Here is a 142,325-nt window from a genome sequence, read left to right as displayed (position 1 = left end):
TAGTATTGTCTCAAGCACATGCTGTAGAATACACTCACCACCAAAGACCAGTCTGCAGGGGCCCTTAAAACAGTTTAGAAACACACACACAAAAAACTGTGCTTCTAGGGTGTCTGGGTGCATCGCAAGACCCCAGTCACCCAAAATCTTAATTTTTCAGAGACATCTATTCATAAAAAAACAGCCAATGCCCATTTTATGAAAATATGTGCCAGGAAAGTATCCTTTAATAAATTAGCCATGCCATTATTTTATATTGGCTGTTTGTGGCCCATCAATACAGCATGGAAGGTGGGGAGAGGGGGGGAAGCCTGCTGAAGTGCACTGCAGTCCATGAAAGCTTAAGCCATCATCTTCAAGGTATCAGAAGACTCTCTTGTTCTTTTCTCTTTACAATGCTTCCTCCACCTGGCAGCCTGGAGGAGATTCTTACTCACTGCAGGTACCCAGGCAAACTGCCCAATGTTCATTTAAATGATGCCTGCACAGGAGAATGTCCAGGTCAGGTGGACCATACTGCTTGGGATTGGAGTGCCAGTTCAATTGCCTGCCCCAGGTGTTAAAATGGCTTGAAGAGCTGGGAGAATGTTTGGTCCCTTGGTTGTATTGAGCTGGCTTCACAGAGAGTTTTAGAAGCAGAGGCTTGGGAGGTGTCAAGTAGACTGCTGTGCTTTGTCTCGCTGGACTCTGGCATTGTGCTGACTCTGCCTTGAGACTAGGACCACTCATGGACATATGCTGGGAGATGTAGTTTGCAAAGATCTCTCCTGACACCTATCTGCACCCTTTAAAAACTACAGTTCCCAGAATTCTTTGGGGGAAGCCCCAACTGCTAAAGTGGTAAACTGCTAAACTGCTAAAGGTAAAGGGGTAAAGGGACCCCTGACCATTAGGTCCAGTCATGACCAACTCTGGGGTTGCGGCGCTCATCTCGCTTTACTAGCTGAGGGAGCCGGCGTACAGCTTCCGGGTCATGTGGCCAGCATGACTAAGCCGCTTCTGGCGAACCGGAGCAGCGCATGGAAACACTGTTTACCTTCCCACTGGAGCAGTACCTATTTATCTACTTGCACTTTGACATGCTTTCGAACTGCTAGGCTGGCAGGAGCAGGGACCGATCAACGGGAGCTCACCCCGTCGCGGGGATTCAAACCGCCAACCTTCTGATCGGCAAGCACTAGGCTCTGTGGTTTAACCCACAGCGCCACCCGTGTCCCTGCTAAAGTGGTATAAGAGTGCTTTAAATGTACAGTCAGTACAAGGCTCTAGCAGTTGGCTCTTGCTTAACTGCACAGGCTGCTCCCAGGTAGGAAAGAAGAAGCAGAGGGGAAAAGCGAAGATGTTCCAATCATTTTATTAGAGCTACAAATAACACAGAGCCAGGCAGGGCCCAGGGAGAAATAACAGCATCAAATGAGAAGCATCGTCCGTAGCAGAAAAGGTTGAAGCATGAAATCCAAGGAATTACCAAAGAATCCAGGCAAGCAAATTAGGTGGTTACAGCAGGCTCCTTTGGAGTCCACCTTGAAGCTGAAACAGGAAAAAGAAGAAAAAGCCAAGTCAGTTCCAACTGTTGCCTACTGTGCCAGTATTTCCCCCCATATCCGAAAGTGGAAATCTGCCCAAAAACTTGCTCCGACCATAACGCCGTGAAGATGGAGATGAAACCCACAATAACTGGTCAATTTAGATGGAGAATGAATGACACCCTCTTTCGAGATAAGGAGATTCTCACGAAGGCCCAAAAGAACCTAAAAGACTATTTTGAAATAAATTTGAGGACCGACGTGGAGAAAAGAGTGATCTGGGACGCAAGTAAAGCGGTTATGAGAGGATTTTTGATTCAACAAAACTCAATAAAGAGGAAAAAACAAAATGAGAAAAAAGAGAAGATCTTGGAAATGATAAAGGAAGGAGAGAGGAAACTAAGAACAAAACCAAAGTCTCAGGACATTTTAAGAGAGATCAAGTTATATCAAACTCAATATATGGAATTGATGAACCAAGAGATTGAATGGAAGATAAAGCAAATGAAGCAAAAGACTTTTGAATCAGCAAATAAATGTGGCAAACTTTTGGCATGGCAATTGAAGAAAAGGCAGAAACTAAATACAGTTACAAGCCTAGAGGTGGATGGAAAGAACATATCTAAACCCAATGAAATTAGAAACTGCTTTTTAAGTTATTTTAAAAAACTCTACACCCAAGGCCCGCAAAATGAAGAAGATATAGACAAATTCCTTGGAAAATATGGACTACAAAATATCTCTCATCAAAGTAAGATAGACTTGAACCAGAGAATCTCAGAACAAGAGATAGAGGCTGCCATTCAGAATATGCAACTGGGCAAATCTCCGGGACCAGACGGATTGACTTCCAGATACTACAAATCGTTGAAGGAATGGTTGATTCAACCATTAAGAGAAGTTTGTAATGAGATTCTTGAAGGAAAAAGGGCACCTGAATCGTGGAAAGAGGCATATATTTCACTCATACCAAAGTCAGAGACTGAAAAGACCCAACTCAAGAACTACCGCCCAATATCATTGCTTAATGTGGATTACAAAATTTTTGCAGACATTTTGGCAAAAAGGCTTAAAAGAGTTTTGATGGAGATGATTCATAAGGACCAAGCAGGCTTTCTCCCTAAAAGACACCTGGAAGACAATGTAAGGAATGTAATAGACATTCTGGAAAAGCTAGAGGTGAATATAAACACTAAAGCAGTATTGATCTTTGTGGACGCGGAGAAAGCCTTCGACAATATTTCTTGGAGCTTTATGAAGAAGAATCTTCATAGGATGGGGGTAGGCCGGGGTTTTGAGAATGGTATGGCTGCAATATACTCTGAACAAAAAGCCAAACTGATTGTAAATAATGTTGTGACTGAGGAGCTTAAGATAGAAAAAGGAACACGACAGGGGTGCCCGATTTCCCCATTACTCTTTATTTCAGTTCTGGAGGTGTTGCTGAATATGATAAGAAATGACCAGCAGGTTAAAGGTGTGCAGGTCGGAGCTAAACATTACAAGTTAAGAGCGTTCGCAGATGACCTAGTATTGACTTTGCAAGAGCCAAACACTAGTACGAAAAAGGTATTAGAAATAATACAACAGTTTGGCCAGGTAGCTGGATTTAAGTTGAACAAGCAAAAAACCAAAGTTTTAGGGAAAAACCTAACAGATATGGAAAAAGAGAAATTTCAAGAGGAAACAGGTTTGACTGTGGTCAAGAAGGTCAAATATCTAGGGGTTTATTTAACATCCAAGAATCAGAATTTGTATAAGGACAATTATGAAAAATGTTGGTCAGAAATTAAAAAAGATTTAGAAATATGGTCAAATTTGAAATTGTCAATGTTAGGCCGAATTGCAGTAATTAAAATGAATGTATTGCCTAGAATGTTATTTCTGTTTCAGACCTTGCAGATTATTGATAAGATGGAATGTTTTAAGAGGTGGCACAAAGATATCTCGAAATTTGTCTGGCAGGGCAAAAAGCCCCGAATTAAATTTAAAATATTGACAGATGCTAAAGAAAGAGGGGGTTTTGCCCTGCCGGACCTAAAATTGTATTATGAGGCAGCAGCTTTTTGCTGGCTCAAAGAATGGATGCTCCTCGAGAATACAGACATCTTGGATCTGGAAGGTTTCAATAACGCTTTTGGTTGGCATGCATATCTTTGGTATGATAAAGTTAACAGTGCCTTCAAAAATCACATTGTCAGAAAAGCATTGTTTAATGTTTGGATAAGATATAAAGATCTATTGGAAAACAAAACCCCTAGATGGGTGTCACCAGTGGAGGCTAAAGCAGTGAAAAAACTCAATATGGAGGTCAGATGGCCGAAGTATTGGGAAATTTTAGAACAGGATGGAGACAAGTTCAAATTACAAAGTCAGGAGAAATTGAAGCATAAAGTAGAAAATTGGTTCCAATATCGCCAAATAATGGAATTTTTTAAACAGGACAGGAAAGTCGGCTTCCAGGTGGAAAAATCAAAATTAGAAACCGAACTGTTAGAACCCAATACTAAGAATTTATCTAGAATGTATAACTTGTTGTTGAAATGGAACACACAGGATGAAACAGTTAAATCGGCTATGATTAAGTGGGCTCAGGATGTTGGACATAACATTATGTCAGCTGACTGGGAATGGTTATGGAACACCGGTATAAAATTTACGGCATGTAATGCCTTAAAGGAAAACATCATGAAAATGGTATACAGGTGGTACATGACCCCAGTCAAGCTGGCAAAAATTTATCATTTGCCCGATAACAAATGTTGGAAGTGCAAAGAGACTGAAGGTACCTTTTATCACCTTTGGTGGACATGCCCGAAGATTAAGGCCTTCTGGGAAATGATCTATAATGAAATGAAAAAGGTACTTAAATGTACTTTTTTTAAAAAGCCAGAGGCCTTTCTCTTGGGCATTGTCGGCCAATTGGTGACAAAGAAAGATAGAGCTTTTTTCATGTATGCTACAACAGCAGCAAGAATACTCATCGCAAAGTACTGGAAGACACAAGATCTACCCACTTTGGAAGAATGGCAGATGAAAGTGATGGACTACATGACATTGGCCGAGATGACAGGCAGAATCCGTGACCAACGAAAAGAGACGGTAGAAGAAGAATGGAGAAAATTTAAAAGCTATCTTAAGGACTACTATAAACTTAACGAATGTTAAAATGTCGTAGTTTCCAGAAGCAAAGGGGTACAGGGACATAAGATCAGAGTGTAAGAGAGGACTAAGATGATAGAGATTGGAAAGTAATAATTGGGAGTTGCTAGTTGAACTATGGACATTGGGATGCAGAGAGGGGGGGTATGGGGAAGTCCTAGAAAGAAGGTTTATGAAAATATGTTTGAAACTATACGTGTATGTTCGTCTTTTTTTAATGTTTGTTTGTTTTTTCTCAAAAATGTTGTAAAACCAATAAAAATTTTATAAAAAAAAAAAAAAGTATTTCCCCCCATATCCGCCCCAGTTTGGCATAAAGTTGGAGCCTTTAAACGACAACGGTTGCTTTGAAAATCATGACACTAAAAAAAAAAGGAACAAAAGTCTGGAACTTCTGTTTGTCTTGCCAGCTGAAATTTTAACTTCACTCAAAGAGAATTTGAAGGTATGAACAGTACTTCCTTCACAAAATAGCTTGAATCTGTATTAAGTGCACTTGAGTGGTGACACGGTCCTATCTTCAGCCCCTCCCTCCTCCATCCCTGGGAGAATCTCCTTTAAAGTGGGCTTCATGGTCTGATCCATGGCTGCCAAGCCCTTCCTCAAGCTCTCTTGTACCTGGCCCAATCCGGATCAGGGAGAGACCTGAATGCAAAGATGGTTCCTCCAGGCAGAGAGAGCAGGCTTGCAAAAGAAACGGCTCACTGTCCCTTTAAGCCCCCATCCTCTGTCTGATGGGGCTCCGATGAATGGGGAATTGAGTGAGCCAGTGGCAGCTGTTCTGCTTGGAACGGCCTGAGACATTTCCTTTGTGCTGCGGACATGTGGTCCGGCAGTGCTGAGCGGGAGGGAGGGGCTCCACTAGGAGAGCACTGGGGTTATGGGGCCTTTCGTGTGTAGATGTGCCTACGTGTTTTAAATGCGCAGGCACTGCTGCCCTTTCTAAATTTTGCACTTTTCAGGAAATAAGTGCCTTTGCAAATGCCCACTGGTGCATTTGTATGTATGCAGCTTTGTATGTAAGCAACATGTGTATCTTGAGGGGTTTCAGGAATGCATTTGCAGCTGCATCAATGCAGACACCAATGCGCACAAATACACCCAGCGGCTGGTTCCTATTAACAGAAGTGCTGTGTTTGGAAAGAGACCAGGAGTCCTTAACAAGCTCCAATCCCGGGATACGATGCTGATTAATAACTATCATCATTACAGGGCTTCTTGTTGGTAGCACAGGAGATGCTGGGGCTCAAAGGTCTTTGCTGTTCCTCATTATTATGGCTGACACCACACATCTCCTCTTCTCTCGCTTGTGGCAGTGGCCAGTGCCCTAATCCTCCTAGATGTGATGATTCCTTTGGATATCCTTAGGCAGCGTTCAAAAGTACTGTGGCAGGCATAAGGACTAGAAACTTGATTCTCCTGAAGCTGGATTCTACACACAAGGCCACCTTTAGTACTTTGTTGTTGTTGCTCTCTGGCAGCAGTGTAGCAGACATCCAGCTCTGCTTGTTTATGCTGATAGGGATCAATGCATATAAACCCCTCCCAGCTTTCTCATGCACTCCTCCACTTTTCAGTGCATCCTTGGCTCTCTTCAAGGCTTGGTCTCCCAGGCACAGCTAGGAATGTCAGTCTCTGGAGTCACACTGCAGCTGCCAGTGCCCCAGAGGCAGGGTAGAATTTCAGGCTGGGGACAAGCTACATGAGCCTCGCCTTCTCCTCAAGTGCCTGATCCAGGATTTTACAGCATTTCTCACAGATGAGGAGGAAGGACATTACGTCAGCGGCTGTGCACTCTCACACACGCTAAACGTAGCAGTTCCTGCTGGAAGGGCAGTTCACAACCCTTGCGATCACAGCATTTAACCCTGCCTTAGTCCAAGCCAGATTCTGGCTGTTATGAATGGCAAAATATATACATGCCCCACTTCTAAGACTGAACTCACAATTCAGTTCTTACTGGCTAAAATGAGAGGTGCTGAAGCCTGAAGCTGCCAAGTTCCCAATTTCTAAAAATGTGAAAAAGGAAGGTGCACTCTGTACATGCTCAGAGGCTTTCAAATGGGGCTTGCACAAAATAATTTCTCAATGAGTTGTGCTTCAGGTTCACAAGCGGTGGCAATGGGGAAGTGTTTGGGTGTTCCACCTTAGGCAGAAAAATTACTTGCACCAGCCCTGCTTGAAAACATAGAAAGAGCAACAAGAAGACTCGAAGTCAAACTGAAATCGGCTTACAATCTCATGATTTCCCAAACTTGTACTCTGGATTTTATAAGGTATCCTAAAGGTGGATTCATTAACACTTTCCACATGTCCTGAATAATGCTGTTCACTCCATACTGCTGTGTACTTTGCCAGGGTGTCAGCAAGCAGGCTTTGGGGGGGGGGGGAATGCTTATCACCTAGGATTTGAGCAAATATTTGCTTCTCTGCAGGAGCCAGGATATGCAGCTCCTGTATGCAGCCTCTGCATGAGCTACCAGTGGCACAGAGAGCATGCTATTATTTGAGAGACCAGAATACAGACTAACTAGAGAGCCTAGGAGTCCCCGTTTCATAGAACCATAAAATCATAGAATCATAGCATTGGAAGGATACCAATGGGTCATCTAGTTCACCCCTGCAATGCAGGAATCACAGGTGTCACTGCTTATGGTTTTTTTTTTAAGGCATTGGCTGCTGAACTTGGAAGCTTCATTTACAGTGTTCCAGCCCTGGGACTTGAGGAAAACAGCACAAATGATACCTCTGAGCATGTGTAGAGTACCTTTGCTTTATTGCTAGCTCCCATAAGGCAGGAAATTGACAAAAAAGAGCCTACCTGTACTAGGTTTGAAGGAATTGCTGTTAAGATCCTGATCCACAGACTGTGAGGTCTCTGGCTTGAATCTCACATCTGCCCCAAACACAGCAGGTGATCTTTCACCCAGTTCTTTCTTAGCTGCACTTCTGCAATACGGGGGTAATACTGACCTACCTTGCAGGGTGGTCATTTATGATGAATGAAACCATGCATGCCAAGCTTTCTGAACTTTCTTATGTTGCTCTAGACAACATTTGTGACACTATTATGAAGTGGCCTCAGGGCCCCTCTGCTTCAGCATTCAGCCTCCCTTTAGGGGGGGTCACAGCCCACTTCAACTTCCTTTCATTCATTTGTGGTCTTGAGGCCACAGCTGCTGTTGGGTGGAGAAGGGGGCACAGGAAAGCTCTCTCCCAGCAGTCAAGGAAGAGGGGCCTGGCGGGTTGGTGGCTTCCGACGGGGGCGGAGGAAGCTGAGGAAGGAAACGGAAGCTGCTTTCCTCGGGGCTGACGCGCTTTGGCATGGCTGAGCCAGAAATGCGCTCACAGCTCAGTTGCGCCAAGCATTGCAGACCCGTGAGTCCCCCTTCCTGACCGGAAGCCAGGAACAGAGCTGGGCTGGCCTCTGCTTCTGAGGGGCATGTCTGCACTGGCTGCATTTTGCCATCCCAAGCTTGCGGGGTGAGTCACCCTCTGAGTCACCAAGCCATCTCACCCAGTCCCTGCTTAGCATAAGGTGGGGGGGGGGGAGAGAAACTGTTGACACAGTAAATAAAACAAGATTGGCACACTCTGAATTGGACGGTTGTCCGTCAGGAAAGACGGGGTCAAAACAAGGAGTGGATTCCCGGGCAGAGAAGCTGGACTCTGTTCACATGCACTATGGGCCACAAGGGTCTCTAACATAGGCAGTGTTGTCTCCTGCTCAGTGTAGTTGTGGAAGCTGCTGCCCAGAGCGAGGGGGGAGGTGAGGCAGTGGCTGCTCCTTCCTGGATCTGTCCTGCTTGGTGCTGTGCCAGGCTGCACTGAGGATGCCTCCCCGCTTCCATCCTCACCCTGATAGAGAAACAGGCTAAGCAGTGCCCCCCTTTACTTCTAACGCTTCCCTCCTGCCCAGCGGGCAACTGGTGATGCCCAGAGGGAGGGAGGATGCACAGTGCTGCTGCTCCTTGCCATTGCAGATCACTTGCTGGCCTGAGCGGGCAAGCGGAAGATGCCAGCTGGGATAACTTCCACCGCAGCCACTGCTCTCTCCTGCTTAAGAGGATTATGTACTTTGAACTTAGGAAAAACACAGGCATGGTGTAAAGTGCCTGATGAAGCCACTCTCTGTACACATCAGAAAAACACTTGGGAAGTCCCCAGCTGAGTCATAATAAGCATCCTGGATGATCTTAGAGAAGCAACCATCTCTATTCCACAAACTGTTCCACTTTGGGGGTGTTCTCTTGGCACCAACTGGTCATCCTTCAGTGCCAGGCAAATACAACTGTGGGGGCGGGCATTTGGGCAGCACATGATATTATTAAATCTGCTTTTAATATGCTTTTGTAATTGGATTATTGTTTACTGGCTTGTAAATCACTCTAGAACTTTTACGTGGCAAGTAATATACAGTGGTACCTTGGGTTACAGACGCTTCAGGTTACAGACGCTTCAGGTTACAGACTCCGCTAACCCAGAAATAGTACCTTGGGTTAAGAACTTTGCTTCAGGATGAGAACAGAAATCGCACAGAAGTGGCGCGGCAACAGCGGGAGGCCCCATTAGCTAAAGTGGTGCCTCAGGTTAAGAACACTGTCAGGTTAAAAACAGACCTCCAGAACGAATTAAGTTATTAACCTGAGGTACCACTGTACAGTGGTGCCTCGCAAGACGAAATTAATTCGTTCCGCAAGTTTTGTCGTCTTGCGATTTTTTTCATCTTGCGAAGCACGGTGTCGGGAAAGTTTTGGAAAAGCTTCAAAATCACCAAAGTCTTTAAAAAACTCAAAAAAGGCTACCACACCGCGTTCTATGAGTTGCTCCTCGAAGTCAAGTCGCAACTGTATTAATGGTGTTAAGAAAAAGGAAACAAACTTGCAAGACGTTTCCGTCTTGCGAAGCAAGCCCATAGGGAAAATTGTCTTGCGAAGCAGCTCAAAAAACAAAAAACCCTTTCGTCTAGCGAGTTTTTTGTCTTGCGAGGCATTCGTCTTGCGAGGTACCACTGTACAGTAGGGACGCGGGTGGCGCCTAGGACTTGCCAATCGCATGGTCGCCGGTTCGAATCCCCGCGGCGGGGTGAGCTCCCGTCGTTCGGTCCCAGCTCCTGCCCACCTAGCAGTTCGAAAGCACCCTTAAGTGCAAGTAGATAAATAGGTACCGCTTTATAGCAGGAAGGTAAACGGCGTTTCCGTGTGCTGCTCTGGTGCCGGTTCGCCAGAGCAGCTTCGTCACGCTGGCCACCTGACCCGGAAGTGTCTGCGGACAGCGCTGGCTCCCGGCCTCTAGAGTGAGATGAGCGCACAACCTTAGAGTCTGTCAAGACTGGCCCGTACGGGCAGGGGTACCTTTACCTTTACCACTGTACAGTATACATGGAATAACCCTAGTCCTAACCCTGGTTTCATTCCTCATGTCTGTAACAGAATAGCAATGATCAAGTTTGTTCAGAGTTGTTGTGACTGAGGCAGCCTTTCTCAATGTGGTGCCTTTCAAGTGTCTTGGGACTAACTCCCATCAGCCTCAGCCAGCATGGCCAATGACGAGCAGGGATGCTTGGAGCTGTAGTTCAGCAGCATCTGCAGGACCACAGGCCTCCCACCCTGGCTGCATACACACTACTGCCTTTTAAAGACCATTTGAAGCATATCCTTTTCCTCTAAGAATTCTGGGCACTGTCATTTCTTAAGGCTCATGAGAGTTGGAACTCTGTGAGGAGTAAACGACAGTACCCAGAATTCTTTGAGGGTAAGAATGTGCTTCAAAAGTGCTTTCAAGGTATTGCGTGTATGTAGCCTTACTATTCTAAGCAGGACAGAATCACAACTGCTGGGGTGGGTGGACGTTGGGAGTCCAACAGCACCTGAGGGTCCCCATGGGCTCCTCATCCCTGCATTAGATTTTTAAAAATAGGCTACTTAAACAAGTAAACATGGAGTTAATATGTAGTTTATTAGCAGCTGCAAAATTATCACCTCCTGACTCCTGCCCTGAGAATTCTCCATTAGAGCTCAGTGCGCTCACCAAGCTACAATCTCCAGGAAGCTTTGGGGAAGTCACGGCATTAAATTAAATTGACAGAAGTGTGCAGTGCTCTGAAAGGTATAGGGCGATGTGGCAAAAGCAACAGAGGGAAGTTAACTGGGTGATGGGATATGAAGAGTGGAGGCCCAGTTTCCTCCTAGAAAGTTCCCTCATTGCTGCTGTTTACACTGCAGAGCCTATCCCCCACACCCAGATGTAACCAGTTTGCTAGAGCCATTCCTTACTCTCTCCCAAAATCTGGAGGACCAAACAAGCGAGAGAGGGCAGGGCAGAGAGAGGATACCCGCCAAAGGCGCTGGCGGTGTGTAATGATTTTAGGATGAGGACAGGGGCAAAGGAAGTGGGGAATAAATCAAAGCGCTGCATTGGCACAGGACCCTCACAAGCAGGAAACTGATGAGAGGGGAAGGAAGAGGGACAGATTGAGGTCAGGAAAGCAGCTTGAAACATTCCAAGGTCAGCAGGAAGGCCTGGGAATCCAAGCGGAGATGGGGAAGAGGAAGTAATGAGGAGGAATGGGCCAGGGGGCCAGCAGGCCCTTATCTCTCTGAGCCAGGCATGTGCTCCAGGTTAGCGGGGGTGGCGGGATGAAGCTGGAGGTCTAGCAGTGGACCAAGGCAAGTTCCACAAGGGCAGACAGGAAGCTGTCACTTAATATAAGATGTGGGTAATGAAGGCCATTTAAGAGCATATATAAGAACATAAGATGGGCCTGCTGGATCAGGCCAAGGGCCCATCTAGTCCAGCATCCTGTTCTCACAGGGGCCAACTAAGTGCTTATGGGATGCCTGCAAGCGAGACATGAGCACAGCAGCCACTCTGGCCACCTGCGATCCTCTGCAACTAGTAGTCAGAGGCACAGAGGCAGACTTGCTTTGGGTCTTTCCCAACTCGCGACCAGGTCATGGGTTCTTGCCCATAAGCCTACAAGGATGTTCTGTTCACAACAGTCAAAAGAGCATAGATGCATGGGCAGGAAAAGAAAAATTCTGAGCGAACCACTTTTTAATATCAATTTTAAATATGTGCTCATGTGCCTCTTTATTTAGGCACTATTTCACCCCCAAAAATCATGGTTTTTTGTTTGTTTTTTAAAAGTAGGCACAAAAGTATTAGCAGATATTTTTAAAAGCGGAGGAGGGACATGCTTCAAAAATGGTGCCAACCTTGGGGCACTGTTTTTAAAAATATTTTAAAATTTTTATGTTTCTCTTAAGTGCTGCTGCATGGATATTTGAATACTTAATGTGTGCGCGTGCAGAACAGATGCTTTAGGGCAAACTAAACAATCCATTCTAAAATTAAACTAAAATAAATTATCATGCTGACAAAATGGTGCTGAATGGAACCTTATGAGTCAAGGAAGTGGAAGTGGTCTGTGGATTTTCCTGGATTTGGAAAATCTAAGTAACTACCAGTCAGTTGCCAGTCTCCCCTTCTTGGGCAAGGTTCTTGAGCAGGTGGTCTGATTGGAGGAAACTGATTTTCTAGATCCATTTCAATCAGGGTATAGGCCTGGTTTGGGCACAGAAACTGATTTGATTGCCCTTACGACGACCTCTGTCAGAAAGAGAGAGACGAAAAGTGTCCCTGTTAATTCTTCTCAACTTCTCAGAGGCTTTCTGTACCATCGACCATGGTATCCTGGAGTGGCTGATTCAATTGGTTGGTGGCACCAGTGAGGGGTGTAGCCTAGGGAAAGGAGGTACGGCCTTTGCAGTCTCCCGAGGGCAAGGAGGAGAGAACATGGGATCATAGCAAGCTTTCTCAAACTGAGTTCCTGGGATAGCTCAGCTGGTAGACCATGAGACTCTTAATCTCAGGGTTGTGGGTTTGAGCCCCACTTTGGGTGAAAGACTCCTGCAATGCAGGGGGTTGGACCAGATGATCCCTGTGGTAGCTTCCAACTCTTCTGGGATTCTGTTCTACCGAGCTCTGTTCTGCCTACACGGACTGGCAGCAGCTCTTCAGGATTTCAGGAAGAGGTCTCTCCCAGTCCTACCTGAGACCTTCTGTATGCAAAGCAGATGCTCTGCTATTGAGCTGCGGCCCATCCCTGGCCGGGGGGGGGGGGTTGATGTTCCCTGCCTGTGTCCCTATCTCCACCAGGCCTGAGGTAACCCACTCCTGCAGTAGGCCGATACTTTCATGCACTGCTTTGGGGGGCTTCTCGAGGGGGGCATGTGATTGACCGCTGCTAGCCCATGGGGTGTCTCGGTGGCTGGTTAGATCTGGCAAGGCTCTGCTTCTGCGTCATGGACCTCTCCCACCAGCCACGGTGAGGGCAAACATGCCTTTCAGCCTGCTGTCTGTTAGCCAGCGTGGAAGCTGAGGCTCAGGCCTCTCTCTCCCCTCCGCCAGGCCTGTGCATCTGTGTGAGAGAGCAGCAAAGCCCGCCGCACCTGCTCTGCCTTTGCTCCCTCCCTCCACCAGCTCCCAGCAGGTGCAGCTGCAAGGGAGGAACGATCAAACATAGCGATGGTGGGTGGCACAAGTGTAAAATAACAGTGTGGCAAAAGTGGTGTTGGTGGGGAGAGGGGAGGGAGGGGAGGGGAGGGGAGGGGAAGGAGGTCCGGCTGAGCATAATGCAGCCATTCATAAGCTCTGATAGTAGGCATGCAGGGCCTAACAGCTGCTGGCGCATGGCGCATGGCATGGCGATGACCTGCGAGGGACTCCCTGGATTGCTCCAGGGCGGCTTGAGAAGGAGGAGACTGGGGGCAGGGGCTGGGGTTGGACGGTGATGTTTATGCTCCTGTTTTAGTTTTACTTTTTTATGTATAAGTGTTTGTTTTTGTATTCTGAAACTATTATGAGCTGCCTTGAAAGGGCTTTTTGGCCCTGAAAGAGGGCATTAAAAAGAAAAGAAAAAAAGAAAGTATACTCTCTCTCTTTGGGAGTGTTTTAGAATATGAACTGCAGGTTTGGTTTGAGAACAAAAGAGATTGAAAGAGAAGAGGAAAGAAGGCTTTTTAGAAATGCTTCTGAATGTTTTAATTAGCTGATTTTAACTGTTTTATTATTTTCGTAAAACACTTTGAGTTGTGTTTGTTTTAAACAACCAAGTGATGTGTAAATTTTGTTTAAAAAGTAAATAAAAACTCTGCCAATTTTTGTTGCCAAATCTTCTGAAATATGAACCAATCTCTGGTTTCTCTTCAGATCGTATAAATCTTTCGCCTTTTACCAATCATGGAGCGGATGTGCATAATTTGGGGTTGGATACCAGGAAGGGTGTGTTTGTGTGACAAATATCTGGCCTGTTACAAAGCATGCCTTCCCTCAAGGGTCCAGGAAGAGACTCACCCTGCAAACTCCAGAATGCCCCCTTGTGTTTCATACAACTTAGCCTGGGAAAACTCTCCTCACCAGATGCTTTGCTCAGCATCACAAAGACAGAATAAATCTGATCTTCTTGTCAGTGCTTGATTATGGCCAAAAAGATAGAGGAACTTTAAAAAGGAAATGTGCAAAATTCATCCTTCATACCGTTTTATAAACCACAGCTGGGGGGTGGGTGGGGCGTGATTTCACAAAAGGTAAGAGGGCTCTTTGCCCTGGCAGATTCACAAAAGTTACAAATGCCAGCTCTCTCTCTCTCTCTCTCTCTCTCTCTCTCTCTCTCTCTCTCTCTCTCTCTCTCTATATATATATATATATATATAATGTTTGTGTGGGTTGTTTTCTTTGAGGTTGTTTTAATGGTTTGAATTGAGATGCTATTGTGGTTTTACATCTTCTCTCTGTTATCTGCCTCATTAATTCCTGTAATTATGGAGCAGAACGTGAATGTTCTAAGTAGTTAGGTAGGTCTGTGCATATTCTTGAATGTTCATATACAAAGGAAGGGCCCCTTTCCACCTTCACAGCAGCCAGCAGGTGGAAGAGGTGGCTCTGTCCCCTTTGACCTCCTAGTTCTCCCAGGCAATTTACACCAGAGATTTCTCTGGCACCATCTGTTCCCTGGTGTGTGTTATAATTGAATTTGGAGGCCTTCGCTACTTACCTCTGAGTGCATGGCCCTGGGGCCAGAGTTCAGAAGTTCAGCTACAGGAAGTGGCGTTCTCTCTTGCCCAGGTAATAATGGTTCAGGTGCTGCCAGCGCTTTGTCCATCTGCAAAAGAGATATCATTCTAGATCAGGCCTAGGTTGCCAAATGATGGGGAGAAACTGTCCTGTCCTGCTCCTAGTGCCTTTGCCAGGGCTTGTCTCCATGCTGTGAAAAACTCTAGCGACTGTAAAAGGTCCAGGAGCAGAGTCCAGTAGAAATGTTTACAACCTTATCCCCATAAGGATGAGGTAATTAAACAGAAATTTGAGTGTAATAGGGACTATGCATGGTGTGCGTGGTGAACGATCCTGATTTGGGACTTTTTTTTTTTTGCCTATATAAGCTTTGGATACGTTCTAGCAACAGAAATCAAGTGAATTAAACCAGTCCCAAGCAGAGCTGATAAGCTGGGCCAGGCTTCCTCAACCTCGGCCCTCCAGATGTTTTTGGCCTACAACTCCCATGATCCCTAGCTAGCAAGACCAGTGGTCAGGGATGATGGGAACTGTAGTCTCAAAACATCTGGAGGGCTGAGGTTGAGGAAGCGTAAGGTGGGCCATGGGTAGGCAAACTGAGGCCCGGGGGCTGAATCTGGCCCAGTCGCCTTCTAAATCCAATCTGCGGACCATCTGGGAATCAGCATGTTTTTACATGAGTAGAATGTGTCCTTTTATTTAAAATGCGTCTCTGGGTTATTTGTAGGGCATAGGAATTAATTCATTCATATATATTTTTCAAAATATAGTCCAGCCTCCCACAAGGTCTGAGGAACAGTGGACTGGCCCCCTGCTGAAAAAGTTTGCTGACCCCTGGCTATGGGCACCTGACAGCCAAGTATGTTTGGCAAAGTGAAACCGCATTGTAGGATGAATAGAATGTGTTATAATATTGCAATCTGATGTGTGAGAGGGGAGATGGTGGAAAGGAAGGTGTCCCTGGTGCAGGAAGGAAGGATGAAATGGGAAAAGAAAAAATAGCCTCAAATTATTCTGTTAAGGAATAAAGCTGAACCAGTTATTCTCCCACACCCCGCTGGTTGAGCACCAGAGCTGCTATATGAGCTCCGCTTATTTTCTGCCTGTCCTTTTGAGGGTGTTTTGATATTCAAAGTCAGTGGTGTGCCTGAGTAATTTAATTATTTGAGTGAAGACTGAGTAATCACGTATTCTGGAGAAAGTGACTAGTAATGTAGGTTACAAGGTTCAGTCCTCAGCCAGGAATAGAATGGATTACGCAAGCGCAAGAGAAGACGGGTGAGGCCCAAGCAATTAACACCGAGACCCGCAAGTGGTGAGAATGAAGCCACCTTTGAATGGCTGTTGCTGGGAATCCAGAACTGGACAGAGCGGCACAAAGGCTGCCTTTTCATGACACGCTGATGGCCTCTTAATTCAGTTTGTGCTTAAACCGACACACAGTTAAGTCTCAACTAACCAAATGAGCATTTCGAGATTTTTCTTCCCAAACTTGCTTGGGATCACTGCCTTGGCTGCAGCTGTCCCTAGGTAAGTGGTCAGTTCGCACAAGAATTTCTTCATGGGGTTGTATTCCTCAAGGACACTGATCACATGGAGATAAAGTGTGTCCTTCTTAAAATTGTTTGTGTGCATGAACTGCCCCTTAGATCCAAAATGGACTTTGGACTGGGGCACCCCTTTGTGCTCATCCCTTGAAATAACTGCAGGGTTAAATGGTTGCTTGCATGAATCAGCCATCACACAGGTCACCCCAGATAGGATTGCCTGGGGCTTGGCTCTTACAATTTTAACTGAGTATGTCCATAAGCCTGTGTTTCCTACAGAAACGGGGAACCTGAGGACCAAATTTCCCGAGGGCCACATGACAGTGGTGAGCAGGGCCAGAGGGAAACACTGGCAGAATAACGGATGTGACTCTTAACTTTTGTACAGTACTGCATTCCAGCCATGCAAAAGCAAGTGGCTGGTACACTGACGCCGCCGCTATATCTAGGCAAGCAAAGGGCATGATCAGAGTTGAAGGACACATTCCAGCCAGGCAAAGCTACTTGAGGAGAGTGCAGAGCAGGGCCTGGGAAGAGTGCCAAGGACCAGATAGAGAAGCCTGGAGGGTCACATTGATCCCCAGTTCTGCATTTCCCCAACCCTGCCTTAAAGATAAAGCTTGTTGTGAAACTATCTCCCACCCATCTTGAAATCTCTTTGCTTCCTTTCCTACTGAAATGGTGCCCGCAAAATTGCAAGCAGGTGCTTTTACACTAATGGGTTTCGGTCTCGGTCCAGGATGAATCACAGAGCTGTTCACCCAAGGAAGAAACAGAAGAGCTGCTTCTTGGTTGCTGGATGGGCTTCCCTCCCTTTCTCTCACGGGAGCTGAAGGCAGTTTAATGAATTCAGTTTCATAACAGGAGAAAGCTTGGAGGTTGTTAAGTATTTATAGGAAGCGTCAGGAGCTGGCTTAGCGAAGTTCCCTCTCTGTTTATGAGTCTCCCCCTCAAGTCCATCTGCTCTCCTTGAGCCACGCCTGGTGCGGTAATTCGGTAAAGAGCCATCTGCTCTCGCAGGCGATCTGTTTGCTCTCGCATCGCTTTGTGGTGGAAATGGCAGCGGCTGCTGTGGCTACGCCTGTTCCCTTCCCAGGCTGAAGAGCCCGGTGTCTCTTCCCTGTGTGCTCCGTGTCCCAAGGCACACGGCACTGCACGGCTTGCCGAGTTTGATGGAGCGGAGCAGGTGCGCATGGGCCTGGCGCTGAAGGACCAGGCTAAAAATATGCAGCCGGCTTTTATTGCGGTCCAGCGCTGGCAGGCAAGCTCCAAATCTTAGCATACAAATGTACATCTCCCCACAACCTGCAAAGCCCATTTTCACCTTTAGATGTCAGGCCTTTTGCACATTTTTCAGGGGCTCCCAGGGCCAATTTTTAAAGTGTACACCTAGAAATGCCGAGTGTGAATTTCATTGGATGTCCGTGAATTCTGGTGTTATGTGGAAGGGAGAAAAACTTTTCTCTCCGTGTGACATCCATAATTTTATAAACTTCTACCATGCCGCCTCTTACTTGCATTTTCTCTAAACTAAAAAGCCCCAAAATGCTGCCACTTTTCCAAGTGGCAAGCAGTACCTTTGGGCAGCGTGAATGGCAGAAGAACGAGAGAGAGATGAATCGGATCCCCTGAGGGAAGTTCCCCCACGATCACTGGCCAGGCAAGAGACTCTCTGCCTGTGGAATGCTGAAAAAAAGGAGCAGCTCTCCCTTCTAACCTGGCTGTGCTATGTGGTCTCCCCTCCCAGTGCCCCCCTCCTCACTGCCTGCTGCTGCTATTTCAAAGGGCAGGTGGCTGTTCACATCTCCCGCTTTGATCTGCTCCCTTCCTTCTAACCTGGAGGGACCACCTGCCTCGCTCCTTCATAAAGCTGCTGTTAGTCTTCCTGCTGGCCCAGACTTGGGGGCCTCCCCATCAAGAAAGAGAAAATTCTCCAATTAATGTCATTTTACCTGCCTCAGGAGCCTGACTCCACATGCTCTGTCTGCATCCTGCTGAATCGGCAGGGAGCTAGCACCTCCGGTTGGCTAGCAGGAGCCCCCTGAGGCCTATTTGGCCCTGAAAAGGGATTTTTGGCATCCTCGTGAGGTTTACCATCAGCCATAGCAATTAAGTGGTACCTCCAAGTGCTGCAGCACTATACCTTTGAGGACTAGATGCTGGAGAAAAGCCATAGACACTTCCATGCCTGCAAGCTTCCAACCCTGGCCAGCCACTGCTCTTGGTAAACCTTCCTAGATAGCTCACTTGGTTAGAGTGTGGTGCTGACAGCGTCAAGGTTACAGGTTCAACCCTCGTATGGGACAGCAGCTGCATAGTCCTGCATTGCAGGGGGTTGGACTAGATGACCCTCAGGGTCCCTTCCAACCCTACAATTCTATGATGATTCCTTTGTGCTGCATCTGCTTAACCACAAGCTTAATATGAGTCAACAGAGTAATGCAGCAGTAAAAAAAGTGAATGCTATTTCTAGGCTGTATCAAGACGTATAGTGTCCAGATCAAGGGAAGTAATAGTTCCACTCTATTCTGCCTTGGTCAGACCACACGTAGAGTGCTGTGTCCAGGTCTGGGCATCACAATTTAAGAAGTATATTGACAAGTTGGAAGGTGACCAAGATGACCAAGGGTCTGGAAAGCTAGCCTTATGAGGAACGGTTGAAGGAGCTGGGTATGTTTGGGATGGAAAAGAGGAGACTGACAGCCATCTTCAAATATCTCAAGGGCTGTCACATGGAAGATGGAGCAAGCTTGTTTTCTCCTGCTCTGGATGGCAGGACACGAACCAGAGGCTTCAAGTTACAAGAAAGGAGATTCTGACTAAACATATGGAAAAACTTCCTGAAAGTAAGAGCTGTTTGACATTGGAATGGACAGTGGAAGGCGGTGGGCTCTCTTTTCTTGGAGGTTTTTAGGCAGAGGTTCGATGGCCATCTGATCAAGTTGAAACTCCTTAATTTGCAGGGGATGAACTCGATGACCCTCTGAGTCCCTTCCAACTCTACAATTCTGTGATTCCATGATTTTACAAGGCAGCAAGTCCACATGGCACCCCTTCCCCAGGTTGCTATACTCCTAGAATCAGTGCCTTTTTTTCTGGCGGGACGCAGAGGTACGCATATCCCTAAGTCTCCAGGTTTGCCTCCCAACCACCTGGTGGCAAAGGGAGGTCTTTAATCTGCAGGTGGGCAAGAACACCTTCCTTACCTAGACTCCCTAAGTAGGTGAGAATGAATGATTCCTTCAGCTGAACCTGGGGACACCCCTTAATTTCCAACTGGTGACATATTTGCTCATTTATCATATTTTGTATTTTTTTGTTTGTTTTGATGTGTCATGCTTAATGCCACCCATGCCCCCAGGTCTCAGGTATGGGCCCTAATAGCTCAGGATCTAGGATGCTCCTGACGTGACAATCTTAACCCTACTACCACCACTTCCACAGTGGCTACTCTGAGGCACAGCCTCGTGGGGGTGTTCTCCTGTGGCAGAGCATGCGACTCAACCTGAGGGTCCTGGGTTCGAGCCCCATATTGGGCAAAACATTCCTGCATTGCAGGGGTGGACTAATGACTCTGGTGGGCCCTTCCAACTCCACAATTCTACGGCTCTGTGAATGGGGAGCCAGTTTTTTTGCAAGCAGTGTTAGGAAGAGGCTCCCAGGAGAAAATCCTGGCAGTGGCATGCCTTGGGTCAGGTTGTTCCTTCCACCCAGAGGCTCTTGCCCTGCCCCTGCCTCCTCTGGGCTGCCAATGGGGTGCTCCACTGGGCCACCAGGCTCTCTGGGTACCTCTCTTCAGCTTTCTCTCACTCCTACTCTACCCCATCCTCTTTCTGGACCTGGCAGCTTCTCAAGTCTCCATGAAAGGCGGGACAGATGGAGACAACAGAGGAGCTCATCTGGGACCAGCAGCAGCAGGAAGAGGCCAAGGCTCCTGTTATGGGGGGGGGGGACACAAAGGATAGAGGAGAGTAGGAAAAAGCGGAGAAAAGGGGGAGACCCAAAAAATAAGAGAGCAGCAAAGGGGCGGGGGCAAGGTAGGGTGTGGTAGCGTGGACTGAAGGCCAGAGCAAGAAGGGGCAGAAAAGCACTTAGAAAGACCAGAGGAGAGGGCTGAGAAGGTAGTGGGGGCCCACCTGGCTTTTCCCTTGGGCTCCACAGCCCTGCCAACCAGCAGTTGGGCTGGCCACCTGTCAATGGGGGCTTTCCTGGCTTGAGAGCAGTACATGTGAAAAGGATCTAGGAGTCTTGGTTGACCACAAACTTGACATGAGCCAACAGTGTGACGCAGCAACTAAAAAAGCCAATGCAATTCTGGGCCTCATCAATAGGCGTATAGCATCTAGATCAAGGGAAGTAATAGTGCCACTGTATTCTGCTCTGGTCAGACCTCACCTGGAGTACTGTGTCCAGTTCTGGGCACCACAGTTCAAGAAGGACACTGACAAACTGGAACGTGTGCAGAGGAGGACAGCCAAAATGGTCAAAGGCCTGGAATCGATGCCTTATGAGGAACGGCTAAGGGAGCTGGGCATGTTTAGCCTGGAGAAGAGGAGGTTAAGGGGTGATATGATAGCCATGTTCAAATATATAAAAGGATGTCACATAGAGGAGGGAGAAAGGTTGTTTTCTGCTGCTCCAGAGAAGCGGACACGGAGCAATGGATCCAAACTACAAGAAAGAAGATTCCACCTAAACATTAGGAAGAACTTCCTGACAGTAAGAGCTGTTCGACAGTGGAATTTGCTGCCAAGGAGTGTGGTGGAGTCTCCTTCTTTGGAGGTCTTTAAGCAGAGGCTTGACAACCATATGTCAGGAGTGCTCTGATGGTGTTTCCTGCTTGGCAGGGGGTTGGACTCGATGGCCCTTGTGGTCTCTTCCAACTCTATGATTCTATGATTCTTATTAGCTCATTTTCTCTCCAGCCATTTTTGAGTTCTGGTGGCAAAGGGATCAGGAATGATCAAACAAACCCCCATACCTCCTCACACTGGCCCTCATACTCATCTAAGGGGACAAGCACCTCTCACTCTCCTGGGTGAAAAAATGAAAAACATTAAATGAAAGAAAGGAGAGGATAAGAATGGGGGAATAAGGGGGAGGGAATTAGGTGGGATGGGAACAGACACGCCAGGCAGACTTTGAAGGCAAGGTACAAATTCATTTCAATGAATTTGACAGGCTGGTTAAAAAAGCATTTCCTGTTGATTAAGCATCAGGTTTCTAATTGTTTGATCAATCAATTTAAAGGTCAGTTTGCACATGATCAACACATCATGTCTTTTTTGAAGTGTGGAAAGAATGTTGAATAAAGTCATGGCTGATTGTTCTAGAAGAAAAGGCCATTCTGAATACTTTTGGATATTGAACAAGGATGCCTATAACCCTCAGTGCCACCTACTGAAATTGGCTCCCAGAGACCAGTGGATTCAGACATTCATTGCTTGATCTGCCAATTAAGCTTGGCTCCCACTTCTATTTACCTGAAATACAGATCTGTCAATCCATAATTTGAGGAGCCCTTCTGAGCCCTGGGAGTGACATTTCTGTTTGCTTGTTTGTAAAATGCTAAATCTCTGGAAGACCGATATGCTAAAATGTAATGTGAGACGCACATTTACAGCATAATTCAATGTTTTAATTCCTTGTTTTCTCCTGCACGCATTTTCATGGGAAGAGAGTAGGAGAATACATCTGATCCTCCAGAATGATCTCTGATTATCTCCTTTCCACAGTGAAACACCCCCATGAAAGGTAGAGTCCATTCAGCACTTCAGGCTGAAACCTCAGCCAGGGGCCAGGAAATGTACAAAGCACAGTGCAATGCAATCTCTCCTTTGAAGACTGGCTGTGCTTTACTAATATCTCTGTTTGCTTGTGGGCACGTATGTCTGGACCGACTCCTATATGTGCTCTTCTTTCAGGAGGTTTCAGTTCTTTCCCATGGGAGGACACAGAGATGCAACACCTCCTCCTCCAATCTGGAGGCAACAGGATCAGTCCAGCAAAGACAAAACTTCTCCCAGGTAACCATCCTGGCAGAATATTAAAAGGCAAGCCTTGCTCTGGCCAATGACACACGAGCTAAGAGCATGACATCACCAGGACAAACACTCATTGGCTTAAAGACCATGGAAGGCAGGATGCGGTTACCCAGCAACTGCTAAGAGCTAATTAACACTTTAGTGGGGTGGCTGTCATTAAAACAGGCAAGGGGAGAGGGATGGGTTTATTTCTTGCAATGGAGCGATTGCCAGGAGTCTGAACCCCACAAAAACGGTGTGTTGGAGTGGGGGTGGGGAGCATATCTGTCTTTTTCCTGTGGCACTGCTTGTATCTGAAGGAGCCTTCCCTCAAGTTCTGTCCACCTTGGCTTTTAAATACTCAGAAACGATCGTTTTTGTACCCCTTCCCTGCTTTGTCACAAATACAACCTCTCATCCTGCTTGTTGCATTCCATCTCTAAAGGGGTAGCATTTTGGGGGGTGGGATGTGTGCACACGTTTATCTCTCTTGTGTGTTGATAGCCGGGAGACCACAGTACTAAACAGGATTGGAAGGGAATTATTTGACCAGCACAGACTTCCCTAACCTGGCACCCGCCAGATGTTTTGGACCACAACACCCAACTGCAATTGCTGGCTGGGGCTGGTGGGAGTTGTAGTCCTAAACATCTGGAGGGTGCCAGGTTATGGAGCACTGGGCTGGCTGCTTGCCCCCTTTGACTGTTTCCCAGAGCAAGTGATACAGGAGGAGTCATTCAACAAGTGGGCAACTTGAAAGCCACCAAACTCATCCCAGGAGAAATCTAACCCTGATGGGAATGAATGATGCAGACTGGTGGCCAAGCGCTCAGTTACAATGCTCCCCTGTGCTCCATACTCACATGAGCTTGTGCCTGTATTGGCCTGCATTTGGCATGTGAACGGACTCCACTTCTGAAACGCCAGTGTTCCCAGGGAGGATCAAGAGCCGCTTGGTGGGGGTGTGCCACGCGCTGCCAGCTGGGTAGCGCCTCTGGGGGCTGATCCAGTAATCCTGCAGGCCGCGGTGGCTGGAGTAGTGAGCAGGGTGCAGGCTGACCAGCCTCTTCCAGGGCATCTCCACTATGACCCGGCGAGGAGAAGGCGCCCGTGGCCTCCTGCAGCAACAAGCATGGGAGAGAGACTCAGAAGAGGCCCAATGCTTTCTTCAGTTAGACGTTGCCGAGAGGCATTAATTAAATTGCTATCACTTACATAGGATACAGGGTTGCATCCAGCTTAGCTTTACTCTGAGTACTCTTGTTGAAATTAATGGGCCAGGCTTGGTTCTGTTCATTAATTTCAATGAACAGGACCAAGCCTGGAGACTGTGGCCAAGTGAGCTGTGTGCTTCCTTGCTCAGTCTGCTGCCCAGGTGTGGCTCCCTGCAGATGGGCAGTCCTCCTCCTTCTCTCGTTTCTTAAGCTTCTCTCTCTCTCTCTCTCTCTCTCTCTCTCTTATTTTTAGACATAATTTTTATTAAATTTTCTGTTTTACACATTCATTTAAACAACCTTAAAATGTCAGTGCCTTCCCTTCTTTTCTTTCCATGGTTCATTTTGCATATCATAAATCCCTGCATATTTTACATAAACTAAACCATTCAGTATTCCATTATTACATCTAACAAAACTTGTTTGCACTGTTGAATTTATCTTAATGCTGCCAGTGTTTTCAAGTGTACACAATTTTCCCCCATATATTCGATAAACATTTCCCAATCTTCTTTAAATGTATGTTCTTCTTGTTCTCTTATTCTATATGTTAGGTCTTCAAGCTGTGCATATTCTGTCAGTTTAAGATGCCATTCTTCTTTAATTGGGACCTCGCTCGTTTTCCATTTTTGGGCTAACAAAACATGGGCCGCAGTGGTGGCATACATAAATAACCTTTTTTGACACCTGGGAATTTCCATCTGAATTATCCCCAACAAAAAGGACTCTAGGGGTTGTTTTTTTTGAAAAGTACTTCTAAACCTTCCCCCCCCCCCAATTCATTCTCTCTTGTTAAACCAGACAGCCCATCAAACACAGAACTCTTTCAAATACAGAGGACTAGATCGTTCACTTGGTTAAAGCATGGTGCTGATGATGTCAACATTGCAAGTTTGAGCCCCATATGAGACGGCTGCATATTCCTGCTCTTGCTGGGGTTGGAGTAGATGATCCTCAGGGTCCCTTCCAACTCTATGATTCTATGACTGTTCTCTGTAAAGTAGGGCACTTGGCCACCAGACTTCACACACAATGAAACTGTCACAGAGGCATCATGTGCAATGACCACAGCGCTCCAAGGACAGATCTCGTATGTAAGGGAGGACGGGCTGGTGGCAGCAGCAGCAATGGGGAAATCTGGTCCCTCTGACTGTACACCGGTCTCATTGCTATAAATATTTTTGTCAAAAGAATATTGTGCCTGCCCTAGGTGGCAAATACACATCAGTTTAAGGGAGGAAATGAAATATGGTAATGTCATTTAAACAAGAATAGTATACATCTCCCCAGAGTTGGGAAGGCTGTGCCTGGGTGACCTTCAAGGCCTCTCCTGCTCTCCCTTCTTATAGGTCTTTCTCTTTAAACTGGACTTGGTTCATCCTTCAAACAGGGGACACTTTAAAATAGCAGACTGACCTCTGTAAAATGGCAACCTTGCCAACAGTCCCTACTTATACACAGACTGCCTGGCCAACTAAATTACTACAGCCAGCTCAGAACAAGGGGGAAAGGCCAGTGGCAGAGCAAGTCGATCGGGCGCATGGGGTGGCACGTGTGCCCTGCGCCCAGGGGCACAGCCAGCTGGCTGTGGGGGCAGGGCCAGCCGAGGCAGGACACTCTGTGGGGCCTCTGAGGAGTCTGCCTGCCTCCTCCCGCTCAGCCACCACACAGCTGAGGGGGAGGTGGCAGGCGTACCATTTGGGGCAGTGTAGAGCCTGCGAGCGCCCAAGCCACCGCGTCACTTCCAGGAGAGACGTGTGGCTGGGGCATGCTGCAGGCCCTGCAGTGAGTGCCGCCCAACATTTTGTCACCCCCCCCCTCAGTGGTGACACCCTGGGTGGACCGCTCCCACCACACACCCCTTCCTCCACCCCTGGAAAAGGCTTCTCTCCAAAGATGCCCTGGTACCTCTCATTTTAGAAATTGGCTACAATGCTCCAGATTCTGTAACTTATTTGTTTCTATCCTTGGAAATGTATAAAGACAACTTTGTGGGGGCAGGTGGATAGTAGTGGCTGGAAGAGCCCCAAGGTGGTGGCTCAGCAAAAATGCTAGAAACACAGGTTTTAAAACAATGGCAATAATTTAAAATCAAAATAGTGCAGTTGTAAAGATGCACAGTCAGCCACAAGTCCAAGGGAGAATTTGACCAGATTGGAACTGCTTCCACCTACCCTGAAGGCCTATTGGAATAAGATGTTAAACATAAGAACCTAAGAAGAGCCCTTGCAGGATCAGACCAATGGCCCATCTAGGCCAGCATCCTCTTCTCACAGTAGCCAACCAGATGCCTGTGGGAATTCACCCCTCCTGTGGTTTCCAGCAACTAGTATTCAGAAGCATTGCTGCCTCCACTTGTGAAGGCAGAGCACAGCCATCACGGCCAGTAACCATCCATGTTCGTTACCATCTGTTTTTCTTTCTTTTCTTTTTTTTAAGTTAACAGGGAAGGGTGGGCTTCCCATGCAAGGCTGGGCCAAAACATTTGGCTGCTGTTAACTCTTCTCAAACAGTCTGAATATCCAGCTTCTGACTGAATATGGCTGTTCTACTAAGCAAAGGCACGTCTGCCTTCTCCTGTATTAAGTCTCAGCTTACCCTCCCATGTTTTGCTGTGTCTGCAGCAGGGACCTTGTTTATTTTCTCCACCTAAGACCTCCCTAACCTGGCTCCCCCCAGAAGCTTTGGGCTACATACAACGTCCACCATCCCTAAGCAAAACAGTAGTCCAAAACAAGTGGTTGTGGTTGTAGGTATAGCTAAAAATTCAAAATAGGCTTAGGAGAAAGAAAAAGGCTGATCAGGGACTTTTCCTGGCAATTAGGTCCAAGGCAAAAGACTCCAGCAAGGGTGTTTTGTGGAGTCTGCCCCGCCCTATTCTGATTGGTGGGTGTTTGTCCAGCCACCCTCCCTCTGCCCCAATGATAAGTATAGCAAGGATACATACCGAGCAAGGATATAATTCACCACAAAGAGGGCTGTTTCAGGAAACATCATTTTCCTGCTTATCTGCTGGTGGTTCTTGAGATACAACCAAACCTCCTATCCTTCAATGACTCCCAAGTCCAGGTTGTAACCTATCTTTAAATGCACTGGATAGGACTTCAAGAATAGCCGCTGCCTCTGGGGTCTGGCCTCGTGTTGTTTGAAAGGCTATACTCCCTCAGGTCTCAGGCCCCACAGCCAGGAGAGAGGAATCTACCCAGCTCTGAAGGCAGAGGAGTCCTGAGAAGTGGATGGTGTGTATCACTATCAGGTGCGGATATAGCTAAGTTCACTCTGTTTCTCTGAGCAAGGAGAAGTTCCAGGGGACACAGCCCTCCTCTGCTGTTGCTCCAGACCTCAGCAACCCGTGTTCAGGCACCTAGGGTTGCCTGACCCCAGGTCTGGCCTGCAGTCTCCTGGTTTGCCTGGCCTGTCCAGGTGGCAGGTTGAGGGCTTGAATGGTGGGTGAGAGTGCCTTTAATCATATTTTTTAAAAACAATTACTAATAAGGCCCAGGCATGCAGATTGCAAGCTTCAGCCCAGCATGACCTGGCTGCAAATTGTTCCATACAGTGTGTGCATAGTGGGGGGAGGTCTTCTTTCCCCCACTCCTCTCTTCCAGTTAAACTCCTTCTCCAGGTCCTGCCACATGACTTCACCAGGAGATGCCCTAATGACATCACCAGGGACTGCCCCTTGGTGTCAGGTCAGATCTGGGCCCTGAAATCTTTGGATCTGGAATGCTCTTGACCTGGTAACACTATCTCTACCTGAAGATTCCAAAGGGCCACTGTGACAAGTAGCCGCTGATAATTCTCCCCACTAAACTGACACAGCTGATTCATTCATCCCCAGATTCTATTCCTCTGAACCAGGAAGTTTGTGGCTTAAATCTCACAGCTATGAACTCAATAGGTATCCTTAGGCCAGGCCCTGATTTCTCAACCTCAGCCTCCCAGCAGCAATATGATGATGATTAATTCTGTAGTAGTAATAATAAAAATAATAATAATAATGACTACCTTATAGAGCTGTTGTGAGATAATGTAGGCCAAGTGCTTTGAACACTCAAAATGTGCTATAATGCCAAGTATTACTACTTTTCTGCCCCAAGCGGCTGCATGATGAGACTTGAGAAGTATGCTCCAGATTCCTTTTCCAAGGTCACTTCAGGCTTGTTGGATCTACTGTGTTTTTTACTTAGAACTTAGAAGATCCACCAACTGGATCCTTGGTGCAATACATATAACACACTCAGCATTAAAGAATTCTGAGCCCAGAAATCATCCCAGAACTGAATGGAGTTCAAAGCCCACTCCTGGTTCTGCTTTCTTGATTTCAGCAGCTTTGGCACGCAGTGGAGGGGGGATTTTGTTCTTAGCACTGCTGCCAGAAATTCTTACCAATCTATTTCAAATCACCCAGAGATTTCCCAGAAGATCCATGCTCTGCCTAAAGCATTGCTTGGGTTGCTTGTGCAGCTGAGAAAACTGACCTTGCCAGACCACCCCAGCACCTTTCCCACTGCTCAAAGAACGTGCAAGGGGGTGTCTCCTGGTCCCTCCTTCCCTGCAGTCCCCTCCTTCCACAGCCAGGTGCCTGTCTCTCCCTACTCTCAGATGCAGGCTGGCTGGCTCCTAGCTACCCCAGGTTGGGCACAGGTGCAGGATTAGCAGTAATTGGCTGCACTTTGAGGTCCATAACCTCCCTCTGATTACCTGCAGCAAACTTGCACCTGCCATTCAGCCACTAATCCACAGGATTAAAGGGACCCCAGCAGATGGCTGGCAGCCAAAGATGCCCCATTTACTTCTCCAGCAGTGCCCTCTCCATGGGAAGATGACGACGCCCAGTCTTTATTGAGCATTTATTCTGATTCGTTTGCAGGATGACAATGAGCATCCATCTTGCAGTCATCCTGAATTGTTTGGATTCAGGTGGGGCTGATGGGAGTCAAGCAAATGACTGGAGGGACATGGGTTGTCCCCATCCATGCTGTAGGTCCAGGGAAATGGTGTGTGGGGGGGGGAGAGTCCCTTGCACAACTACTGTTCTAGAAATGGAGAATAAAAGGCAACGACCACATCTCTCTGGAGTCACCATCTCAAATTGGCTTAAAATATTTCAACGACTTGCTGAAATCTTAATATGGAACGTGGAGAGGGTTGGGCTTAGAATAACAATACATGTGCAAATGAAAGTGTGCCGCTGCTGTTCACATTATTATTGGACAGAGAGATAAGTATAAACATGAAGCTATGTTTACTGCACTCCTGAGAAAATATGTTGACTAGCGGGCTAAAAGGCAGTAGATGGCCTCTTTTTTTTGATAAGTTACTGTATAAAAAGGAGCAAGGGGAGTCTTGGGTGGTGGCTCCTCCAGACAACCTGCTTATTGAGTGCTTGTCTGGATCTGCATTGCCCAAAGTTTAAATGCCCAGTCTCTATTGAGCATCCATTCTGATTTGTTTCTGGGGCAGTTACCTATATGACAATGAGTATTCATCTTGATTTGCCTGTGGGGAATTTACACTTCTCCCCAATCAATGGATGTTGCACAATGGGTCATTGCATCTGGCTGTTAACAGAAGGTTGGTGGTTCGAGGCCCCCGAAGAACCACTGTTAGCAGGTTTCCTGCATTGTGGGTGGTTGGATGAGATGACCCTTGGGGTCCTTTCCAACTCTACAGTTCTATGATTTGTTCATCCCACATGTTTCCCCATCACTTTCCAAACTGCAAAAAGTCTTTTGTGTGTATGTATTTGCCAGGTCGACAGGATGTTTTAACTCATCCTAATTGCACAAACCTAAATGTTCCAGTATGGACAAAATATTGAGTCTGGTGGCACTCTGGGCCTGCGCTTGGCCCTGTATCTCATAATGAGCACTCAACACCTAATTATTTGCCCTCTGCTGGGGTCCCCGCCATCCCAATGCTCTGCAACCACCACTCCAACCTTCCCCAACTTGGTGCCCTGCAGATGTTTGTGACAACAACCCAGCAATGCTGGATGGGGCTGATGGGAGTTGTAGTCTGAAACATCTGGAGGGCACCAGGTTGGGGAAGGTTACACTTGAACTCCTTGGCTGCCCTTTCCAGCTCCTCACACTGGGACTCCTTTCATCTTCCCCAACACTTGCTCAGCTTTCCCTTTGGCCCCTGACTGGATTGGTGCACTGCTAAGAAAGTGGAAGACTCTTCCTTTCCTCGGCAGCAGCACCAAAAGTGCAGTTCCAGGCAGCTTTGCAGGGAGCCTGACGCTGCAGATCCTTCTTCCTTTGGCATTTACACAATTTGGAACCCTCTGAAGTTATCTGGTAATGAAAATGAAACTGGGGGAGGGGGGAATTCCCCAAAGGGAGCCCCCCCCCAATCCCCCATCCGGAGCCGACCGCAAAAGCTGGAACTGGGGCAGTTTTCAGTAAAACAGCTGAGCAACTGAAGGGAAAACCCAGTAAAAGGAAACTGGAGCCCAAGCAGAAGAGGAAGGGGGAAACCCCTTTTTCGGAAATCCAGCGATCAAGTTGCATTTCCTCTTCTGGGTTACAGGGAATCCTCTTGCGCAGCGCAGCCTCCAAGGGCAGGACCACCGTGGCCAGGCTTTGTTCATGCCAGCCAGGTCTCAATCCCATCGTCCATTTTCAGGAATAACACTTATGCTTTCTCCATCCATGCTAGGCCTCAGCCCCGGCATTGGCAGGGGATAATAATAATAATAATAATAATAATAATAATAATAATAATAATAATTTATTATTTGTACCCCGCCCATCTGGCTGGGTTTCCCCAGCCACTCTGGGCGGCTTCCACAGAAACCAAAAAACACTAAAATATCATACATTAAAAGCTTCCCTGAATAGGGCCGCCTTAAGATGTCTTCTGAATGTCAGGTAGTTGTCCATCACCTTGACATCCGATGGGAGGGCATTCCACAGGGCGGGCGCCACCACCGAAAAGGCCCTCTGCCTGGTTCCCTGTAGCTTCGCTTCTCGCAATGAGGGAACCGCCAGAAGGCCTTCGGCGCTGGACCTCAGTGTCCGGGCAGAACGATGGGGGTGGAGACGCTCCTTCAGGTATACTGGGCCGAAGCCGTTTAGGGCTTTAAAGGTCAACACCAGCACTTTGAATTGTGCTCGGAAACGTACTGGGATGCTGGGTCTGAGTTCTAGGCATGGCTTGGCCGCCGCTGAAACAGCCTTGAAGTCTGTGATAAAGGACCCTGATATCCTAGTCTTCACGTGTAGGAATCTTCTTTTGTGAGGGAACATTTCATTAGATGATCCTGTAACTTGCAGAACTGCCTGTCACACTGACTCCCTTATCCAGGTATCAAACTCTTGCTTGCAGTCTGAAGTGGGGCAGTCAAGGGCTTTGCCACATTTGAGGATTGTTTTGCTCTTAATCTACTTTTTTACCATTCACAAAAAGGAAATTGTACAGTTTGCGCAGTTTTCAGGTTTTGTACAAATCTGAGGGATCAAACACACAAGCTCTTGACATGCCTTGACTAGCATGCTTGGAAAAGAAGTGAAAGCAATGATAAATTCTCAGCACACTCTTGTCTGATTGTGTCCCAATATATCTGGTGTAGATATTTTTAAACTGGTTTGCTTGTGTCGTTTTCTGGTTTTGTGCGATTTGGAGGGAATTGACCCACCCACCCCAAAATTGAAACAAATTATTTGTGACCCTCAGTGGTGTGGTTTGGAGCCCAGTTTTCCTCAATTTAGTGGATTATTTCCATATCTCCAAATTCACAGAGGGAAAGAATCAAGACGGGTGTTGTTTGAAGGCAACGGCATCCATACCTGCTTAGAAAATTCAGGTTGGCCTCACACTGTCCTTAATTGAGCATTTTGTGTACGGACTGTTTTGCAAATTCAGTTTTTCCATGGCTGTCTCCCCTTTATTTATCAGGAATATCTCTGCCTCTAACTCCACCTCTAACCCCGTCTCCATGGAAACCGCTCCTACCTGATAAACTGAGCATGTGCAATGGAACCATTGCACAGATGAAGTTATGTTAAAAATTTGTACTTTTCTGTTTAAAATGAGGATTTATTTATATAAATCATATACATTTTAACAAGATAACACCCCAGCGGAAGTGGCAGGGGTTTACTATTTTTTGTGAGTGTTTCTTAACAAAAAGACAAGTGCAAAGATGGAAATGTGCAGTGTCCACACTACAATAAGGCGGGCATAGCGGAGAAAAACCAGTGACTAGGGGCTAGCAGAAGGCAAACTGGAAGGAGTTGGAGTGAAAATGCTTGCACTGGGAAAACCAACGCAAGGGTGATGTGTTTTACAATGTGGGCTACATCCATGGGGCAGCCACAGGGACGAAACAAGGTCGGAACAGGCCATGGTTGGGAAAAGGCTGGGGAACACTGGTTTAAACAGAAGTTGGGTGGCCACCTGTCACGCATGATCTAGTTGAGATTCCTGCATTGCAGGAGGCTGAACTAGATGACCTTTGCGGTCCCTGCCAACTCTATGATTCTATGAGTCTATAAAAAAACAGGGCCATGGTGGCAGGGGGGGAGTGTTCAAAGGCTCACTTCAACTTGGGGATTTTACCTCCTGTCAAGCCACAGACCTTTGAGGAGAGGCCTTTCCTTTGTGCGGCTGGCTCTTCTGATCCGTCCGTCTCCAGGAGAAGCTGTCCATTCCTGTCCTTGATGTTGTGAGATTCCTGTCCTGAGGGGCATGACAGCCACATGCCTGGTGTTCTCACCTCGAGCTAGCTGTATAGGGGATGTGCCTTTGAGCTGAACACCGCAGGGACTGGGAACGCCACGTCCATGAGCCCAGAAAGAGGCCGAAACCTCAGAGAAGGAGAATGTGCCCGGCCAAAGAGCGAGCCTCGAGTTCCTTGGAGCAGCTGCCCTGTCTCAGTTTCCCCCTCCATCCCTTGGGAGCCAAGGAGGTCCAAGGCCCTGAGTAAGAAGGCCATCCTTGCATTGTGAGCTTAGCTTTATTTCTAGGTTTGAACCAAAGAAGCTGGCCAGGGGACAGAAGGGATGCCAGCGGCTCAGCTGAATTCAGAGGATGATCTGTGCAGGAGCCAGTCGAAAGGGGTGGAGAGAACAGCAAGAGGCAGGCTGGTGCAAGGCAGCCTTCTCCAACCTCGTGCCCTCCAGATGTTTTGGACTACAATGTCCATCAACCTCAGCGAAGTGCCTGGTGCTCTTTGGCCCTCAGGTGTCAGGATTGGGAAAGACCTTTCCTGTCAGCTACTGGGATCTTCCAGGGATCCTGGCTCACATACACAGCTTGTAACCAGAAGGAGCAGCACAGTCCATACTGGGGGCCTGATGCTGTGGAACTCCCTCCCAGGTGACATCAGACAGACCCCATCCTGGCACTTGACAAAGTCCTTTCTATGCTGGTAGGAATTTTAAGTGAGTTGCACTAAGTTTTTACCTGTGATTTTGTTTGTTGGTTCCAGACAAAATATTATCTGACTGGGGAATTATTTCAGTAATCGTTCTGCAAACCTCTTTGTGATCTATAGGGGAAAGCATTTGATAAATATTGGCAGAACCTTGTTTGTTTGTTTGTAAATATATTTATATACCACTGCATCTTAAAAGATATATCACAGCAATAGGAAAACATGCACCAAACCGTAATGAGTTAAAAGCAAAGCAAAATAAAACAAATTAAGAACAAACATCAACAGACCTTTTGGAAGGCATTGTTAGTACCAGTAACAGCAGCAGTAATATATCAGGGTATTTGCACATTTCGGCAGCCCACCCTTGGTGGGGCACCGAAACAAGCGAGCGAGCAACTGTCTTCCTGAAAAAGTGCCACGTTATACAGGTGCCTGCTGTGTTGCGCAAAGGATGGTCTGCTTCCCTCTGTGTGGCCCAGAATGGCATGTGTTGTGCAAGAGAGCAAGAGAGAGATGGAGAGTTGTGAATGGAGCTCCTGACCCTCTCTGCCCCCCCCCTCATGCAGAGAAGCCACATCCCCAGCCTCGTATAACCATGGTTTCCGCAGCTAGAGCAGTTCCTGCCCGGAATATCAACAAGGCTGCTGGGTGTGTGTGTACACGCTGGGTCTGGGGAGGAGAATATCTCCTCCGGCGGCTCATGCTGTGAGCTGCCTGCTCTTCCAATACTTCTCCACATCCTCCCTGCCCCCCCCCGCCCTGCCGCCCATTTCAGACATTTTTCTCTCTGCTCTGCTGCACAGGAAGATGTGCCCAGCCTGACAAATGAGACGGCCGCCCCCCACCCTCCCTACACACATACCCAAAGCCGGAGAATGAATACGAGGCAGGCAGGATTCCTGCAGTCAATGGGTCTGCAAACTGCCAATCACCGCTTGCGGCCAGCCAGGGACAGACACCTCATGGCAGCCTCTGGGCCTGTGTGCGGGTTGTGTGTGTGTGCGTGCGCGTATGTGTGTGTGTGGCAATTGTCATGTGTGGTGATCAGAAGGCAAAGGGGCCAGGGAGACTCTGAACGTATCGCACCCAGGACCTCCTCTGTACAAAAATGGGTGCAGGATCCAAAAACAGAATCTGCTCCCATCTTCTGAGAGGCCTCCATACAGCCAGCCCCGGCCTTGCGATGCCAATATCTGTCCACAGGTGCATTTCGTTTTCTTCAAGCTTTGTGAAATTGCCTGAATATGACTATTGTTAGGATCAGCATGCCTGCCTGGCTCTTCATTTCTGCCTTTGGTGTGAGGAGAGAGAGAGAGAGAGAGAGAGAGAGAGAGAGAGAGAGAGAGAGAGAGAGAGAGAGAGATGCTAGTTATTTTGGAGCGTTGAAAAGAGGTGTGGAAGAAGCATCCTGGCCCATGGGGTGCCCCCTTTGCCCCACTGCACCCTGTGGCCAAACAGGTTTGGCAGGTTCCTGTTGTGCCCTGCAAATTGTGCAGAAAAACAGCCAAGTCATTTGCTTTCATCTTCCCTTTTCATCTTGTTTCAACTATTGTCATCCGTGCCAGGTGACCCGGCTGTATTCTGCTCCCTTACTCGGGCATACATGCACATGGAAACAACAGGCCCTGCACATACAGACAGGGTGCCGAGTCATGGTGACACAACAGTTCACAGCAACACCGCTGTGAGAGACCCCCAACACCCTGAGCCTGCTCAAGCTGCCTGCCTGCCCCAGCGCAGGTACGCTGTTAAGTCAAGGTGATTGAAATCGCCAAGGGGGAATAGAAACAGTGTTTAAATCATTAATTTAAACCAAGTTTCCCTTTTTGTAATTCATACATTTCCAGAATATATGTAAGCGGACATAATAAATGGTCAATAAAACAATGAAACCTTTGTGGAGTATGCTCCTAAATACCAGGACACATTGAGTTTTTGCAAACTTTCCATGAATTCTTTGGCAACAAACCACCACTCTCATAATTCTGGAAACTGTAGCTTACCCTTCACAGAGCTACAATACCTAGCACACTTAACCAACTTCAATTCCCAGAATTCTTGGGGGAAATGTATGGTGTGTGCGCAGAGTAAGTACAATGATACATCACCTGAAAATAACAGCATATTCTTCCCTTATCTGTGTCTGGCACCGTTTCCCTCCTTTTTTTCTGATGTCAAATTTTAGATTGTAAGGACCTTGGGGCAGAGACCTACCAGGCCTGTTCATGTAAAGCATGATGCACACTGCTTCCACGACAAGAAAAAACCACACAACCTTTGCGCAGATAAAGCCGTCTGCAGGAGTATTATCCACACTGGTGGAGGGTTTTGGAATGGGTGCAGGAAACGGCTAACGTGATATAACATTTCAGGGAGTCAAGCAAAACCAGAAACTTTCTGAACCTTCCTGAACCCAAACAGAACATGAAGCCATTATTTGAATGTTGCTGTTGAACTGGAACACTAGAACAAAAAACCCCACAAACCTGTAAATAATAAGAACTTTAAAACTGTCAGTTTGTTTATTTAAAATAAAGGTGCAGATCAAATAAACTGGTATGATGGTATACTCACTCACCCAGGCAGAATGAATCACAGGCCGTTGTCTGAAAGGATCTTTACTCTGCCGGGGTTGGTCCTGGCATCTGTTCAACGTCCTCTTAAAGAGCTGAGAAGGAGGCAGCAGTCAAAACGATGGCTGGTTGTGTTTAGGGTGAAATCCACTGTTATTATACAGAAGGCACTAAAAACACATTTGCTAGTCTGTGGTCTAGTTATTTTTACTTAATGCACGCCTTATAATACTTATAGATTATGGCTGACACGTAGTTCTATCCAGTTACACCCATTAGGCTTCTCCACTCTTTTGCCAATCTGCACTGCGGTGTGAATCACATTTCAAGATTTCTCACACAAACCAGGACTCTGCAAATGCTCTTCCCAGCTCACCACTATCAAGCACCTTCTAAAATCTGTCAAGAGCTTCGTCCAGCTTCGTCTGGAGCTTGGAGAGGAGTGGAGCCTTTCCATCAGGGCCACCTCAGGACATTTTTGCTGCCTGAGGCAAAGGCCAAAATGGCACCTCTCAACCTAAATACAGTAGCTAGTGTGGTGCAGTGGTTAGAGGACTTGGGAGTCTATGGTTCTAATCCCCACTCAGCCATGTAGCTCACTGGGTGACCTTCAGCCAATCACCACCTCACAGACTAGCCTACCTCACAGGGTTGTCGTGTGGATTAAATGAGGAGTGGAAGAGCCATGTATGCCACCTTGAGCTCCTTGGAGGAAAAGGTAGGATTTAAATGCAATAAATAATAGCAACAACAATAACAGCATCATTTAAAAAAAACACATTTTCAACGACACTACAACTATCTGTGACTTTTCACCCCAAAGATAAAAATTGCTTTGATGACGATGGCGGTTGTAGATTACTGGCTGCCAGGTTAGGTTGCTTTCCTTTGGAACAGTGTAAAAAGAAAAAGAAAACTGGTGGCTTAACTGTGCCAACTGCACATTTGTTGTACCAGCCTTCCTGGTGCTTCCCAGATGTTTTGGACTAAAAACTCCCACCATCCCTAGCCACTGGTTGTGCTGGCGGGGGCTGATGGGAGCTGTAGTCCAACAACATTTCAGGGGGTCACAGATTCCCCATCCCCCTTGCATCAGCCCCAGCCAGCACAGCTCTCTAGTACAGTTGGTATCTCAGGTTACATGCGCTTCAGGTTACAGACTCAGCTAACCCAGAAATATTACCTCAGGTTAAGAACTTTGCTTCAGGATGAGAATAGAAATTGGGCTCTGGCGGTGCGTCGGCAGCAGGAGGCCCCTTTAGCTAAAGTGGTGCTTCAGGTTAAGAACAGTTTCAGGTTGAGAACGGACCTCCAGAACGAATTAAGTTCTTAACCCGAGGTACCACTGTATCTCTAAAGCTTGGGAAACATGTGCAAATTCGGACATCAGCAGTGCATGCAGAGTGCAACAGTGACAGCGCTGAGCAAGGTTGGCCACTGGTAGAACACTGATCCTTGCCAGATCCAAGCCAGGCACACTTACTCCAACAAGGCAATTCCTCTTTGCCAAGAAAAGAAAAAGGTGTCTTGAGTTTGGAACGCCAGCACTCAGGAAGATGAAAATATTGGTAGAAGTCCACTTAAAGTGCCCACACATCCTCACCCGTGGGGGTGAAGAGTAGGTTCGCCATGTCAGGAGCATCCCAGACCCTGAGATTTCAGGGCTCAGACCTGATCCCTAGGGACAGGCCCTAATGATTCTTCCTCTGTTCTTCCTCTCACCACTGAACCTTAGAGATGGGGGTTAATTGGGAAAGGGGAGAGCAGAGAAGAGCAGCGATCCCTTCCCCAGAAAGTCTATGCAATCATTTGCAGCTGGCTCCTGCCGTACTGAAGCTTGCAAGCTGCAGACACAGTCTTCTTAATGTTGTTAAAGGCCCTCTCACCCACATGGAGATTCAAGGCCTCCTCTTGCCACCTGGAGTGGGGCAGCCAAACCTGGAGACTTCAGGTCAGCACTGGAGGTCTGGCAACCCAAGTTTTGAGGGAACATTTCCCACAGGGGTTCCTCTGTGAGAATCGTTCCAAAAAGCCCTTCCAATACGTGGGCATCACACAGAGAGGGGTGAATAGATTTCTTGAGAAATCGCACAGCCTCTGCCTGCGACCCAAACGTTTGCTCGGAGGAAACTTCTTAAGGAGAGGCAAAGGGCAGAGTTCCCCACAGGAGCTGCCGGTGGCCATGGCGACTCTGAAAGGGATTTGCTTCGCAGAGGAAGCTGAAGTATCGCTCAGATGGGGCAGCCCCCCCCCTCGCACCCTGCAAGCGCCAAGACAGTGGGCCCAGCCAGGAGTCACTTTCGGTCAACTCCCAGGGTGAAGCGGGTCGTATGTGGAAAAAGGTTTTCCCAGCCAAGGAGGAAATGGAGCAGAGGATGGGAAGCCCCCTTGCTTTGCGGGATTGTGGGGTTTTCTGAGCATTCAGAAGAGAAGAAAGAGGAAATGTGAAAGGTTGATTTGGTGGCGAGGATGGTGGGAGTGGGCAAGCTAATGCCTGGCATCCAAGATTCGACAAAGGCATCGGGAAGTCCAGCATGCTGACTGTTCCCACCCCGTCCCACCACTCAGCTCAGGGAAAGAGGCAAATGTAACCCAGGGAGCCAGCTTAGCGGGGTCAGCTGCCAGCTTCTTCAAAGGGCAGAGGAAGTCGCCAGTGGGAAAACTCTGATGCTCTGAGTTGAGGACAGGACTTCTCAAAGGGCAGCAGCACACTCAAGATACACAAGTTTGCTATTACGGCCTAATCCTGGGATCCCCAGGATGGCACCACAACACACTTGGTGCCCACCAAGCCTCCCTGCCCCTCCCAATTGTATAGTTTTATTTTAAATGAGAGGTTTTTTGGGGGGTGCACAGTAGGGTTTGAACCTTTGAACTGTGCCTGAGAATGAACCAGGGCCATGTTCTCATAGCAGGGGTTTGGCAGCTGCAGCCCTCCGAATGTTGTTGGACTACAACTCCCATTCTCCTTGACCACTGGCCATGCTGATGGGAGCTGGAGTCCAACAGCATTTGGAGGGCCACAGGGGTTCCGCAGCCCTGGTTTAAGGGCCCCCCGTTGAGATGTCCTATACATTTTGTACATGTAATGCACATGGAAGATTCTGTCATGGCTGCCTTTAAAGTAGACCAAGCACGGTTGACACCGGGGGGGGAGGAGAAGGTCTCTTAGTTCAACTCACACAGATTCTCTAGCAGACAAACCATTATTTTATCAGCCTCCCATCTTCAGTTGTCCCAGTGGTGCCTGATGCACATTGGGACTGGAAGGGAGGGAGGCCAAATTCTACTTTTGCCCCCTTCCTCCTCCCTGCTGACTTCTACAAGGGCAATGCTGAGAGTGAGGAGGAGGAAGTGGATAGCCAGTGGCTCTCTGACAAGCGGGGAGGACCATGGGTCAGGGGCAGAGCATACCAAAGGTCCCAGGTTCAATCTGTAGCACAATTTCCAGATGGGGGTTGGGAATGTTTTCCGCCTGAAATCTTGGAGAGCTGCTGCCTGCCAGTGTAGTCTGTACTGAGTTCCTGTGTTCCTATGCCCACCCAGGCATCAAATATATGGACAAGGGTTTCAGGAAAGGGTTCCCAGCCAATCCAAAGACCAGGCTGATTCGGCATCCAATCAGGGGCTGAGGAATCCTTGAAAGACAAGCGACAAGATCCTGCCCTTGCCCAGCTCCCTTCGGATGGTTGAGCTCTGGGAGGAGCTGGCTTGGCCCTGCTTTGCTCCACGTGGGCCCTGCCCTTTTGCCCCAAACATGACCCATGCTGAAGCTCCCTCCGTCTTTCTTTGCAAGCTGCCAATGAGACTCCCCACCCCTCCATGATGACACCTGAGGTGAAAGGAAGCCATGGCGCCTGCCCTATAATCTCCCGAGAGAGGATCAGTGGCTCAGATTATGCTGGCTGGGAAATGGTTGTTGATTGAGACGGAGAGAAGAGAGGTGCGTTAGTCACTTTTGAGTCAACCCCACTTGGTTGGATTCCCAGGCCATGAGTCGGATCTGGCCTCCTCCAGGGTGGGGGATAAGTCTCAGGGATCACCTGCAATTTGCCCTGCATTTCATAACAAAAGCAGAAAAGGAGAGTGTGTGTCTGGGAACCAAGGAGGAAGGAAGGGAAACTGAATTCCAGGGCAGCCTTGTGCAACCTGGTGCCCTCCAGGCATTCTAAACTACAACTCCCATCAGCCCCAGTCAGCACTGTGAAAGTATGTGGAATGGCAGGGGTTGCCTTGGAACCAGATTAGATGGTATACTAAGTGGGTGCAGTTGCTGGAAAGCAGACTGTCCACCCAATTTGTCCTCCCTCCCTCTGTTATACTGTATCACAATGGCCAACTTTTGACTGCTGCCCCCCATCTCCTGCCTTTCAACCTCGTTGTTTGTCAGTGATGGGGTTGCAGGGTGAGGAAAGCACAATGCAGTTACATTGCACCATTGCATTAAGTCAGCCTTTGCCAACCTGGTGTCTTCCAGGTGTTCTTGCGCAAAGTACTGTAAATGTCGCTCTGCCTGCTTTTGTCTCTGGCCCCGCCCACCAGTGGCATCTGGCCCTTGGAAGGTTGCTCAGGAGGGAATGTGCCCTTGGGCCAAAATGAGTTCCCCACCCCTGTGGTGTAAGGCTGCTGCCTAGATTGTGGTTGGGAATGTATGGACTGGGAGAAGAAAGGCTTTGAAAGCTGTTTCGTTTCTCCTGGGCTGTGTTGTGTTTTTCCCCATATTTCCCGGGGAAAATCAGTCTGGTTAAACTTTCGTCACCCTGTTGCCCTTCCCCTTTAGCAGGTTGGGCAATGCGAAGAAGGGAAATGAGTCAGCAGCCTGCGTCCCACAGACCGGGCTGCTGCTGAGTCAGCTTGCATGCCTTCTTGGTGAAAGTTGAAGAAGAAAAGGAGAGACCTCCTGATCTGGGTGGGCAGGGTGAGAAAAAGCCAAGGTGAGCAAAGCTCAGTTGCTTGCTGTGGTGATGTTCTCAGTCTTCTACCTAAGAGATAGACTGCGACTGAATAGGAGGGCTCCATTTAGCAAGCATAGCTAACAGCTGTCAACTCCAGGGAGCCCTGGTTGTGTGGACACCCACAACATTTTTGATGTGGGTGCCTGGCCTCTGCCCCTGCCACTGCTGCCCATCACTCACCTGGTCTTACCTCTGGTGCTCCGGTTCTGTGGCAGCGACTGGACTAGGGCCTGTGCCTCCACTGAGGGGCCTCTATTGAGCCCCATTGTGGCTGCATATGTGCTTCCGGCGTGTATCTGCGGCCACAGCAGGCCTCAACAGAGGCCCCGCAATGGAGGTGCAGGCCATGGCCACGGCACATGCAACATGATGTCACGTTGCCCCAATGTCGTGATGGGTGATGTGGTGTGGCATGCATATGCTGGACACCCACAGTGTGGGGCCTAAGGCAGTGTGCCTGGCTGTCGATGGACCACCACTTCTCCCATTGATCTTTTAAAGCTACCTACCTAAGCTTTGTGGCCAGGACCACCCCATGCAAGAGGGAACTCCACAGGCCAGCTAGTGCTCCTAGCTGTGATGGCCATACACGACCCCCAGTATCAGAGGAAACAGGCCTCTGAATACCAGCTGCTGGGGAAGAGGAGTTTGAGAGAGAAGTGCTGCTGTACTCAGGTCCTGCTTGCAGCTTCCCAGAAACATCTGGTTTGGCTACAGTGAAAACAGGATGCTGGGCCAGATGAGCCCCCTTTGGCCTGTTCCAGCTGCCAGACTCTTCCAATGTTCTCATAGTGCCCTCTGGATGCTTTGGACTACAACTCCCATCATGGGATTTGCAATCCAAAGCATCTGGAGGACACCAGGTTGGGGAACGTTCTCCTGAGTTAATTCCCTGTGGTGTGAGGGAGTCTTTTCCTTCTTGAACCTGCTGCCCATCAAATTCATTGGGTGACCCCAAAGCCTAGAACCACGAGGGAAAACAAGGTCCCATTCTCTGTGCCAGTCATAATCTTTATTAATGTCCATCATGTTTCCCTTGAGTCACCTTCTCCCCTTCCATCAAAAGCCCCAGACGTTTTCATTGCAGAAAGGTGCTTGGTCACTGTAATTTCATTCTAAATATTCCGTTATAATTTGTCTCTCTCCCCAGCCCCATTATTTCATGCAACGCAGCCCCTAGAGAGATCGCCGCCCTGTCCCTGGCTGCGCTTCTGTCTGGAGCGGATGCCACTGGTGATATATAATATTTCCTAGAGCTTTGTGTCCGAGAGCCTTGTTGAGCATCACGCCGCTAAGCCCTTTCCCTTGTTGAGTCCTGTTGCATTTAGACAAAAGAAAATTAACTGGGAGCAACAGAGACTGCTTGGATCAAGGGCTTTTCTGGGTCAGAGGACTAGAAGAGCAAAAGCAGGCAGGAGGGAAAGAATTGTGTGTGTGTGTGTGTGTGTGTGTGTGTGTTTTGTCAGGCAAGCAGGGAGGAGAGTGTGCAAATGTCTCCTCCAAAGGAGAGCCTAAAGGTGGGCGGATTCTCCAGTGTAAAGTGGGAGGGAAACAGGGATCTGAATTAAAGGCTTAGGGCCTGTTTGTTTAACTGAGAAACACGATTTATTCACAGGGGATAATAAGCAGCACCGGGCTCAGATCACAAGTCCCCTGAGCTGGGTTCAACAACCAGAGAATGCGCACAGACCAGATGAGCCAGTCGAGGGCGTAGAGCAGGACCCAAAAGGCAGGATGCACCTGGTCTCCTCTCCAATGGACTGGGTGGACGCGGAGCCTGTTTAAGGAAGGCAGACAGCACTGGGCAGCCCATCCCTGCCGCTTCACAAACGCTTGAACCCGTTTTTCTAAAACGGAACTTCCACACCAAACCAAGGATCTTTCTAAGTCAGCCTCAGGCAACTTGGTGCCCTCCAGATGTTCTAGGCTGCAACTTCCATCAGCCCCAGCCAGTGTGGTTGGTGGGAGTTCAAGTCCATAGCACCTCGTAGGGTTGCCACCTGTCCTGTATGATTCAGGATTGTCTCGTATTTCAATGTGAAATGCTATGACCTGTATTGATACAGTTCTGTCCAGGATACCGCTGGTGTTTTCACAGTTGCTGTGATTCTTGACGTTGTTGTTTTCAACTCTCCACTTTATTCCGCAAGTTGCCTAGAGGCAACTAATAAATAAAAACATAATAATAATGGCAATCACAACTGCCCTGCGTGATAAGTTGTACATGCTAGAATTCCAGTCTTTCCTACGCAGCTTTGAAAGACCCAAGAGCCAAATGCCCTCCCTCCAAATAATTTGACTGCCCTCCTGCTCCCCATTCCTCATCCCATGATGTTTAGGAGCTAGCTCTGGCACTCTGTGCAAGCTCAAGGATACTGTCATTCTCTGCACAGGCCTGGATGTATTATTATTCATCTTGTATTGCTCAGCAGCCATTCCCTGGTTCAAAGGAAGCATTGAGATCTAGGGTCACACTTCTGCCCCAGCACTGCGCATCCTCTGCAAGGCCTGGTCTCGTCTGAAATTGCAAGTGTTCCAGGACCCCTTTCCCACACCCCATACCCTCCTCTTAATGAGGGAATCTTTCTCCTCTCTATCTTGGTCTCTCTCGTTGACTCCCCCCTCCCCTATTTGCATGATGGAGGAAGAGGGGTGGGATATTGGCAGCCATGGTAGGGTGTGTGTGTCTGACGACAGTCGTTCCCATGGGGACCGCGGTAACCTTTTTTCCTCCGGTTTCCATGGCAACCATTCAGGGGCTTAGAAAGCTCGGTTGTCCGCTATCCCCCTACCCTCCCTAACAAACAGGGCATCAATACGCTGATGCAGAAATGGCAGCTGCGCTTGGGAGCAGGGCCTCGCCTGGCGCAGATGTTTGGGCCTTGTAGCCAAAATCAGATTCCGAAAGGAAATCAGAGAGGGACCCCATTGCTGCTTAGAGGGGCAGGAAGGTTTGTGAGGCTTGCTGCATGCAAAAAAAATGAATCATGTTCAAAAACAGCCCATCGGTCGATCTCTGCTCCCCCACTCATTTGAGCATTCTGGGAATTTTGCAGGCAATGCAGCGCAGATGGATGCCATTCTTGCAGTTGCATTCTTGCAATATCATGCTGCAATAATGCTTTCTTACATGTTCATAAGCTGTGCGCTATAGTGAGAGTGAGCTTCTACTGGTATATTATTCTATAATTTGTTAAAAGCAAGAAAAAGTGCTCATGGCACTTGAAATATCTGTTTAATCTTTCAGGTGCCACAACCTTCTTTTTAACATATTTACTGAAAATATTTTCAACCTGCCCTTCATAGCAGGCAATCCCAGGGTGGGCTACAAAAGAACCCCATTAAAAAATAAAACATCCAGTTGCGTAATGGTGGCAAATGAGAGCAGATAAACATGGAAGGCAGAACGGCAGTGCCAAGACAGCCTGTTGGTTTCACTGCAACAGGGTGATGTGGCTCCACCTCCAGAAATTATATGTTGCTCTTCATCTTCTTAACGACTTAGTCGCCAGCCAGCCACACTCTCATACCCTCCCAAACGTTTCAAGAGGGCAAATTGGGGCACCTCCACATCCCACTGACCCCGTCATTTGCCCATTTGTCTCATCCCGCTCCTACCTTTGTCCGCTAATCTCTGCCTCAGCTGCCTTGGGAGATGCTGCGCTGGTTGGTGCATCCTAGGGCAAGGCTACCCTGTTCATGTACGCAACAACAGTGGCTCGGATCTAGTTAGCCCCAGAATGGAAAGTGAGATAGGTCCCTAGTAAGGAAGACTGTCAACTTAAGATGACAGAATATGCAGAATTAGCAGGTCTAACAAGTAGAATAAGAGAACAAGAAGAACAGGTATTTAAAGAGGTATTTTTGTTGAGTATATTGAAAATAATTGTGCAGTTAAAAACGCTGCTCTGGATAGCTCACTGCAGAGGGCATTTAATGGGCAGGGAATTATAATTTGACTAGGGTAGCAAAGAACTCTGGCAAACTTGCCCTCATTTCCAAGGATGCGTGTTCAGGATTGCACACCCCTAACCCTAATAAACACAAGCCAAGAGCCACCTGCTCGGTCACTGAAATGACAATACAAAGCCCAAAAGCCTCTCCTTGAAACCCAAAGAGAAACTTCTGGTGTGCTCATGTCTGCCATGCCGAGCAAGGCAGGATCCACTTGCAGGCTGGTGGCTCCAGTAGCTGCAGCTGTGCTTTCTTGCTGACTGAGTGACAGGAAAGCAACATTTAGGCTGCACCTGAACTGCTTTCCCCGTTGCTCCTGTGAGCTATATTTAGCTGGCTGGCAGGAAGGTGGGAGGAGAGAGGCTAGACTGTGAGATGCCTGCGCTGTTGTGCCACTCTGTGACACTTGGAGCAACACTGCAGTGCCACCTTCATGCCTCCGTTCCAAGAGAAGGGAGGGGCTGGGAACCCAACAATTGTACAGACGTGGCAGAAAGAGGGTTGCCAACATCTCAACCTGCTACTATGCCACTCTTTCTGCAAATCTTATCAAGCAGTAAAAGCTGCATGCTGTGCAAAGCTTCAGCTATTGATTTCAACATATTGCCCACCCTCCACACACCCCGTCTAGTGAGTTTGCAATCTGAGGTGGAAAGGGCCCACTCACCTGTTGGCTGCTGCGTTACTCTCCCACCCTGACTGTCTTTGCTCATTGAGAGCCTGTTTTGGCTGGCAGAATGTTAGCTGGACTTGGCATGACCGGCTGTAATAGGTCAGGCTCCCCTAAGGGGGCCACACCACAAAGACACACACTAGAGAATGGTGGGGAGGCCCTATCTGCCTATGATTTGCCCCCTACTACCTTAGTGGTTAGCCTAATCTGCAGTGATGGCACAGGATATTCACAAATATTCTAGTCACTTTAATAAGCAGTGCAGTTCTCTGAGAGAAGAAAACCAGGGTGGGAGGGATGGAGAATCAGGAGGGATGGGAACAGGAATGTGTGTTGGCAAGAAAGTAAAGAACTGGCAAGAAAGGCTGGAAGGTCATGGCCCAGAACCCCAGGGAGGAGTGGAGTCAAAGGTGCTGTCCACATCAGCATGGTGGGGGTGGGCGTGGTGGCTAGATGGAGAGCCCGTCCCAGGCCTCTGGGTATGGAGTTAGGGCTTTTCAGCTGGGATGGCTCAGTTGGTAGGACATAATCTCATGGTTGTGGGTTTGAGCCCCAACATTGGGGGAAAGATTCAGGATTGCAGCAGGTTAGACTAGGTGACACCTGACTCCCGTGGCCCCTTCCAACTATACAATTCTCTGATTCCAGGAGTAGATGTGGATCCCAAAGCAAGTGTCCCCCCTCCCCAATCTCTTGATGGAAACAAAGCTCTGTCAGCAAAGAGCCAGTTGGTGATAGTCTTGGAACAGAAATGAATTCTGCCTTGGGAGGGGAGGGCCCCTTTGGCATAGGTGTTTTATGAATGGATGGAGTGATGATCTAGCACAAGCTATAGTGCAAGCACAGAATTGGTGCAGCCCCAGTGTTTGAGGAGCACAGGCTGCCCTCCTCAAAAGCCTCTCCTTACAGTAGCTCCCACCCCATAACCGAGTACCCTCCAGATGTTTTGGATGACAACTCCCATCAACCCCTTCTAATGCCATCAATGCACAAGTTGGATGATTTTGCTGCATCAGGTCAGGTAGGCAGGCAGAGTTATGTAGCAGATGGAGCTACATCACCCTGGTTTCAGTACCTTTGACTGGTCTCGTCAAAATTATATTGGATCATCCTATAAAGATACGGAATGTTTTGGGGTTTTTTTGCGAGGTGTGATTGTGTGTCTAGGGCTTGCAATTAATTTCCAGCTCACAGTTCAATGCAGCTGATATTAAACCTTCTTCCCCCAAGCAGAGACTATAAAATAACTCTCCCCTCTGGGTTTTCCCACAGCCTGTCCCTACGCTGCAAATCCAAGCATGTGGGGCCACGTTCAGGAAAAAAGAAAAAAATCCCAGATGTGGCGAGCACAGAGTTGAAGAACGAGTCTGCTCACTCGAATGGAGAGGAGACAAGGAACTTTTCTCCCCCAAAGCTTGGCCCAGCATCAGGGATCCTGATAAAAGCTTTAATTACAAATTCAGAAGCTCTCTCTCTCTCTCTTGTCTGGGAAAAGATGCCCGCAGCAAGAGGGGAAATCCTTGGACAGAAACTGGCAGCCAGCTCCTGTGACTGCCTGTGGGGTTTGCCGCCATCATGAGGCCGACATGCCAGATCAAGCGCAAGGTGGGCTGACAAGTCCTTCTGGAAACCAGGCGCAGCAAGCAGCCACCAAGAGAAGCTGCTCCCATCCAGACACAGGTGGCATCGCAAGTCCAGAGGGTGAGTGGGCAACCAGAGGGCACAGCCCTCCCAGCAGTGGGCAGTGAATTCAGCACTGAATCCACATCTTGTTACCCAGAGGCTCAGCCCCTTAGTGTTGCCAGGTGGGGAACTTCAGGAGCTGGATGCAGCCCTTCAGGCCTTTCAATCTGTTCCAAGCTCAAGCTTTCCAGGTCGCCCCTAACCATCCCTGCTTCACAGACCTGGCTTGAAAGTGTCCTCAAACCCCTGCATTTTACAGAGGCCTGACTCGCCTCCACTAGAAGCCAGGCACAGTTCTGCTGGTCCCATGGTGTAGAACACTCTTCCAGCAGATTCAGCAGGCAGCCTCACTTTTGACTTCAAGGTGTCTCTTGTAATTTAGTGAACCGGGTTCGTGTCTCCACTCCTCCACATGCAGCTGCTGGGTGACCTTGGGCCAGTCATACTTCTCTGAAGTTTCTCAGCCTCACTCACCTCACAGAGTGTTTGTTGTGGGGGAGGAAGGGAAAGGAGAATGTTAGCCACTTTAAGACTCCTTTGGGTAGTGATAAAGCGAGATATCAAATCCAAACTCCTCCTCCGCTGCCTCCTCCTCCTCCTCCTCCTCCTCCTCCTCTTCTTCTTCTTCTTCCATTTTATACCAACAGGTCAATGCAGTTGTTTATTTTATTTAGCCAAACACTTTAATAAAAATTTGCATTGTTTTTAATGACATTTTATAGAATTTTGTAGCGTTGAGAGGGACCACAAGGGTCATCTAGTCCAACCCCTGCAGTGCAGGAATATTTTGTCCAATGTGGGACTTGAACCCATGACCCTGGTGTTAAGAGTCTCATGCTCTACCAATGGAGCTATTTGTAGGCTGCCCTGAATTTTTATGACATGGCAGCATGGAAATAGTTGTATAAATACATAAAATATCAATAGAGGGGTGTGTGTGTGTGTGTGTGTGTGTAAATTAGCCTGTTGTCCAGCACACTGTATATACTCATAGACACCCTCTTCCCCACATATCCATCTGCTCAGTTCTGAGCACTGAAAACAAATCAGGAGAGCTCAGTTCTGAGCTGAGCACCAGTGGAAGCCTTCTCTGAGCTGAGCACCAGTGGAAGCCTTCTTCTTTGCCTTCTCTGCTGGACTTCTTGATGAGGGAAAGGAAGTGATGACACTTTTCACCTGCCTGCCACCTGTCACTTCTAAACCCAACCTTAGCCCTCGGCTGGTCTGGAATGATACATTCACAAATATTTAACTGCTCTGTAGCAAACCGTCAGCAGTAGCATGTGGACATGCAGCGCAGGTTCTGTTGGCTCAATAGGGAGAAGGGAATAATGCAGGATGGATGGAACTAGGATCCCAGGAATTCCCCCTGCGTTCACTGCATTTCCCTGGGCTCTGTGTGCAGAGGGGGCTTTCCTCCAGGGTCAAAGTCATTTTAATGCCAGAGGCAGCATAGCAAGTGATGCCTGCTCTCCCCATTTCTCCTTCCCCACTGCAAAGTCAATGTGCACCGTACCAAAGGTAAGTTGTTTTGGCATTTGAGGCAGAAAATTCCACAAGCACCCCTTACTGGCAGTAAGAAAACAACAATAATAGGATCAATAACGATCAATCAGCTGCCTAATGGCAGAGGTGGTTGTAGCTTCTCACATGGTGTAATATTGCCCGTATCTCCTTCCTCCAACCCCACCTTTCCCCACTGCCATTTTCCCCGCACTGTCCAACTATTCCTTCTCTGCTCTTCATTGCCTTTGGGGAACACACCCCATTTCTCTGTGCTGTTGCAGGTTTGACAGAATGATGCCACCTTCATGACTCTGTCTCCTAGCAGAGGAAGGAACAGTGCTCTGGTGCCCACTAGTGCCTGCATCCAGGAGCAACTTCCGACTGGCAGGAATAGCTGGGTCAGTCCGGGCACCTCTGTCAGCCCATAACTCTTCCCCACCATCTGCCTGTGTGCAAGGAGAACATCCCAGGGGATTGGGACCCTGAGTCAGAATTGTGGGACAACACCCCCAAGGTTCCAATGACAAAGATCCCTTTTCTTTTTGTTAAGTAGGGGTATGTCATTTTTAAATGCTCATATCAGGTTTTCAAACAGACCAAGCTTCCTGAAGCTGGTGCCCCCTCCCCAAATATTTCACACTACAATCCCCAACAGCCACAGTTTTGTGAAGCCTGGGCTAGATATTGCTGTGGTTCCACACATACATACTGCCTGATTTTCTCCTGAAAACACATACACCTATACAGAATAGTAGACAGCTTTTGCCTTCATGCCCTGACTGCCTCAAAAATAGTGCACAAAAAGAATATTGAAACAATCCTATATATAACCACATCAAAGTTGCTTTTCTTTTTCTGGCAGAGGTTTATCCATGTTCATGTGAGCAAAGGGGGAGATGCCTATTAACTGAGAGCAAGGGAACTCCATGTGCTCCATATCCAGAATTACCGTATTTTTTGCACCATAACACTCACTTTTTTCCTCCTAGAAAGTAAGGGGAAATGTCTGTGCGTGTTATGGAGCGAATGCCTGCGGGTGGTGGTGGTGGGGGGAATCTGCTGCAGTCGTGAGCAGAGGATCCATGGTTCCCCTTCCTTCCGTCCTCCGTGGTTACAAAGCATTGATCCACATGGATCCTCAGGATTTTTGCATTGGGCTACTCCAAACTCACTGTCAGATCACATGTCTGTGGCCACAGCATGAACCACAAAAATCATATATCCACTATTTCGTTTAGAATATTTTTTTTCTTGTTTTCCTCCTCTAAAAACTACGTGCGTGTTATAGTCTGGTGCGTGTTATAGAGCGAAAAATACGGTTATTTTATAATAATAATAATAATAATAATAAATTTTATTTATATCCCGCCCTCCCCAGCCAAAGCCGGGCTCAGGGCGGCTAACAACAATAAAATAATCAGTCAAATAATCACACAATCTAAAAATATTTCATTATAAAAATTAATTAAATCAAATTGATGGCAACCAATTAAGCAGAATTATGTGCAGGTTGCCAGAGGAGGGAGTCAGGCTGCGCCCTGACCAAAGGCCTGGCGGAACAACTCTGTCTTGCAGGCCCTGCGGAAAGATGTCAGGTCCCGCAGGGCCCTAGTCTCTTTTGACAGAGCATTCCACCAGTTTGGAGCTGCAGCCGAGAAGGCCCTGGCTCTAGTTGAGGCCAGCCTAACCTCTCTGAGGCCTGGGACCTTGAGGATGTTATTATTTGCAGACCGTAGGTTTCTCTGAGGGGCATACCAGGAGAGGCGGTCCCGTAGGTACGAGGGTCCTAGGCCGTATAGGGCTTTAAAGGTTAAAACCAGCACCTTAAACCTGATCCTGTACTCCACCGGGAGCCAGTGCAGCTGGTATAATACCGGATGAATGTGCTCTCGCAGCGAAGACCCCATAAGGAGTCTCGCCGCGGCATTCTGCACCCGCTGGAGTTTCTGGGTCAGTCTCAAGGGCAGCCCCACGTAGAGCGAGTTACAATAATCCAGTCTGGAGGTGACCGTCGCATGGATCACAGTGGCTAGGTCAGGACGAGAGAGATAAGGGGCCAACTGCTTAGCTTGGCGGAGATGAAAAAATGCCGCCTTTGTTATAGCTGTAATCTGCGACTCCATAGAGAGGGAGGTATCGAAGATTACACCCAAACTCTTAACGGCCGGTGCTGGCACTAATTGCACCCCCGCAAGAGATGGGAGTTGCCCCCTCGATCCCATATCGTCCCGCCCCAGCCAGAGGACCTCTGTCTTCGAAGGATTTAACTTCAACCGGCTCCCACGTAACCATCCAGCCACAGCTTCCAGACATCTGGTCAGTGTGTCTGGGGCCGAGTCAGGATGGCCATCCATCAACAGATAGAGTTGGGTGTCATCAGCATACTGATGGCAACCCAGCCCAAAACTCCGGACAAGCTGGGCGAGGGGGCGCATAAAGATGTTAAAAAGCATCGGGGAGAGAATTGCACCCTGAGGCACTCCACACACCAAGGAGTGGCGTGATGACAATTCCCCCCCAAGCGCCACCCTCTGTCCCCGACCAGAGAGAAACGAGCGCAGCCATTGAAGGACTGTGCCCTGGATCCCCACGTCGGCAAGGCGGTGGTCCAGGAGTTCGTGATCGACCATGTCAAAGGCTGCTGACAGATCTAGAAGAATCAGCAGCCCTGACCCGCCTCGATCCAGCTGCCTGCGGAGATCATCTGTTAGGGCGACCAGAGCCGTCTCGGTCCCATGACCAGCGCGGAAGCCGGACTGGAATGGGTCCAGAGCAGATGTTTCATCCAGAAACCTACCAAGCTGTTCAGCAACCGCTCTCTCAATCACCTTACCCAGGAATGGAAGATTCGAGACCGGGCGGTAATTGGATAGATCTGAGGGATCTAATGATGTTTTCTTTAAGAGCGGACGCACCACCGCCTCCTTCAGTTCCCCTGGGAATATCCCGGTGCCAAGGGACAAATTGATGATATCCCCCAGGGGGGCCCGCACCTCGTCTGGACACGCTCTAATCAGCCATGACGGGCACGGGTCAAGAGGACAGGTGGTGGGCTTTCCAGCTTGGAGGAATCTGTCCACATCGGCTGGAGATATCCGGTCAAAGTGGTCCAATACTGGACCCGAGGACAGTCGAGGGGCCTCCAGTTCCTTTATTGTATCCAAATTGGCAGGGAGGTCATGGCGGAGCAACAGGACCTTCTCCGCAAAAAAGCTCGCAAATGCCTCACAGCTGTGTGTCAGATTGTTATTTAAATTTGGCTGTCCTTCAAGGGACGTTAAAGACCGGATTATACTAAATAATTGCGCCGGGCGAGAGCTAGCGGATGCAATGGAGGCCGAGAAGTAAGACTTCTTAGCAGCCTTCACTGCCATCTCATAGGTTTTCATAAAAACCCTATAAGATGTTCTTGAGGCTCCGTCACGGGCACCCCGCCATACTCGCTCTAGCCGTCTGAGGTCCCGCTTCATTTTCCGAAGCTCCTCGGTAAACCAGGGAGCCCGGTTTCTGCGGGGTCGCAGAGGGCGCTTAGGTGCGATCTCATCGATGGCTGCCAGGAGCTGGGTATTCCAGCCCTCAACAAGCTCAGTCAATGAGTCGCCAGGGGGAGCAAGGTCCCGCAAGGCTTGACGGAATCTATCCGGGTCCATCAGCCTCCGCGGGCGAGCCCAAATCGGCTCGCCACCTAAGCAGGGTGGGGGTGGAAAGTCAATCCTGGCTTTCAGAGCGTAGTGATCAGACCATGGCACCTTCATCGAAGGAGACATGATCACATCTATACCGGCGCCAAAGATCAAATCCAGCGTGTGGCCTGCTTGATGTGTGGGGCCCGAAACAAACTGGGAGAGCCCTAGTGTCGCCATGGAAGACACCAGGTCCAGAGCCTGTGAGGAGGGAGTGGCATCAGCGTGGAAGTTGAAGTCTCCCAATACCAATAGGTTAGGGAACTCCAAGGCCCAGCCGGCCACCGCCTCCAGCAGGCCTGACAGGGTGGCTGCTGGTGCGCTAGGTGGCCGGTACACCAGCCAGACAGCCAAGCTCTCCTCGGAGCCCCACACTAGGCCAACACATTCAATGCCGGGGATCGATGGCGATGGTAGAGCCCTGAAAGAACAATCTTCCCGGATTAATACTGCCACCCCTCCCCCCCGGCCCACAGTCCGTGACTGGTGGAGGACGGAGAAACCCGGGGGCGCCATCTCTCGTAAGGTAACAGTTACCCCTTCGCGCACCCAGGTCTCCGTCACACAAGCCAGGTCAACTCCCTGCGAGATAAAGAAATCTCGCAGGGTAGCAGTTTTGTTGCCTATAGACCTGGCATTGCACAACACCAGTGAAGGAGGTGAGTAATCCTTGCTCACCCTACCCTCGTCTCTCGGGATGGGGCGCAGATTGGAAGGGGTACGAGCATATCCATATCTCGATCCCCTTCGCCTATAACATCTGCCCCCACCGCCATACCTCCCTCGCCCCTCCACGGTCGCAATCCCAAGCCTCATACTAACCTCCATTTACAAATAGAAAACAAAACAACCAACACAATTATGCCCAAACAAAACCAATCCCCGCCCCACTCAGTGTCCACCCCCCAAAACAAAACAAAATGGAACAAACAAAAATACATAAATAAAAACCACCATTCACGGTGGTACAACAAAGTAAACAATAAAAGCACCTTTAAAACACCTTAAAATATATAAAAACATCTTTAACATTTGCAGCAGATAATGAAATAATATAATATTATAAAAAACAACAACCCCCATTTAAGGTGCTGCAAATTAAAAGCAATTAAAACATTTAAAACTATTTTGTCCATTGCTGCCGGTAGCTGCTCTGTCCTCTAAACTGTGATGGTAGTGCAGGCCCCGCCCCCTAGGCCGGATGGAGTTGGCAGAAAGGGAGCGGTCCTCCCAACACTCACGCAAGCAGCAGCACCAGCAGTCGTGTCCCGGAGGCCTCTCCCAGGCCTCTTATGCTGTGGCGATGAATGCAGGCCCCGCCCCCTAGGCCAGATGGAGTTGGCAGAGAGGGAGCGGTCCTCCCAACACTCACGCAAGCAGCAGCACCAGCAGTCGTGTCCCGGAGGCCTCTCCCAGACCTCTTATGCTGTGGCGATGAGTGCAGGCCCCGCCCCCTAGGCCGGATGGAGTTGGCAGGAGAGGGAGCGGTCTTCCCAACACTCACGCAAGCAGCAGCACCAGCAGTCGTGTCCCGGAGGCCTCTCCCAGACCTCTTATGCTGTGGCGATGAGTGCAGGCCCCGCCCCCTAGGCCGGATGGAGTTGGCAGGAGAGGGAGCGGTCCTCCCAACACTCACGCAAGCAGCAGCACCAGCAGTCGTGTCCCGGAGGCCTCTCCCAGACCTCTTATGCTGTGGCGATGAGTGCAGGCCCCGCCCCCTAGGCCGGATGGAGTTGGCAGGAGAGGGAGCGGTCCTCCCAACACTCACGCAAGCAGCAGCACCAGCAGTCGTGTCCCGGAGGCCTCTCTCTGGCCTCTTATGCTGTGGCGATGAGTGCAGGCCCCGCCCCCTAGGCCAGATGGAGTTGGCAGGAGAGGGAGCGGTCCTCCCAACACTCACGCAAGCAGCAGCACCAGCAGTCGTGTCCCGGAGGCCTCTCTCTGGCCTCTTATGCTGTGGCGATGAGTGCAGGCCCCGCCCCCTAGGCCAGATGGAGTTGGCAGAAAGGGAGCGGTCCTCCCAACACTCATGCAAGCAGCAGCACCAGCAGTCGTGTCCCGGAGGCCTCTCCCAGACCTCTTATGCTGTGGCGATGAGTGCAGGCCCCGCCCCCCTAGGCCGGATGGAGTTGGCAGAAAAGGGAGCGGTCCTCCCAACACTCACGCAAGCAGCAGCACCAGCAGTCGTGTCCCGGAGGCCTCTCTCTGGCCTCTTATGCTGTGGCGATGAGTGCAGGCCCCGCCCCCTAGGCCAGATGGAGTTGGCAGGAGAGGGAGCGGTCCTCCCAACACTCACGCAAGCAGCAGCACCAGCAGTCGAACTCTTTTAGTTAAACTGGAACTAAAGAAGAGTGAGATGTTCAGAATAAACTTCTGGAATGATAAAAGGAGCCAGACTGGGCAGGGTGGTCGAGATCTGATTCACACGTACGTGGATATTACACGAGTTCTCTACATTTTGTGTTATGCTGTGCCACACTGCACCCAACTACAAGCAAAATGACCGTGATTGAAATAATTATCTCTTGAGGTACTAAATCTGGGACTGACTATCCATGCGTTTGAGTCTGTGCTTGGTCAAGAGATGGACCCAGGTGTGCAAATCAAGCCCACTCATAAGAAACTTCTTTCCAAAATAACGCTGTCCTCCAAAAACCACCACCCTGTACACAGGAATTACGGTAGCTTTTTCTCTTGGTGAAGGATTGCTGCTAGTTAAGGAATTGGCTTTCTGTGTCAAGATCCAGTCCTCAAGTGCTTCGAAGTAAGAACAGAGATGAGCATGGCTCTGGGCGCATGGCATCTCAGCCATCACCAAAAAACCCAAGCATGCCTCACAATCCATCTGGATGCGGGAGAAGGTCTTCCACACAGAGTGGGCAGTTTCTAGGCAGTAACGTTTATTTTGGCCCCGGCTGGCGGAGGGCATGAAGAACTTCAATGAAGCAGCTACAGATAGGTAGCCGTGTTGGTCTTCCATAGTCAAAATAAAAAAATTCCTTCCAGTAGCACCTTAAAGACCAACTAAATTAGTTCTTGGTATGAGCTTTCGTGTGCATGCACACTTCTTCAGATACCTGAAGCAGCTGAAACTGATGAAAGGCCTCAGTGTTAGATCTCAAGTGTGTCTGCCACAAGCTGTTTGTTTTAAAAGCAAAAACAGGACACTGCTAAATGTTCAGGACACTTTTGGGAAGGTACGTATCTCTTACCACACCTTTAAACTGGCAATCTTCCCAGCAAAGTTGGGTAGACTTTTCACCTACAAATTTTCAGTGGACCAGGCTTGCCTCCATCCTCATTAATAGGTGGCGAGGTGCAGGCTTAAAAACGCTGTCAGCAGCAGGCTGCAAGCTGAGCGATGAGTGTGGCAATTCAGTTGCTTCTGAGCATGCAAGGAGCCCAATTCCCTTGCCAAAGAGGCTAACCAGCTGTGCCTGCCCATTCGCACCTGGGATTGGAAGACAGCATTTCCCCACAGGCTTGAGCCCAGCACCTCTTATGATAGAAGTGAACCATTTGCAATGGCAGAGCAGAGGAACTAGGCTGGCATCATTATGGAAAAACAGTGTGCCCAACGTTTGAGAGCCCCATCCCTCTGCTTTACAGGCATTTCCTTCCTGGCCTGGCATAGCAGCAAAGCTTAAAAACTGCAATAGGAAGCTACCAACAAGTCCATCTACTGCAGTACTGTTTATACTGACTGGCAGCTGCTCTCCATGGAACTCCCCAAAATTAATTTTGCCTGTAGATTTGCCTGAGACAGCTGATGTTGTGGGAAGAGTAACAAAGCCTAATCCTATGCACATTTACACAGAAGCAAGCTTCACTGGGTTCAATGGCACCCACTCCCAAGTGAATACAGCATGGGTAGGCAAATTAGGCCCGGGGGCCGGATCCGGCCCAAACACCTTCTAAATCCGGCCTGTGGACGGTCCAGGAGTCAGCGTGTTTTTACATGAGTAGACTGTGTCCTTTTATTTAGAATGCATCTCTGGGTTATTTGTGGGGCATAGGAATTCGTTCATCCCCCCCAAAAATATAGTCCGGCCCCCCACAAGGTCTGAGGGACAGTGGACTGGCCCCCTGCTGAAAAAGTTTGCTGACCCCTGGAATACAGGAAGCTGCCTTAGACAGACTCAGACCGTTGAGTCCATCTAGCTTGGTATTATGTACACGGAAAGGCAGCAGCTCTTGCTCCAGGATTTCAGGTAGAGAATTTCTCTCAGCTCTGGAGATGCTGGGGACTGAACCAGCAGATGCTCTGTCATTGAGCTCTGGCTCTTTCTCCAGCCTCCTGCTTGCCCTTCTGGGGCAAGTGTGAAAGGCCAGCTCAAGGAAAGTGCTGAGGGCAACCAGCCAGCTCCCTTCTTGTAAGGGCAGTCTTCTCTGTGGAACAAACATGTCTATTAAATATTTTAATCTCTGGGCTAAGACTTTTCTTATTTCATTTGCAATAATCTTGCTAGGGACAGATGGTGCCCTGGTGGCCTAGATAGCCAGCGGGAGTCCTCTGAGCTGCAGTGGGAAAGGGGCTTTGTGAAGCAGCAGCAGCACCAAGTCTTCCTCCTCCTCCTCCTCCCATCCCTTGGGACAAGGCGGGGACTCATGCAAGCCTGAGGTGGAGCTGAAAAGAACTCTTGTCTGGTGAGATTTTCAACGAAGCAGGAGCAGGCGACGACAGGAACGGATGGGACAATGGCCGAGCAGCTGGATCTATACGGAAACCAGGTTGAAGATCCAGGCACAGCAAGGAAGAGGCTCCAGTTCTACTTGCACTGGCTGAAAGCATCACCCACCAGCTGTTGGCCTGATAACCTTTTGCATCGACAGTGGGTGAAGGCAAGAGGGCACCAGCCAAGCAGCAGCCTCCAGGCGAAAGACAGCCGGATGGGAAGCATCAAGGGACACAAAGTGGTGGTGGTGGGGACACAAAGAGGAAAAGGGGGGAAGGATGTTCCCTCACCAGCTCTTCACAGTCCTCGGCTTAACAAGCATGTTGTTAACCAACTATTGTCCAGTGGTGAATATCCCTCTTTTGAGGAAGGTGCTCAGAAAGGTGAAGGCAGTTCAGCTTCAGACATGCCTGGAGGGAACGGATGACTTGGAGCTATTCCAGTTTGGCTTCAAGCCTGGCCATAGCATTGAAATTGCCTTGGTCACCCTAACTGATGACATTTAATTAATTTGTTGGGAGAGAGATGGGGGAATACATCCCTGCTGGTTCTCCTTGATCTCTTGGTGGCTTTTGATACTGACCGCAGTATCCTTTTGAAGCATCACAGGGAGGTGGGGGCACTGTGCTTTGGTAACTCCACTCCTACCTACAGAGCCACTTTCAGAAATAAGTTAAATGAGGCTTCTGGGAGTTGACCTGGGGTGTCCCACAGGGTTCCTTCTTGCCTCTCATGTGCTTTGACATCTATATGAAGCCTTTGGGAGCTCTCATCAGATCTGAAATACCATCAACATGCAGATGACACCCATCTCTCTCTCCCTGTTCTATCTGAATCAGGAGAGGTGATTGAGGTGTTAGAATAATGCTTGGAGGTGGCAAGGAGCTGGATTTGGGCCAATACAATAAAGCTGAATCCTGGAAAGACAGAGGTGTTACATGTCCCAAGTTCTCACATCAAGGAGGTGAGGAGATGGCCAACTCTGGAAAGATCTACCTCTCCATTCCGGCGCAATGACTAACCACAACTGCTTTCTAGTCCCTCTATTGCTCTTGAACGCTGTGCCTCAAGGATGAAGGTAATTATGTATGAAGGCCAAGCAACACCCCGCTCCCCTGCTTTTTATAAAGCAAGCATCAGACAGGAGCCCCAGGGAGTGGAGGTGTAACTGCTGTTTAAAGAAGGGCTGCTTGCCACTTCAGTTGGCAAAATATGCAGCGAAAACAACAGGCCCCTTGCTTCTGGGATAGAAAATGGTGAGAGCCCTAGCAACAAGTCACCAGAGAGAGATCTGGAACGAGACATTGCAGCAACTGCCACCTGGTGGCCATTTGCTCCTGCTGTGCAAGCCACGCTCTGTACAGAAAGCGCCAATCCAATCAGACTGGAGGGTCATGGCAGCCTTCACTTGCGCTGTGCACCTGCTGCTGACAGATGCAGCTTCCTCTGGAAGTGCAAAAAGTGTGCCACCGCAAACAAAAACAATGAGAGGGAGTTTGGCCTACCCTGTGGGTAGCAGAGAAAGGCTATGACATAAAGGTGGGGGGGGAAGAGGCTGTAGCTCGATGAGGATGGAGAGGCACAGTATGCCGACTGATGGGGCCCCCTTGAGCTGTCCAGCTTGTTTGTGCCCAGCTGCTGTTAAGAGCAGGCTTCACATCGGTGCTAGCCGGCCCAAAACAGCTGGAGGGTTCATTTCCATGTGTTGCCTACACATTCAGGAACTTAGCACTGAGAATGTGCACACACCATTTTTCTCCATTCATTTGCTTTGCACCAACTGCAGGGGGGTGGACTAGATGACCCCAGGGGTCCCTTTCAACTCTACAATTCTATGATTCGAGTTGTGATCCTACAAACCTGCTTCAGTTCTCACCGCAGCAATCTTTTATGAGCTCCACATGCCCTGCCCTTTCTAATTGCTCTCTTTCTTCCTAAAGATCATCTTAACACCCCCACCCCCATAAAATCCTGAATCACTTTAGTGGTCCTTTTCTCTAGCTCCTCGAGTTTCATTATGTTTGGGCAGGCAACTGTCATGCTTGCTAACAAAGTGCCACAAATGTTCAGGCTGCTAGATAAGGGGGAAAAACTCCCAAGCGTTAAGAGAGTATATCTCAACAATTTCAAACTGCTTCAACTTCCATTGATTCAGTAATCCTCACAACTGCCTTGCAAGGCGGGCCAGCAGGACTTCATACTGCAGACTGGGGCGCTGAGGAAGTAAGACTGGCCTAAGTCCACCTACCAAGTTTGTAACAGAGGCAAGATTTGAACAGGGGACTTTTGCTTGGATAACAGGTCAGGACTCTTTGCCACTTCTCTAGATCAGCTCTGAGATTTAAACCAAGAACCCGCTGCTTTGCTCTTGCTACTGGACAAACCAGGCTGACAATAGCTGGGAGTATAAAAATAAGATATTTACCTCATTGTATCAGTTATCAAAGAAAAACAAAACAAAACAAAGACAAAAAGCAGTGTAAAAAAACGAACATACAAAGCTCAGGGCCGGCCTGACTGCTGCACACTGCCGTCCAAGCACCGCCCTCCGGCACCCTTGGGGTAGCAGCCTCCTTCTCAAGCAGGGAGGAGCAGCTGCCTGGGGCGGCAGAAGCATCTCTGGCTGCCCCCGACAAAGTGGCAGAGTTGGTTTGCCTGCTTGTGCGAGGCTTTCAGTTGAGCTTCTGGTCAGTGTCTCTGGTGGCAGAGTACGAGTAAGCTTTGCCCAGCACCAGCCGGTCCCGCAGGAGCTTGAAGAAGGCATAGTAGTTGCTGAAGAGGATCAGGGCCAGCGAGATGGTCTGGTGCCACTTCTCTGACACAATCAGCGAGTAGAGCTGATAGAAGATGACGGCTCCTTCGAGGAGAATCAGGATGTTTAAGATCCGCAGGGGTTTGCTGAAAAAGAACTGGACGGCCAAGAGATGGGTGAGGCATCGGCGATTTCCTGGGAACTGCCCAGGCTGGCCTTCCCCAACCTGGTGCCCTTCCAGACTCCCAAGTTCCCATAATCCTTTTGGACTCCAAGCTCCCATAATCTTGACCACTGGCTGTGCTGACTACAGTGGCGTAGCGTGGGGGGTGCAGGGGGGGCCAGCCGCACCGGGCGCAACATCTGGGGGTTAGGGGGTACAAATCCACGGGTTAGGGGGCACAAATTACTTGCCTTGCCCCCGGTGCTGACAACCCACGCTACGCCACTGGCTGACTAGGCCTGATGGGAGCTGTAGTCCAAAATATCTGGAGGGCACCAAGTTGATGAAGGCTGGCCTAGACTTTTGTCTGCAAGAGGAGTGGAACCTTGCTCTTTTGTTAAAACGATTAAATCTACTTAAGTGAATTCGAAAGTAAATGCAGGTGTGTAAACCGATATGTTCCATTTGAATCTGGAGACTACCTTCCAACCTTTATTGCAGTGATTCTCAAACAGTTCATCAGGGGTTCAGCAATGGCGGACAAATGTCCTTGAACTCCAGCCACTACTGATCATTCCCTGCAACCTGCAGCCATAGAAGAGTGTTGGGTGTTTTCTAGGGTGCACCCTCTATCCACAGGAGACCAACTGTGCTGGTATTAACTTTTGAAGCCCTAAAGGGGATGTGAACAGGTTGTCTTCACCTTATCAGCTTGCCTGAGCATTAATACTGGCCTCAGAGGCCCTTCTGTCTCCCTTCTTTGGTGCCTGGGCAACTGGCAGGGGCTACAGACACAGCCTTCCTTGGCTGAGGTTAAGACAAACTCCTTCTCTCTCTCTCCATCTTGAATTCTCCATGCTGAATTTTCTGCTCTTTTAATTAAACAGGCATCAGTTTAATTTCAGGGCATCAGTTCTTCTATGCTAGCTGTTGCACTGCTATGATTTCACCTGGGTATAGTAACATTTTATTCTCTTTCTTTCTTTCTTTCTACCTACCTACCTACCTACCTACCTACCTACCTACCTACCTACCTACCTATCGACTCCTCTTCAGACATTCTTCTTTCCGTGTTACGTGAGAAGGTTGGGGCAGGGGAAACAGGGGGAAATGTGCCAGTTCCTCCACCACCCGAGTATCTGTGCTCTTGCCATGAGGCTGGACAGCAAACTGTACTCAGAGAGGCTGCCTGGGTATTTCAGAACTCTGGAAAAACAAAAGGTTTTGAAAGCAAAGGGAGCCTCCGTGTGCACTGGGGACCTGCTGATTCACAGAGGGTGGCAGGAATGGCCATGAGAGCACAGCTTAGCACCCTCATCCCTGCAGACCCCTTCACATGCTTACTTAGGCCAGAAAGAAATGCCTGAAGAGCCATGGTGGCTATGTTCTATGTTGGAGGTGGCATGACTCTGAATACCAGTTGCTGGGAATCACAGGCGAGGAAAAGTGCTGTTGTGCTCAAGTTCTGCTGGTGGGTTTCTCACAGGCATCTGGTTGGCCTTTGGTCTGATCTAGCAGCAAGGTCCTTCATATGTTCTTAGAAGTACCAATCTGGCAACCAGGCAAATTTATGCATTTGTGCCTGCTCTCTAAAGATCTGGCTGCAGAATGCGGCTCCTTTAGGTAGCCCACCAAACAGAATGCATAGGAGTGCCAACACAGCATAGCGATTAGTGTGTCTATGCTCAAAACTCTTTGACCCAATCACTCTCTCTGTCTCAGATTAGCCTACCTCACATAGGGGTTGTTGTGAGGATAAACGGGAAGAGGTTCTACCTTGAACCTCACACCACTGGGCTCCTTAGAAGGATGTCAGCTCACTCAGTCATACATTCATCATTCTGTATTGGAAAAGAGCAAAAGCTTACATGAAACCGGAAGTGGGAGACATCTGAAGGCACAGCCACGTTGTAGTGGCCGACGGCTTTGTACACATTTTTGCTGTGTTTCACTAGCACCCCCTGCGGCCACATGCATTCCTCGGTCCACCTGAAAAATAATTTAAGAGGCACCTGAGATGGAAGGAGAGAGATGGGAAAACTTCATAGACTCAGTACCACTGTGTGTAATGGTGAATAGTCCCAAGGAAGAACTCAGAGAACTGCAGATCAAGTCATTGATATTTTGGACTATAATTCCCACTAGTCAATAAACAAGGGCACCAGCTTAGAGAAGGCTGTTCTAACCCATCTACCCAGACATGAAATTGCAGACATGAGCTACTCCTGATAGTGCTATTTCAGGTGTGGGTGTGGGTGTGTATGTCGTGTGTGGAGAAAATCTTCCTTGGGCTGCCAGCTATTTACTTTTATGTAAAAGGTGTTGAAATCTCTTATCATCACCCCCCCTTTTTAAAGCCTTTGAAGCCAGAATCCAACAAGGGCTATGCCTGCCATAAAAGCTCCCCAGGCTAAGGAATGGCAGGCTTTGAATACCAGAGCCGGGGGGTCAATGAACAGTGGAGATCTGCTACCTTCATGCACTGCTGGTTGGGCTCAAAGCAATATCTGGTAGCTTGACAAAAATAGGAAAAAAGGACCCATATGCACAGGATTTGGGCCAGATCAAATGCTGGCAACCCAATATTTTCACCCTACCTGCTTCTGCTATTGCTTTATGTGACCAGGTATGCCAGGATGAAAAGGGAAGCACTCATTTTTACTGGTGTGTGTATGTTTCTCACTTTTGATCTGATTCGGCTTCTGATACACACCTTAAAGAAGGCATGGATAGAAGAGCAAAGGGGTAGTTGTCCAAGGATACCCAATGGTGTCAACTGGTGCTTTTCAAGCGGTGTTCTTTAGAAACCGATTAAGGATCAGTGAGAGCAGGAACTTACACAAGAGGCAACTTGCTTATCACACCCTGTGTGTCCCAAGACGCCCTCAGTTTACTCAGACCAATGTTGAGCTTGCACATAAGCTACCTGCATCCTGCCCCTACCTACCAGCCCCAGACATGTTTTTAGAAAGAGTATGGGAGCCATGATCAGAAATCTGCTTACTGATGCTGTAGCACGTTGGAGCAGAGTGCTGGGTCAACCTTCTGCCAGCAGCCCAGGTGGGCTGCAGCCTTGTGGAGGAGGTCACAGTAGCGGGCAGGCAGCAAATGCTGCATGAGGATGACAGAGGTGCTTATGGAAACCAAGAGGAACAGCTCACATGACCATCGCTTGTCGTAATACTGGGTATTCTGTAGGAAAGCAAGGCGGGAGAGAGAGCATGCAGATGTTAGACAGGCATGGTATCTTTAGAGCTGGCCTTTCACCTCCACAAAGTAAACCAATCCAATTTGCATCTACCAAGAGAACTGCTTTTCTGGGTGCAAGGCAATGAGATTGTGAGAACGTTCTACAGCAGGGATGGCCAACTCCACTCTATTTCATGGGTGGTGGCAGAGGAGGCCACAATGTACAAAATTTCAAAGAGTTGCTAGCTACTGACACCATTTGCTGCCTTTGCCTAAACAAAACACACTCATGCAAATCATCTGTGGCCCAACAGGAACGAAGACCACACATGTACAAAAACAAAAACCCCAAATTCTGAAAAGCTGCCAAGCCTGACTACCTGCTTTAAAGAGCAAGTAAATAACGGGAAATTCAAAGGCAACAATATCCACTTTTGTTTCCTTCCAGGTTGCCACCCACAAAAGAAATGTTTGTGTTTATTTATGTTTCAGTTTATGTGTTTGTTTATTACATTATCTGTTTTGTCAGTACTTCATTGTGTGTAGAAACTAGCTTGCTGTACAAAGGTAAAATTTGCATTTATCACTTGCCCACTTTTGCCTCTGGCCCTGCCCACCACTGGCACGAAGCCTCTGAAAGGTTCCTCAGAAGGAAGTGCGGTCCCTGGGTCAAAAAAGTCCCCCCTCAATTAGATTTTGTGCTGCAGAGGCAACTCACCCATTGTTCACATACCTTCACAAACCAGACGGGCACAAAGGCCACATAGTATGCGCTGAGCATGGAGCTCACCAGCACCTCCTTCATGCGCCAGTTGAAGTCCATCTTCAAGTACTCCACCTCGTTGCGGATCAGGTCCGGGGAGAGACAGCAGGCGTGGGTGGGCATGGCTTCCATGCCATACAACTGTCGGGTGTGCTGCTTCCAGGTCTCCTTCAGAACAGAGAGGTAGTCCTTGCCCCTTGAGCTGACCTCACCTGTGTCACGGGGGCCAATGTTGGCCACTTGGGAGAAGAGGCCAGTCTTGCGGAAGTCACAGTTTAACTGCAGGAAGGGGACATACATGCCAAACCTGGGAAGGACAGAAAGAGAGGGGCTCTGAAATTTTCACTGTTATTACTTATTTGCCCAAGGCAACCCAAAGCAACTTATAATCATATGAGAAGGGTTTTCTGGTACTTACGGATAGCACAAGAACAAGAGGTTGAGGAGTGAGTATGTCCTGAAGAGGTGGATTATGGATCGGCACAAACTCCAACCTGCCCCAGTAAGGACAGCAAAACGAGTGATCACCAGGAAAACAGAGCGCGGAAGAGAGACTTTGCCAGTATGAGAAGCCTGGGAGGGGGAAGAGGAAGATAAGACGAGTCTGGCTTGCTGGATCAGGCCAAAGACCCAAGTAATTCAGCATTATGTTTCAACGGTGGCCAGCCAGATGCCTGTGAGAAGCCCACAAGCTCAGCAGCACTCTCATGTTCCCCAGTTGTTGGAATTCCAAGGCATCCCACCTCCAATACTGAAGGCCATCGTCATGACTAGCAGCCACTGATTCTCAATGGATTTGTCCAATTCTCTTTTAAAGTCTCCCAAAGTGGCAAACATCACCCCATCTTGTGGGCATATAATAATACTAACAGTAAATTTTTATTTATACCCTGCCCTCCCTGGCCAGAGCTGGGCTCAGGGCGGCTAACAACAATAAAATTATAATAAAACATAATGCGGGGGGGGGGGGGCAGTTTATTAAAATATGGGTTAAAATACAATTTAAAATGCAGCCTCATTTTAATAGTAGCCTATAAATCATATATTCCCTCTCCCTGCGGGGAAAAATCAGCAGTGCTTCAGAATTCCTAGTTCTAGGGTTGCAGACTCTAAGCATATTCACTAAGTCCCAAAGAATTCAAAGGGACTTAGTTTTGAATAAACATGCTTGGGATTGCACTTTTATGTGTCTTAAGCCAAACATCCACTAAGGGCTGCTTTACTCCATCTGTGGTCTCTCTGCACCCATTAAGACAGGTGAGGAAGGCCATGCCTTACAGCCTGGGGTGAAAGGACATAGTGGGTCATGTTTTTTGGAACTCCCTCCCTACAGAAGCTCACCGGGGCTAATCCCTGCTTGCTTATGGGAAGCCAGTAATAGACATGTCCACTGGAATAAATGGAGGCTGCCACAGAGCACATCTGCTCTTTACATAATAAAGAAAAGCTGAAACAAGTACAGGCTTAAATACAGGAAGCGAGTAACCCCCCAGACAGGGTGGGGGGCTCCAGGCCTCTACCTCCTTCACCTCCTTCACGATAGCACCAATCAACCTCCTTGCCAGAACAATGGTTGTCACTGCCAGGACGTTGAAGTCGATGAGATGAAAATTCTGTAGAAAGAAACAGAGGACTTGATTGGTCCACAAGCTTATAGAAAAATGAAAATGGAGAGGCTCCCATGGGCCACTGGGAAACATATGAGAAGTTATAGCAGAAAAAAAGAACCCACCAAAGATCCAATGTCATGAAGACTAAGGGCAGGGTCACTCACTCCAAGACTTATTGCTTCTCTGAGCTGAATTCCACTTGTCCCCCCCCCCCAATTTCTAACTCACATGGGTGAATGTTCTATGACCATAGAGCTGGAGAGGTTTGCCTCACAATACCCACAGCATTAGGATACTGCCCGCCACCACCTGCAGGCAAGGAACCTTTGTGGACCTGCCTAATCTGAAAGAGGTTGGGAGTGCAATCCAAGAATTCGCAGAATGAACCTGACCTTCTTGGCTATTCCATGCAAAGTGTGCTCCATGATGCTTCTGGGCACTGGCAAATGCCTGATCAGATCTCTGAAGCCAGCTTTGCTACTAGTCATAAATATGAAATGAAGCAGCTGTTTTCACTTTCTGATTACCGTATTTTTCGTTCTATAGGACGCACATTTCCCCCTCCGAAAATTAAGGGGAAATGTGTGTGCGTCCTATAGAGCGAATGCAGGCTGCGCCGCTAAGCCCGTCTCGCTGCTCTAGCTTGGGGACGGCTGCGCGCAAACCTCTGCAGGGCAGTGGGGTGCCTTCACCCCACTGTCCTGCAGAAACTAGCAAGGCTGTTCCCAAGCCAGAACAGCGAGAGGGAGGGCTCCGTCTCACTGCTCTAGCTTGGGGACGGCTGCGCGCAAACCTCTGCAGGGCAGCGGGGTGCTGTGCTCCAAAGGCTTCAGGGATCTTTGAGGCTGGCGGTGGGGGAAAGCAGCACTTCCCTCCACCGCCAGCCCCACAAGCTCTGGTGAATGTACCTTGAACGCACCTTGTTTTAGAGGGGGAGAACAAGAAAATTTTTTTCCCCCTGTTCTCCCCCTCCTATGGTCCAGTGCGTCCAATGGAGCGAAAAATACGGTATTTAATGCACATCTTTTACAGCAAAACTTGTCCTGTTATAACATGTTCTGTCAATAGGTGTCACTGTAGATCCCTGTTCAAGGAAGCAGTGCAAGGTCTTCCTCTTTAAGAAAGCTTTTAGAGAATAATAAAAAAGCTTCAGTGTTATTTTGTGTGTATATGTCTATACTATACTTTTCTTGACCTTATCAATGTGATTTTGTGATCTTGCAAGTGAGCAGCAAGATATCTAGATACTCACCAACGAGGTATGGGATGGAGGGTGTGATGGTGGGTACCACCACACTGTTTTGTAGATGTTGATGTAGTGGACAAAGAGGGCGATAAGGTGGCAGAAGAAGAGCTGGAGTTCAAACAAGATGCTCCTCTCAATGGGAAGCTCTGGGATCTTGCAGTGCTGGAGGGGAACCACTGTCTGGGTTGCCAGAGGAGGGCTGGAAAGGCCCGTCCCTGAGCCACTCCTACAGGGGAAGAGGGGCAGAAGGAAAAAAGACAGCTCAGAAAAACTTCTGAATGCATCCACCCACCTAAGAATTAGGCCTGAAATTGCTAACATGAATGTGCTACTTTTTGTACCAATGTATTGCATTCTCCCAATTTCCCCTCCTCTGTGTCATAAGCAGCCCCCCACTGTATGCCCCCTACTCTACCTGTCTTGCCCTCCCTTCAATGCCACTATGGAGCACTTTCCCAAGGCAAGAAAGGGTGATGTGCCTGCATTGCCAAGGTCTTACAGCAATAATAATAATAATAATAATAATAATAATAATAATAATAATAATAATAATAATAAGAAGAAGAAGTTCTGTAAATCATTTGCAGCGCCTTTTTGAAACTCATGGCAGCTCAAGACAAAAATAATTAATAATAATAATAATTTATTATTTATACCCCGCTCATCTGGCTGGGCCTCCCTAGCCACTCTGGGCGGCTTCCATTGAAACCAAAAATACACTAAAATATCACACGTTAAAAACAACAGAATCAGTCATGGCAGCATACAGTATCCCAGACTGGAGTACTGTAATGCTTTCTGCAAAGGGATACTTCTAAAGGGAGCCTGAAACTTCCAGAAATTTGGCCACCAGACTGCTTGTGAGCCTAGGTGGTGTCTGCAGTAGTTACACATTCAACACTGAATTTAGAGCATCAGTAGCCGCTAAAGACCTAAATGGTTTAGGGCAGGGATGGAGAACCTGTGATCCTCTGTAAACTGCTGGACTGTAACTACCACCATCCCTGAGCACTGGCCACACACACAGAGGCTGCGGTTGATAGGAGTTGGAAGTCTAACAACATCTCAAGCACCACAGAAAGATGCCTCAGCCCTGGCTTAGATGCACAGCATTGGAAGGCTGCCCTACAGCTATGTAAGCATGACCAGGCTCTTAAAAAGGCATCAGCCTCCTCCCACTCTAGCCTCCCACTAAGGTCAGTCAGGCTGGTGGGTGCCATGTAGACCTCCAGTTTCACATGGCAAAAATTCTCATATTGCACAGCAAAGGGATTTAGAGTAGGGCCTGACCTAAATGGGACACAGTGAAAGTGCTCTCATTGGGAGTTGCAGTCTCTATGAAATCCCAAGCATTTGCAGTGCTTTTTCAAAGCTGACAGTGTTTCATGCTTGAAAAACCCTAACAGTCCTGCAAGTTAGGTCAGTATTGCTACCACCATACTGCAGGTGGAGGCAGTGGTTGATGGATACAGCTAGTGTGTTTGTGGCTGGGGTGAGATTTGAATCAGCATTTCCCTTTTAGAGAAAGGGTCATAGCTCAGCGCTAGAGCATCTGCTTTGTTGTACAGAAGGTCCCAGGGTTTGATCCCTGGCATCTCCAGGTAGCGCTGGGAGAGGCCTGTCTGAAATTCTGGAGAGCTGCTGTCAGTCAGTGCAGACAGCACTGAGCTGGTTGGACCAATGCTCTTTCTTGGTGTATGGCAGTTTCCAATCAACTTTTCTAAGCCACTGTATACAGGACAAAAGAAGTAGCTAAGCTTGATGAGCTGTACTGGGTCAACTTTGGGTGCTGGAGGAGCAAGAGAGAATTCAGATAGGACAGAACTCTGTATCAGACAGAATGATCCAACAGTCTCTGGGGGTTCATGCCCACCTGGTACGGGAGCGCACGCTGGTGACTGAAGAACTGGTGGAATGGCCAGCGCCCCCAGTGGCTCCAGTTTCACAGAGCGGATTGCGGCAGTAGGACGTCCGGTTAGGGCCCCTTCTTCCCCCTGCCATAACCACCGATAGTCAAAGAGGGTTGAGCTCTCTCATCAAACGATTACTTTAGTTTGAAGAACTGGAAATGTTAGGTCTGGGTAGTCATAGCAATTCCTTAGGTATCTGCAAAACATCACACAGTTCTAAAATTTCCAGAGGAATTTGGTACACACACTGACACCAACCCTTAGTGTGTGAACCCTTAGGCTTCACAGAGATTCTCTTAGTAATCATTACAACAGCCCTGATAGGTGGATCAGTAACAGTACTCATTTATTGCGGATTCAGGGCTGAGAGTCAGAGGCACACCAAAAATTGTTTAGTGTCTTCATAATAGATGAAAGACTGGAACGAGGAGCTTGAGCTTTATGTTACACCAACATTCTTCACGTATAATCGTTTCAATAGCTAGTTCTAGTATAAGTAAGCCCTTTAGAAGTGTTAGGATGTCTTCACGTAAAATAGCGCATGCCATGGGGAACCAAACAGCGGCCAAACAGGCGCTCCACTGTAGTGTGTCCCCTTCTCACAGACGTGTCTGCCTGCCTTACAACACAAATATTTTTAGTGTGTACAATGCACTCCCTAGGAATGAGAAGCTGGTGTCTAGACATCAGAGCTGTGTCTAAAAATTCAGTGTTGGCTCCTAAGAATATCACTTTCTCTTCCTAGCCCTAGTTACTAAGGAAGGGAAGGGTCAGCAAAAGCAGCAGTGGTGTAATGGAGGACGTTTCTTGATCCTGGGCTCAAATCCTCGCTCAGCCATGAAACAAACAGTGATCTTGAACCAGACCCTACTGGGTAACCTATTTCACAGAATGGTTGTAAGAATACAATGGGAGAAAGGGCGGTGATGGTGGAGGAGGAAAAAGATGTATGCATGCTGCCTTGAGTTCCTTGGGTGGGGGAATGAGATATAAAAGTGGCAATAAATATGATCCATTTCGAAGTACCTTCCCATTTCCCATTTGTAAGAAAAATCACCAAAGCAGCTTAGAATTTTAAAATAATTAGTGCAGTATAAAAATGTCCATGGCAATAAACATTTACAACAATTACAGTAATTTTAATGCTCAGCAGCGATACAATGAAATAAAATGTCCATGAACAAAGCTTTCTAAAAGCACAATGAGATGAAACTTATTTTTGCTGCTTGCCAAAAGGTAGGCACAGATGGAGCCAGCCAAACCTCCTTTAAGAGAGCATTTGATACTCTTGTGTAATCGACCCGCCTGCCATACCCTTCGTGACAGAAGGAGACCTCAGCAAAATACTCATCATTGTTTTCCGAGGGCACTCTACAAGCCCACCTCCCAAAATCCACTTTCGCCCCTACTGCAAGCTAGCACCCAATGTTGTCATTCCATTCTTTGGGAGAAAGTTACAGAAGAGCACCCAGGGACACACTGGGAGAGGGGCTAACTCTACTTTCTAGTAACCCCCTAGCCATTAAGAACCAAGCCCTCTCCTACCTATGTAGCCCCACCCTGAAATCCACTCTTCGGTGACATCAAGAGTATGGAAACGCAGTAGGCACTGGTTTCTATTTATGGAAGGAATAAAAAGGGGAGGGTCACAGTTTTTGGTGGAAATGTGCTTTGTGTGCAGAAGTCCCAGTTTCAACCTCTGGCATCTCCAGAGAGATCTGGGAACAACCCCTGCCTGAAGTCCTAGAGAGCATCTGCCTGTCAGTGTATACCAGTGTTTCCGAACCGGGGGCCATAGAGCCCCCTGGGGGCCCCCAGGATTTCCCAAGGGGGGCACAGGTGAAAATCGCATAAGTTGGGGGCCACAGCATGAGGCTAGGAGGCCACAGAGGGATGTGAGTATCAAAGGGAAAAAATCCTGATTGGCTGGCTATCTGCTTGGCCAATCACAAGTGGGTAAGAGGGAGACCCACCAGGGCCTAGAGCTCCTTTTTGCCATGTATGCTTTCTTGGAGCAGTTCTGGTTTGTTTCCAGCAGAAGAGGGCGATCACTGAGGCTCCTGTTTTGACCAGTAGAGTCTGCGATCCAAAATCCCCAGGTCAGGTAAGTGCGATGGTGGGGTGGCAATGGGTAGAGCTGGGAGAGCTGGAGCTGCTTGTTGATGTCGTCAGTTCTGTGCCCAGTGGCAGCCTGAGCCTGACTCTGCAAGGTGCAAGCCACCCCAGTGCCTAGCTGAGCAGGGTCGTCTGGTGCTGCTGACTTGCATCTTGTAAATAACTAAGTGTCTACTGAGCTCAGTTGGCCTTACTCCCAGGTAAGGGTGTGGGGGGCTATAGTGTTTTATCTAGGCGGCCAGGGCTCCTTCAGATGATAAGATACTTTTGCACCAGGTCAGTGAGGACCACTTGCTTTTTTAAATTCTCCCATATATACAGAACTCCCTGTGCACCTTTCCTACATTGCAGGGGGTTGCACTAGAAAGATGATCCTTGGGGTCCCTTCCAGCTCCATGGTTCTATGTTTTTCTGCTTCAACAATATTTCATTATGTTCCTACCATTTTATGTAATTGTATTTTGTATAAATTATAAAAACTACAAACAAAACATGTTCTATTTATAAACAAAACATTTAAATAGCTACCTTTCTACCAGTAGGATGGGAGGGGAAGGGAATAGCCAGGATTTTTGTTAAGGTGCAGGCTTTTGTTAGGGGGGAGGGCAGAACTTCATATTTGCATTGATTTTTACTTATGGGGTGGGCAACTGCTCCCCTGCCCCCTCTTGGTTATGCCCATGAGGGGCCATAGAAAGGAAACAAGGTCAGAACGGGGCCATTGTTGGGAAAAGGTTGGGAAACACTGGTGTACACCACTGGGCTTCAACTGGTGCTTAAGGACCCACTGGTGGCTTATGGCCTGGCCTAAGGCATACTTATTCTATTTATAGATGTATTTATATCCTATCTTTTATATGCTGAAATATCAGGGTGGGGTACAGCAATAAGACTTCATTAGAGCCATGGCAAAACAATCATTAAAATGACTTGTGAGTCAAAAAAAAGCTTTCAATAGCTGCATTAAGACTAAGCAGTCTTAAAGAAACACCTAAAAATCAAAAGGAAGGATGCTTGCTGAATCTCTGCTGGAAGAGTGTTCTGCAACATGGGAGCAGCAATGCAAAATGCCTGACTTCTAATGGAGGCCAATTGGGCCTCTGTAACATGGTGAATGGCAGCAGCAGCAACACTATCCCTGTACAAATTGGTAGCATAAAATGGAAATGTGGGTTCTCAAACACAGGGACTGAAGAGGTTGAGAGCTATTGGTGTCAATATAACAGAACTGGATGGACCAACAGAATCAAAGACGTAGAACTGGATGGTACCCCAAAGGTCATCTAGCCCCCTGCAATGCAGAAATCACAATGAAAGAATCCCTGACAGATGGCTATCCAACCTGGAGAGTCCACCATCTTCTGAGGTTGCCCATTTAACAGTAGTTTGAGACTCAGAACTAGGTAGTCACAGTGTGTTCCTAACATTATACATCAGGTCTGTGCAACCAGCGATTCTCCAAGCCAAACACAGCCCACAAGCCATGTATTGTGGCCTGCCAGGAGATCACAGTCACCAGGAGTCCCCACATGCACCCCAGACAGGCATCAAACCCTCAAGGTTTTATCACACCCCTCATTTGGCACACAGCTAAAGAGCTGGGTTTGGCTTAGTGGGCCAAAGTTTGTGTGCAGGGCTGTCGGTTAGTGCAGACAACACTGAGTTAGGCGGACCAGCTTCTGGCTCTGCCGAAGGCATCTTCGTGTGACAATAGCAATAAACTAACAGCTGCTGCCTGGCGTGCTCTGGTCCATGGGGTCACGAAGAGTCGGACACGACTAAACGACTAAACAACAACAACAGCTGCTGCTGACAAGCAGGGATAGTTTGGCAGTTACTCTGAACAGCACAGTGCTGGCAACACGGGACAAAATGGCAAAGAGCAGCAGGTCCAAAATGATAAAGAATCAGAGGAGTGTACAAAGAAAAAGTAAAATGTTGGAGAGGTGGTGGTGGGGGGAGCAATGGGAGCCCCTGCCATAAAGGGGCAGACCTCCTGGTCCCTGTAAACACACAAGACCTAAACTTCGAGCAACCACTGTAAAGGAGAGAGAAAGCAGGGGAAATGCTTGAGTGTGTCTTTTTCCTTCTCCCTCCTTCTCCTATTTTCCTTTTGTGCCAGGCCATTTAATTCTTAAAAGACTGAGGACAGGGACAGGGGACAGGTCATATCTGGAACACTTGTAAGCCACAAGTGGGAACCGCCCCCATCTCCCCACCCAGCTAAACAGCGAGCGTAAAAAACTATGAAACACAGATTCTGTGGGTGGGGCGGGGAAGTTCAGGCCATGTGGGGGGTGGGCAACCAGGGGGCGCGGATGGGATGGGCCGGGCGTCAAGGGGGCGAGAGGGGGCCGCGCGCGGCAGGAGGGGCCAGCGACGGCGGAGGGAAGCCTGCAGACAACCCCCTCCTTCTCCCCGCCGCCTTACCCATCTCCCGCAGGCGGAGCTCGGTCGAAACCGGGTGGTGGCGGCGGCGGCAGCAGCACCACAAGCCGCGAGGAAGAAGATGGCGGGCGGAGCCTCGCGTTCTTTGCTAGGAAAGACGACGGCATCCGACGAAGGACAAAAGGGGCGGTGGGGAAAAAGCATTAGCGGAGGGGGCGGAGTCAGTCACGTGGCTCGTTGGGCGGGAAGAGCGGCGGGGGCCTCAGGCCGCGTCTTCCTTGGGCGGCGGATAGCGCGCGGCTTGATGGAGGGAGGCGGCCCTTCAAGCGCGCCAAGAGCCGCTGTCAGTTCAGGGGATAGCTATATGTCCGTCTCTAGGACCCGGCGCCAGCCGCGTGGGACCTTCAGGCAGTTACTGGACTACAACTCCCATCATGCCTCATCGCTGGTGAACCACTTCTGAGGAAGCCCGGAGACCTCTTCGCCCCTGCGGGGATCCTAACGGGCGTCTGCTGGAAGCCCTCATGTACCAGCCAGACGCATGCGCGCACCCCACTTTCCCCCGCGGCTATTGTGTACTCGCCACATGCTACGTGAGGGGAAAGGATGCGTATGTGGACCTCTAGCTGCCATCGGCAAACATGGACAAAAGGATGGGAGTTGAAGCCCAATATCGAGAGCCACCGCTCCTAGCTTACTTCCACCGACTGCGGGATCTCCTCAGCCGAACCTACGTGCCAGAGCTATTGTGGGGCTTAACTATGGAGAGGGAGAATAACGGACACCACCTTGATCTCCTTTGCAACAGTCAACCTGGTCCCTACTGCCCACTAGTGGGTGTTTCAGAATTCCATGTGGGCGGTAAGGGGTTCTACGGCACATGTTACTGCAGCACTGGTGGGCGGTAAGGAAATTTTACCCTCAAGTAAGATGCATTAGTGCGTGGTACGTATAAAAAGGTTGACTACCCCTGGTCTAAGGAGTACTTCACACTTGTATTTTTCTAAGGCCTTTAAAAACCCCCACCCTAGTGCTGACAATATTGTGCATTCCACTGACTCAACCCTTCCCCTCATGTAATATAAGCACACACACACACACAGTGGGGTTTTTTTTGGGGGGGGAGTACAAAATAATGCCCCCCCTTTTTTGCTGCCTGATCACAACATTGCAATAGTGCTGCTGCACGACAATTTATGGAGGGGCCTCTGCTTGCTTACCACTATCACCAACTGCAGCATGACAATACGTAGATACATGAGAGGCCAGCATAGGACTGCTGGAGGGGAAGCGTCAGCTAGAGAGAGAAGGCAGTCATTTGATAAAGCATGCCTAAGAAACAGGTTTCTTTTGGCTGAGGGTCATTATAGTAGACTTCATAGGCTCTACCACTCCAGAACTTGGAAGGGTAACTGCCTTAATGAGCTATGTACTTCTAAAATGAGAACAGCCTGCAAGGCAAATAACACACACACCACTGAGCTCTTACACCTTTTTGTAGACACGGGTGGCACTATGGTCTAAACCACCAAGCCTCTTAGGCTTGTCGATCGGAAGGTCACCAGTTTGAATCCCCAAGACGAAGTGAGCTCCTGTTGCTCTGTCCCAGCTCCTGCCAACCTAGCAGTTCGAAAGCACACCAGTGCAAGTAGATAAACAGGGACTGCTGCAGCGAGCAGGTAAACGGTGTTTCTGTGTGCTCTGGCTTCCATCATGGTGTTCTGTTGCACCAGAAGCAGTTTATTTATGCTGGCCACTTGACCCGGAAAGCTGTCTGTGGACAAACGCCAGCTCCCTCGTCCAGAAGTGAGTTGAGTGCTGCAACCCCACAGTCGCCTTTGAATAGATTTAACCATCCAGGGGCCATTCACTTTTCTTATACCTTTATTCAACTAAAGAGCTGTCAGTGCCATCAACAGGTTGGTCTGGGGGCCTTTTGTATTCACCTCAAATTTTACCACTTGCATAATCTGTTACCTTACTTTGCACCCTTCCAATGTTTCGCTTAACACATCTGATGAAGTAGGCATCTGTGGATAGGTCACACTGCAGCAGCAGACACAAACTTGGGTACAATGTCCACCAAAGGGTATACTCTTTCCTCAATTTCTAAACTGAGATGCTGAATCTCCAGATCCTGTCACCGTGCCTTCCACACCAAAGCACACTCCTGATTTAGATATATACACCGGAAATGCATTGTGTGTGTAGTCAGAAGCACTGTATTGCATGCTGCAGAGCTGAGCACTCCTATAGCTGACAAAATAAATCCTGCTTTGCCTTCTCTCGTTACCCTTCACCTTCCAGATGTTTTGTACCATAACACCAATAACCCCCTGACTACTGGCAATGCTGGCTGAAACTAATTATAGAGTTGTAGTCCAGTAAATAAATAAGTAAATAAAAAAAAAATCAATCAATTTGGAGGGCTCCAGGCTGGAGAAGGCTGCTGTATGTTAACCCTCTCTTTGGAAGACTGCTCCCTTGACGTATTGTTTTGGTAAATAATTTCAAGGTAATGTTAAATCAAAGTTGAGATTAATCTAGGGTTTACCTGGTAACCAGTTATGATGTGACTGCTGCTGTTTTCCCAAAAATACGCTTGTCACCTTTTGTATTTTTAAAGAATCTCAATTTTTAAAGAGTAGATCCCCCCCCCCACCAAGGGTGTAAACTTCACTTTCAAGACAAGGATTTTTAAATTATTGTGTGTGGTGTTTTTTTTTAAAAAAAAAACCATAAGTAAAAATAGTCATAGAATCAAGAATACACTTACATTAGTACCAGATGTTTATAGTCTGGCAACTATTGTAACACCCAGTTGTGGTAGTGTGGGGAAGAAAAACAGGAGAAAATAAGAAGCTCATTTCTAGCCCTGAAGGTTGCAGAGAAAAGCAGGGATTTCTCCAGCTAATCAGTGCCAGAAGGCTTCCATGAAAAAATTAATTTCAGACAAGAAAATTAAAGACCACACATTTCTGTAACACACCATATATACAGTCATTTTCCCAAACCCCAAAACTTCAGTGTTTGAGCATATTAAAAATTTGAACTGAATTACCTGTACAATTACAATTCAACCTTGGTATAGATCAAAAGAGGCAGGAAGCCATTCTAGTGTTGGGAGATTAAGAAATAATACAAATTTACTAAAATGATTTAACATGAAATCGCTTTTTTAAAAAAATGGAGTACCTTTATTAAAATGTACTCAATACCACAGCACACTCAAATAATGTATCTGGGGCTCATCTACTTCATGGTCCAGTAATAAACAGATGTAACACTGCCATGTTTGCCTGCAATGAATGTTGTAGTGAACTTGTGCCAGCACAAAATGTAACTTGTATTCTACATGTTCTTTCACAAGCACTTCCAAGTTTTAGGATTAGTGTGAGGATTATTTAAACTGAACTTAAAGGATCCCAGACTCAAAACTGAACCAACTGAAAACAGGTCTTTGAAGCCCCAGTACACATATAATTTACAGAGATTAGAAATTCTCCAAAGAGCACTTCTTGGTAAAAATGTGCCTCATAATAATGTTGCCTCTTCTTCTTGTATTTGATGATTCCATCTATTAGAGAAAAATAGGAGAGAATTACTGAAACTCAGGATGTAACCAGTAAATTATGCTGCAAAAGTTATGTCAATGGTTCTCATATTGTAGTTCCTTTAGGTCAGGGTTTCCAGGGCCCCTAAATACACAGCAAATATGGAGGGCAGTGCTGAAGACCTATAGGTTTGTAATACACCTACATGGTGAAGAGACAACTCTTCTAGCTACATATTCTTTCCATGCACGCATATGGATTCAATGGTTGCTGGGTTGCAACCTCAAGAGAAGAACCGCAACAGAGTTAATTTGGAAATCTTTCAAGAATCATGCTGTGTCTCAAAAAAAGTACCCAATCAATGTGATGTAATGGTTAGAGCTTCCAACTGCGGAGACTCAGCTTCAAATCTATGCTCTGCAATGGGTGATTTTGGGTCACACTAATCCACAGTGCAAAGTCTTCCTAAACCTGGGGCCATGGACTACATTTCTGATCGTCCCCATGGCCAAGCTGGCTTGGGATGATGAGAGTTGTGATCCAAAACATCTGAGGGACACCAGGTTGGAGAAGACAGATTCAAGTATTCTGTTTGCTCAGTTTATTGTAATGGAAAAGTTAGGTTTTCTGGCTCATAGTCCCCCCCCCCTTCCCATGATAAACCCTGGCCTGATTTGGGGTCAGCATTCTAGGTTTGGGGAGCTCGTCTTTTGAGCACATTGCTCAGAAAGGTCCGGAATCGACTCACTGTGGTCCTGCCTGTTAAATAGTTTCACTCAGTTGTTTTATCAATAGTTTCTTCCCAGTTTGCAGTGTTGTTTTCTTTGGATCTGAGCGGGAAGAAACAAGCTAGATAGTTAAGTGATCATTCTGAAGCCACTAGAGGGAGCTCTTCCATTAGTCAATGGTTCACACCCTAACATACTGAACCACACATATGTGCTTTCAACTCTATGAAAACAGTAATTTATATAATTTTTGTACCATGTAAAATGCTTTACTAGCTTAAGTTCTCTGCTAGGTCATTATTTGTCAGTGAGGGGCCACTGGGTTGAATGACTTATTCATAAGATCATCTAGCTTAGCTGGGACGTGTGGGCTCTCTGCCAAGTTCAAGATGCTAATTAATCAGCTGAGAAGATGCAGAGGTTCAGCAGTAGGTAATTGGTGACCTCACAGCTGTATACTTTGGCAATTTCTCTCCTATTTTCTTTTCCGGCACTTTCCTTTGGCCAGCAAAGACTTCATTTCCTAACTGCCACAAATTTTTCAGATAAGGGAGACCCACTGGTGCCCCCGCCTCCAAGCACTGCAGGATTACAAATATCACTCTTGGTTGTTAGGCATGGAAGCTGGGGCTGACGCACCTGGTGAGTCAACAAATTCCCCATACCTGTCTTAGGACAACCTGCCAATTGCTTTAAAGGCAAAAGGAGAATGGACTTCCGGGTTAGCGCCATCGGCAAATGGCAGAGTTCCTCCGACTGGAGGAACTGGCTCCGTGGAAACTGGGTCTTCCTGCCGCGGCGAAGGTGGGGACCTGCTAGAAATCCCAGGTGGAGGAAGCCTGGGAACGTGGGTTTTGGCAGGGCACCAGGAGTGCCCCCCTACGCACCGGGAACCCCATTTTGGGGCTCCGGAGTGAAGTGGGGTGAGCGGCGCGGTGCTGCGAACTGATTGCTACTTTCACGGAGTGAAGCCGCACAGCCATTGCCGGAGAGCGCTGACTTTTTCCTGTGGACAATTGGATTTAAAACAAGTACCCGTGAGTAGAAACGGAAAATTGGGTCAAGAAAGATCTTAATTTGGCACCGAAGCGGGAAGGTTCAAAACAGGAAGTCCACCTTCCGCTTTTTGTACATACAGTGGTACCCCGCAAGACGAATGCCTCGCAAGACGGAAAACCCGCAAGACGAAAGGGTTTTCTGTTTTGGAGGCGCTTCGCAAGACGAATTTCCCTATGGGCTTGCATCGCAAGACGAAAGCCCATAGGGAAATGCTGGCGGTCGGGAGCAAAGACTTTCGCCCACAGCCGGCCTTCAGAAGAGGACCTCTTCTGAAGGCCGGCGGGGGGCAAAAGTCTTTGCTCCCCCAGCCTGCCTCCCCCCCCCGCCTGCCCCGGGCGATCTTAAAATGCTGGCGGGCGGGAGCGAAGCGTTCGCTGCCGACCCCCAGCATTTTAAAATCTCCAAGGGACAGCAGAGAAGTCTCTGTCCCGGGGAGATTTTAAAATGCTGGGGGTCGGGAGCGAAGCGTTAGTTGCCGACCCCCAGCATTTTAAAATCTCCCCCTGTCCCGGGGAGATTTTAAAATGCTGGGGGTCGGGAGCGAAGCGTTAGTTGCCGACCCCCAGCATTTTAAAATCTCCCCCTGTCCCGGGAAGGTTTTAAAATGCTGGGGGTCGGGAGCGAAGCGCTGCCGACCCCCAGCATTTTAAAATCTCCCCGTGTCCCGGGAAGGTTTTAAAATGCTGGGGTCGGGAGCGAAGCGCTGCCGACCCCCAGCATTTTAAAATCGCCCCGTGTCCCGGGGAGGTTTTAAAATGCTGGGGGTCGGGAGCGAAGCGCTGCCGAACCCCAGCATTTTAAAATCTCCCCGTGTCCCGGGAAGGTTTTAAAATGCTGGGGGTCGGGAGCGAAGCGCTGCCGTCCCAGAGCATTTTAAAATCTCCCCGTGTCCCGGGAAGGTTTTAATATGCTGGGGGTCGGGAGCGAAGCGCTGCCGACCCCCAGCATTTTAAAATCTCCCCGTGTCCCGGGAAGGTTTTAAAATGCTGGGGGTCGGGAGCGAAGCGCTGCCGAACCCCAGCATTTTAAAATCTCCCCGTGTCCCGGGAAGGTTTTAAAATGCTGGGGGTCGGCAGCGCTTCGCTCCCGACCCCCAGCATTTTAAAACGCTGTTCCGAAGGGGGGGGCGGGGACACCTGCCCCAGCCGCCCCACTTCGGAAAGCTGTTCCGAAGTGGGGCGGGGGGGCGGGGACACCTGCCCCAGCCGCCCCACTTCGGAAAGCTGTTCCGAAGTGGGGAGGGGGGGCGGGGACACCTGCCCCAGCCGCCCCACTTCGGAAAGCTGTTCCGAAGTGGGGAGGGGGGCGGGGACACCTGCCCCAGCCGCCCCACTTCGGAAAGCTGTTCCGAAGTGGGGAGGGGGGCGGGGACACCTGCCCCAGCCGCCCCACTTCGGAAAGCTGTTCCGAAGTGGGGAGGGGGGCGGGGACACCTGCCCCAGCCGCCCCACTTCGGAAAGCTGTTCCGAAGTGGGGAGGGGGGGCGGGGACACCTGCCCCAGCCGCCCCACTTCGGAAAGCTGTTCCGAAGTGGGGCGGGGGGGCGGGGACACCTGCCCCAGCCGCGCCACTTCGGAAAGCTGTTCCGAAGTGGGGCGGGGGGCGGGAACACCTTCTGAAGGCGGGCAGGGGGCGAAAGTCTTTGTCCCCCCCTGCCTGCCTTCCCAGGGGCTTTTAAATCGCCCCGGACAGCGGAGAAGTCCTCCGCTGTCCGGGGCGATTTTAAAATGCCGCCCGCCAGCATTTTAAGATCGCCCCGGACAGCGGAGAAGTCCTCCGCTGTCCCAGGGTTTTTTAAAATGCTGGGGGTGGGAAGAAAAGCCCTTGTCCCCCCCCCAGCCTTCAGAAGAGGCCCGGGGACAGACTGTCCCCGGACCTGGTCTGAAGGCGGTTTCCCTAGGAACGCATTAATTGATTTTCAATGCATTCCTATGGGAAACCGTGCATCGCAAGACGAAAAAACCGCAAGACGAAGAGACTTGCGGAACGAATTAATTTCGTCTTGCGAGGCACCACTGTAGACTGAAGCAAAAACCTTGTAAACTAAAGCCTGGAAAGTCGTTAAAAAAGTTTAAATTTCCTTCATTTATAATTACTGAAACCCCCTTGGAAGCAGGAGAAAAGGGGGGGGGCTTTGTTTAACGCCTGCAGGAGAGGGAGTGAAGAAAGATAAGTTTCCACCGTCTCTAACCTGGGAACGGGGTGTCAGAGACAGAAATTCTTGGAGAGGTTCATTGACTGTGAATGGAATACTTTGACAGATAGCTAAAGAAATAAATTGATTCCAATGTTGCCTTCTGCATTCTAAAGAAACAAAATATCTGAAAAATGAAAGTAATTTTCCTTTGTTGGACTTGCCTTAAAAAAAAAGGATACAAATAGAAATTGTCTCCTCTAGAGGGAGCTTGCTAAATTGTTGCTGCAGTCTACGTGAGGACTCTACAGCTCCTTTTTGACCTTGACTAAATATGAGCTGGGAGGAAGTTTTAGTGCCTGCTTTACGCAAGACAAGTGCCTTGCTGGAACAGATGCATGAGAAGATGGATTTGATGAATGTGAAAATGGATTTGATGACTGTTGTGGTTAATAACTGTGGACAAACAGGGAATATTGATATAGAAACTATTCAGGGACCAACTCAGGAACCTGTACTGATGGGGCAAGTGCAGAAGATAATGGAGGAGGTTGCGGTTGCACCTCAAATAATACAAATGGAGAGACCCGAGGCCCTACAGGAGCGTAAGCCGCTGTCTTTGAAGATTGAAGTTGGAGTCGGCCAGGGGGAGTCTGGAGCTGAGGAGGTTCTTAACTTTGGAGAGACCTCGAAATATGTTTTTAAATACGTTTCGGACTATATTGATGACTGTGGGGAGTGGGACTCTGGGGAATGGGCTGGTTGGATGAAGGGAGACGAAGATAATTTTGGGTTGGAATCCCCCAGAGACCTACTCCCCAACGAGAAAGGAAAGAAACTAAGAAAGAGACCAACAAAAGACAAGGAAAAGTGCAAGTATAAACAAGAAGAAGAAGATCTGCAGAAGGGACATGGAAGAGACTTAAGGGCCTCGGACATTAGATTACCAGGTTGATGGACTAGATGGAATGGACAGTAAGGACTGACACGACCCGAGACCAGGAAGAAGAGACATTGGATGAAGATTGGAAGAAAATCTATAAAGAAATTTTTTCCCCTAGGGAATTAGCCTAAAATTAATGAACATTAGGGAAAATGTTGGAATGAAACTATATGACTCTAGTAGAAAAGATATCAGGAGTTATGTATAATCGAGTATTAAGCGTTAAGCTCTAAAGTATTTTTTGGTAAGATAAGGTTAAATAACTTAAGGTAATTTGAATAACAGAATATGGGGAAAGGATGGAAAGAATTTGTTGAGTTAATTAATAGGTTAAATTGTTAAGATAAATTATTTAGTAAAAATTGAGAAAGGTGGAAAGAATTTGCTGAAATAATCAATCAAACTAAATACAAAAAGGGAGGTGTGAGGAGGTCAATGAAACAAGCAAATGGAAGTTAAAGATATGTAATATGGGATTTCTGTCTTTTTCCCCCCTTCTTTTTTATCTTTTTACTGTATTGTTGCATTTGTTTTTTTCCCTGGTTTTTTTCTTTGTATTGTAGTGTTGTTTTTAATTTTTAATTCTTTTTTTATTCTCTTTTTTTCTTTCTGTAACTTTGAAATTATTAATAAGTATTATTTTTAAAAAAATAAAGGCAAAAGGAGAATGAATCAAGTGTCAACTGGGGTTGGCAACATTCACATGAACAAACAGCTCCAAAATAGTTCCTGAAGGGCAGGCTGTATTCGTGTTCTGTGTGGCATAATCCCACAGGCACTTAGAAACAAGCAGAAGGTGCAAATATTTTAGCTTCCTGAAGATTTCAAAGTATGCTTGAAGTGCCTGCTACAGTTTCAGAAGCCAGAGAGGTGAATAATATGTCCGATATTTGGGGCTGGGGCTTCAGTGACTGACCCTCCCCCGATTAGAGTGAACTATGCAAAATATGCAATGTTTATGCATTTTGACACTTCCCATAGTGTCAAAACTGAATATGTTTTTAAACCATTGCGTACACAGCCTTGCCCATCCTTCTGTCTTGATTTTTGACCTGTTTTGGCTAAATGACGAGTTAAGCGCCAGCACAGCCTTATTGAACCGAAGTGACTGGTCATGCAAATGTAGCTTATATGAGATACAAAAGTTCTTTGTTCCAAAACCAGAAAAGTAGAAACAGCCGAATAGCATACCCAACTCGTCCTCAGCAAAAGTCATTTTCACCCCAACAGCAGAGCACCTCCTGCAAACAGAGAAGAGTAGTAAGCATCTTCATAACGACTCACAAATCAAAACAAATGTTGATACACTCTTGGCATGCAATTTAAAAACTCTAGGGCAGTGGTTCCCAATTAGCTAAGGACTGCGGATCCCCTTTTTTTCAAAAGCTAAGCCATGGATCCCTTACTTTTGAATTTTTTGTTATCTCCAGGGTAGTTTTGTTATGTGAATGGTGCCACGGACCCCCTGGGTGGGTTACGCAGACCCCGGGGTCCACAGACCACCAATTAGGACCCACTGCTCTAGGGGGGAAAAACCAACACATGCAACTTAATACCTAAGTACTAAATGTTTTAATATAGTGAACAGCAATACTGGGTCAATAAGGGCCAGAGTTTTACTTGAATAACTGAGTAGATTTTGTTGGTAAACATAGAGGACTAGCTACATCCATTTTTGATATTTAAGGTTCGATTCTGTTTGCTTTTTTTGCTTTTTTTTTGCCCAAGGTTACAGTCCATTGCAAATGACAAAGGGCACAAGTATTAAAACATTATTGCTAATTTATGCATAAGCAAGTGGATGTATTTTAAGTATCTATTTTTAAACCATCTTTTTTAAACAAGATTTTACATTTAAAATTAACATTTGAAGAACTTCTTCAGTAATAAAAGTTTATGCAAGTTGCCGTCACATTTTATGTAAAAGAAATGTGCCATTAAAATCAGACATTTAGGTTACCTTTTGAGTTTTTCGGTGCATGTTAGCTTTAAGACATCCTGAATTCTCCTGCGATAATTTTCCTTTAAAAGGGGGGTTTTGGGCGTTCTTTTCATCAAGCAAGACATTAAGCCCTGAAAGCTGACTCCAAACCATTGTGGAAAATTCAGTTATTTACATTTTTTTAAAATAACAAACTACAAATACAACTCTTTTTGGCTTTTAAATGTAGCTTCCCTCAATCATGCACTGCTATGAGCAATTTGACAGTAACAGTGGACTTTTTTTTCACCCCCCAAGCAGTTCTTTCCCAGTGAATACTCGATTTTAAATTTTGCCAAGAAGGGAGAGTAAGTACAAGCCACCAGCTCTTCACAGCAGTCAGTTCTGCTATCATGCTAGGCTTGTCAACAGCTGTTTAACCTGGTCATCTGCAGTGAGTGAGACTTTCCTCCAGACAACCAGGCAGGGAAGCTGATTTTCTTTGAAGGCAGCAAATCACTAACATGGGGATGTGTGGACAGGTGGGCAGTTAGCAAAGCTGCATTATGTGCCTTTCCTAATGGGCTATTGAGAACAATCTGCCTGCTCCCTACGTAAGCCACCACTTTGTAATTGCTTTGGAACCCAAGGAATGCCGCCCTGAAAAGCAGGCAGTCTGAGGAGAGGGAAATCTGTGGATGCAGCAAAAGGAAGAAGTCTTCTTTTCTATCTGTGAAAAAGGCTTTTGGAGTCACACTGTTTTGATGAAAGTTACTTTTGGATCAACAATTTCCGCCTCTCTGCAGAGGGCACAATCCCCTGGGGACATTCCTTGCGCAGGTGTCACCAAAATGAATGGGGCTTGCGCAAGGCCACTCTGCCCTTTTGAAATCAATAGCAGCTACAAAGGGGCTGGTGCAGAAGCAGCTGTCCGCAGACTCAAGATAAAAAGCCAGCAGATGTCTCAACCCTTCAGTGAAACAGAACACTGATGCTGCCACTTGAAGCCCCATTTCTGGCTAACTGCTCAACTTCCAGGGGGTGAAAAACAATTTTGTTTTAAAATTAAACTTACTCAGCTTGGTAAAGTTTTAAAACTTTCAGAACATACCATTTTAAAAACGTCTTCAGATTTTAAGAGAACTTCTTTTTAAAAAACAGACCAAGTACTTTAGCATTAATTTAAATTAATTGAAAGAGGACAATCTATTTTACTGCTTGACCAAAATTAAAAAAAAATGACAATTCATCACATTTACTTTGATTAAAAAAGGACTAAACTTTATTGACAAACTGCTGCAGACATCTTGACAAATTTTAGCTACCTATTTAGGCAGGCTTACACAAGTAGTAGCATTTAATCTTCCAAGAACAAAATGGGAGAACAGTGTACAAATCTATGTACAAAATGAAGCTCCTTGCTTTTTTCAGCTGCAATGTCCCTTTTTAACATAAAGCTAGTGTTGAGACGCACTTGAACATGTCACTGGAATGGCTAAAAGCTTTACAGTTTTGCCAATTTTAAGCCTGAGCTGTATTATGTACTGCAAACACTCAAGTGTTCAGCTTTTCCTTTAAGAAAAAAGAAAAGAAAAAAGAGAGAGACACAATGCACAGCTATTCATTTAATACTTCCTAATATCAAAACACTGGGCAGTTAGAGCAATATAAAAATTACAGAGCAGCTAGATGTCCACTTCTCTTAAAAATTCTTCATGCAGAATTAAGCCAAGAACACCTTTTGCTGGAGAACGTCCGTCACTAGCATCTCAACACTGGGGCTAGATTTCAAAACCCACATGGTCAATGTTACAAACCTAATTTTTTTTTTTAAGTTAAACTGATTGAGAAAAAAAATTACTGTTTTATCTGTTAAGGAGAATTCTTTCTATTAACATTTAAATTTAAGATTAATCAAGCAATCTGCTTTTAAGGGCAAAGTGTTGACATTTGAGCTTACTTTTTAAACTGCGGCAGTTGCTACCATTACATTATGATTTTAAGTCATTAAAAGCCAACCCTGAATTTTGAAATGTAGCCTACTTTTGGGATTCTGCAACTACAACTTTTATGGGTTGCCTAAAAAAACAAAAAATACTTAAAAGATTAACAAACTTTAATTTCATAACTGTTAAGCAAGCATGTCACTTTGGAAACTAACATTTTTTACCTCAACTTTTTCTTTTTAAAGGTACAGTTGTGTTTATATATCTAAACAGAGAAAAAAAAAGCCATCTACACACTTAAAAATTGAATTCAGTCTTCTAAATCTAAATTATTTTAAAATACTACATACAGAAGCCAGAATGCAAGGTCAGTGGTGGGGGAGGATGGAGGTGGGAGAAAAAGGGAGCCAGAGAAAAATCAGGGAGACAATTACTTGTCTGTTGTGGGTAAAGCAACAGGAATCCTGGGAGATACAAGAATCAGAAACAACTGTTTGCTCAAAAGGGATATTTCCCCCTCATGTATGCTTTAATAGCGTCCGTATGGGTGCTCTCTGTACGCTCCCTTCACTGGCCTAGTCGGAGGGGCCTTGAGCGAGGGCCTTGTTCCATTCCAATCATCTTGACCTGCAGGAAAGAAAATAGCGCATGTAGGCAGCAGAAAAAGGACAGCTGTTTTGCTTTTCATGAATCATGGTGTTAGCAAATAACCCTGAAAAGAGACCTAGGCATAGATTTCAGTGTGCTACCAAATGGTGCTTTGGAAGGAACTGGAGTGTATATGAAGTGCTATTCAGAGCTGGCAAGACGCAGAAGTCTTGCACAAATCATCAAGAGTCCAAATGGCTCATTGCAGGTAATCAAAACACAGAATTGGCCAAAGTTTTGCTGCACACAACTCCACTCCTAGTAGTTTATTAATGGGACATATATTTTTAAAGGACGCATGCTTCTCTACAAGTGGACAGCTTCAACTGAGGGGTTTACCGTAGTCGTCTGCTCTCATGTGTTACCACCCTAGCCTTTGTTGCCCTGAGAAAATACTTTTAAAATTTAGTACAAGTTCTATCTCGCCTCTGTTTCATCACAGAGCTCAAGGTGGCATCGGGGTTTCCAAGATGTCTTCCTATCCAAAGGACTGACCAGACCAGACTTCAGCAAGCTGCATCATGTGCCATCAGAACATACCCTCCTTGCACATGCCCAACAGGAGACAATACAGTCCTCAGGTGCAGTAGGAAACTATTATTTTCACCAAACATAGAAGGCATAATAAGGAGGAGTATTAACAGTTTTGGGGGAAATGAAACATCAGAAAAGTACCAGGTTCCTTTCAAAAACAAGACAAAAATAGTTTTGCTGAAATCCATCCTCTTCTGACTAGCTAAAACTTCACACTTCTAATTCAACATGGCTGGCTCACACAAGTTATTTTTCTCATTTTGTCCACAGGAAAGCAGGCACATACACTAAAATTAGTTACAACTGAACTAATTAAGAGAAACATTGTCGTGCCCAGTGGCCCAGAGGAAGTTTGGTCCCTTCAGTCAGGAAAATCAGAGGATGCAACAGTAATACTGAAGAGGCAGAGAAATAATGCTTAGAGTCAACCCAAAGGAAGAGGACAGATAAATGGAAACACTGGCAATCTTTCACAAAGATTGTCATGACCAGAAAGCTGTTTCCATAGTTGCCAATATCTCAGTGTAGAAGGGGACAAACCTTCTTAGAGTTGCAAGGAGCTCTCATTTTTATCTTCCTCATACTCATCCGAGAATTCTTTGGCAGCTAAATACTTCTTGTCTCACACTGGTGATATTTAAAGCTTCATGGATTTCATGACTGTACTGTGCCAATGTGGAATGGAATTATTGGCAAAGAATTCAGCATCCTGAGAAATCCAACCTTTCCTTTACAAAGATACACACATACAGTCCTTAGCTTTAAGCATTTAAAAATGGTCTAGAATGTGTGGCAAAATGTCAGCTGAAATCTTGCAAGTTAAAAATGAAAGAGAGAAGACCACAGGGCTTTATTATTCCCTGCTGAGTGTCTTGCACTTTCTAGTGGTTAGCAGAACAATAACAGCTCTGCTTTTTGGTGCAGAATGAAAACTTGGGATGAAACTCACTGGTAATTAGACTTTCTAGTAAACATTTTCATTGTACTAAGATAGCCAGTATATTCTTAAGATTATTGGACATTTTCAGGGTAACATCAGCTAAAGGCAAGATCTCCAGATTTGTTCTCAGCTGAAAAGACTCGTTATATCCTACATACTGCCTCTCAAAAAACTTAGATCATGATAACCTTTTTATCTTTTGCATTCAAGGCAAAAAAATAACTGACTAAAATACATCGAACACAGAGTTCTGCTTCTGCCATGGCAACAGAACATGCAGACGTACCATACGCTTCATAAGATTCCTGTGCTTCACCATGTCCATAGTCATAATATTCTGTTTCCCTGCAATAACAAGACGGAGTATTATTATTATTATTATTATTATTGTTGTTGTTGTTGTTGTTGTTGTTATTATCCCTTGAGATGGTGTATCTTTCTAATCATCATGCTGTTATTATTTAGGATGGTCCAAATGACCATCTATCTCACAGAGAGGGTAATGTGAACGTGCTTCTTGCAATAGTTAGGAACTCCCTAGAGCAGATACTATGCTTCCTTGTAATGCTGTCTATTAGCTAAAGTTGTAAGGGAAGAAGGAGCCCAGGCCCAGCTATCTTCACAAACAGTAAAGGAAAAGTTCATGCCAATGAGGCCGAGGCTTAGTGGATGCGATGGGGTCCTTTACCTGACTTTTGGGGAACACAGTGCTTTGCAATTCTGTAGTTAACCAATCACTCAAAGCCCAGGGAATGCTGGACAGTGCTGATCCTTGTAACACAGATACTCATGGTATAGATGCAGAAGCACACACAAGCCCAATATGCTTGTGTTCTGCTGAAGATACAGGGCAATTAAGAACTAATGTGGCTCAGTTGGTTAGAACGTGATGCTAATAAAGTTTGTGGATTGGATCCCTGTATGAGCCAACTGCATATTTCTGCATTGTAGGGGGTTGGACAACATTACCCGCCAAGTCCTCTTCCAACTTGATTCTAAGTAATCAAAAGGAAGCACTTACTGTTGACCCTGGCTGTAGTAGCCTTCATATCCTTCGTAACTTTGCTCTGCATAAGCATCGTCATAGCCCTGGAATAGACAAAGAGGCAAGGGTGGAGTCAGCTATTGTAAAAAAATAAAAAACCAAGCAAAGTACCATCTATAAAAGTCCAAATCACAAAAGTGATACACAGGTACCCCCTTCAAACACACATTACTTTACCTTGCAGTTATCCAAACAATGTCCTTGGAAATATTTCACGCACTAAAAAAATACAATTGCCCAGTGTAGATATAACAATCTTGGTCTAATAAATGGAATAGACCAGACTTCCCCAACCTGTTGTCTTCCAGATATTTTGGACTACATCACCCCAGTCAGCATGGCAAAACCTGGTTTCCTACTACAAAGTTTGTGAAATTTCTTTAAGAACTGGTACAATCACCCTCCCTCCATACTTCCGAGCAACCAAGGTCGCCTAGACTATGCAAGTAGTCCTTTGCCAATTAGTCCTTCACTGGGATCTGGGATCAAGTCTTATTTCTGTGCATCAGAAAGCATTAAAGATGCAGTGTAAGGAGGATGAGGCTAGCAGAGAGAAAAGCAACTGCCAAGCAGACACAATTTCTGTCTCTGCTTGGTGCTATTTTCTCCACTGAAGACAAGGCTTAGTCATTCTTAAGGGCCATTACTTTTTAAAGTAGCCAGGTCCAAAGGCCCGTGCTATTATCAAGCTCTCCTGTACAGCACCAAGCAAGCATGCCTTTCCCCAGTGCAGTACTTATCAAATGACATCTGTTATATTCTTTCAAAGTTGTGTGTGTACACAAGAGAGGAAGACCCCACCATATACAGTGGTACCTCGGGTTACAGACGCTTCAGGTTATAGACTCCGCTACCTCAGGTTAAGAACTTTGCTTCAGGATGAAAACAGAAATCGCGTGGCGGCGGTGTGGCAGCTCCAGCAGGAGGCCCCATTAGCTAAAGTGGTACCTCAGGTTAAGAACAGTTTCAGGTTAAGAATGGACCTCCAGAATGAATTAAGTTCTTAACTCGAGGTACCACTGTATTTAAAACAGTATGATTTTACTTTAAACAGTCATAGCTTTTCTCAGGCTTCTGGGAGATGTAGTCTGTTAAGAGTGCTGAGAGCTGTTAGGAGACCCATATTCAGGAAGCTACAATTCTCAGAATTCTCTGGGAAGAGGGACTGACTGTTAAACCACTCTGAAGATTGCAGCGCTGTGAGGCAAATGGGTGGGGGCTCTTAACACCTCTCAGCACCCTTAACAAACAATAGCTCCCATAATTCTTTGGGAGAAGGCATGATTGTTTAAAGTGATATCATAGTACTTGAAATGTAAGGTGTTAACGTGGTCAAAAAGGGTCTAACTCTGTGGGAGGAGCAGGCTATTTGCTTGCAGGTCCCAGGTTCAAGCCCCAGCATCTTTAGGCAGTGCTGGGAAAGACCCTGGTTTGAAATCCCATAGTGAATCGCAGTCAATCACTGCTGACAATACTGTGCTAGACAGACCAGTCATCTGACTCTGACAAAAGCTGCTATCTATGTTCTTACATATGTATAATCTTGGGTGTTGTGGATAAACCAAAGTTTTTAGGCACAAGTAATCTGTTATCAGACTTTCTCCCTCCTCTCAGAAAGTTAAAAACTGCTTACATAATCTTCATAGGTCTCTGGTGCAGGAGGGGGAGGAAGAGGTATTCTTTGAATGCCGGCTGCCCGAGCTCTTGGTGCAGGGGCACCTCTCACTGCTGGAAGAGGGGGAACACCCCGGGCCACAGCTGCTCCTCTTGCAATGGCACCTCTCACTGGGGCCCCCCGCACAAGAGCTCCACGTGGAGGTGGTGGTGGAGGTCCCACGCCACGTCCCCTATAAAAAGGGGACAGAAGAGTTAGCAGGCACACACAATCTGCACACAACCATGCTCTGGACACCCACTAAATCTAATCTGTTGTCTATACAGATGCTCAATTTGCAGAGGCCTAGCAGCAGAGATGAATGACAAAATTAAATCTAGTAAAATTTGCTGTGTGATGTACGGAGACATGAGCTAAAAATGCCCAAATATGAAACTTGGATTGAGCAAGTAGCAAAGATTTAAGTACCTACCAGAATCACTTCAAAGATAAGCCAAACTAGCAGCATCAGCTGTCAATGCAAAAGGCGCAAGAGATCTCAAAAAAGAAATGGGCCTTTATAGTCTTTCTAAGTTTAGCACAAAGTAGTTTTTGGAAGCAAAGGAGAGAGGAAGCATTATCACTTGATGTTCATACAGCCCAGTTTCTATATATATAAAGATGTGTATGGAAAAACCTACACAACTGAGGCTGCTTCTGATATTTGGATTTTGAATAATAATAATAATAATATTTTTTTATTTATACCCCGCCCTCCCCAGCCAAGACCGGGCTAAGGGCGGCTAACAACCAGTAATAAAAACAAGTTGAATAATTTGTGGGGTTTTTTAATGTTAAGAACAGGAGTTGCCAAAGGGAAACATAATAAAGGAAAGACATGAAGTAAGGGGCAGATGCACAGATGTAGGTAAGCAGATTAGCAATTTTATGGAGCAGTGATGTCTAGGTCAAGAAGGGTTAAGATAAAGTAGCAAAGAGCAGAGCAAAGGCAGCTGTGAAGGGCACTTAAAGCTAAATCCACCTGGCCTGAGAGACTTAGAAAACATTCAACTGTCTCTCTGAAACAAGGGTTGGAAACTTTCTTAAATGAAAACCAAAGTTTCAAAAGTCTCATGTTATCCTTGCTTAGTGCAGAATGCACTGGCAGGACCGTGGAGTTTAGGAATAATTAAAGATGGTCTACAATTAATGGGCCACCACCCTATTGGACAATTCATAAACCCCCTCAAAGATCTGGTATTGTCAACATGCTGAACAAGAAAAAGCTTGCAACTGCGAGAGTAAACTAAGACTCAAAGCCCACCACCTATGGGAAATATGACTGAGTGCCTTTTCTATTGCCTCTCACCTGTTCAGCAAGGCTGCCCCACTCCACACACTAAAAAAAAAATTGAAACAGCCATTAAGCCCATATCGCTTCCCCACCTCCCCAAACCATCAGAAGCACAATCTTACTGCTTAAAAATGCAACTGCAACCAGCAAGAGCTCATCTCTAGCAACATTTCCATTTGTTACCTAGGAACAGGTGGAGGTGGGGGCACAGCTCCCCTTCCTCGTACAGGAATCCCTCGACCTCGTGTTGGCTCTGGCACACCATTGAGATAAGACAGCTCCAGAAACTGCTCCTGGCAGATGTCATCCATCATATCCTAAGCAAAAACACGACCATGCAAAAAATAATAATCTCACTCATTTTATTTGAAATGGGTTTTTGTGCTGCTAACAGCAGCTCTGTTTGGAAAGGCATAGGTGAGTACTATGGGCAGGAGCTGCCTAAGTCACAACAGCTGCCACAAAACATCCTCTGCACCCTTGTAGAACAGCTGGCCTTCCTGCCTGTCAAATGCTCTGAGAAGTGGGCTCCCTTAGCAACCTAAATTTCTTGTTCCTATTCAGAGGAGGCAGGAAATGGTTTCAGTCCAAAGAGCAAATGCTCACCAGTAACTCTAAGCTGCCTCTTTCCACTTCTGTCCCTGCTCTGTGCATTCTGCACTCTCCAGGGGGTACAATTTCAGGCAATCTGTGGAGGGATTAGCAGCAGAGCAAAAGCATTTCACTCCCTAAATCCAGTAGGGAATCCAGTCACTGATGCCAATCTGTTGGAGGGGTGCAACAGTAACACAGTAAAGTGTTAAAAGATAGGAGGTGGTTTTGGCAAACTAAAAGGAACAGATGGCTTCAAAGAAGAGCGACCACTTTTGTATCCTTTTTGATATGTGGAAGCCTTCAAAGCTTCACAAACCTTACATGCAGTGTCTATGTAGCTTTACCCCTTTGTGCACCATATTCAAAACTGAGGCACTCACAGTCATTTTGTGTTGTGTGCATTAGAACAAAAACAAATATATCAGAAGTCCATTGTTATCCACAGCAGGGCAGACATGGAACTCTTGTTCTCCTTTAGCTGCACAGCAATGCCTGTCTAAGAGGCTTCTACAATTCCCTGTCTAGAAGCTCAGCTCAACAGGGGTAACTAAGACAACCCCCACCCCCAAATTCCTGTGTACTCTCCACAACGTGTGCACATACACACCTCACACCTTTAGAACATGAGATCCAACAATTTCCTCTGCTGATGAATAATGAAAGCTAGTCATTTCTGAATATTTCTAGAAAGGTCTTTCTGCTTTTCAAGACAGATATTAAACCCGAGGTGAAAACCCCCCAGCTAGTCTTAAAATGGTGCATTAGAGCTAAAGTTCCCTTCTCTAGTTGAGTTGAAACCTCAGCAGGAGTTTCCATTTCAGAGAGCTCAACTGCACCTACAATTCATGTAACAAATTTCAGAAGGCAAAACCAAACCAGCAATCCAGATATTAGAATCCTTGGTTCTCTAAAATGAATAAAAGATCAGGTGGTCCCCCCACCCCGCAAAAAGAACATTTGCAGGTGTTAGCAAATAAAATTCAGTTCCTGACAACTTTTGGAGCAGCCAATCTCTCGATGGCATCTTCCCTAGAGTGCAGTCTTTTGACCCTTTAATAGCCTTTAAGTTCTTAAGTAACTATTGCAAAATCTCTAAGATTATAATTTTTAAATGTCAACCCAACACTTTTTTCAAAATAGGACAAGGTCTTTCGTATCTATGACTGCTTGGGAGTCATTTTTGCAGAAAGACATCCAACTGCATAGGTGGGTTGGCTGCAATTAAGTTTTGGAACGAAGCATTTGTTCAGCTCCGGTGATTGAATTGTCAATACTTAGTACTGCCTTACTCAAAACATTATCTCCTTTTTCTTTCTGACTGAGCTTATTCTATGGAATATGCTTTGCCACAATCTGTTCTACTTGAACACACCTTGCCAAGACCAAACATGTCATTATGCAGAACATTTTAGAAAAAGAAGGTGGTATGTACCGGAACAAGGAACTTTTTGACTTCTTCCATGGCATGGGCCATAAGAGCATAAGCCTCACAGGGTGGCCCGAAAACTTCAATGAAGACATGCAGGTCCATATTTAAATGAGCATACTTTGGGTCACCCCCCTTGCGCAGTTCTTCCTCCTGAAAAACAAACAACTGTTACAGTAGATGGCTAGAGGTTTTAAAAGACAACACAAGCCTTCCTGTTGCTCACATAAAGAGACACGTGTTGCTTTGCCACATCTGCAAACAGATGCCACCAACCTCTCCGAATTTTTTCCCAGGAAGCAGAGACAAATTCTATGATGCTTAAAGGAATGAAGTATTGGGATTATGTCTCACATCTTTCCCTAGTTCTCAAAGAAAAAATTGATCATCCTTACCTGCTTGCTGTAAGGCAGGCTTCCTCCAGATTTTTTTTGGCCTACAACTCCCATGATCCCTAGCTAGCAGGACCAGTGGTCAGGGATGATGGGAACTGTAGTCTCAAAAAACATCTGGAGGGCTGAGGTTGAGAAAGCCTGCTGTAAGGTAATTTTACTATTGCTTCCAGTTTGCACGTGTGAAACTGGATTCAACACCTTATTGAAGGGCTCTATATATTCATGACAGAACTAGCTTAGGAGGCTGTTGCTACAGCTCTGGACCCTTCAATCCATGAGTTATTTTACTGGGCTAGTAATGACTTTTATGACAGTTTGACCTAGGTGAATTTTACTGCCATTTGGAGAGGCCCATGTAATTGTGGCAGCACTTGCTTTACTGGCCAGTGGTGTTAATCTTTTGGTGCACAATTAACTGCCCACCCATATTTTTAATCTGGAAACTTTTTTTTAAGCTGAGACTGCTCTGTGCTTGGACACGGACACACAAGTGGATTCTTCACACCCAATGACTGCAACAGCAACTGCTCACCTATTTGCAAATAAAGGTGGCAGGATAAAACACAAGTACAGGACTAGACATTTTGGTAGAAATCTCAGACCCCGACAACAGTCTTTCATTTATGCCTCCTAGTACATAATTTTAAAAACAGGAATCAAAACAAAGTCTAACATTAGTTTTACTAAAAAAATTATTTACCTGTACCAACCCTAAACTAGTTATCCTAAGATGGTCCAGGCCCTAAACTTTTGCTTGCTTATATCGACTCCAAAGAATTTTGCCAACTGATATTCCAAAGAAATATGAAAAATGGGCTTCCAATAAGATTCATTTATTTCTCTTCTCACTTACTTGGCAATGAAAAATCCTGACTAGCATAAACTCAAGATTTACTTACTTGGCTTTAAACAATCTAGAGGCTTAACAGTAGCCTTCACAAGTACAATTTTAAAAAGTTAAGAAAACCAAGATTTCAGTTAGATACCCTCTTCAAAGTCACATGGAAACGTGAGAAGCAAGAGCTCAACTTTGAAGTGATGCTCTATGAATCTCTTTTCTTTACATAGCCTAGATACAACAAACACTTGGCATTGGTTGTATTAGAAAAGACTATTGCATTCTGTTAATGAGCTGCCTGCTCATTCTGTGATTAATGGCAAAGCAACAAGTACTCCTGGGGATTTTGCAGTTCTAAGTCATCAATGCATTTTTCAAAGGTAGGTAACACAACACTTTTACTTAAAGGCAATGTGCTGTCAACAAACGGTTGGCCAACCCAACCATCTATGAAAAAAATCCAGAGTTCTAAAACACACAAAAGTACTTGTACTTTGAGCCCAGTACTCCTACCTTTGCCTTGTCTCTCATTGACCCCTTCCCCAGTACAGATATCTTTGCTCCAGTTTCTTCCTGCAGTCGCTTGATGGTGTTGCCTTGGGGTCCCAGGATCTTCCCAACAAAGTTAAACTAAAAGGAGAGAAACAGATTTTTTCTTAGTTTCAAAAACAGAATTAAGTTCCTTTAAAATTTATACTGCAATGACTAGGATCAGCAATTATAAGTTTCCCTAAATTTTAAACTGTACTCATTTTGGCTTTCTAGAAAAAAACAAAGGGTGAATGATCCAAATTCTGGTAAGTTAGCAATCAAGCATATTAAAGTGTGCATAGTGAAAGTGTTTGCATTTTAAAAGAACACACTGGAGGAAAGGTGGCTTGGAGGCAAAAGACTTTTGGTATCACAGATTCATATCTGGAGGCTTGTGGGAATGCTCGGTAAACTTACATGTATAAGATATGTTTTTTAAAAGGTTGGACTAATTAGGGGGCATTAGGGACACCCCCCAAAAAAATTTTTTATTTTGACATCACAATGGGGAACCTAGAGAAACTGCTAGTAAAAAAATATCTAGAAATTGTTATTTTCAAAAAGTTGGTAACCCTAACAAAAGCCTTTTGACATCACAGCAGGATCAGTCAAGATGGTTTCCCTGTCTATTTTTAATGAAAATAACAGACTTTAGGGGGGCACAAAAAGCCCTGATCTATGCAATGCCACTTCTGTGGCACAACTCTAGTTGTCTTACTACCTAACTGTAACTGAAATATGGCCCCTTTCCCCCATGTATATCACTGTCTCCCCTCCTCTCTTTTTTCTTGCTATGGCAAATTTAGACTGTAACATCCTCAGGGCAGGGACCTGTCCTCTTTATGTTTTGTGACATGCCATATGCACAAGGAATGAAATATATATATATATATATATATATATATATATATTGCCAATAATAAACATTTTCAAGTACAAGAAATATCCTTCGTAAGCCTATGCTCTGGCCTGCTACAAACACACAAAGAAAATACAGCAGAAACGCCTTGGAAATATTTAACAACAGCAATAAATGCATTGGCATAAATCAGGACAGCTCAAAGCAAACAGCTGCTGTGAGTGGAACTTGTCATAAGCATCCCTTTACAGGACATTAATGAGGCATTTGCTGGCCTTCACCTTAGGGTATTGCTTGACTGGGATGAGAACTCGTTCTTTCAGCTTCATGTTCTTATGAGAAAACAGGTCCAGATAGGTCTCTTCCTCATCTTTCTTTGATTCACCTTTCTGAATTTTGTCAATTTCTAAACAAGACAAAGCATACAATTGAGACAGCACTTCAACCTTTTTTTAAAAAAGAAAAAAAAAGATGCACATGTAAAAGCAGGTACAAGAGGCAGCTTGTCTAGAATCACCCCCCCCCCCATTCAAGGTACATGACTGTGCAAGTGAGTCCCAAACTCAGTTTTTCCGCAACCTAGCCAATTGGCCCACCAAACAAACAAACAAACAAACATCATTGTCCTATTTGCACTTATGTTAGCTAACTATTTCTAAACCAAAGTGAGAGAGAGCTGCTTTTATACAGTTTTGCTACTTTGTAGCTTTTCTCATTTGCTCCCAGCAACATCTTACCTATTGCATTTTATTAAGGCAGTAGCCATGCGGGAGCGTTATTACCCAGTTCTCCCCCAAACATTTCTAAGAAAACTCTACAGACCCATGCCACACCAGAACACCCCCAACTCTGAGACGACCACGTCTGCTGTAATGGAAAACATTCCGGTGCAAGACCCTTTCTTTCTTGCCTGTCTTTTACCAGGCAATTTTGTAACAGGACGATCCCTTTCTGCTCTGGTTGTGACATCAAATATTTGAAGATGTGTGTATTTGCACTAAAAGGAAGTCCAAGAATGTAACTGGCAAGCTCTCAATTTGCAAGTGACACAACTGGGCTGCTTGCCAAGTTCCAAGGCCTTCCCTATGACAGGCTGAAGGAAATATAGGAATTTCAAGAAGATATTACTACTTTTTGGGTAGGCCTTCTCTAAACAAAGCCCAAAGTTTTCCAAGGATGCAAGAAGGAAAACACCTAAGTCACAGAAGCTCTAAGACATAGGTAGGCAAACTAAGGCCCAGGGGCCGCATCCAGCCCAATCACCTTCTAAATCCAGCGTGCGGACGGTCCAGGAATCAGTGTGTTTTCACATGAGTAGAATGTGTCCTTTTATTTAAAATGCATCTCTGGGTTATTTGTGGGGCATAGGAATTTGTTCATTCTTTTTTTCAAAATATAGTCCACCGTCTGCCCCCAAGCTCTGAGGCACAGTGGACCAGCCCCCTGCTGAAAAAGTTTCCTGACCCCTGCTCTAAGAGTTTACTCAGCAACTATGGAACAAAAGTCAGTCCAACAGTAAAACTACTAGGACCAATAAGTAACTTCAGGTTGAATACAAGATGCCTACCCAAAGTAAAAAAAAACCCCCAAAAACTTTCATGATAAAAAGACAGAAATTGATCAGTAGGTTTTACTTTTCCCCCTTTCATTTAAATGACCTTGAAGAGCCCTTCTAACCCATATTTCAGGCTCTTTGAATATTAAATTGATTTTCATAGAAGTCACCGAAGCATGCTAAAATTTCTTGATTTTTTTTGCATGAAGAATAAAGGTTTTAAACCACAAGCTGTTCAACATTGCTAAGAGAATTACTCAAGCACAGAAACCAATTTATTCTGTTAAGAACTACATTTTAGAAAAAGATTGCCTTCACCAGGAGAAACAGAGTTTTATGCATCAATGTGCACGAACAATATAAATTCTATTTTAAGGAATAACTAGCCTTGCTATAACATTTTGACCTCAAACTCCATAATGAACTACGGGTGAGTTAGGTTATTTACCAAAAGGCTGATAATTGATTTGCCAAAAGCCTCCAGACCTGGTTGGGGGCTGCAGAAGACTGCAGACACTATCTTACTCCCCCATAGACATGCATGTGCAGATGTGGACAAGTGTCTCACCAACGGAAACAAATTCCTTTTGTTTCCCAACAAACTTGCTTGGAAATAACCTGTTCTGGAGTAACTCAAAAAGAAGCTTCCAGAAAGGTATAGATGGGCATTCTCTGATGCTATTACTTTTCTAACACAAAAAGCGACACTTTTAGATTTCCGGCTGCTGCTGTTGCTGTAAAAGCTATCCAAGCTGAAGCCGCCCTACAATGGCACTGCTGACCTGCCAGAAAACCACCCAGAACTTCTCAGGGGTTCACGAGCCCATGAAACCAGGGTAACTAGCTCCACATGCTCAAAATATTATACTGGTACCTGAAACTGATACATTTCTTATGTTAACAAGGCTTTTGTATATGAAAGTGTTTACATACTCATAGGATCCTCATACACTCCTATTCTTCTGCATTTAACAGGAGTGGGAAACTTTTTGCCCTTCATATGTTGCTGAACTACATCAGCCTTAGCAAGCACAGCAAACAGTCAGGGATGGTGGGAGTTGTAGTTTAGCAACATCTGGAAGTCAAAAGGTTCATAAACCTGGCATAAATGTTCACCAGTGGTGAAAGCCATGGCCAACTGCAGTGCAGCAGTGTGTGAGCACCTACCTTTTAGACAAAGTCCAAATGTAAAGGAAAATATGGCGCCTCCATTTGTTTCATGTAACTAAATACAAGGCCTAGTCTAGTCTTTAATGCACAAAACAATCAACACATTGCAGATACTTTGCCACCTGGACAAATGGATTTTTACTCCTACCTTTAAAAAAAAGCAATATCTAGCCAGAAGGCTATTTAGCAGATGTAATAATATTTTATTTCAACTCCCACTCATATACCCAGCACTCTGCTAAACAAGGTCAGAACACCATTCTCTGTGCATGAATTAGCAATGTTATACTTCACTCATATGGCTCCATCAAGAGGATTCTAAAAAGGCCCAGAATAAGGGACTGCCAGAGGGCAGTGCTGATGAAAGAATTAAAAGCTACAGCATATGCTAGACTGGACAAATTCTAAGAGCTAGTCTTGCATAGTTTCAAGGAAGCACAATCGGTTTAGGTAAATATACAGTGGTGCCCCGCAAAACGAATGCCTCGCAAGACAAAAAACTCGCTAGACGAAAGGGTTTTGCGTTTTTTGAGCTGCTTCGCAAGACGAATTTCCCTATGGGCTTGCTTCGCAAGACGAAAAACGAAAACGTCTTGCAAGTTTGTTTCCTTTTTCTTAACACCGTTAATACAGTTGCGACTTGACTTCGAGCAGCAACTCATAGAACGCGGTGTGGTAGCCTTTTTTGAGGTTTTTGAAGACTTTGGTGATTTTTTAAGCTTTTCCAAAACTTCTTTTGCAGCCATTTGGTAAGTTAAACTTTTAAAACTTTTTTGGGGGTTTTTAGATTTTGGGTTGGGGTGTTTGGAATTCAAGGACTTGGTGTTGGGGAGGGGTTTGCAAGAATCTGGAAGCTTGTGTGGTTTTTTTCTGCATTTTTATGATTTTCTGTGACCATTGGGCCACTCTGCTGTTTTTTTAAAAAAATTCTGGATTTGAATTTCTGTGTGGTGGGTGGCTGGGGGAACAGTTGAGGAGGGGTTTGCAAGAATCTGGAAGCTTGTGTGGTGTTTCCCTGCATTTTTATGATTTTCTGTGACCATTGGGCCACTCTGCTGTTTCTAAAAAAAAATTCTGGATTTGAATTTCTGTGTGGTGGGTGGCTGGGGGAACAGTTGAGGAGGGGGTTCTTCAGCAAGAAGCAAAGAGTGGAAGAGGAACCTTCTTCGAGTTGTCCCCCAGGGTCCTAGAAAATGTACTGTATACTTTGTTGATTTTTAAATGTTTTTCTGTCATGTTTAGAAACTTCATTTATTGTTCCTTCAATTTTTGAAATGCTCTTTACAGTATGTGTGACTTTAAAGAGCACTTAATAATCTCTTATTGTACCAAATTTGGCTTTGTTTGGATTTTTTTTGACCATAGGAACGCATTAATTGAATTTCAATGCATTCCTATGGGATTTCGTGCTTCGCAAAACGAAAAAGTCGCTAGACAAAAAAACTCGCGGAATGAATTAATTTCGTCTTGTGAGGCACCACTGTATATCAGTACCATAATTTAACCAGAAATACTGTAGACCTATTGATCTATGACCTTTTTTATTGTTTTATAGAAAATTGTAAATTTATATTGTCCAGTCTCTCAATGAACTTAAAATAACTGAATACCAGTACAACTTTTGGACAGAAAGTAAAAGCTGTAAAGTTGGCTAGAATCAGAACTTCATTTAGGGAGAATAAGGACTAAGCATACTCCCTTGGATCTAGGGGAACTAAGAGACAAGGAAATCAGAAACAAGTTGCTGATAGAAGAAAGAGCAGTCTATTTGGAAAGAATCCAATATAAAAACAGGTGAAATACAAGATATGAGAGGTCTCCAAAGAACTTCACATTGTATACAGAAGGGAAAGGGATATCATTGTATATCATTGGGAAAGAGAAAGAGGAGGAGTTTGGCTAAGAGGCAGGATGGCAAAAAGTAGGACAGAGCAGGTGGTAGGGATGGAATTTTTTACTGCTTTATTCTCCCCCCCCCCCCCCAGGAAATGGTTGGCTTTATAAGTTCGTTAGTAAGAGTGAATGGAAGCCAACTGCATATACAATATTATTAGGCAACTCTGAATGTTTTAAAGTTTTTAACTTTGTTTACTAAATACAAGTAAACTAAACATGCTTAATTAGATCACCTTTAGGGCAACAGTTTTCTGATGCAAATTACTCACCAGAGGTCATAGACACAGCAGGGACTGTACACTACTAACAGGAAGAAAGCATGTTGGTAAAAAGAGGCTAGGAAGTACAAGTCTAAAGCAGGGCTTCCCAACTTCTCTAACCCCTGATCTTTTCAACTCCACTGACACACTGGGAACTTTAAAAGTGTGTGGTGGGGACCACCACAAAATGGCTGCCATGGGGGGGGGGTCATCAAATCATAAAATGGCTGCCACAAAGGCATAGTCAGATTTAGTAAATGAAAAAAAATGAATACTGAAACTACATGTTTCTTACATGGGAACTGGCCCACTCAACCACAATCAAATAAAATTTTACCTAGGTGTTGTTACTGAGCAGTTCTATAAAAACCAGTCTGGTGTTTTCCAGTATTACCATGGCACAAGAACACTTATGCAAGTCATGGATCCTCATGTAGTTACAATGGATGCGAACAATGCATCAATTTATTTAAGCTAGGGTAGCATTTGTCCCACTCATTGTGCTATTGGAAGAGCATTTGAAGACCTCCCCCTCCCCCCACCATTTTGCTCTCCTCCCTGCCTCCAATCCCAGGGCCCTGGATCTGTTGGCTGGGTCATTGCCCATGAAAGCTGTTTCTTGTGCCTGGGAGCCTGGCTTCAATCTCAGCCTTAAAAAGTACATACGGGCAAAGGAAGAAATGGGCAGAGCTTTGCTCCATTATTACCTTGATGTAAAGGCTGAGACTGGTGTAAGATAGGCTTCCTCAACCTTGGCCCTCAGTTTAGAAGTTCCAACCTTATCAGATCTATTCATAAGGAAGCCATAATATGTGCGATAGGACTATTCTCTAGTACAGAATATTTTTACTTTACCAAATTCTTCAGTATGTTATGGCTACACACATATAAGGCTACCAATCTGTTCTCAAATAGCTGAGGAAAATAACTTTTTCTTTCATCAGACAACCAGTAAAAAGAAAAAAAGCCCAATCAATTAATTCTAATCAAGTACAGTGGTACCTCAGGTTAAGTATTTAATTTGTTCCGGCTGTCTGTTCTTAACCTGAAACTTTTCATAACCTGAAGCACCACTTTAGCTAATGGGGCCTCCTGCTGCTGCTGCGCCGCCGGAGCACGATTTCTGTTCTCAACCTGAAGCAAAGTTCTTAACCCGAGGTAATATTTTTGGGTTAGTGGAGTCTGCAACCTGAAGTGTATGTAACCTGAAGCGTATGTAACCCGAGGTACCACTGTACTGCCCTTTCCAGTTTTTTTTGAAACTACATAGAAGGGGGGGGGGAGCACTTTTTAAAAACTAACAGGAAGGAACTCAGAAGAGATGGAAGAATGAGGTAGCAAAAAATGAGGCTGAGGTGTCTCACACATCTCTTGGATTGCAGGTTATGGTCTAAACTTGAGACCCTGACAGCACTTTCTGCCATAATTGGGCATTGTGGCCAGGTGACCCAAGGGGACAGCAAGGGCCAAGAAACAGCAGGTGGTTGCAAAGCAACTTTTACATATTGATTTGAATTCTCCAGCTGTGAGGCTTCTGCTGGCTCACATATAATTTGTCTAGGATTTTCTAAAATGTTTGGAACATAAAAATATAGGACAACTAGAACAATGACTCTTGCAATTAATATATTAGTTATGTACTTAGAAGTTATTTGAAGAATATAAGAAGAGTCTAGAAAGCTCTTCTGCCTGTGCTTACTGTATAAATGTTTTTGCAACAGTAGAATTTACTGTTTGGGGTGTTTGACTTCATTCTCAAATTAAAATTCTTTACTGATACAATTTCTTTACTTTCATTGTTCTTGCCAGTGCTTTAAAAAAGAAAAAAGGGGAAAAAATGTTGGTACTCACCATAAAGTTGTTACAGTAAGTGCAACACTTTTAACATTTGGCGTGCCAGTACTGAGTACCCCTGAGTACCCACAGAAAAAGCACTGCTTCTTGCATAGCAATACAACATGAAGCTTCTCATTCGCAGAGAAATAAAGCAATGAAACAGGCCTGTCATCCAGCAAGATTAAATCAAAGCACCTCTGAACTGTTTCAAAAAGCAAAGAAATCTGCCTTAATTACATGAACTCTGCTTTAAAAAGTTAATTAGTTCTTAGATCAAGAATGTTCCTCACCTTACTCACAAGTCAAAAATCTAGCATTCCCCTTTGTTCTAAATTCTGACTGGTTATTTCCAAACAGTTGTTGTTCTCTTGATATAGTGAAAGCCTGAAAGCACAGCAGCTGCACTGTGGTGATACGGCTACAGCAGGCGATTAGACACTGTCAAGATGGGGAAGGAGGGTGCTAGCAAGACAAAGACTGCCATTTCCACTCTATTTAATAGTTTCACTGGAAACAAGGACAAATACAGATATGCATAGCAATGAGATTACAAAGCCCTCTGTCTCAGCAAGAGGGGAAGGGGAGAGATACACAGAATGCTCTGCTTGAAATCTCCTGGAATAAAAAAAGAAAAATCCCAATACTTGGGTGGAAATTCTAGGGTCCAATTCTCTAAGTCTACCTCTGACCACCAACTTAGATGGCATTTCTGTACCCACTATCACATTATAAAGGCTAATAGTGCCACTAGTACCAATCTTCATAACAGATACACTAGAGGCACTATAGACTTCACTGAGCAGAAAACCACTGTAATTTCTCCAGCTTGACCAGGGTAAGAGGTGACCAACACCACATGCAAATTAACTGGGGTTTTTTAACCATTACTGTCTGACTAGTAAGACACAGACACTAAGCAGAAGTGCTGAAGCTCAGTGGTAGAGCACACACTCAGACTGGATGCCCACCATTTCCAGGGCTGGGAAAGTTTCATCTGAAGTCCTGGAGAGCTGCTGCCAGTCAGTGTAGGCAATACTGAATGAGAGGGGCCAAAGATCTGACAGGTGAGGCAGCTTCTCAAGTTCCCCTTCCTAGTCCACAACTTCCAGATCCAAGAGAGGATGGCAGAGAACACAGCCTGCCAACTACCTAAACGAGCCTTTCCCAACAGATGTAAAGTAGTGTAGGAGACTTTCAGCAGGTACAGCTTGAACTTGTTGTGTCAAGAAAAGCTGCACCTCTGCATCACTATTAGAATAACAGGAGCCCTGTGTTGGGAATACTGCCAGGGAGATATAGTCCGGCAGCCGGCTTGGGGCCATGATGGACTATATCTCCCTGGCAGTATTCCCAACACCCTGAACTCTACTTCTACCTTGGCGATCACTATTATAGTCCTCACCACCATTTCTGTCATTCCTATGTACTTTCACACCTCCATTTGAAAGCAACTGTCTTCCCTTTCTCAGAAACAAGATAAATAAGATTCTGGAGGTAAGGCCCACCTTTCCATCACTACATGAAAGATTACATGCCTCAGACTCCATGTTAAGAAACTTCCAATTTCCTGCTTTACTACACTCTCTGCCACTCATATGCATGCTCTCCAAGGCAGTGTTAGAAACTGGGATAGAAAAGCTAGGAGCCAAATGGCTCCTAGGACCTGGGTTGTGGGCACCAAAACAGAATGTCTAGTCACCATTGGGGGAGGTTGGCGAAACTTTTTGATATTTTGGTATCACATTTTTGAATTAAATTGTTAATACATATTTAATGTTTACAACAAAAATATTGGTACCATACTTCAGTTTTCAAAACATATTGGTACCATACTTCAGTTTTCTTTTTTGTTAAACTCCATAACATATTGTCAATCCATAACATACATTTCGAGGCTTCAAAGCACATACATTTCACTAATCCTTGAGTGTCAGCCAGGTGCAAAAAATGACACCCAGACTTTTTGAGGTGCTTGCAAATGGAGAATCTTTAGGAGCAAAATGCGCCTGGCACCCTGCTAATTTCGAACCCTGCTGCAAGAGTATAACAGTCACTTGCCTATGGAAAATAGGAATTACCACCATAAACTAGGCAAGAAGGATTCTCTAAACTAGAAGAGCAGTTTCTGTTCAGTATCCCTTTATTCATACCGTCAACATGCCACACCTACCATTTGAAAATATATGTAAGCAGATGGGTTACATGAGGGTGGGAGTTTATTTAAAATGGCAAAGGAGCCCAGTTTTACGACCTTGACAAGAATACAGGATGGGGGTTTGGGGGCGGGGAACAGGAAGAGGAAGAGACAACGAATTTGCTCAACTAACTGGAGTATAAACTATCTTGAGTTCTCCCATCCTGTTAAGTCTGATCAACAAATAGGATCAGCACCAGATCAAATGGGTTCTAGCCTACCAAAACTTATATTGAGGGGGAAAGTTAGGGCACGTATGGCCTTCTTCATACACCTTTATACTTGATTACATTTTTAAGTATATGCCTGGAAAAGTAAAGGATGTCAGACTAACAATGGTCGGCTTACTAATTTGTACTATAGTGTTCCAGTGGATGGATTCAGGCACTCCACCTTTTCTGTTACTATTATTCTACAGGACGCTGGGACTCATCTCCCCACCCCACCCCCAAATCAGCCGAGTAGTCGCCACAGTGTCGGCGGCCCCTCTCCCCTCCCCTCCCCCGCGGCAGGGGCGTTTACCGGCTTGCAGCAGCTGCATGGCGTGGGTGAAGGAAGGGTCCAGGCTGTCCTTCTCGGCCATGAGCTCGGGCAGGTACTTGTTCTCGGGCTCGGCCTTGGCCGCGGACCCGGCGCCGGGAATCAGCGGGGTAGGGACGACGCTGGGCGCCGGCGGAGCCGAGCCGGTGGCCGAGGGCGGCAGCAGGGGCGGAGGCTGGGGCCCGCGCACCCCGCCACCTCCGCCCCGCGGAGGCCTCCTCGGGGAGGCGGCGGCCTGAGGCGACTGGAGGCGGCCCGGGGGAGCCGCCGGGCCCGGGGCCCTGCCCAGGCGGCCGGGGGCGGCGAGGTCCTCGCGGCGCTGCATCCGCGGCCGAAGGAGCGGCAAAGGCGCGCGAGGGAACAGGGTTGCCACGCCGACTGAGCGCCGGGGCCGCCGAGACAGGAAGCGGAGGGAGGGCCGGAGCGGAAACGCCTCGTGCGCGCGGGAACTGCTTCTGCTTCTTCGCCTCTTTCTTTCTTCCCCTGCCTCGCGCCCAAAGTACGGCCGCCTCCAACCGTTCTTCTCGACTCAAGCCAGGAATGCGCGTGCGCAGACCTCGCGAGGGCGCCCACTGCGCACGCGCCAGCCTAAGGCCTCTTCGCCACGAACAAAAAAAATGAAGCGCCGGGATGAGCCGCGCAGGCGCAGCATTCCATTGAAGAGACGGCCCTCTTTCCTATCAGCTCGCCGTGCGCACACGCCCTGCGCATGCGTCTTAGATGTAATTCAGGGCTCATGCGTGGTTCGTAGACTACATATATAGAGAGAAAAAATACATTGGAAGTAAAGGTTCACTGTACAAATTCCCTCCTACTTCTCTCTCTCCTTCCCCCTCCTTTCCATAAGAGAAAAGTGAGCGCTGCTCATGGAGAACAATAGAAAGTAGTTTTTAGCTGGATTCGGAAAGCAGCGTGGCCTCCCCGAAACGAAATGGAAGCAGCAGTACAAACAGACGTTAATGCTCTTTCTAATTCAGCTTTATTCCGTGGGAAAATATGATTTGGGAAACTTTTTCAAAACTTGAGCCAGGAGTACCGATGCTGCAGCAGTGTATGCAGTAGAGCGCAGCCTTAAGCTGCTTAAGAACTCCAGTCACGTTCACGATCAATTCCCCGCGCCATAAGAAAGCAGCTGCCTTTCTTGCTAGCTTTTGTTCGCGAAGGGAACTCGCTCCTGTCGCCTATTAGATGCTAAAAAGCGTACCAAACTCTCTTGTCCTCCATGGGCAACTTTCCTCGTTTCAAACAAGCGAACGCCTCCGTACTTGTGGCTGTCTAGGTGAACCCGGAATCTGTGCTCTGTGGGCGAGTGTACATTCGTAAGTCTAATTCTCGTGACAAGCTCCTTCGCCGAGGACAAAGCTGAGAGCTAGAGGCCGAGAGCGGGAGCGCGCGCGCCCTCATGGCGAAGCGAGGAGGACAATGCACAGCCGCGTGCGCAGGAACCATGGAGGGCGCGGGAGCGCGCCCCCGCATGGGTTTCCCCATCGCCGCCTCAGTGAATAATTTTCTTAAAAGTTTACAGAAAGACAAAATGCAAATGATTTCCCAACATCTGAAGAAGTGTGCATGCACACGAAAGCTCATACCAAGAACTAACTTAGTTGGTCTTTAAGATGCTACTGGAAGGAATTTTTTTATTTTGATTTCCCAACAGTTACCGTACGATAACCATGTGCGTTGTTAAATGCCGAGTTGCATAATAGCAGTGTTCAATCTCGCATGTGCCAGACCAGAAGCGCCCTAATGAGCGCACACCTTAAGAAGAAGCAAAAATCCGGAGCATTCGAATAAGAACGTAAGAAGAATTCAGCTGGATCAGGCCATCACTGATCCAATGGTCGTTCCAGCCCAGCATCCTCTTCTCACAGTGGCCCGCCAGATGCCTGTGGGAAACCCTCAAGCAGGATTTGAGCACAGGAGCACTCTGCCCTCCTATAGTTTCCCGCAACTGGTACTGAGAGGGATTGCTTTCTCTGGTGGCGGCGACAGTGCATGGGCATTGTGGCTAGTAGCCATTGATAGCTGCCTCCTTCATCTTTTGAAGCCATCCAAGTTGGTGGCCATAGTTTAACTATGTACTGTGTGAGGAAGTATTTTCTTTTATGTGCCCTGAGTTTTCCAACATTCAGCTCTGCTGGATTTTGTCCATGAGTTCCAGAGTTATGATAAGCGGAGAAAAACTTTTCTCTGTCTGCTTCCTCCTTGCCATGCCTGCTTTTATAAACTTCTGTCATGTAACCTCTGACTTACCTTTTCTCTAAACCAAAAGATGGCAAATGCTACCCCCTTTCTTAAGTTTCTCCATCTTGATCATGTTGATTGCCCTTTTCTTAACCTTTTCCAACTCTATAATATTATTGCACACTGCCCTAATCTCCAAGTGCCCCAGTCTCCAATTGGTGTGAGATTCCAGGAGTTCTGGATGCTTGATCAAGGTTCAGTTCCCTTGGAGTGAAGAACTGTGGAGACAGTGGTATCTTTATGGTATATGATTTATTTACACATATATACAACCTGAGCCTACAATGGAGGGGCCCATAGCATTGACACCCCAAGAGGGTCTTGCTTCTCCTATGGCTACAGCTTTGGATTCCAGCAGAAATCAGACATGACTCTCTCATACAGCTCCCCCCCCCCAACTCAACCAGAACTGTACACAGTATTCCAAATGCAGTTGCAACATAATTTGTAAAACTGCATTTTGATACTGAAAGATTGGGAGGTTCCTCTCTTTCTACTCTTCCCATGCAGGTATGTCTGTTTACAGTGCAAGCTGAGTGGTATCCCAACACTTCCAACGTAGTGGAGCATAAATTCCCACCGTGGTTCTCAGCCTTGTGCCCTATGCCACTTCAGTTAAGGGAACCCAGCCCACTCCAATGATCTTTTATTCCAATGGAGCAAGGGTGGCTCTGGGTGTACTGGGGCTTTTGTGATGGTGTTCTTTGAGTTCCAGGATGACAATAGGGCATCCTCACTGGTGCAGGGGAGGGGACTGGTACTGTACTACAAGGCTCATGTTGGAGATGTGTTTCTGGGACTGGCCATGCATGCAATTTCCTCCTCTGGCTCAGAGTTCTCCATCTTATCCCCAGAAAAAGGGGAATCTGATCCCAAGGTCATGACACCAGTGGTCTTTAAAACTGTTCTCCCCATGTGTTCTCTGTTGTGCAGTCAAAAGGGTACTTATGAACAATTGTGTGTGTGTAGATAATGGGACTGGAACCACCATGTGCAAGACTCACTTTTATTTAGTATTTATTTGGAGAATGCTTTTATCCCACTCTTCAGCCACGGATTGAGTTGTTTACATATAAGAAAAAAACAGTCCATGCCCTCAGACTTACAATTTCTACAGACATAACACAAGCAGGAAATTGATTAGAGGGAAAAATAAGTAAACTTGCATTCATATTCATAGGTACAGTAAATGTTGTTCTGAAGACCAGATGGGATAGAAAAGTTCAAGGAGAGGAGACACCAAATATTGCTTTCTCTCAGCATAAGAACATAAGCCAGCTGGATCAACCCAATGGCCCATTTAGACTAGCATCCTATTTTCACAGTGGCCAAAGAGTGTGCCTGCATCCTTGCTTTTCTCTCTCTTACAGCGTGATGCAGAGGCTGCTACCAGGCAACATTTAATGGAGGGTGAAATCTTACTTCTTAGCAGAGGTTGGGGCCTAGCATTCTTTCTTCTTTGAGGTAGGCATGGCTATGCCGGGAGATATTGTGTGGGTGTATCACCATCTGTAGACTGGCTTGTTCTGTAGCGGTTTTTCACAGCGGCACCATTGCCATGCAATCTGTGACTGATGATGGCATCAGTGGTGTTGCCATGGATGCTGATGATGCAGCTGGCATTGTTGAACCATTTTGTGCTTCTTGGAGTGGCATTCCCCCACTCCTGTTACCACAAATTTCTTTTGCGTGTGCTGCGGGAGCTACAGTCAGGACCCTGTACTTTAAACAGTTGGGTAAATGGCAGGCTTTCCACAGGTGCTGTTTTCTTTCTCCAGCACAGAAAAACCTTTTTTTCTTACATTATTTCTGCCTGCTGTTAAAGGCACACTGGCCCTGCCAGAACAGTGTCTGGAAAGGTGTTAACTTTGCTGAAGTAGATATTAATGGAGAAAACAAGCACATTCCACTGCCCCAGGTCCTCTTGCATAACTAGCATAACAGTAGCATAACTAGGACCAGGTCAGATGCCTGCAGCCTAACCCAAGAAAGCACATTCAGACACTGAATACCTCTGGTGAGGAGGAAATTATCATAGATGCATAGACATCTCAGATGTTACCATTTACCTCCCCATGGTAAACTCTCCATGGGATGGGGACATGGAATGCAGAAAAATATGCCTCAGTATAGAAGTGGTTGGCTAGAACATTTTCTAGATAAATTGCAGGTGGGTAGCCATGTTTGTTGCAGCAACAACTCCAACTCATCCTGTGGTGCCTTTAAAAGACATGGCCGCTTGTTGTTTCATAGGCCAGAGCCTACTTTTTCAGAAGACATTGGTCTGTAGGGCCTGTGCTAAATAGCTGGAGATGGAGTGACCACAGAGATTCTTAGTTCTTTTTTAACAACCCTCATAGATGTTGCCCCCCATTAGATTAGAACACTACTCCTCTGCAAGCATATCTCTTGTGTTAATGCAATGGTGGGGAACTGATGGCCCTCTAGATGTTTTGATAGACCACATCTTCCATCACCCCTGGCCATTGGCCATGCTTGCCGGGGCTGATGGAACAGAGCCAGTGTGGTGTAGTAGTTAGTGTGTCGGACTAGGACCTGGGAGACCAGGGTTCAAATCCCTACTCAGCCATGAGGCACACTTGGGCTAGTTACTGCCTCTCAGCCTAACAAGGTTGTTGAGGGGATTAAATAAGGAGGGGTGGAACTGTGAACACCACCTTCAGCTCCTTGGAGAAAAAGGTGGGATATAAATGCAAGGAATCAATAATAAATCAATTATAAGCCTACCACATAAGGAGGACCAGATTTCCCTTCACTGTTTAAATGGCTCCTTCATTAACACAGCAATCGGATGGTCATGGCAGTAGGATTATAAAAAGACCCACCTAGTTCAATAAAGTGACTCCAGATAACAGGTGTTCACAGAGCCCTGTGCTAATCTTCCCAAAGACAAAACATGATGACCATCTAACAGTGTATATTGCTACTCAATCATTTCTTCCCAGCATGGGAGAGCAGGCTTTCTCTGCAAGTGGAATGTTGATTCCTGCTGCTCTCTAGTGGCAAAAACTTAAATATGTTGCATTTGAAATGGAAAAGCAGCTTCCCCCCCAAATCTAAAAAACAAAATTAAGCAGACCTCGCAGGATTGTTGTGAGGACAGCTCTATAGTGTGTGTGTGTGTGTGTGTGTGTGTGTGTGTGTGTGTATATATATATATATATATATTTGCTTTCGTAGATTTTCACGGGTACAGGAATGCAGGTTTTGGTGTCTTCGGGTGTCTTCCCGTGTAAGAGTTGGGGTGTCTAGGCGACGTTTCGACGAGGTCTCACTCGTCATCTTCAGGCTGGTGCTTTCGGCTTCTTGTTACTGGAACAGAGAAACAAGTAACAAGAAGCCGAAAGCACCAGCCTGAAGATGACGAGTGAGACCTCGTCGAAACGTCGCCTAGACACCCCAACTCTTACACGGGAAGACACCCGAAGACACCAAAACCTGCATATATATATATATATATATATATATATATATATATATATATATATATATGAATGAGAGGAAGTATGGGATAGAAAGCGATAGAAAGATAAATATTGCTCCCTGTCCTCTTCCCTCAGCAAAGCCTTTTGTTAACTACTCTGGCCTCATCTTACATTCCAAGTGCAATGGTCACTGATATTAGCAGCAATACTGTGCACTTATCTGAGAGAAAGCCACAGTGAATACAAGGAAGAGGGGTGTCTCAACAAAATGCCTCTGCCCCTGCCAGTGTTAGGAAGTGGCAGCAGTTTCAAACAAAGGTCAGATGGCAAGCCACCATTTTAATTTTCCACAATGAGAAATGTCAATGGCAGGCCTCCAGGGCAGTCCGAGGCCTGTCATTTTAATGTCCTATAAAGCCCTGGACCAAGGTTACATTGGAGTCATTATAGGAAATTAAAATATCAGCTCCCCAGACTGGAGGGAGCAGGAGTGGGCTCTAGTGTGGTGCTGGGGCATCAACAGCTGTCCAAGAGTGCCACATGCTGATAAACCAGCCCTGGCAGTGGGACTTACTTCTGAGTAAACTTGCACAAGGTTGTATAGTTAGAGGGACCTTCACCAAGCTCAAGATGTTTTGGTGTGCAATTCCCATCAGGCCCAGTCCTGGGAATTGCAGTTCAAAACATATGGAGTGTACTAGCTTGGGTAAGCTCAGTCCAATCTGCCCCACGGGTGGGGCCAGTGCTGCAACCTGCCTGCCATTGGCCAAATAGGCAGGCAAGCTGCAATCCATTTCCCAGGCCTGGGTGAAGCTGAAAACAGCTCACTCAAGCCCACGAAAACTCGTCTTCAGCAGGAGCACTGGATTCAGGGGAGGTGTTGTTGCCATTGCACAACGGCACCCGACTTGGCAGTAAGGATGATTACACAACAGATGAGACGTGTACTAATGGTTTTTCAAAATTTTATTCTCTTCTTTCTTCATGCTTCCACCAGTCCCTTATTTTTATTCAAGGCCCTCCCAATCGCACCCGATGCTACTACTGCCCCCCTGGATCATTCCAGTGCCCCTGAGGGGGCGGTATCGCCCATTTTGGGAAATACTGATCTATAATAGAATCACTAACACATTGGCTTTCTGCAGCTAGGTTGAAAGCAATTTGGTTTGGTTTTTAAACAGTTTGATAACCACGTTGGATTTAAATCTGTATACATCAATGCATTAAGGAAGAGTATTCTAGTCATTATGTTTTTGGCAAGCTGCCTTTTTTTACTCTGTAGTATATTTCTGCCAAACTACTTGAAAGACTTTCATTTTAAAACTCAGTTATTAAATTAATCTTCTGTAGTTGTAATCCATCAAATTTAAATGAGATTATATGCATGCAGGGAGAACCACCCGCTCATTCTCATTGGGGAATTCTTTGAACAGTACACTACTGGAAAGGCAAGCAGAGAAGCATCAGAGCTTAGTGGCAGAGCATCTGCTTTGGATGCAAAAGGTCCCAGGCTGAAGCCCCAGCATCTCCAGGTAGGAGTGGGGATGTCTGCCTGAAACTGAAGAGCTGCTGCCTGTGATATAGGCAAAACCGCTAGATGGATCAATGGTTTGACTTCGTATAAAGCAGTTTCCCATGCTCAGTCTAGGTGCTTATGCACCTAGTTTAAACTGAATAGCAGACCACTTTTCCTTGCAGTTGGCATGCAGCTTTAAACACTGGCATTTCCCTTTATTAATTGTGATATCTTAGCATTTTATGCATTTTGTATTTTTGTTTTTATCTTTTCTGGTTGTAAATGGCTTTCCTGTCTTTAGGCTTTATTATATTTAAAGCAACATTAAATAAAATACTATTGGACAGTGATGGGATCCAAAAGTACCCCCAAGCTATGTACCTTCTCCTTCAATTGCTACGTAGTTGCCATGAAAAGCAGGCAGCCACTCAGCCATCCGGTCTAGGGAGCCACCCACTAACAGGGCCTCAGCCTTATCTGGATTGAGCTTCAGTATGTTGGCTCTTGTCCAGTCCATTATCGAGCGAAGGCAACTGTCTAGCACACCAACTGCCACACTTGCAGATGTGAGTAGTGCTTGCGCGCTTTCTTTTCCGAGCAGGCCGTACCACTCTGGGTCACGCCGGGGCGGGAACTGCGCGCGCCGCATCCATTCTCCTGAAAGGGGGCGGCGTGGACAATTCTCAAAGAGAGGGGCAGCTTCATTTGTGCGTCAGACCATCGCAAATGTAGGGAGAGGAGCCGGAGAAGAACGGCGGCGCCGCCGTCTGAGCCTGTACCATCACCCGCCGCGGTGCGGGGGGGGGGGAGGGTGGCGTGAGGTAAGCCGGACGGTACCATTGTGGCAAGGCGCGCGACGGGGACGGGAGGTGCCTCGTGCGCTTGCGCGAGGGCGGCGGGCGGGGCCTTTCTCCCGGCGGGCCTTGTGGTTGGCGGGTGGCCGCCTGTCTGTCTTGTGTGGCTGGCTGAGGGGGAATCGCGCGTCGCGTCGGCTGCCGGTCAGGTCCGGTTTGGGAGGCTTCGATTACGCGGCGACGACGACGACGACGCGGCGGCGCTCCCTTCTTCCTCTTCCCCCTCCGCGGCTCTGGCCCGCTTCCGCGCGTTGACGCAGGTAGAGGGGCCCTCCCTGCCCGGGCCGTGTGGGAGGCGCCCGGTCTGCTCCGCGCCTGGACGTTCAATGCTCTCGGTGGGTGAGAGGACGACGGCGAGGAGGCGGCGGTGGCCGGGGCCTTTGCGGGAGGGGTGGATGAAGGGGGAGAATGGGGGGAGGCTGAAGCACGAGGGGGAGGGCCGCACAGGCGGGGGGCGTAGGGCGGGGAGCGAACGTCGCTTTGAGACCCTTTACTTCGATTGGGGGGTCCCCGTATTTGTGGGCTGCCTGGGGAAGGAAGTGGGGGGACGGGGTGGCGAACTGGGGAGCTGCTCGGTGGGGTGGGGGAGAAAGGGTGGGAAGGAGGTCAAGAAATTATGGGGGTGAGCGTTGAGGGTCAACAGTGGATCTGCACAGGGCCCTTTTCAGGCCCTTCAGTTTTCTTTTGATGGCGCTGTGAATTTTCCTGAGTAAAGAGTGGGTGAGAGAGGGAGACCCACCCTTGGGACTTTCGAGTTAGGAGGTTTCCGTGGTGGTGAGTGGGTTTAAGGGGAAGAATGGGAGGCAGGCTGGTAGGGAAAGGAGATGGGGAGGATGCGGAATTTAAAAGGGCATGGGGATTGGGAAAGGGCCATTTTCATACGCTACTTCCTCTGGTGGTTGTGCGACTTGCAGTGAATGGGGCCACGCTTGAAATTTGGAGGAGGAGGAAGCGGCGTCTGAAGGAGAGAGTGGCTAAGCCTAAGGCAGACACTGGGAGCCGGCAGGCTGGGGTGCTGGCAGAGGGGGGATGTCTGGGACTGGGTCTGAGAAGCTGAACTAGAGGAGGGGCCTGGCCTGTTCGAGTGTGTGGAGAGAGATGTCCATCATAGTCATATATTTCTTCTTGACGTTTGTAAGCCTTTTTTTTTAGTGGTTGCTTATAACATGGGATGGAAGATTGATTGTACAGTTAAAGGGAGGATTGCTAAGGGGATGCAGTGAGGAAAAAATGGGAATACCACAGGAAGGTTTGCAGAAATGGGGTAGGCCAAAGAGAAGAGAAGGCCTGATTTGGTGGAGGGAAGAATAGTCTTTTCAGACCTCTTGGTTACTCTTATATATTTATTTTTACATTTATATCCCACCTTTTCTCCATGAAGCTCAGAGTGGCATGCATGGTTCTCTTCCTTAATTCATCCTCACAACAACCCTGTGAAGTAGGTTAGGCTGAAGTGACTGGCCCAAGAACCTCCAGTGAGCTTCATTGCTCCGTTGTGAAGGAGGATGGGCAAAGTTGTTGATCTGTGGAGGAGTGGTGAAGCTGGCTTGGCCTGGCCTAGGGGCAGTACTTTGTTTTAAAAGATTATTTTTAAAAGAGTGGTCATCATGGAAAGGAAATGTACTGGAACAGTGTAGAGCTTTAGCAACATGTGAAGGGAGGAGTCCTGAAGGAGCAAAAACTTTGGATTTGGAAGTAATACAAGTCCTCCAAGGAACCGAAAGGTAAAGGGACCCCTGACCATTAGGTCCAGTTGCAAACGACTCTGGGGTTGCGGCGCTCATCTCGCTTTATTGGCCGAGTGTGGCCAGCATGACTAAGCCGCTTCTGGCGAACCAGAGCAGCGCATGGAAACGCCGTTTACCCTCCCGCCGGAGTGGTACCTATTTATCTACTTGCACTTTGATGTGCTTTCGAACTGCTAGGTTGGCAGGAGCAGGGACCGAGCAACGGGAGCTCACCCCGTTGCGGGGATTCGAACCGCCGACTTTCTGATCAGCAAGCCCTAGGCTCTGTGGTTTAACCCACAGTGCCAAATAAACCATTATAGAATTTTTAATAAATATTATACCCCAACAGGTGATAAACATTTGTAAATAATAGGTATGCTATCTTTAGAATGATTTTCTTTTTGTCTCTTGTTCTTATGGGATAATTTTTTTTTTTGAGTAGCCCGGAAAAACATACGTACAAACTTGGTAAAGGAGGGTCATGGTGTTGTGGGGGATACTTAGACAAAAAAGTGGAGGCTTAAGGAAGGATTCGTAATTTGGAGGGGAAAAAGGGAGGGGCTGCTAGACCACAAGGAATCAGTAAATGTTATGATGGGGAAATGCTACAAGGAAAATTGCAGGTTAGGTAGAAGCAGTAAGAGAGTAACAACATAAAACTGAGCCTTAGGACCAGACCTGTGGAAGAATGGAGGAAGTGGGTGTGTACTGAAGAATGTCTCCCAGGGGGACCTACAAGTCTCTAGAAAGGAGGAGAGATTATGCAAGTGAGCATCAAGGCTGGAGCTGCAAAGATGTTCCTATAGCTTTGGGAAATAATTTGGAAGCTAAGTGGAGGTTTATGGAAGGACTGTGTAGGAAATGCAGATGTTGAGAAAGGTATTTACAGGAACTGACAGTGTTGAAAGACCAAGGAGAAGAATGAGTGTGTGTAGGAAGAGGTGGTGGTATATTGGAATGGAGTGCAGGACAAAGCCTGGAGTACGCATGCCACCACATAGTTTAGAGGTTTATAAAGGAAAGCTGGAGCAGATTTGACAGAAAGAAACAGAGGCAGAGGTTGCTGGGGAAATAAATGGGAAGTGAGGTTGCATTGAATAGTCAAACCTAGAGTGAAGGAGTACAACGAGGAAGTGTTAGGTGATAAAAGACCAAGATGGTGTAAGGAAGCATAGTCTAGTTAAATCATTAAAAGGGGAGTCTTTGTGCTGGAAATAAGTTTCTTGGGGGGGTGTATGAGATAAAAGCACAGGACAGCCCTTGACATTTGAAATCTGCTGGGTTTCGTTGGCTATGGTTTGTTACAAACCACTTTTTCCATGTGAAATAACTATGTATGTGTAATTTTGGGTACCTGTGAGCAGACTAGCACTTTTCGCAAGTTGTAGTAGTATGAACATTCTCTCGGCTTGTTGAATGAACAGGGAAGGTTGTGACTCAGAACTGCAGTAGTAAGGAAAAAAAGGCACCTCCCTATGTGACTCAAAGTGCAGAAATGTTATCTTCACTTAGACTTCTGTGGGGTTGGAAAGTCTACAAGAGGTGGGAGTTGAGGTCTCAAACTAATAGATGATTTTATTTGTGGTAGTGAGGAGGAATCTTTTGAGCATGCCGTGGTTTAGCTATAGAATGTCTAGATACGACTAAATTGAAACAGTTTTCACTAACACTTTGTGAATAATTTTCAGTGTACTGTCCACATTTTGAACTTTGTCCTTCCATAGAACACTGCACTAGTTAACTGTTGAGGGGCCTTATTAAGGAATAGAGCTGATGTGATTGTAGTGTTGCTTGTAATTTTTTAAAATTAAAAATAACCTCTTTAGGCTCCTGCTTCTTTTAGCATCAGAATCAGAAGAATCTTTATTTGCATCAGCCACTAGCCATAGCAATAAAATATAATGTACTGATTCTTTTTGCATCTTTTCTGATATTGTGGTATAGTTTTACTAAAAAAAGTGGTGTCTTCGACAGAGACACTTTACTGATAAATGCTTTATAACAGGGTGGACAAAAATGATCGACCAATTTAGGTGAAACAAATCTGATTTTACCAAATTTAGTTTTCAGCTACAATGTTTTATTTTACATTTACACTGGTCTAAAATTAAATCTGAATTTAAATTGTAAAAATATTTATTAAAACTGGATTTTTGACTCACTTATAAGAAGCTGTTTTTCTTTCTAAAAAGAGAATGGTGGGGAAAACATACTCAGTTATCATACAACACTACTGTTCATCTCCTTATATTTTTATATTGCGAGGAGATGACTGCAATTCTCTATGCTTTCTTGGGAGTAAGAAGCTCCTCTGAAATTGTGGGATTTAACATCAGAAGTAAAGTAACATGGGATCAGGCAGCAGCACAAATCTAAACGGACAGGGGGCAGACTATAATTCAGTTTTAGAACATATGTCTGGCCTGTAGATGTAACAGTTTCAGCCTCTGGCATCTCCAGGTGGGGCTGGAAAAGACCTTGCCTGAAACTCTGGAGAGCTATTGCCAGCCAGAATGCAGTACAGAGCTAGATGAAAGAGTTGTCTTTCTTGCTATAAGACAGCTTCCTATGTTTCTAAGGTGAAGAGAAATTTTATTTTTTTAACAAGTGACCGGGTTGCATTCTCAAGAAAAAACTTTTATTCTTTCTAAATCCACATAATTGCTCTGTAGAAGTGTATAGTGTGTCCACATTTAGATAATTTTGTGGACTACCAGTAGTGATAGCCAGAAGTGCAAATTGTGTGTCTGTGTGTGTGTTTTTTCTTTAAAGTATCTCTAACTACCAGATGTTGTAGGCTAATAGAGTGGATATTGATTGTGCTATGGTATCTGGCTGGCCATTTCTGATAATCAGAATGCAGGGTATAAATGGAATTAGTCTAATTAGTGGATGCAGTCTGGTCTAACATAGTACTATGTTAAATAACACCATTCTATAAAAATATCCCCTAAAATAATATTTTGGGTTTGATCTCCCTGCTATAAGTTCCTTATAGTAAACTTGCTTTCTGAAAATAAATTGCACTAACTTAATTTTCCGTGTGACCTGGAGGACATCAAATAATTAGTCATTTGGGTAAACAAAACTGCTGTTGACATAGGTCATAGAAGCTGGTGGGTGGGTCATCAAGTTGCTAGAAGCTGACATCTGGCTTTGAATGTTGACTGTAGAAAGATTGGCTATTTATAAAAACAACACTTTCCATCCACCTACATATTCTACCCTCCAATTGGAAATGTAACTGGGAACACATTCACATAATTGGAAGCTTAAAATTGGGAATCCATCAGCTATCTTCTAATGATTTTAAATTTAATTTACTTTTGAGAATTATTTGTGTTCTCTTATTTTTAAATTCTGGAAAATGCTGCACATTTCAGAATCAGTTTATGAAATAAAAATGCAGCAAGTGCTTCCCAATTTTCCCAACTCTCTGCCTCTGTAAGAGAGTTTTGTCAATTAACCTAAATTATTTTGTACATCGTCACTTTGGTATGAATACTGGAGTGCTCCAAAAGGCATGCTATTTACATAGTACTTTGAATCAGAGAGAGAGGGTGGCACTTCATAAATACTAACAGAATTTGGATCTCAGGCCACTTCAGAATTGGCCTTTTTAGGGAATCTGAGAAAAATAGTGCTTGTCAGCATGACACCTGTGGACACACGTAGGTGACACTGATGCTTTTCCTGGTGCCTGAAAGGACCATTGAAATGTGAAAGAAGCATTTTACTGTAGCCAGTTGATTAAGCTGCGGTGTGTGCATAGTGCCCATTACAGTTTCTAAGGTTTGTAAATGTACCCATGATTCCAAAAGGGGTGAACTCTGATGTAGAAAGAGCATGTCTATACGGTATAAATAATGTTTCTTTGACACTCTAGATTACTCACGTTAAAAGTATTTAAGGGGTAGACTGAAGTGGACAGTAACCTGAGACTGTTAGAAATATTGTGGAGTTTGCACAGAATACGGCTTGTAAAGGTGAATGAGGAGTTTGTGATACAGTCAAACCTCGGTTGTTGAATGTAATACGTTCTGGAAACCCGTTCGGCTTCCGAAATGTTCATCAACCGAGGTGCGGCTTCTGATTGGTTACAGAAGCTGCCTGTACTCAAGTGGAAGTGGCCTTGGACGGTTGATGTCCGAAAGCCAGAGCATTTATTTCCAGGTTTTTGGCGTTCGGGAGCTGAAACGTTCCAAAACGTGGGCGTTCAGGAGCCAAGGTTTGACTGTAATGGGAAGGAAGTGGGCACAGTGACTGAAGGATAGGAAATTTAAGGTGAGATGGTGAGTTTGCAGTAGAAAATGTTCTTGTGCACATCCTCCTCTGCTCCATCTACTGTGGATATCTACTTAGTTCCATTGATGAACTTGGTAGCAGTTGGGAATGAAATGTTTGTCCAAAAACTCATCTAGGATAATGGGATCACATGCCCTTGTTACTAAGCTTTCAATAGCCTGCCAGTTTTTGTTTCACTCACCTGTTTTTTATTTATAAAAGTAACTGACATTCCTTCTTGGCAGGTGAAGCATAGAAGAGTGTTGCTCTTTGCTAGCCTGGTCAGCTTCACTTCCTCTGTAGTCAGTATGGGAACCAATCATGGTGGTAAAGCAGAAAGACTGCTCAGCTTTGCCAGTCAAATCTATTGAAGGAAAGCACCAATGTTGGCCAAGTGAATGGTTAAAGACAAGGCTGTGTTTAATGTGTATGTGTTTTGTATACAGGCATCTCTCTCTCTCTGGGCCTGGAAACTTGAAAAATTCAGGGCACTTGGTTATCAAAACCTGTAGAAATTTGATAGCACTGCCTGGAAACTTCAGGCAGATCTAGCCACAGCTGGAAAACATTTATTTGTATCTGGTCATTTGTGACAACATTGCTTTCCATTTTCAGCACTTCAATTATATTTTTTTGTAATTGCTTTCAGGCTGTTAATCCTTAAACTCTCTGTGCAGCACCAGGATTAGGTTTTTGCATCTTGGATTGACCAGATTAAAGGTTGCAGTTCTATGAAAAAAATATAAATATATTTTGTGTAGAACCATTTTAATCTCTGGCACCAAAATGAGCATATGTATGTTTTAGGCTGCTTTGGTTCCAAGGTTGTAAAAGGGAATGAACAAGAATGGTACTTTTTCTGGGGGGTACTCAATGGTACGCACTGCTGGCACCTTTTCCCTTAGAATAAAAGCCCTGTTTAAAAGTGTGGCACTTACTGTAACAACTTCATGGTGAGTACCAGCACCCTTTTTTCTAGAGGAAAAGCACTGAACAATAATGTTAAAGATGACCAAGCAACTAACAGTAGCTTTTGTTAAGTTATTGCAAAAGGGCTTCTTTGTTAAGATTCGGGTAGTATTTGGGTAGCAGATTTCTAGAGAGTGCACTGTTAGAAAAGTAGAAATGGAAGTTGTTCAGGATTACATCAAACCACAAAATTACATTGAAATTAATAGGCAGTGTTAGCTGAGTTTCTCAAGGGCATAGGCCTGCAGCCTAATGTGAGCAAACTGCATTATACAGTATAAGGCATATAAAAGAACTTCGGAGGAGGAAGTGCATGGTTGCATGAATGGACAAAGAGCAGGCACCTCTGTCCATGTTAACCAGCACCATGAAACTGTTGAAAAGCTTGCTGCTGTTCAGAATCTTGGCAGACTCTGGCGTGTATTTATTATTGGCTTGCTGAGATGTGACAGTATTTGATCATGGTAAAATTATATCTAACAACATTCCAAAACCTGTTCTCTTATTTCTGTGCTATTACAAGTTTAGTTTTAAGAAACAAGGAACTTTTGGAGATTTGTCCCTCAAATAATTTTTGCTGCTTTGAGAAAGCAATTTTTACACTACTCTTCATGGCAGTTCATTCTAAGCATATGAAAAATAATCAAGTGTGGAATTCAGCTAGAAGTAAAATGAGTTCAGATAAGCTAATCTTACAAGAGGTTGCTTGCCTATACTGGAGGGTAATCTCTGATGAATATCTGACAAATTAGCAGGTTTTACTTTGTACTATGTTGTTGTGGTATGCTATGTTGAAAGGTGATCCAAATAACCTTTTCCAAAGTATGTCTCTTGCAGTCCTGGAAAGGTACAGCTGGTGCAGTCCGTCTTATGGCCTCAGTCCTGAAGGCAACAAGCTGAAATGCAAGCTGCAAGGGGGGTCTTCAAAGACAGGGAGTATTCTTGGACTAGTTCTGTTTGCAGTAGGAAACTGAAATAAAATTGGGTAAATCAGAAATGTAGGTATCTAGTACAGATGAATTTGTTACTTTTAAAAAATTATGGGTCAGCTAGATGCCATTGTAGTGATCCTGGTTAATCTCTCCTGGACAGCTGTAAGCCCAGTGCCAGGCTGTTGGCAGGTTGCTTTATCTCGGACTCTGCTATCTGTGATTCATGAGATGAGACTAATGGCCTGCCAGGCCATGTTTATATAAAGTTTCAGTCAGTGTGTAAAAATTATTCAGGTCCCTTCCCAAGCTTCTCTGGGTTCCCCAAATCACAGTTTACAAAACTTCCTTGTGTTCACCCCAACTCTGCTTGTTAGTGTTACAGAACTCTAGTTGTTCTGAAACTGTGTGCGATATCTTCTTTTGGGCCTGTATTATCATTTGCCATTTATGTATAGCTTCACTACATGCTGTTCTTTTATTGCTACTTCCCAGGCAGCAAAAGGCTCTCATGTGCACATAAATTTATTGTGTACAAACCAGTCTACAAAGAGTAAAGCCCTGTTTTAGGCTTCATTTGTTCTAGGGCACAATAGGGATGAAACCTGGAATCTGCTTTGCGTTCCTAGACTGAATACTGGACTCCGCAGAAGGTGCCTTTGTGCATGTTGATAACACATTTTCCCGACTCTGAACTACAGGTTATTTGCTCTCTTCCCACACTTGGAGAGCATATGGCATGACTGTTGCATAGGCCAGAGATCTAGCACTATTTTCTACTTAAAAATTAAACACCCCATGCCATATAATGTGCAACCTGGTCCTTTCCCACAAAATTCACTTCTGGTTCTGTTCAATCATCCTTTTATAGCCTCTTTCTAAATATATTCTCACCCACCTCACAATCAAACAAACTTCTTATTCTCTCGCTTAGTCCTAGAATTCAGTAGTAGGGCTGAACCCAGATTTGTAACTTGCCTTGGGGTCTTTGGGATAATAAAGCAAAATAAATCTCTCTTTATCCTTGGGAGACACTGGTAGGGTTGCTAGTTCCCTTCAGTTTCATCAGTAGGACAATAAGTTAAAGCATTAGTTAATTTAGCGTGGCCAGTTTTAAATGGTGGAGAAATTAAGATGCTGAGTTAATTTTGAGGCTTTTCTGATATATTCCTGAAGTAAGGTTTGGGCATGTATATAATAGCTGGATGTTAAGTAGTTGTTACCTTACACTTGAGTATCAAGAGGTTTTGATTTTTAATAAGTGGGTAGAATTAACAATTTGACTTGACAAGCATATGTGGATTATTTTATGTCACTTTAAGATGTTCTGTGGTTTTGGCAGGAAAGAGAATTAACTTGAGATGCTCTTAAACAGCTGCAAATATTTTTTTTCTGGATGAACACCTTTGTAAGACCTCTTGCTCTTAAAGTTGGCTTGATAATCCAGGATGGTAGTCAAGGAACACTTTGTCAGTAGGAACTATGTTGCTCTTAAAACCTTCATTGCCAGGGAGTTGATACCCACATACAGATTTTCAGTTGTGCAATCGCTTGCTTAATAGCTAGACCTTGGGAGTAAATTCCAATTTATTTGGGAGAGCTTTGCCTGGAGTGCAGAAATAAGGAAGACGATCTGGGAACTTTCCCTTGATGTAAGCAACTTACCAGTATCCTCTCCATTCAGTTTTGTATGACTTCACACAAAACTACTGGTTTTTTCATTGTTAAAAAGGAAATAAAAATGGATCTTTTACTCTAAGTATTACACAAAACATCCAAAGTTCTTTGGTACCTGTTTATTCTAGCTGGAAGAGAAGAGGGGCCAAGCTCCCAACAGCTTTTGTTCTTCTGCTTAATGGGTACACCAGACTGTTTTTTGTTTCCATATTCTGTAGCTGCAGGGCAAGTGATGGTTTTGATGTAGTGATAATGCTAAGATTCAAGTGTAGCATTCTGTAGGAGAAGATTTCACAGTTGAATCCAGTTAATATTCCAGAGCTCCACTCACATGTTTCAGGTGGTGGTGGTGGTGCGGGGAAGGCTAGACCTCAGTTAGGTGATTGAGCACACCTCTGTCCTTGCCCCAGACAACTTAACTAAAATGTTGTCTTGTTTTGGAGATTCACTTAATGGAGGCAATTAAGAACCTGCAAAGGAGTGACTAAGGGCATGCCAGTGGCCCACTGTTATCTGAGTTAATTTTTTTAATTGTATTTTATTAAAATTCTATGGACAGTGAATAAAGGCACACATGACAACTGGGAGAATCTTTTCTGTGATTTGCCCTCCTGCTTTTGAGTACATAATGTAGAATTCTTCTACTTGGTAACATGTTGCCTAGTCACCACTGGTGACTAGAAACTGCCCCCTCCCCTGGAGACCAGTTGTTAACTCAGAGCCCCAGATTTGCAAACAAACTTTTGGACATGCTTCATGCTGTATTGATTGGATTTTGGTCAGTTCTTAGACCTAGTACATCTGGACCAGAAGCCACCTTTGTTTTGCAAAGCTCTGCTGTTTTTATCATCTTAACATTGATCAAGATCCAGTAAATGAAGGCAGAACCTCAGTCAGTAGATTTGTCTGTATTGTGTGACTACAGTCTTTGTTTTTGGAAGGAGATTCTACCTCTTTCTGTGTACATTTTCCTTAAGGCCGTCAGACGGTAAGGTGTGAAATAACTCTAGCTGGCTGTTATTTTTGCTTCTGCCATGTGAAATCTATTTGAGGGCTAGCTCATAGTTACTCAATGGCCTGGTTTGGGCTGTTATTTAAGGCTTCATAAACCATGGTTGATGGAACAAAGGTCAGGGCTTTGCATTCCTCCCTTCTCCTGCTGGCTTTGGTGCAAAGATGCTAGCTTGTATTGAGCTAGTACCCTGTTGTGTTTGATATGTGCAACTCTGGCTTAATATATGTTACCAAATCAGGAATCCTGGCTTATTTTTCTAGTTTGTTATCAGATACTAAATCAGAGTTCCCTAGTTACAATGTAATAAGAAGCCTTCAAATAAATGCCACACACTCAGCCTCATAAACCACGAATGACCATCTGTCAAGCCAAGGAATAAAAAGACAATTGATTACTTCTTAGAAACACCTTTACTTCACAAGTTTGTGGACTGAGCTCTGCCAGTGAAAACACCTTCTGGCCTCAATTCTAGCAAACACAAGCTTAGTTTGAACGCGGAAGGGAAGAGTTGAGAACTGAATGTTCATTAGATAAAACTGTGAAGAGTAAATTGGTGACAATTTGAGCCAAAAAAGGTTTTGATCAGATAGGATCTGTGAAAGGGAGCCAGTAATTAAGTTACAGTGGTGCCTCGCAAGACGAAAAGAATCCGTTCTGTGATTCTGTTCGTCTAGCGGTTTTTTCGTCTTGCGAAGCAAGCCCATTGAAGGATTAGCGGATTAGTGCTATTAGAGGCTTTTAGCGGCTTATCTGCTGATCGGATCAGCTGATATGCGGCTTAGCGGCTTAGAAAAAGGGGGGGGAAGGAAAAAAAACCAGCAGGAACTCGCAAGACATTGTCGTCTTGCGAAGCAAGCCCATAGGAAATTCATTTTGCGAAGCACCTCCAAAACGGAAAACTCTTTCGTCTAGCGAGCTTTCCGTCTTGTGAGGCATTCGTCTTGCGGGGCACCACTGTACTGTGTTTGTGGCACTGACCTTTTTGTGTACTCCTGTGAACATCCATCTATGTATACTTTTTTAAAAAAACAACCTGTAATTCTGGAACATTTGATTTTTTTCAAATTCCATTTTCTAAAGTTTGAGATTCCTCACTCTCCCCACAAAAAGTGGTTTTTTTATTTGTATGTGTTAGTAGACAGTTTACTAAAATATAGTAACCTTTGTGAATTCCTCTAAAAGCCTGGTTTGAACAATACATTTTTTCATGTTAAATCTGTGCCTCTAGATAGCCCACACTCAATTTCTTTAAATGTTTCTACCTTTGTGTTTTTTTCCTTACCTAGCTTGTAAGAGTTCTATAGTAGTTGGACCATGATACCTGATAAAGTCTCATGTAAAAATTAAAAAAAGTATTACAACTAACGAAATTTAAGTTTTTCTGATAGTTGTTGACACAGTTGCAGGTGGATTTGCATTCATTTTTGCTGAACATCTTGCTCAGCATTCCACAGGTGAATTTTTTGCTGTCATATGTTGGAAAGGCACAGCTGAGGAAACTGAAGAGTAGGTGCATAGTCTAGGCTTGGTTGCTACCCATGAGAAATTTCATTCCCATGGAGACTACTGAAGAGAACCACAGCAATCATGTTTATATGCAGGCTTCAGTGTCTTCTGTGAACAGCAGCAGTTATACTAATTCATTCCCTCTTGCATCAAGTTTACATAATTGAATCCCCAGTGCCAAATTGACAAATAGATGCTTTGCATTCCATACCCTTTAAATTAGAAAGTTTTCCTACTACAGTGCAGGCTATATGTCTCTGTACAACTTCAGGACCTGGTAGCACTGAGACTTTGTAGGATGATGGACTGTCTGTGATTTGTTCCCTGGCTTAAAAGATTGAACTCTGTTTTTATATGCTTTTGCACTAATGATTTACTGGTTTTATGCTATATTTTTGTTTTAATTATGTGTATTGTTTTAGGCTGTATACCACTTAAGAGATATTTAAACTACTAAGCAGCTTCTAAATAATATGGACTCTGAGTGTGGGACTCTGCCTCACTCCCTGCCTTGGAAGTAGGCTTTGAGACAGAAAGATGCATATGCATATGCAGCCTCCATCATACAGCGTGGGTTTCTTGTATTGGAGCTGCTTGTTGGAAATCTTCCTTTCAGCATTGAAAACCAGTCATTCTTTAAGGTTAGAAGGGAAAGACCCACACAGTTCTGTTTCTGCAACAGGTGAACATGAGATTAGGCTGCTTTCAGCCTTTCTGAAATTTTTATTTGGAATTCCCATGTTGTGAGGACTAACATACAGTAATTTTCACGTAATAAATTTTGTAATTTGATGTGGATGCTTGGTAGCCCTTTCCAGGACAAAGCCCACCTGTATTAACCATACAGAATAGTGTGGAGGAGGATACTGTTTGAATGTTTAACGGGAATATGTAACCAGGCTACATAAAATCCTTTCCTTGGTGCATTGTCTTAGCTGATATACGTCATAACCTTGGTAAGGATCAACACTGAAGTGAGCAGGTTAGAATTTCCTGGTATTTGTTTTATACTGTGCGTCACGGAACAATTTGCCTTGTGAAAATGTGAACTGGATTGCTCTTGGCTTTCAAGTTCCTTTTGGCACGACTTGTGTGCATGTGGTTGAGGCAAACAGAGCACTTAATGAAACTTTCAGCTCACATGTTTGAGTTGAAACCGAATCTTCCACAAGCAGTTTATGAAAGGTAAAAGATTTTTATGGATAGCATTTGTTTCTTGATATGTATTAAGGGTCATATTTGCCATACTTAAGGACTAGTTCAAACTAAGTTGTGATAATTGCTTGAATCTGCATGCAGGGGAAATAGTGCTGTGTGTGATTCGGAAACCCTAGGATTGCAATAACAGACAAGGCATAAGGATCAGATAGTAATATGAGTGCTGGCCTTGATTAATCAGAATGAGCATACAGATCACAGAAATGTTGTTTCACTTCGTTAATATATATTGTTCACTCTATGACTAAAGCAATTTCAGATACTTGTTTGCCATTTGAAATCTTAATGCTGTAGGTGTTTTGATGCTTCTGTACATATAATCTGTGCACAGCTGTCTCTAAACATGAACATTTCCCCCTCTCTTAGGTTTTCCATTCGAATCCACGTCACACATTTATGGCGATTCTGAGCATCAGGGCAGATTTCTGCCGGGCCCAGCACAGCACCCTGGCTGACAAGTGAGCTGGGGGCCAGGGTCCTACGTGCCATAACGAAACTTTGCCTTGAAGACTCCAGACACCAAGACATAAGCCTCAAATATATGGGGATATTTTCTGCACATTGGACACCTTTTCCTCTTGGTGACACTAGAGAAGCAGAGCTTGGCCAAACACAAGTGGAAAGAAGATCTGCCCTTAAATTTTCTTTGTGCCTCACCAGTGCCTAAATGTAATAAAGGCTCCCTATTTTGTGCATGTAGTAGGGCAGAGTCTTGAGGAGAACCGCCTGTAGTAATTGAGGCTGAAGTTGAAGTGCAGCACGTTTTAAGCAAACCTGCTTTTCTTGAAGTGAAGAATCATCTTAAAGAACTTAACAAGGAAAGCTCTGATCTATCCCCAGACACTTTAGTGATTTTTTAAATGTTTTCTGCTGTGAAACGTTGCAAGGTTTGATTTTTTTTTTTGGCCCCATCACTCCTCCTGCCACTATGAACCGTCCCGCTCCAGTGGAGATTACTTATGAGAGTATGCGCTTCCTAATTACCCACAACCCAACCAATGCAACCCTCAACAAATTCACAGAGGTAAGGAGGCTATCTGTATTGTATGTTTGAACAGGCAGCCAAAGAGTGCACAAAAGATGCAGGCCAATGTAGTAGTCTACCTAGATGAGTGGTTTTCAAATTTTCTTCCGAGAAGCCTAGTGGAAGTGGGAAGCTTATCAAGGACTCTTCAGTAGAAAGATCAGTAATGGTAGACAACTGTATCCTGCAGTTATTGAGACCAGATTCCAACAGATGATAGCTAAAAGGTAACTTGCCCAATATTTCCAAACTTCCCTGGCAATACACAGTCATAGAAATTGCTGGGTGAGTTCTAAAGTAAGTTCTTGATTAATGTGGGACTAAAGTAGGGCCTAGTAGAGAAATTCTCGAGAACTCTTATCCAAAACCCGCAGTCCCAGGATTTCTGGAGTGTAAAGCTGCAGTGACTCATATCTTGCATGACCTATTTCTTTCTGGAATCCCCATGCACTTGCTAGTCTGCTTGCTAGTCTTTCTCCCCCTTCACCTCTCTTCCTGTAGGGTTACCCCCAAGAAAAGGCACTCTTCAAGCAGACCCCCTTGACTTTGTTACCTCAGTCAACAGAGTCAGCAGGAATCATGAGAGAAGCAATGACCGGCTTCATGGTCTTTCATGATTGTTTACATAGCACGTACACAAACATTGTGATTCTCAGTATATCACCATGTTGAATATTATGAAACCGTTACCATGATGCGGACTTAAAACTGATTTTGGAAAATGTATTGATACACCATCCAGCCCTAGAAGGCGCAAGACTGCACTTACAAAATTGACATACAAAGTGTCCTCCTCTCTCTTTTCATTCATCCTGTGATAGCCTCTACACCACATACTGGAATTAATCAGTGAGGCTCAATTGAGGAATCATTCAGACACTAATAAATTTGGGGTGACTAATGACCTGAGAGTTCTTCAGGGTGATGTCACAACTGGGGAATTTTGCTGTCATTGTGTATTGTGGGCAGAATGTATGTTAAAAGTAAATTAATGTATGTTAAAAGTAAATTAAGGGATTTTGTTCAGCTTGTTTTCTTTTCACGTTTTGCAACTAAACCAGAGTTGTGTTTGTGTGCTTCAGAATTTATACTTGTAATGCATTTCCAGGAAGCCAGAAAACAAGGCTGTCCTTTAGACCAGAAATGTCTGAGGCTACATAACCCAGACAACCACATGCCTCCATTTAAATAAGATTGGGGTGCTAACGTTGCTGTTCCACTTTGCCTTTGTGTTCCTTTTTCTTGTTTGGGCCACTTTACAAGTAATACTTTTCAGTATTTACCTCTCTTCTAGCTTGTAAAGTGTTAAATGTGTTTTCTTTTATGCTACTGTATGTTCTCCCTCTTGTTTTGAATAACTCACCTCCAATTTAAGGACAAGGGTGCTACTTAAACAAATGGGATGGTATCCAGCTAAGTCTTACTTGGAGTGGTCATGACTAACTTGGGTCCATTAATTTCTGTGGATTTACTCTGAGCAGAACTTGGTGGATACAACCTAGTATGAGTAATGTTGGATATCACCTACTATGCTTTAGATTATGTTTTAGATGATTTTGTGCTGCAGATTTAAACTTTTTGAAATAAATACTATTATTCAAAGATTTTCAAAATATACAGATAACAACCATGGTAACAAATATTAACAATAAATGGATTCACAGTACCACTGTTGCAATAGTGTGCAATGCAAAGTCAATTACATTAACCTAAAGAGTATCCAAAATTTGCACACTTAAACTTAACCAGTTGCAAATTAAATAATGAAGGAGAAAGGAACAGGCTTTGTGCAGCTCCCAAGGCTTTTAAGAGCTCTGTAGTTACAGCTGTTTTAAGAGAAGACGCTCACTGACTTCTCAGTCTGTCACACCCATTGCTTCATTGTGGATCCTTCCATTGGCAGGTCATCCTTTCTGCTTATCCTCCTTTACACCCTGCTGTTTCTGGACAGTTGAAGTATGTGCAGCAGTAACTCAAGGAAGAGATAGTTTTCCTTGGAAGGCTGCCCCAGGCTGTCACCTGTCATCAGTTATTCATACAGCTTTGCATGCCTCTGGAAGCAAAGGTATTTTTTCACTTGGTATGAAAAATTGATTTGACTTTGTTTTTTTCTAAAAGGAGCTGAAGAAGTATGGAGTGACAACCTTGGTGCGTGTCTGTGATGCTACCTATGATAAAGCACCAGTTGAAAAAGAAGGAATTCAAGTTCTGGTGAGTATAAAGTTCTGAGAGGGAATTATGATTCAGCAGAAAATGGTGGGTCTTTTTGAACTGCCTAGTGGTCTGTCTGGGCTAGCCTGCAGCTGTGGAACTGTGCAGTACTTGGGCATGGATTCTGGGTCACTGAGCAATCTACAGTCCTGCCATATCAGGTGCATTCAAGTATTTGGCTAATCAGTTTAGGGGATTGAGTTCCAATGTCTCTGTGTTTCTCTAAAGATAGACTTTTGTGAGTGTTAACTAGATAAACCTTTCCAGTGGGGATACCCATCCGCCTTCAGCTTTAAAGCCAGGAACAAGTGTGTGTGTGCATGAGAAAGTGAGTGCACTGGCACAGCACTATGTTTTCTTGGCTGGAAAATGATTTTGTCCTGGGAGAAGGAGAGAGAGAGAGAGAGAGAGAGAGAGAGAGAGAGAGAGAGAAAATTGAAGTAGTTCAGGGCTGGGGGAACTACAGAGGCAGCAAAGTAAGCCGCCTTTGCTGCCTTCACTGTCACTAGGTAGGCTTGATGATGAGCCCTCACCAGCATTTGACCAGAGTTTTCTTCCACTCACATTTGAGCCGCCTCCCAGCTTGTTTCCAACAACCACCCCCGTAAACAATACCCCAACCCAAGATTCTGTTCATCTGCCTCAGATTTTGTAGCTGGAGTCGGTCAGGGCCCTTCCCTCCCAGGCCAGGTGGCAAAGGCCTGCAAGGGAACAGGTTCTCCAGAAGTCGCAGCCAAGATCATCTCTTGTGTCAAGCAATGCCTGGAAAATAATCTCTGCTGCAGCATGAAAAGGTAGTGATGAGAGAGATCTATGTTGCCTGATACTCAGACTACTCTCTCCTAGAGGTCTGCAGCAGCATCTTGGGACTGTAGGCCAGCCTTCCTCTTGCCCTTGTTTTCTCCAGTGTGACAGAAGAATGGCCACTTATGGTGTCCTTGATCTGAGCAACTGCAACAAATAGCTTGCTATGTATACCTCATTCCCCACCCTTGTCTCCACTGCCTGCAGCAGTAGTTCAGTCCATTCTGAGTGGACTATCTCTAAACCAGTTCCACAGGATAAGGAACTCTGCCCAGATCTTTCCACTGCCTTGACTTACCTCTGGGCTCTTAATTTGCCAGCAAAACCTGAAAAAACTGTTAGAAGAAAATGGAAATAAAAAATCAAGCTGTCCACCAAGATGTTCTAGTCTCCCAACAATTGTGTCACAACCATCCTGTGAGATAGGTTTGGCTGAGGGATAGCTACACTACCTCAAAGGATGGTTGTAAAGATAAAATGTTTGTCCAGACTTTACTTGTAGAGATGTTTAGGAGATGGGACACACAAAGCAGTTGCTTATTCTACCCTAATACATGGTAATAGGTCATCAGAATTAGACATAAGCTGATTGAACTGGTAGTGTTCAATACATTTAATGCAGGAAAAGGCAAGGGAGGTGGGGTGGATAATGCTGGCATTGTTCCATGCCAGCTGCTGACACTTCACAGGTTCATGTGTCTGATTTTAAAAATAGCTTGTCTAAACAGCAGACATGGCTTAGGAAAGACAAGGTTGAATTATCTTCTGAAAATGTTTCTGCAATATAATGCCTGCAGAAAAGCAAGTGTACTTTTGAAAAACAGTAGACTTTCCTGAGGCTGCTGTGAGATCAGGATTGGCCCAAAATGCATGTCTGCTGTCATTAGGTGCTGAGCGATAACAAGCTGAGAGCGGAGTATAAGCTGAATGATTTGGTTGAACAAGCTGAAGTTCGATCTAGGAGACTCGTGTGGCCTTTGGCAAATCCTTTTGGCTCACCATCAGTTCCCTCATATGTAAAATTAGGATAATTGGGGCCATCTTCACAGGCTTGTGAAGCAAATGTAGCACAATATAAATATTACTTCCAGTAGCAATGAATGGCAGCGTCTATGCTTCTAGACTCTTTTAGGGCTTGCTAATCTAAAGGGTTGATCTTCTGAGCTGTGGAATTTCCTCAGCGCCACTTGGCTTGTTAAAAGAAGCACTCAGTGCTTTCCTGGATCAGGCCATGCTTAATCAAATTTAACAATGTCTGCTAGGGGGAACTTTTCATTTGAGTGATTCCACCACTGAATGTCAGTTCTTGTACTTCCTTTCATTTGCCCATTGGAAGTCCCCCTGGTGCTGGCATCTGGCCTGATAAGCTGCTGCAGTGGAAGCCTTGTTTAGCTGTTAACCTGTGAAAACCCCCAGGCTTTGCAGTCTCAGCATTGGTAGTCTTATTGTGGTGCTTGAGGTCTATTCTGGGAACTGTGATCAGTGGCTGACAGTTTCATGCTGATAACGTGTTGTTCTGTTGAGCAGGCATCTCAGCAGAAGAGATACAATGAAGGATTTGCTCTTTCCTTTCAGCTCTCAATGGATCTTTCCTCAGGGTGCTCAAAGGAAGACATGTTTTATCTTTCTGCCCTATTTGGGGTCATATCTTTTGTCTATGGCCTTGGCTCCTCCAAGCCTGCCACCTCTAAGTTTCCTGTTTTCTAAGAGGATTCTACCCATTCTGTCTCTGCCCCTTCTGCTCAGAACACCTTTGTAGGGTGGTGTTCTTCCCCTTCCCTCCAAATCGTGAAAATACACTTTTGAAGTTTTGGTTTCCATTTTCTAATAAAGCAAAAGCAATAATGGCAACTATTAAAAAGTAAGAGAAGAAATCAAAGCAAGAAAAGTGGGATACGAAGAGAGAGGAAGGAGCAGTAATTATATATAATAATAATTATAATAATAATAGCATTATAATTCCGGGCAATTGTCCTTCATAAACATAATATCCAATAATGTTTTTTCATAGGAATCCATGAGAAGAGGGGGGCTGCCAATCATGTTCCTTAACTTACACTGCACTTAAACAGATAACATATTAAATATTTTTTTATGGCTAAAACAATAAAACTCCCTCACCCTGAGCCATGTGAACATTGTCTCCTGTCCCTCAAAAGATACCAGCCATTTCTCCTTATTGCCCTGTACTGTTTGGAACTACCTCCTAGAGGTGTGCTACCTTATGATCATCAAATCACTCCTAAAAGCTCACCTTTTCCTTGAAGCTTTTGGCACAGCCCTTTAATTTCAACATTGTACTGTAACCCAGCCTAAACATGTGCAACTGAAACAACTGCATATTGCTTCCATGTTTATCCCTGCCTCCCCTTCCATGTGTTTGATTTCCCCGTGTTGAATTTAAGATTATAAGCTTCTTGAGGCAGGAATTTTTCCTTATGTACAGTCATACCTTGGGTTACAGATGCTTCACATTGCATGTTTTCGGGTTGTGCACCGCGCCTAACCCAGAAGTACCGAAACGGGTTACTTCTGGGTTTTGGCACTCGCGCATGCACAGAAGTGCCGAATCGTGACCTGCGCGTGTGCAGATGCGGTGCTGCAGGTTGCAAACGTGCCTCCCACACAGATCACGTTCGCAACCCGAGTGTCCACTGTGTTTTGTAAAGTGCAGTACACACTAAAGGTACTATAAATAAAATATTTTTTAAAATATACTGTATGAACCAAATTAGCATCAAAACAGTGTATTGATGCCACAATAAAATGCAGACCATAAACGCTTACAACTGATATCCCTCCCAGATATCATATTCAGTATTCAAGGTATTGCTGTCACACACATGAAAGTGAGAGTATGCTTTTTTCCCTTGTTATTGCCAAAGTGGTATAATTAGTTGCCAAATTTGTTTTGTTTATTGTAAAACATATTTATATCACTCTTCGTTTAAAAATTCAGACACAAGACACGGATAGTCAATTAAAATCCAATAAATACATGTTGCAGGTACAACATTTTAGTGGTAGCAGTGCCCAGAATGGGAGGGGAGAAAAGGAAGGTGCAATGATTCAGGCAGACTTGTTGCATCTGCCCAAGAAATGGGATGGTTACGGGTCTTCTGAAAACAAGTGGGGTGGCATTCCACCATGCTTTGAATACTGAGAGGAAGTAACATGTTCTGTCTCCTTCTTCCAAAGGACTGGCCATTTGATGATGGAGCACCACCTCCAAGTGAAATCGTGGATGACTGGCTTAACCTTTTGAAAACAAAATTTCGTGAGGAACCTGGCTGCTGCGTTGCTGTACACTGTGTTGCAGGGCTTGGAAGGTAAACTTCCTGTTCTTTGATTGGAGAGGTTGATTTCAGGATTTCCTGTTTCTTGCAGCTGAACCTGTGATTTGAGGTCTGTAGCACAACAAACCCACCAGTATATTGAGACACATTTGGTTGTCTGCTAGGATGCTGACTCATTGGTTTCAAACACTGCTGTCCTCTTCCCCAACAGTTTTTTCAAGACTCTTAAATCAACAGGGATAGTTCTCATCTAACACCATCCCCATGCTGCATTGTAAAACACTGCAATTAAATTTTAAGTTTTTAACACCATGAAGAAGAATAGGCCATTGGGTTTTTAAGAGGAGACCTTTTAAATCACTAAGTTTGGCTTAGGCACTCTTGAAGCAAGCTGCCCACAACTAGGACAGCTGCAAAGTAGTAAATGGGTAGATAATTGCTTCCCTTACAATCATGCTTGTGCACGAGGTAAGAATTGTAATCTGCTGGTGCGTGCTTTGGCTCTTGATGATTTGACCTCTCCAGTGACCAGTCATTTTTAAGTTGCTTATGATAGCTGCTGGCACTCCCTTCTTAATTGCAATTGCATTCCTCAACATGATCAATATTGTGAAACAATGCACTTGCTAAAATTGGAGTGCCAGGAACTGCTGCCCTGAGCTACTTTGTGCCACATGCCAGCAGGACTGTTAACATTTGGTCAATGGATCAGTTTATCAAAAGATTTGGACCTTAAATATTCCCTTGATTAATTGGAAAATCTTTAAAATAAATATTTTAAAGTATTTTTAAAAACTGCAGGTGGCAGGTACTTTTCTTTAAGATGCATCGCCCATCTAGTCTCAATTATAGTTGATAAACTTTTAAACTGAAATATGCAGACAGTGTTGCTGTGTTGCTGTCCTATACTGGGCACCCATAAAGCTATCGATTTCATACTGTACGCAGCATTAAACAAAGCAGGCCAATATTGTTCTGTAGCTGAGAGAGAGAGAGAGAGAGAGAGAGAGAGAGAGAGAGAGAGAGAGAAAAGCAGTCTTGGGCCCATGGCTGCACTAATTGGATCTATTTTTGAGAGGTTTACTGGACCTAGTTTAAATTTGTATTGATTTCTCTTCTCCTTCCAGAGCCCCAGTTCTGGTTGCCCTAGCACTCATTGAATGTGGAATGAAGTATGAGGACGCTGTGCAGTTTATAAGACAGTAAGTGTTGCCCCTCTTCTCACTTTCTATAGCTTTCTTTGCATTGAGCAATCTTCTGTCACAAGGTTGGTTAGCAGCTGCTGCTTCCTCATAGCATTGCTGAGCTTGTGACATACAAAAATGTTTGAGGCCTAGGCACAGTCCCTCCTTCTGGGTGGTGATTAGACAGAATTAGCTAGGCTTGTGACTTGGGCCACTTGGATATAACATTCACTTAAGAACAAGCAAGCTACAGAACTGCCCCCCCCCCCGTTTTCTTTATTGGGAAACTGACCAAGTCTTTTGGAATAGTGAATAAATGTAGCCTGTCTTGGCTGGCACTGCTGATCTTAGGCATTGCTTTGCTACAACCCAGCTAGTAGAAGTCAGTCATTCCAAAGGAATCCAGAGTGGGGGGGGGGCTAGCAGGTAATGGAGCCCCCTCCTTCTGCTTTTAAAATACGAGGTAGATGGCTCTTAGGCACATCATGCTTTTCTTTATTTATTTTAATGAGACACTTCGCTCCACATGAACTGTAGCCTGATGAGTTCACCTCAGAGCAGAGATAGGCATGTCAATACAGCCTGTGTTTACTGATTATTGTATTCTTACCCTACCTTTCCTCCAACAAGATCAGAGTAGCGCACATGATCTCCCCACCCCGTTTTATCCTGTATGAGGTAGGCTGGGCTGAAAGGTCATATCGGGAGTCATGTTAAAGTTAAAGCTTCAGCTTGTATATTTAAACTGCAGCTCCCTGTTTTGTCCAGTTAAGGCAAATTGAGTTGTCCAAACCATAATTAATTAAACCAGGATATTTAAGCAATCATACCTCGGGTTAAAGTCGCTTCAGGTTGAGCGTTTTCAGGTTGCGCTCTGTGGCGACTCGGAAGTAACGGAACGGGTTACTTCCGGGTTTTGCGCTCGCGAATGCGCACATGCTCAAAATGATGTCATGCGCAGAAGCGGTGAATCGCGACCCGCAGACACGGGTTGCATTCTGCTCAGGATGCGAACGGGGCTCTGGAACAGTTCCCGTTCGCATCCAGAGGTACCACTGTAATGGACACTTTAATAATATGCTGAAAGGAGGAAGAAGGGGAGTGCATGAGCCCAAGGTACACTGGAGTGTGTTTTCATCTCAGCAAACCATAGATTTATCATGTCTGACACTGGTGAATGACCCAAAGTCACATAATGAGTTCCATAAACTGAGTAGGATTTTGAACGTAATATATTATTAATATATAATAATAATATATTATTATTTTTCCTCACAGATTAGAATTTGGCCGTCACTATTTAGGCTGGGTTCTTGGGTTACCTTGATGGTGTAGGAGCCATATCTTTCCAACACCACCGGGTAACATGATAAGCCTAAGCCTGGGGCCATATGAGTTCCTTTTGAGCCTTAAGGGTCTGGGGGGATCTCATCAGAATGAAAAATACACCTGTGTTTGGCAAACAAATTTGTGGACCTCCATGCCAGTGTTTAATGCATTTTCCAAAGACTGACACTAGCATGGGGAGGAGCTGCAGTGAGCTTTTCCTTTGTGGTTTAAGGCTAACGTTGCAGAAAAGAAAGAGTGACAGTAATGTAATAACTCTGTCTTAATTAACTAAAGCTTTTGTTGATCAACCTATTAAACTGATCAAAGCTTGCAGTCCTACTGATAATTTATAGATCCAGTTTCATCTGCATATGCACCTCCTGTTTTCTTTCTCTTGCCGTCTGCCAAGCTTGAAATGAAGCAGAGGTACCGTATAGGAAGTTAGGTGTGAGCTGTGCAGGCTTGGAGGTCTGTGCAGGTCTATTAAGAATGTCAGACAAACTTGCTGGATGATGCCAGGATCCTACTCTCACAGTGGCTCAACAGTTGCCTGTCGGAATCCAGCAAGCAGAATTCAAGCACCAGAGCAACTGGTATTGCTGCCTCCAACTGGAGAAATGCATTTCATGTATGTGCTTGAGATCTAATGTCTTGGATGTGCTTCTCTTTCAGGAAGAGGAGGGGAGCTTTCAATTCTAAACAACTGCTCTACCTTGAGAAATACCGACCGAAGATGCGATTACGCTTCAGAGATGCCAACGGCCACTGCATTATGCAGTAAGGGGGTGGCCCTCCATGAAGTCTTGACGCTATCATGGCTGTCTTTTTGGACTCGTGGAACCTGGAAATGTAATTCTGGAGTTGAACGACATATTTACCGTAGTGGAGTGGGTGCTCCTCTGCCTTTGTCCCAATGATGATGATTGTGATAAAAAATAAAATTCAAAGTAAACATTTCAGTGAAGAATTGTCTTCTCATGTTGCAGTCTGAACATCTGCCAAGAGACGAGCATTATTTGAACCTTCTGTATTTTTAACTTTTTGGAGAGAGATAAATTAATAAAATGAATTCTATGTCTCAAGGAAAACCAGAGTATCAGACTGTGCAGAAACCATTGGAGCAGGACAGCATCCCTCACTTAGGTCCTAGCCCAAATTTATTTTTTAGTTTTGTACTAGTTATTCCTCTTACTGGTGAAAGATGGCAGACAGAATTTAAGGAGCGCCTGTATAGCTAGTATGTGGTTGGCAGCCTTAATCCTAAGTGGGTGTTCCAAGAAGTGCTGTACATTGCGTTTGCAGCTGACAGACATTTGGGGAGAGTTGCTTTTGGTAAACCTATCACAATGGGTCAAAGTCCTTTTCTTAACTGAACATTTTCAGTTATCATTCAGTTAACATGTAAACAGTCATTTGAAATGAAGGATGGCCTACTTTGTAACCCTTGGGACTCTGTAACTGAGGATCTGATCCCGCTAAAAGAGTCATGTGTGGATGTCCAAATCACACGCATTAAGCAGGTATTTCAGATGGGATCCTCTGTGCTGAAATGTTGCCCACCATTTGGCTGCAAATAGATTTCTCTAAATAATTTGGACGTTAGCTTCCTGCCATTTAGGCAGAAAAACTGACACAGCATAGGAAGAGAATAGGCATGCGTGTTTGATTAAGGTTAAAACAACTCCTGTTATAAAATCTAGATGGGAAGGCTGTGTGCTGCTTGTCTGAATGATCCTTGCCTCTCTGAAGGGAATAAACTTGAATGAAGTCTAGTTCTAATAGGGCTTTGGTGCCCATTGGCATCTCTTGATCTTGAGTTCTCAATGCCTGTATTTTTCCAGACTGGGCTCATGTATAGTTTACTGTAACCACTGATTGCCTTGTTTCTGACTTTTCATCAGGTTCTTAAGGGAGCCTTGCTGGTTGCACACAACCAATGCCTCATAGGCATATGCTGTATTCAGAGCGTAATAAATACGGAGAATGTGTCCTGAATTTTGGTCAGAAGGGCAGAAGAGCATTGCTTGTGCTTAGCCAGTTTTAGGTGACCTCTCTAGGAAATTGCTTTGGCTAAGGTGGGTCCACAGTTGCAGTGCCAACAGAACCCGTGTCCCTTTCTTCTATTTTAAAATTTGTTTGGCTACTTAAAATTATGAATTAGCTTACAGTTTAGTCTCTTGCACAGTGTCAAAGGCTTTGGTAAGTCACTCTCAGCAGCTCTTTCAGTGGGTATAGACAAGGCCTTACAGACCTTCTAAACAGGGCACTATTTCTGCGTTGCATCTGATCACTTAACATTCCCTTTAAACATTTTGAGTTCAGAAAGTGGATCACAGTCTTTAAAGCTCCATACAGACTTAAATCAATCTAATTGTGATGGTACTATGCCAATCACTTTAATTTGTGGGTGGCTTAATAGACTTAAGTCTGAAATTGTTGGCCACGAATGCCATCTTTCCTCTAAAATATGGCATATATTTGGGGTGGGTGTTGGCATTATATTTAAAACATGTACGTGATCATAGTACCATGCACTGTGCGTTAAAGAGTGCTTATCTGGAACAATGATTATAGGTTAAGAAATGTGGAAAATAACAGGTTGTTGAATTTTCCTCCTCATCTTCTGTCCCATTTTGCCCTAGTGCACATAAAGGCACAAATTGTCCTTGTAACTAGTCTCACTTCTACAACACGTGTAAGAGTTTTTTGCTTTAAAAAAAGCTACAACTTAAGATGTTGTAGCCAAATATAAAACAGGCCCAGACTTGTAGAACAAGTGGATTACTTTTGTTTTTCCTATGTATAGTTTTGTTTCTCCCCCTTTTAATTTCACATCGATGTATTACAGTATATTAGCTTGTATTGCAACCTTAACAGAACTGAGAAGGTGGGGCGGTTAAGCGCACAGGGATGCACGTTCTGTCATAGAGTAGAAATGCTAGAGCTTCATTGTGAGTCGGGCTCAACAGGCACAAACATTTCTGGTTCAGCACTTGGAACACAGTGCAATAAAGTTCTTACTGTATAAAGTCTCCTCCCTAGTTCTCAGTGAATTTTGTTTACAACTACTAGCTCTGGTGGTATGTCAGGGCAAATACCTGAGGGTGGTGGTCCTGTGAATTGGATAGAGGGGGTTTGTATGCACCACTTTAGTAGAATAACCATGCCAAACTGGTACAAGATACTTTCTTCAGACAAATAGCTGTGTGTGTCAGGTATGCAGTCTGACAAAAAATGATCCAGGAATGAGCACTTATCTTTTGCTGTGCCTCTTGGTATCTGGGAAGCTAGGAATGAAATGCACCATCATCAACATCAGGTTTTTCTCAGGTCCAGGCTTTGGCCTCATGCTGGCTTGTCAAAAGCAAGAGCCCAATGATCCCCTGTACTGACAGAGCCAGTGTGATGTACTGGGTAGACTGAGTTTGGGGAGGCCAGGATTGATTCATATTGCTTAGTGATTCTGGTAATACGATGTTAAGATGATGGTTGTGATAAAGGACAGTCACAGGAATGGTGCCCTTGGCACCTTGCATGAAGAGCAGTGTGCAAATGAGATATTGGGCGGTGGAAGCATCTTTTTCCTGGATGTGGTGAGCTGTGGCCATCACATGCATCGACATCCACAAGACAATCACTGTGCTAAAAATACGGCTGTTACCAGCTAGTAAGATAGTGCTCAGTAGAACACAGTTGTCTAAAGTCCTTGGCTGGATCTCACTGCATATGCGATATAAAACCTGGCAATTCACTAATTACACTTGGGCCCAGCTCTGTTATTATGGGAAACCATGATTTCCTGCAATGTGAATGAGTTATGATGAATTTTCTACACTCCAAAACTGTTTTGTGCACCAAAGGAGGAAATCTGAAGCATATGCTTTAAAAAAGAAAATGGGATTTGAAGTCACCATAGCTCAGTCCGTAGAGCATGAGACTGTTAATCTCAGGGTTGTGCACCACACTGGGTGTAAGATTCCTGCATTGCAAGGGGTTGGACTAGATGACCCTCGTGGTCCCTTTCAACTGTGATTCTGTGATTTGATCCTGGCTTGCTCTCACTGATTTGAGTTTAAGCCTGCTGCAATTTTGCAGTATGACTGTCATGCGGAACTATAGCTTGTTTAAAAATGTAAGCAAATGCTTCTAAACACATCACGTACAAATCATGAAGGGAATACACAGCCCCAAGTCTCTGCAACCTGTCCAGGAAACCATGGTTTTACACTAGGTGAACATTAACTGTGATGTTACAGAGCATTACCTCAATATCTGCTGCTTTCAGAAAACAACGTGAGTTTTGAGAAGGTGGCACCTTCCATATTCCGACTCTATAAATGCTGATTCATAGAAACTTATTTTTAGGTAAATGAAACTCTGAAGTTGTTCTTTATCTTTGCTTAGAATACAATCAATAAGCAGGAAGTACTGAAGTAGTTTGAGATCGGATCTCCTGCAGGGATTAGGAGGGAGGTATTTGCAAGCTTATTCAGTGCTGGAGTTTGCATGTGTGTATTCCTCATTAGCTTACAAGACTAGTAGTGTTCATCTAAATAGAAAAACCTTAAAGGGAGATGTGGAAGTTCCTTTTCCAAAGTATCAGCAAGCTATTGTTTCCAATCATACCCCCAGTCTACCAGATAATCATTTTTTAAAATTCATACATTTATGAGGGTATATTGACACATGTCAATAACCCAACTTTCATAAGAAAGTCATAGTGTAGCTTTATTCCACCATTTCTTTCCGTCTCTCCTCTGATAAACATGATACCCTATTGCTTACCAATATAATTGTGGATTAACTCTGGAAAGAGACTGAGATTGCAGATCATAATGAACTGGGTTTAAATACATTTGTAAAATACATGAAAAGAAGCAGATTATCCCCCGAACAGGTTCCAGCTGGATAGCAGCAGTTCACCTTCCTCAGGTGTGGCCTGCAAGAAATCTTCTAACCATGGTCTATCAGGGTTTATAGTGGTACTTAACTGCCTTCTCCACCCAGCAGTTTAAATTGTTTGATTTTTTTTTTAAGGTGGGTCATTGCTTCAACACTGGCTTATAGTACCTGGCATGCAAGTTTTCATTGAAAGGAATGGCTTCAATTGTCTATGCTTGGATAACTTACAGGTTAGGCTATTGCAATGTGCTGGATGATGGGACTGTCTTTAAAGATGGTTTGGAAACAACAGCTAGTGCAGAATATGGCTAGAACAAGAAGAAATGAACATAAAACTGGTTCTGGTCTGGCTGCTAATTTGTTTTAGAGCAATTTTGCTTCAGAGCCCTACACAGTTTAGGACCCCTATACTGAAGAGAACTGCCTTTCCCCTATATCAACCTTGGACTCATGGGATCAGCATCTGAAGGAAGGTGACAAGGAAAGTTTATTCCCCGGAGCCAATTTGTCTTCGTATTATTATTATTAATACTGTTCTCTTTCTCTTTACATGTTGGTTCTTGTGGGATGGAGGCATTCTGCACATACCTTTTAACTGCACTTTCTAGTAGTTCTTCTAGGGGTTGTTTTTTTAAATGAAAAGTAACTTAAAGCAACTTACAAAATAAAAACAACATACATGTACATTAACACCAAGTGAAAACTAAAACAGAGTCAAAGCTAAAAACATGTTCATATCTATAAAGACAGACCTAGGAAGGATGCTGCAGATAATTAAAGGCCAATGGCTTGGTGGACGAGGAACATTTTTGCCTGGGGCCAAAAAGACAGAAATGGTGCCAGGTGTGTCTCCCAGGGGAGAATGTTGCATAGGTTGGAAGCCACCCCCAAGAAAGCCCATTGTGTCAACACCCTCT

At 45.7% G+C, this 142,325-nt stretch overlaps 4 protein-coding genes across 9 annotated transcripts; 1 reads left to right on the top strand and 3 right to left on the bottom strand.

The window, feature by feature from the left end:
• Positions 1-1,338: 1,338 nt before the first annotated feature.
• Positions 1,339-26,627, bottom strand: LOC308591669 (uncharacterized protein). The gene is made up of 4 exons (XM_081202521.1): positions 26,497-26,627; positions 23,199-23,453; positions 14,746-14,853; positions 1,339-1,530 (listed from the first exon to the last, which is right to left on the bottom strand). Exons 1-3 carry the CDS (start codon positions 26,544-26,546, stop codon positions 14,787-14,789), a joined length of 372 nt encoding a protein of 123 aa, XP_081058647.1. The 5' UTR covers positions 26,547-26,627; the 3' UTR covers positions 1,339-1,530; positions 14,746-14,786.
• A 32,412-nt stretch (positions 26,628-59,039) lies between these two features.
• On the bottom strand, positions 59,040-72,969 carry TMEM39B (transmembrane protein 39B). 4 transcript variants are annotated; one of them, XM_081202490.1, is made up of 9 exons: positions 72,819-72,969; positions 68,237-68,469; positions 66,370-66,589; positions 65,028-65,120; positions 63,926-64,080; positions 63,478-63,814; positions 62,560-62,747; positions 61,424-61,544; positions 59,040-59,549 (listed from the first exon to the last, which is right to left on the bottom strand). In XM_081202490.1, the coding sequence occupies exons 2-9, from the start codon at positions 68,362-68,364 to the stop codon at positions 59,313-59,315; spliced, it is 1,479 nt and encodes a 492-aa protein (XP_081058616.1). In that variant the 5' UTR covers positions 68,365-68,469; positions 72,819-72,969; the 3' UTR covers positions 59,040-59,312. The 4 variants fall into 4 exon arrangements, with proteins under 4 accessions (XP_081058616.1, XP_081058619.1, XP_081058618.1 ...); XM_081202493.1 differs by having other exon boundaries at positions 65,037-65,120; XM_081202492.1 differs by having other exon boundaries at positions 68,237-68,357; positions 72,819-72,939.
• A 2,981-nt stretch (positions 72,970-75,950) lies between these two features.
• KHDRBS1 (KH RNA binding domain containing, signal transduction associated 1) lies at positions 75,951-105,830 on the bottom strand. 3 transcript variants are annotated; one of them, XM_081202495.1, is made up of 12 exons: positions 105,253-105,830; positions 96,101-96,225; positions 94,943-95,059; positions 93,203-93,349; positions 91,360-91,493; positions 91,192-91,221; positions 89,862-90,075; positions 88,205-88,272; positions 87,470-87,528; positions 83,155-85,688; positions 82,386-82,435; positions 75,951-77,160 (listed from the first exon to the last, which is right to left on the bottom strand). In XM_081202495.1, exons 1-10 carry the CDS (start codon positions 105,593-105,595, stop codon positions 85,591-85,593), a joined length of 1,335 nt encoding a protein of 444 aa, XP_081058621.1. In that variant the 5' UTR covers positions 105,596-105,830; the 3' UTR covers positions 75,951-77,160; positions 82,386-82,435; positions 83,155-85,590. The 3 variants fall into 3 exon arrangements, with proteins under 3 accessions (XP_081058621.1, XP_081058622.1, XP_081058623.1); XM_081202496.1 differs by having other exon boundaries at positions 75,951-76,353; positions 85,496-85,688; XM_081202497.1 differs by lacking the exon at positions 91,192-91,221 and having other exon boundaries at positions 105,253-105,827.
• Positions 105,831-113,432: 7,602 nt separating this feature from the next.
• PTP4A2 (protein tyrosine phosphatase 4A2) lies at positions 113,433-139,538 on the top strand. Its single transcript, XM_081202640.1, has 6 exons — positions 113,433-113,665; positions 127,025-127,682; positions 129,801-129,893; positions 133,896-134,026; positions 135,121-135,195; positions 137,179-139,538. The coding sequence occupies exons 2-6, from the start codon at positions 127,587-127,589 to the stop codon at positions 137,285-137,287; spliced, it is 504 nt and encodes a 167-aa protein (XP_081058766.1). The 5' UTR covers positions 113,433-113,665; positions 127,025-127,586; the 3' UTR covers positions 137,288-139,538.
• Positions 139,539-142,325: the final 2,787 nt, after the last annotated feature.

Source organism: Podarcis bocagei, assembly GCF_964188305.1.
Source record: "Podarcis bocagei genome assembly, chromosome: 7".
Taxonomy (NCBI): domain Eukaryota; kingdom Metazoa; phylum Chordata; class Lepidosauria; order Squamata; family Lacertidae; genus Podarcis; species Podarcis bocagei.
This window is presented reverse-complemented; position numbering and strand designations above follow the sequence as displayed.

Excerpts from the sequence above, each read along its gene's own strand:
- LOC308591669 (XM_081202521.1), bottom strand. The coding sequence starts at position 26,546 with ATGATGTTTCCTGAAACAGCCCTCTTTGTGGTGAATTATATCCTTGCT. Across the intron at positions 23,454-26,496 it reads GTGAATTATATCCTTGCTCG|GAGGCCACGGGCGCCTTCTC; the intron begins GTATGTATCCTT and ends TTGTTGCTGCAG. Across the intron at positions 14,854-23,198 it reads CAATACAGGCACAAGCTCAT|ATGGACAAAGCGCTGGCAGC; the intron begins GTGAGTATGGAG and ends TCTCTTTTGCAG.
- TMEM39B (XM_081202490.1), bottom strand. The coding sequence starts at position 68,364 with ATGGCAGGGGGAAGAAGGGGCCCTAACCGGACGTCCTACTGCCGCAAT. Across the intron at positions 63,815-63,925 it reads CTCTTGTTCTTGTGCTATCC|GTTTGGCATGTATGTCCCCT; the intron begins GTAAGTACCAGA and ends TGTCCTTCCCAG. Across the intron at positions 61,545-62,559 it reads TCCAACGTGCTACAGCATCA|GTGGACCGAGGAATGCATGT; the intron begins GTAAGCAGATTT and ends ATTATTTTTCAG.
- KHDRBS1 (XM_081202495.1), bottom strand. The coding sequence starts at position 105,595 with ATGCAGCGCCGCGAGGACCTCGCCGCCCCCGGCCGCCTGGGCAGGGCC. Across the intron at positions 95,060-96,100 it reads CAGTCAAGCAATACCCTAAG|TTTAACTTTGTTGGGAAGAT; the intron begins GTGAAGGCCAGC and ends CTCTCCTTTTAG. Across the intron at positions 93,350-94,942 it reads CAATGAGAGACAAGGCAAAG|GAGGAAGAACTGCGCAAGGG; the intron begins GTAGGAGTACTG and ends TTTGTTTTTCAG.
- PTP4A2 (XM_081202640.1), top strand. The coding sequence starts at position 127,587 with ATGAACCGTCCCGCTCCAGTGGAGATTACTTATGAGAGTATGCGCTTC. Across the intron at positions 127,683-129,800 it reads CCCTCAACAAATTCACAGAG|GAGCTGAAGAAGTATGGAGT; the intron begins GTAAGGAGGCTA and ends TTTTTCTAAAAG. Across the intron at positions 134,027-135,120 it reads TGTGTTGCAGGGCTTGGAAG|AGCCCCAGTTCTGGTTGCCC; the intron begins GTAAACTTCCTG and ends TTCTCCTTCCAG.